Source organism: Phascolarctos cinereus, unplaced genomic scaffold (genome assembly GCF_003287225.1).
Source record: "Phascolarctos cinereus isolate Bilbo 61053 unplaced genomic scaffold, phaCin_HiC Scaffold_5;HRSCAF=322, whole genome shotgun sequence".
NCBI classification, from domain to species: Eukaryota; Metazoa; Chordata; class Mammalia; order Diprotodontia; family Phascolarctidae; genus Phascolarctos; species Phascolarctos cinereus.
In genome coordinates, this window is record NW_027555958.1 from 329,123,721 (window position 1) to 329,230,610 (window position 106,890).

Genomic DNA, 106,890 nt, shown 5'->3' on the forward strand with positions numbered 1-106,890 from the left:
GAGTTGTCATCCCCTTGTTAGGATTCCTCACCCGAGAGGAAGAGACCCAGGATACTGAGAATCGGGGGTCATAATGGAAAATGCTGGCATCGAGTGTGTTTGGGCTACCCAAACAAAGCATACACCCCATTGGGCACTGTCAGAAATGCAAGTCGAATCTAATAAAAAGATATAAATAGATAAATATAAAAGGATAAGACTTGCCATCAGTAGGGCTGCTGGGTTATCTATTTTAGGTGATTTGTAAACGTATGGATTTTGATATTTAGATAGCTGTATCTGAAGAAGCAAAATTAAGGTGGAATTAAGATAAACCGTGATGGAATTAGTTGGGCCAAGTTATTGTTATAGCTAAAAAGTGGCGTGTAGCACATGCATATTGCAGGATATAGGGAAAAAACTTACTAACAAAGAGAGCTATCCAAAGTGGATGGACTGCCTCAGAGAGGTAGTATATTCCCTCTCTCTAAAGGTCATAAGATTATAGATGTAGAGCTAGCAAGGACTTTAGCCATCTAGTCCAGCTCCCTGTCCGTTTTACAAATGAGGAAACTGAAGTCTAGAGTGGTTTAGGGGCAGCTAGATGGCGCAGTGGATAGAGCACCGGCCCTGGAGTCAGGAGGACCCGAATTCAAATGCGGCCTTAGACACATAATACTCGGTAGCTGTGTGACTCTGGGCAAGTCACTTAACCCCAATTGCCTCCCTAAAAAAAAAGAAAAGAAAAAAATAGGGTGGTTTAAATGGCTTGCCGAAAGTTGCAGAGGTAGTAAACCTTGGAAATGGGATTTGAATCCAAGTTTCTTTGACAGAAGAGCCAGTGCTCTTCACTGTACCAAGCTGCTTCCTCTTTAAGCAAAAGCTGAATGCTCTTTGCTGACTTATCCGAGATGCTGCAGAGTGGATTCTTCTTCAGGTACAGAGCTATTCTAAATGCACTCCCCACCCCAGGACCTTCCAACTATAAAATTATGTGAAAAGGAGTGTCCTATTTTTGTCTTTAGCACCAAGTGGGCAATAGGATGCTGATTTTAATCCATGGTACACATTAGCTAGACATAAATATGCCAGGAATGGGAATGGACAGTTCATTAAGCTGATATCAAAATTTATTACTTGATAGAAGTATCCTTTAAGCACATCTTGCTTTTCCCTTTTACCCAATTCTGTGCTTCCTATCATTTGGTCTCCCAGGTGGACTTTTACCCTTTAGAAAATAGTGTACACTGTAAGTTAGTAATAATGGGGGGGGAGGGGTTGGACAGTTTTGTCTCCTTCCTGTTATAAATTAGTAAATTGTATTGATTTATGGGTGTCATGAGTTTGGTTAGAACAAGTTAGTTCCCGGGGCAGCTAGGTGGCGAAGTGGATACAGCACCAGCCCTGAAGTCAGGAGGACCTGAGTTCAAATTTGGCCTCAGACACATAACACTCACTAGCTGTGTGACCCTGGGCAAGTCACTTAACCCCAACTGCCAAAAAAAGAAAAAAAAGAACAAGTTAGTTCCCAGAGCCTGATAAAATTTGGCTTCTAAACCAACAAACGTGAGGACCAGACTCTGGTTTCAAGATACAGACATACTGTGAGACTCAGCCTATGTAACTAGTGTCTCTCTCTGACATCTTAACTCAATCTTAACCGTGTCTTAACTGGGATTCTCTCATAGAGGCTGAGCATACTTTGACAGAAAGGCTGGGGGTATTCTGACAGACTAAATTTCTTGACACCCAAAAAATAGTGCTTCCAGTGACAGTTCCTTAGTTCTACAACTCTGGTATAATGATTGTACTTAAGAATGGCGCTGAGAATATGAAACCTGGTGTCCAGCCTCTCAGCTCTACACGAGACAAAAAATTCTTGATGATTTTGCATCATGTACAAAGAGCCCATTTCCTAACTTTAATTTTCCTTTTGGTCTTGGGCTTTTATCTTTTTTTTTGTAAGTTTGTTGAACCCTGGTGTTTTTGATGTCCCTTTGTCTCTTTTCATCTTATAAAGTAACTGGAACCCTGAAAGAGAAGCCTTAACAAAATTTGGACATGGTGGAAAGGGTATAAATTTGACCCAAAAATACAACCTCCCAATCCCACAAAAATATAAACAGACTTTCAGGGAGGAAAAGGACCTCAGTTTCCACCTAGTTCAACACATACTTGAAAAAGAATTAAATCTGTAACATACTTAGTCATCCAACCAACCTTTGCTTGAAGACCTCTTCCAGTGAAAAAGAATATCTGCACTCTCTCCAGCTTTTTGATGTCCTGTGTTGCCTACATTTCCAGGTGTTATTGGACTAGATAGCACCAGAATCACCTTCTTCTTGGAAGCTTTCTCCACACAGTCTAAGATTACATTAGCTTTCTTGACTACTACACCACTGTAGATACTTGTGGAGCTTGAGATCCACAAAAATGCCCAGATCTTTTTCAGACAAACTACTGTCTAGCACTGCCTCATCCTTTTTGTTCTTTTAAGTTAACTCTTCATGACTTCAGAGGACTTCTATCCCTTGGCAGAAGATGGTGTGCTATAGATGTGGAATGAGGAACATATTAAGACAACCAATGTGATTTGTTTTGCTTGGTTGTATACGTCACAAGACTGAGATCTATTGTGAGAACAGCACCACCTATAAAAGTTTTGAGTTGATTTTTTTTTTAAATTCATACATAAAACTTTACACTTAACCCTATTTGGATGATGTTAGACATTTCATTCAGAAGACCTGGAGACATCTTAAATTTACCATATCTAACACTGAATTCATTATCTTTTCCCCTAAACTCTCCATTCTTCCAAACTTATTTTTGTTGACATAACCACTCTCCCACTGTCTCAAATTTATTCTGGATTTCTCACTTATCCTCTTATCCAACTGGTTGCCAAATCTTGTCGTTTGTACTTTCACAATATCCCTTGCACCTAACCTCATTTTTCCACTCACAAAGCTGCCACCTTGGTTTAGACCTCTCAATTGTACTCTCTGCCTCATGCCCATCTTGCACAAAGCAGCCAAAGTAATTTTCCCTCAGTGCAGATCTGATCTTGTGACTCCCCTACTCAGTCAACACCAGTGGCTTCTGTTGGCCTGAATAAAATGTTTTAGCTTTTAAAGTCTCTTACAAACTGCTCCCAACCTGTCTGCATCTTCAAAGGACATTATTCCATCTTCTGGATTCCCTGTGATTCAATCAAACTGGCCCTTCCCCCCTCCCCTCCTTACTCCATGTCTCCCTCGTGGTGGAATGTGCTTTCTTTAGCTCTGCCAGAGTCCCTCTCTTCCTGTAAGATGTGACTCAAAACACCAAGTCACTGTTAAAAATCTTAAACCACACAAGGTCACATAGAGATGTCTGGGCCACTACATTGCTGATCTTCCAAACTGACATTGGCTAACATTAATAACTACTCTTTGAGATAGGCTGCCACTTAGCTAGCTTAGATCCACCTAATTGTACTGTTGTCTTTCCCAAAATTCACTCCGTAAGAACAGCAGGAAAGAGTTTTTCAAATACTTCACTGCAGTCAAGCCATTATCCACATTTTCCTCATCCACCAGTTTTGTAAGCAGATTGAAAAATAAGATTAAAAATCTGGTATATGATCTTGATGAAGTTATATTAGCTGTGTGTGATCAGTTACCTTTGCTGGAGGTTCACTCACTATCCTTTTAATACATCATAGAACTTTGCTAGGAATTAAAATCAAGCTTATTGGCCTATAACTTAGAGAGTTCTTAGTTTTGCTTTGTGAAAATTAGGCAATTTGCCCTTTTGTAATCCTACCACACTGCCCCTCATTGTCCATGCTCTAAGAATGATCAGTTGATGAGCAATCACCTGAAGTCAACCTGGGCCAGGTGAGTTGAAATAACCAAAGACAGCTAAAATCACAAAAGGTATCTAAGTAATTTGTTACTAGCTCCATATTTATTATATCAGTGCATTAGCCACATTTGTTCCTGTCCTTTCAGATCCGAAGAACATTCTGCTTGGCAGAGAAAATAGAAGAAAGGGGTTTGAAAGCTATGCATTCTATCTTTGATCAAGTTTTCCCAATATAGCCTTAAAAAAACCAACCCAAACCTTTTGTAGTTTTTTAATCTTCCCCCCCTAGCTCAGCCCATTTTGATCTCTAGCACACCTAACATTCTTCTTACAGGAAGCTGCCAAGATCTAGGATACACCTCAAACTATTCCTGGCTTTTCTTTTCCTACCCTTCATTCCTTAGGACTTTTTTTTCCCTTCAGATATTAATACACATGTACAAGCTTCTCAGAGTAAAGTCTTTTTTTTTTAACCACTTCCTTCTAGTGCCATAAGCAAGCCTACCTCTGTCCTATCCCCTAATCTACATATTTAACTATGATTGGGTTACAAAGGTGTGTGGTTCAACCTGGGAAAACAAAAACTCTTGGCTGGGATTCACCTCTGTTCCTGGTCTAGTCTCAGCCTAGTACACAGTAAACTTCTTGGGACCCTTAGGAAAGACAGTATAATTAGACTGCTCCAGAGAAGGGCAGCTAAAATGACTAAGGGACTAGAAAGGCTACTAAATAAGAGCCAACTAAAAACCTTTCTAAACAAAAACTGGATTTAAAAAAAAGGCAGTATCTATAAAATTGACTTGTCTAACCCCCTAAGGTTTGAGGTTAAGTTTAGGAGAAAAAAAATATCCTTCACACAGTAGGTGATAAACATGGCACTGAACACAGTATAGGGTTTTTTTGGTAGCAGAATATTGAAGTTAGAGTCGATTTAACAAGCATTTATTGAATGCCTTTACTATATATGCTCAGTCATTGATAGTTAGAAGGAACTTTGAAGACTAATAAGCAACTCCTCCCCCCCTTTACAGATCAAGAAACTGAGTCCCAGAAATTAAGTGACCTGTCCAAGGTCACAGTGGGAGAGGTAGCATTCAAACCCAGGTCTCATGAGTCTTAACCCCAGTAGTATCTCTAGTGCGCACAAGCAGGCATGCGTGCACACACACGCCCCCCACACCCCAGTACAGATGTACTGCAGGCAAAGTTTTATTAGGGAGGAAAGCTCTATAGAGGCAATAACTAGACAGGTTTGCCACAGCTTTCTGTACAGTGAGCTATATGAGTCTACTCCTAATACAAATCAACTGTCTTGGGGGAAGGGGTTTCGGAACAAAAATGGGCACAGCTGCCTCAAGATTCTTGGTAATGTAGCTAGTACTAGGAAAGCAGACAGGAGATGAGGGAAGGCTTTGGCTTACAAAGCCATTTTCTGCCACTATCACCCTCAGCTACTAACCTTCGAATGATGTGATTTTAAGCCCCTGGTCATCTTCCCTCAAACCTGAGCCAATTTGTCAACATCCTAAGAGGGGTGCTTAGAACTAAAGACAACAATGAAGTTATGTCTTCTCCACCCTACCCCCTAATTTACTGAAGGCAGGGATTTTCATATTTGCCTAATACATAATAGGCACTTAAGTAAATTTAATTAGCAGAAAATGTTTTGTTTTTTAAGCTACCATGTCATGCTGTTTACCTATGGTGAGCTCAGAGGTGCCTAAAAATTCTCATATTTTAGTGAACTATATTTGACTTTAAACCAAGACCAAATTCATCTTAATGTTAGCTGTCTTCATAATACTTAATCCAGGGGGGGCTGATACGAGTGTAGTGCTTACGTTATAAGGTAAGCAAAGGCCCACAATATCAATGGCTCTCAGATCTAGGGCTGGGGAGAAGAAAGGGCAGCTAAGAGAAATGATTTAACATTCAATAATAAATTTGAAATATTAAGCAGAATGATGTTAGTGAAAAATTAGAAACCTCAAAACCTTTTGCTGAAATCTTTAAGAAATAGGCAGATATTTTAGCCTGAACTTGGGGAAGGGGGGGGGAGCATTGCCTCTGAGCAGCTGGTTTCAGAACCAAGCTTTTATAAGGATTTACCCTGCTCTACCCTTAGCCTGTAGGAGCTTATGCCACCCAAGAAATGGGCCACACTCCCAACAGCCTAGCTCAGGATGTTTATTAGACATCAGCCAAGGCACAGGGGACTAGGAAGGGTTGGGGGAGGACGAGCTACCAGCCCTCTCCCAAGTCCCTGCCATGAATCAAGGTTTAGGATGTTGAGGGGATCGAAGTCTCAAAAGTGCCCCAAAACAGGGAGAGAACCCTCTCTCCCCTCCCCAACTCTGTGTATATATTTGCTAGGAATCATACCTGAATGAGAAAAAGGGGGGGGGGTATACAAGAAACAGCACTGTGGAATATTCAAGATAACATTTGGCTTCTCAGATTGGACCAGGAACAGAGGCATCTTATTAATTTAGGAAAGCAGAACTCAAGAGCTCACACCTCTCGTCCTCAGAGGATACAACAGTATATGTACACCTAAGGGAAAGGACACATGGCTGGCAAAGACCAGAAAAGACCCTATTCTCACCAGGATATGCAAAATGTCCCTTCTCCAGTTCCTCTCTGATGAAAGTTTTTGCCCTGAGGGATCAAATACCCAAGGATCAGTGTTCAGAGCCAAGGATTTCCCCTAGCCCCATGCTCAGAGCTGGCACAGCACCCAGACTCAAAAGGGAATAGGGAACAAGGCACATAGACCCTGGGAGTCAGAGGAGGAAGCATCAATGCAGGTACACACTCAATATTATGGTTAGGTAGGGGAAGAGAGGCAAGGAGACATGGTCCATAAAGACCTTAAGTAGGGAGAGAGAGGTACTTTCACTAACAGCAGAAAACTGGGGGTGGGGTAAAAGACTTGATGAGAGCAATTTGAATAATAGGTCCCATTCCCAGAAAGAAACAACAGCCTCAAAGGCTACAGAGGGACCTGTGCTGGTGTGGAGTAGTCTTGGAGTAAGAGCTGGGGAAGGAAGTGGAATGGGGACAGAAGACAAATGGGACAGGCAAGCAATTTCTCCACAGCATCACCACCCCTCCCAGCCCCTTAATGACTCTGCTGACTTCAGGTGTTCACTCATGGCTGGGGATGGGAAAAGGAACGGTGAAGAATTTCACATGATTAGACACTGCTCTCCACTGGCACTTGCAGGGCCCGACAGATTCAAGGTGTCAAGGTCAAAGTTGAAGCCAGGGGGCTAGAAAGAAAAGTTGAGGGAACAAGCTTCAGAAATTTTCCACATTGTAAATCAGGACTCCCCACATTTCATTCCCCAAGGCTAACCTACAACCTTTTGCCATCACTATGATTAACAACTCCCTCATTGTTCTGAGTTCACTGCTTAAGCAGAATTCTGGAAGGTGGGGTTCTAATGGCCACCTAGAAGAGGAAAAAGATACTTACTGTTTCCCCTGCAAGCTCCTTTGGGGGATGGCCCAAATCCTGAAGCTGAAAGATAAGGAACTGGTAAAATAATGTTCAACAAAACATCCCAGTGCCTGGCACTTGGCAGACACTTAATAAGTGGTTATAGAATGAATAAGGGAACTGAGAAAATCCAAATACCTCAGTCCCAAGAGGGGAATCAGAACTGCCACCTATTCATGTCCCTCATCCCTTTCTAAAGTGTCTCACTTTCACCGTTCCTCACTTGTAAACTATCATATTATAGCATGTAGGTGTGGACAAATTGTTACTAGTGGAGAGACAGGCTTTGGTGTCCTTCATTAACACCACCTGGCAATGTCTCTACAGGAATACCTCAGGCACAGGGGAAAGCTGCCCAACCTCTTCTGTCCTTCATGACTGGAGCTCTTAAAAACAAAGGGAATGACAGGAGATGCAAATTGGGTTCTCACCTGCTGCATGAGATCTAGCACCATCTCGAAGCGGGCCTTCTGTGTGGCCTCACTGTCTGCTGCTGTCTCTTTTTCAAACTGTTCACAAATCTTGCCCATTACATTGTGCTGTTCTTGATATTTCTCAAATTGTTCTGGGGGCAGTGCTTCACGGTGGCTCTGCAACCACTCTGGGTACTACAGAAAAGGAAAAGAGGTGGGGAAGTGGCTGGGCAAAGAGTGCAGGAGTTGTGTCAAAAGATGAGGCAGGTGGGCAAGGGACATGGTGTGGAGAGTAACAATGAATCAGATTTCAAATTACCCAGCATTTACTGTTTATACCACTTCTAGGCATCTAACTCTACACTGTGTCATTTCATTTTTTCCCCTAAACATACATCTTAAAGAGATTATAAGCATTTTGTGGTTGGAAATTTTGTTTCTTTTGTATTGATCGACACTTAAAGCAGTGCTTGAGGACACAGACACTTGGACTTAGATGAAAAGAGAACAGGCTGCTTAGAGAATAATCATTCTTGTACCAATCTGGTATCTCCTCCAACCACATGCACCCTTGGCCCAAGAGCTCCTACAGCACTTCTTCTGGGCAGTAGAATATGACAAGGGAGAAAAGTCAGAGGAAGTATGAACACCAGCCACTACCATCTATATTGGGTTTGATCAAGCCACATTAAGTCATGATGCCAAGGAAGCAGAGATGAACCTAGGAAGGGGAAGGGTGGGCATCAGAGGCTCACTAACTTTTTCTGTGATTTCTTTTAGTGATGGATATAGTACATCCTTAGATAACAGGTTCTGCATAATGCTCTGCATAATGGGGAGTATATTGCCTTCTCCTTCCCCTTCTTCCATGCCCAGCCCCTCCATGGCCTTGGTCAGCTCCTCTTCAGACATGCTAGAGTTCTGGAAAGGACAGAAGAAAGGTGAATAGCGATAAATAGCATCATGAGATAACTCCCCAAGGTTTAAAGAGGGAATGTAATTTGCTACTAGTCACACAGTATACATATTTCAGATAAAAACATAGGTGCTTATTTTTCCTTGGAGTAAGAAACTCTAGTGTAACAGGATGCTCTTAGTCTAAGTCTCCAAGAGATGGAGTTCCTTCATAACCTTCCCATATGGCCTCACCTGAAGGTCAGTGGCATTCTTTGCTAGTCCACTGAGTGTTTCCTTCAGGCAGGAAGCAAACTCTTGTTGGGATGTTGTATCACTGCCTGGGAAAATGAAAGGGCAAGAGTCACTGGGGAATATGATCTTTGTGTTTCAAGTCACTGGTGCCATGTAGACACATAGGGGTTTAGAAGACACAAGTGAACTCCCTAGCCCCTTCAACCTTAAGAACACAATCCTGCCGGGGTAAACTGCATGGTTATAAATGTACAAAGGCTAAATCAAACCATCTTCCATAAATAATTGAAGATAATTTTGCTGTTTTTAAATATATGGACTCCCCACACCCTTTTTCCTACTCTTCTTTATCCCTCTTTTCTCTCACTTCACTGAGCAGAAATCTTATTCCCTCCTGCCACAATCTACCTGGGAAGAAAGCACTCTGATACCGCTGGACATTTTGATACAAGTCCCCATTTAAGAAGCTAGATAAGAAGACCACTCTTCGAGGGCTCCCCACTGCTCACCCACTCTCCCTGCTGCCTCGGAGAGTTTCTGGAACTGTTCTACCAGGTGGGGCTCCTCCTCAGCCAGCTCCTTCATAGCCTTCTCAAACTCTGCAGTGGCCTGGCATGCTAGCTCACTGTCAAACAGTTCTTGGAAGAACTCTTGGGAGGCAAAGAGGGCATCCTGTAAATAGACAATAAGTAGGGGACTCAAGTTAGCATTTTCCTAGACTTCTAAACTTCAGAATTGAGAGGCAGCTGAACTCGAGTTCCTCCAGTCACAAGTTCTTAACTTCTCTAGAGGGCAACAGCAAAAAAAAAAAAAAAAGACACTTGGCTACTACACTGGGCTAGTGGTCTCATGTGATTTCTTTTAAAATGTTTTCAGACCTAGGAATTTTCACCTATCCTAGCTTTCTTTCCTTTCCCCTTTCTCCCTCCCCCAATCCATTTCAAAAAGGCTTAAACCTGCAGAGGCAATCCAGAAGTATTAAAGCCAAATGCCAAGTCCCTCCTCTCCTCCCCTTTGGCCCACAGAGACTTAGTCCAACTTTTGCTAAGAGCTAGTCAACCATCCCCACACCCTCCCCTAATGGGTAGGTAGATTTTGTACTTTAGCTGTGTCTGCAGGCGATCTCTTCTGGGAACCTGAAGCATCAGGGGCCGTGGTGATAGGAGGGGATGCTGGGGAGGGTTTGGCTTTATCGAAATCATCAAGCGCACCTTTAGAAACAAGAGATATATATGTATGGAGGATGGAGGAGGGGTTTGAGGGAAGGGTAAAGCTGGAGGAAAAGTCTGCTGGGTAATTCTGCAGGAAGGCACTAGGGCAAAGGTCATTAAGATTACCTACCTGATTTTTCCTTTCTTCCTTAATTCCCTACTCCCTTTTCCCTCTCACAGCCCAGCTAAATAGAAACGAAGGGATCTTTGGAATTCAACACCCAGGGGATAGGAGAGCCTACTTCAAAGCTTAAAAAGGACACAAAGGAAGATCACTAAGGGAGGGGGTGTGGGAGTATGCACTACTCAGAAAGTACCTTTAGCACCTGTGCCCAAGGCTATAGCCAAGCTTTTCTCTAAACCTCACGCAGATAACTCATAGGAACAGTATACTATCATTTTCATCCTAAATTTCTTGAATAAATAACTTTGGCTAAAATGCAGAAACCAAGGGAGAAAGGGAAGGCACCCCACATCTACCCCCCCCACCTCCCAATCTTTATGCAAACCCTGCTCCTTTGGATTGTAGACAGAGGAGCCATTCACCTGTAATTTGCCAAATTAACTTATATCAGATAAATATTTTTCTAATGTCTCTGGGGGGCCCTCATTTTTGCAGTAAATTACGTGCAGTTTCATCAGCTTAGCACCCGTTATCTTTCACTTTGCCTACATCTCCGCGCCCAACAGTCATAGCAGAATTTACTTCTGCCCTAGAATGTCCATTGCACTACTTCATGCTTGCCAAAGGGTGGGAGGGTAAAGCAAGCAGATGGCCCACGACCAACACAGGGCACAGACGGCCTGGCTGAGCGCTTCCCAATGGAGGGAAAAGGGCATGGATTTAGAGAGTCCTTTTGTTCCAGTTCTAGCTTAACTAAAGTTAAGTCACTTGCCTCAGCCTCAGTTTCCTCATCTGTAAACTGAGTTCCGGTTACAGGATCTCTTCAATCTCCTACGGTTTAAAAATCTATGACCCTACCAGCGCTAAAGGCAACCCCTCCCCCAACCATGACGATAAAGGCGGAGGGACGCCAGAACCTGGGTCCCCCGAGGTCTTGGCTTCTCAACTCATTCTGCAAGAGGCCAGCAGAGAGGAGGACGAAAGGGCTGGAAGCCGGCCTGAGGAGTGGAGGAGTGGCTTCACCCGCCGAGAAGCGCAGAGCGCGGGGGAGGGGGGGGGGTGCACACTGTGGCCACGTCCCGGGGCCTCCGGAGGCTGCCGCAGCTGCCCAGCCCACCTGTCCGACCCTGACGAGAAGCTCCGCTTGCCGAAGAACTTCGTCAGCCTCACGCCGGGGGATGGCAGCCCCTTCTCGCGGCAGACCCCTGACCTAAGCGTGCCGGACCCTGAGGAGAAAGACGGCCCCCGCCCAGCGCCAGCATCTGCGCTCTCCGGCGCCCGGGACCCTTTGGCCTCTGGGTGTCCCCAGACTGGCCCTTACTTTCCAAAAGCTCGTCCATCTCCGGGTCCGTGCCCAATGCGCTCTCTCCCTCCGCTGCGGCCATCTTGCTGCCTTCGACTTGCCGTAGAAGGCTGGGCTCTAGTCTTCCTACCACGTGCTCCTCTCTTCCTACCCGCTGTCCTTCGGCCTTGCGCAACCAATGGGAAGAGAGGCACGCCGGGCGCCGCCATTTTTAAAGAGACAGGTGACCTCATTTTCTCTCCTGTTGACATCCCTCCTGCTCCTTCTGCCAAACTGGGCTGTCGGTCCTACCCGCCTCCGCCCTCGTGCATCCCCGGCCGCAAGTCTCCACCTGTTGAACTCCCTTCGAAGCCCAATTCAGGTATTACCCTCCAAGAAGGCTTCCTCAAGCCCCAGGTGAAAATTATCTCTCCTCACATTATAAAACTTTGTGCCTTCCCTCAACACATTACGTTGTCTCGTGTTAGCTATTTTGTACAGGTTTTGTTCCTTCAGGTTTTGCAAACTCTTTGACAGGAACAACTTTTGTATTTTCCACAATGGAAAGAATATTGGACTTGGAATCAAGTAAGACATCTGACGTGTCTGTGTGGCCTGTGTGACTGAATGTCATTTAACCTCATCTATAAAATGTGGTTTCTACTGCTTGCATTACTTACCCTACAGTGTTCAAGGAAAGCAACTTATGATTCTTAAAAGAGTTATAAAAATGTGTAATTTTATCTTTGTACATAGGGTGGCTTTCATTTTTAATAAATGTTTGTTAAATTGAGCCTACGAATTAACCTATAATCCTATAGACAAAAAAAAAACGTGTTTGGGAATCCTATATATTATTTGAAGCCAAATCTTCCTCCTGCCTCTCCTAACTTCCTAATTTATTAAGTACCTTCAAATTTTACACTAGGACCCATCCTCTCATCAGTTGAAATTGATAACAACAGGCTAACCCACTTACCACTCAGTTCCTTAGCACATCAACATATTTTATGTTTGATATATGCTAAATTTGTCAAAAAGCACTTTAAGAAATTGAGCCTATTGGATTCTTCTTTTATATGCATCTCATTCCCCACTCAGGCAATTCAAGCCCTTATCACCTCTTCATCACCCCTCACCTGTACTTAATAGCCTCCCCCTTACCACAATTTAAGCTTCTTGATTGAAGAGACTAGTTGGGTTTGAGTATTTTTGTTTGTTCGTTTGTCTCTGAAGCTCCAACATGCTACCTTGCACACAGTATGTGTTTATTAAATGTTTATTGAATTGAACTGAATTTTTTGACTTGGAGCTGTGATTTCACCTATGTGCTGAACTCTCTTCACTAATTCCTCTGTAACTTAAGAGTTTTAGAGAATTGTTTAGATTGAGAGTTAGGTACCTTACATCCCACACAGTATGTGTCAGACGGAGAATAATTACCCAGATCTTACTTCCAAGGCAAGCCTTCTATCCACTATTAATCAACAGCCAACCATTATTAAGTTCCTACTTTGCTACATGCTAAGGGTGATGAAAACAAAACTGAAATAGAGCCTACACTTAAAGAGTTTATAGCCCGTCTGGGGAAACAGTCATACCTATAAATAAGTACAAAATCTATCTGAAGTGACAGGGGACTGGCCAGTGAGGGTCCACTCACACACAAATGCAGAGATCTGGTGAGCTGGTTTCTGGAAGTTTGTGAAGATCTGGAACAGAGTGAATGCCTAGGTATTCTATGATTATTTCCCATCTATTTACCCCTAGTAAAGAAAACACCTTTCCGTTGACTGCTGAGCTGCTGAATGTACAGGCAAAAGGCACTGAGTGGTCAAATAGCCATCAGTCTTTCCTGGTGATGCTTAAATCATGGACTACTTTGTGAGCCTTTGTTCAGGGTGAGATGTGTTGTTCTTTTTTGTCCTTTATTCTTTAAGAGGAACCATGACATCATGGAGGTGATGCCATGTGATAGCAGTGATCCAAGCAGCATCCTATTGCCTACTGCCTATCTCCATCCCACCACCACCCCCTCCCCCGGCAACACACACACATATCCTGGGTCAACATGTGCTGTGAACATGGTGTATCTGGTCTTTTGCCTCTTTGTTTTTTTTCTTTCCTGCTCTTAGGTGTATGGCTATTGGAAATGGAACAGACTAAGTTGCAACTTTGTAAGATCTCAGATCTTGGAACTAAAGTCCAACCAGAATTTGTCAGCAAGGCTGAACCCTAAAGAACAATCGGCAGGATCAGCAGCTCAATCAATTAATCAATAAGAACCTACTACGTTCTAGGCACTGTGCTGAGGATACAAAAAGAAGCAAAAAAAAAGAATTCCCTGCTCTAAAAGGAGCTTACAGTTTAATGAGGGAAGACAATATGCAAATGAATATATACAAAGCAAACTATACACAGTATAAATAGGAAATTAGAAAGGGGTTGTGAAAGGCTTCCTATAAAAGATGGGATTTTAGTTGGGATTTAAAAGAAGCCAGGGAAGTCAGTAGTCAGAGTTGAGTGTTTTCCAGGCTTGGGAGACAGCCAGAGAAAATGCTTGGAGCTGAGGGATGGAAACAACACAGAAGGCAGTCTTAGTTTCACTGGATTCTGGAGTGAGTAGCTGCCAGGTACTGCTGGAAAGAGAAAGGTGTAAGAGGACTGGAAAGGTAGGATGTGGCTAGGTTTTAAAGGCTTTGAATGCATTTTGTATTTGATCCTGGAGGTGATAAGGAGCTAGTGGAGTTTACAGAGTAGGAAAGAATTTAGGAAGGTTACTTTGGTGGCTAAATGGACAAGGGATTGGAGTAGGGAGAGACCTCCAGCAGAACCACTATTGCAGTAGTTTATTCACTGTGTCACCTGAACTGATACGTAGTGAAGTGATTAGAATCAAGAGAACAGTTTGTACAGTGACAACAATATCATAGAGATAAACAGCTTTGAAAGACTTAGGAATTCTGAACAATGTAACAACTAAACAGTTCTAGAGGACTGATGATGAAACATACTATACAGCTCTTGATAAGAGGTGAAAGTTGCAGAATGGGACAGATATACGTGTATATATGCATATATATAGAGACATATATATTCATACATTTTCCTTTAAGACCTAGCCACTGCTGAAATTTGTTTTACTTGACCACAACAGGGGTTTTGTTAGGGGATAGGGATGGGATGAGAGGAAGACAGGGCAGCTTTTACTGATTGGAAAAAAAAATAAAGTTAAGAAGAGGGTGAAGGTTTAGGAGAAAAAAAGATGAGTTCTTTTGCATGTGTTGAGCTTGAGATACCTTTGGGACATCCAATTTGAGATGTCCCAAAGACAGCTGCTAATACAAGATTATATATAGCCTAGGAGATCTTGAGACTAGGGCTGGATACATAGAACTGGGAATTATCTGCCTGGAGAGGATAATCGAATTCACGAGATCTGATAATATCACCAGTGAGAATAGGTCATGTGAACTAAGTAGATTGAAGAACTTGGAAATTAGGGTAGTTGAGGGCAAACTAGTATGAGTAAGTTCCACAGTATGAGGAGTAGGATGGAGGGGACTGTGAGCCGCCACAGAATTCATTAATGAAGAAAGGAGAATATGGCAGAGCAGTGAATAGAGTACGAGGCCTGAAGTCAGGAAGTCGAGTTCACATTTCACCCCAAACACTTATTAGCTGTATGACCCTGGGCAAGTCAAGTTTGCCTCAATTTCCTCATCTGTAAAATAGGGATTATAATAGCACCTACCTCACAGAGTTGTAAGGATTAAATGAGATAATAATTGTAAAGCTTTTAGCACAGTTCCTGACACATAGTAAGCTTTATATAAATGTTAGCTATTATTGTTATTCATTGATAAAGGCCACTAAAATTTGGATTGTGTGATAAATTTGGATAAAAATTAAGGAAAAGTTGCTGAGTTATAGTGGCAGAGGGGGAGTTTGGAAGTGGCAGTGGCGAGCAAAGAGTATTCTGATCCCCTCCCCCCAAAACTGGTGAGTCAGGGGTATGAGTAAATGAATGTACAACCAGAGCCTCTGAACTAGGGTGATAATGGAGTGGAGAGAAGGGGATGAATTCAAGAGATGTTATGGAAGTAGATGGGACAAGATTTGGTAATTGAGTGGCTGTATGAGGTAAGAGTGAGGAGCTGATGCTGAACTCACTAGTATGAATATTACTACAAGACTGAGAACCTGGGATACTGGAAGAATGCTGATGTCCTCTACAGAAACAGAGAAGTATTGAAGGAGGCTGGTCTGGGGAAAAGCTCAGCCTCAGGTGGGACATGCAGAGTTTGAGATGCCCAATGAACATCCAGTGAGAAACATCTAATGGGCAATTGGTAATGTGAGACTGGAGCTCAGAAGAGAGAATTTGACTGGATAAATAGATTTGAGAGTCATAAAAATGATTCCAAGATGGGGCAGCTAGGTGGCTCAATGGATAGAGCACTGGCCGTGGAGTCAGGAGGACCTGAGTTCAAATCAGGCCTCAGACACTTGACACTTACTAGTTGCGTGACCCTGAGCAAGTCACTTAACCCCAATTGCCTCACCAAAAAGCAAAAAAAAAGATTCCCAGGGATAGAGATAATTGAACCCATGTCAGCTAATCAGGTCACCCAGTGAGAGTCAAGAGAGAAAAGAAAAGGCCACGGTTGAGGAGTGTGATGTGCATGATAATCCAACAAGAGAAATTAAGGAGTGCTCAGATAGGAAGGAGGAGAACTGAGAGAGAAACATCCAGGAGAGAGCGTGCTCAATTGTGTCAAATGCTACAGACAGGTCAAGAAGAATGAGTATTGAATAAAAAGCTTTGGATTTGGCAATCAAGAGATCATTGGGTAACTTTGGAGGAAGCACTTTCAGCTGAATTATGAGATCAGAAGCCAGGATGCAGAGTTTAGAAAAATTTGAGAGGAGGGTGTAAACAGCTTTATCTAGATTCTAGAAGTTGGACTGAGAAAGGGGAGGAGATACAGGACACTATGTTGAGGGAATGGTAGGATTTTATTAATCTTAGGCCAGGCACACATAGAAGAGGAAATAAACAGAATACATTAATCCAGCAAAGCAACAATAGCAGATAGCAAAATTAAGCACCTGATATGGGCCTATTATGTGCCAGGCTCTGTGACAGTACTCACCTTTACAGAATTTACATTGTCATAGGGAGAGTTAAAGACTTGTAGTCAGATTAGTGTAATACAAGGTGGGTGTGATGAGAGCAAAAGAGAGATCTAAAGTGCTCTAGGAAAATTTGAAGAGAGAGAAAATATTTTACTTCAGTGGGAAGCTTCACTGATGTTACACGTGTACAGAACCTTGATGGAAGGGCAAGATTTTTTAAAGATGAAAATGTAGAAGGAATTGTGAAGGCAAATATAGGTATTGGTTGGTCTATGTGAATACACAAAATCATCAAAGCTATAAGAAGGGGAATCCTGTGAATGAAATACAGCTGAAAATTGGACCCCAACTGTGGAAGGCATTAGATACCTGCCTAAGGAGACCATTAATATGATTTGATGGCACTAATATTGGCCAGTGAATCTGATTTATTTTGCTTTCTATTAATTTTATTGTTACAGGCATTATGTACACTGTTCCTTTGGCTCTGCTTTCTTTCTTTTTTTTTCCCCCCAGCCAAAGACAAGGTTTATTAAAGATATGCCATATTAGCCAGACTCTTGAAGAATCTGAGAGTCCTTGAGGTATTGGCTAGATTGGAAGAATCTAAGCACCTTAATGGAGACAAGACGGGCCTTATATACAGAAAGACTGTGGGAGGATCTAGGAGTGGCCAAGTAGTTTGGGGTGACTGGAGAAGGGGTCTAAGTGATGCAGTTTAGGGGTTCAGGGGTCCTGGGACCCCAAAATCACAACACGTGAGGCCTGCTCGAAAGAATTTGACCCAATCCTTCTTTCAGCCAAAGACAAGGTTTATTAAAACGTCTGTCATATTGGGCAGACTATTAAGGAGTCTGAACATTAATAAGCTGTGGCTAGATTATGAGAATCTGAGCAATGGCTAGATTTTAAGAATCTAAGCATCTTAATGGAGACAAGATGGACCTTATATACAGAAAGCCTGTGGGAAGGATCTAGGAGTGGCTAGTAAACTGGGGTGAACAGAACTCTATTCCTGGGTTGACCCTATCCAGACACTCCCATTCTCCCTAAACTCCTCCCGCAGTCACCCAGCTCCTCCTCTGGTCACCCAAAATTACTTGAGTGTATATAAGATCCACCCTAGCCCCCATTAAAGGCTGAGACTTTCTCATGCCTGCTTGTCCCTACGGGCATCACTAATGTTCAGATTCCTTAAGAGTCTGGCCTGTATGATTTATTTCTAATAAACTTTTTCTCTGGCTAAAAGAAGATTTGGGTAGAATTCATTCAGGCAGGGCCTGTATGTCATGATCTCGGGGTCCCAGCATCCCTAAACCTCATCAAGTAACATTCCTTTTCAAAGGAACATAATGGGGAAACTGAGCCAGGAGGATCCCATCTTAGACTGAGGGCTAAAATTGTCCTCTTGATGAGGAAGGGATCTAGACCCCAAAAAGTAAAAACCCTGGACTTTCCCACATGGCCAAATCTCTGGTGCTATAATTCCATCAACTGGCCTTTCACTGTGGCTACACCCAATCTCCCAATTCTGTTACCCTTAACCTAGCCTAGCTCTCCATTGTCTTACCTCGCTATGGCCCCCAGCCACTTCTCACCCTTAATCCTATCTAGGCTCCGTTCTCCCTTGGCCACATGGTCCAGGTCCCTGGAGTTCAATTGCCTCAGAGACTACTTGGCCACTTAGATCCCTTCCATAATCTTTCTGTATATAAGGTCCATCTTGTCTCCATTTAGGTGCTCAGATTCTTATAATATAGCCATGGGCACAGATTCTTAAAATCTAGCCAATAGCTCATAGGTGCTTAGACTCCTTAAGAGTCTGGCCAATATGACAGATGTTCTAATAAAACTTGTCTTTGGCTGAAAGAAGGCTTGGTTCGAATTCTTTCGGACAGGACCCACATGTTGTGATTTTGGGGTTCCAGCACCTCTAGACCTCATCACTCAGCTTTTCCCAATGCTGACTTCCCACCAGTATCACATTCTCTGAGTAGCTTGTGGTATTTCTCTCATATGGTAGATTATTGATTATTGATGGATTGTGATCCATAAGACAACTCAAAATAAAATCCTAGGAGCTTTTACCTCAAACAGCAAGTTTCATTCATCATAGCTTAAAAAAAACTTTTCCAGGATTTACATCTCAAACTTTAAATTTGTCCTGGTGTAAAAAGCCAATCATTACAGACTTCTATACACATGCAAATTCTCAGCAAACCATACATAACCCAAACAAGCTTTTTGGCTAGTTTACACATTATAACAATAACCAACAATAGCCAAATTATTTTACCGGTAACCAAATTATGAAAAGTTGCTTGACATAACTGATTACAAAAAGTTCACCAGTTTGAAACTTGAAACAAACCCATTACCAGTCAGGTGACTTCAGTTTTGTTAAATGCATTTCCAAATTACTTTACACAGAGAATCAACATCTCATCATTAACAGTTAAAACTACAAATTTAAAAGAACATGCTTACCCAAATTTGGAGGCTAGCTTCATTACCTTGAGCAGGATATGCTGAACCTGGGTGATGCTTCCAGGCAAATGTTGCCCTAGGGTCCAAGGCCATTGTTAGGGGGGCCCATGCTGTAGCTACTGCCCCTCCCACCTCCTTCCTTTCCCAGGTGGGGGAGGGTAAAATCTAAGGTGAGGGGTAAAGGGTGGAACTGTCCCCTATGAAAGGGATTAACAGATACCCTCTTGACTTAAGGGACCAGGGTTGTAAGGAGGAGTTTCAGAATTCCTTAATGATCAATCACAAAACCTCCAGAATCTGCCAAGATATTTTTAGCTGTTCTAACTTTTTCCTGTAACCTACATGAAGGAGGATTCAGGGGTGTAGAGGGAAGGGAGTAACTAAGCCTCAGGAAACCAAAAAGCAACTGCAGTTTTTTTCCCAAGAAAATTGACAGAAGTGGGCATACACTTCCAGATGGCGTGTCCATCCTTGTCCTCTATGTTGCCAAAGGTGTACCCAGGTCCATGGCCTCAAACTGACTTAGGGGACTGAGAGTCTGAAAGCATCAGACCAAGTGTGAGACAGCCTCATAACTGTCTGCCCAAAAAGCACCTCCAAGCCTCGGTGCTTGGAGAGCAACCCCAACTGCAGAGTAAAAAAGGGGCCAGGTAGGGGGAGCTTACATACCTTTGAGTCTTGACTGTAGAAGAGCTTAGGGTTAGGCAGTTTCCCCATATGGGCCACCAAAATGATGAGGTTTAGGGGTGCTAGGACCCCAGAATCACAACAAGCGGGTCCTGCCCAAAAGAATTTGACCCAAGCCTTCTTTCAGCCAAAGACAAGGTTTGTTAAAGAGCCGCCATATTAGCCAGACTCTTGAAGCATCTGAGAGTCTGTGAGGTGTTGGTTAGATTCTAAGAATCTGAGCGGTGGCTAAATTGTAAGAATTTGAGCAGTGGCTAGATTATAAGAATCTAAACTTCTGCTTTCTTAATGTAAGTTTTTTGTTTCACTAAATTCTTCATTTTCACAATTTCTTATGGTGTTGTAATATTCTATTACATACACATACCAGCTTTTCCCAACTCTTGGGCACGTATTTTGATTCCAGCCTGTCACAGGTGATGCTTCTATAAACATTTTCTTAATATATAAGCCTTTTCATGTCACTAATACTGTTGAGATATAATACTGGTGGTCAGAGAACTGGCACAGTGCATATATCACTTGGCTTAGAATCAGCAAGACTCATCTTCCTGAGTTCAAATCTGGCCTCAGACACTTAACTAGCTGTGTGGCTCTCACAAGTCATTTAACTTTGCTTGGCTCAGTTTCCTCATCTGTAAAATGATCTGGAGAGGAGGATGGCGAACCACTTCAGTATCTTTTCCAAGAAAACCTCAAATGGAGTCATGAAGAGTCGGACATGACCGAAAAGACAGAACGTCATCCCAGAAGTGGGATCTATGGGCCAAAGGATATGAACAGTTCAATAACTTTTCTTGAATAATTCCTCATATTTTCCAGAATGGTTGATTCTATTTACAATCTTTAGAACAATGAGTTTTTCCATATTTTAGCATATTTGCTAACTTAATAGGTGTGAGGTGATACCTCATGACTATTTTAATTTGCATTTCTCTGATTATTAGAGACTTTTAACATTTTTAGGTGGTCACTGAGAGTTTGTGTTTCTTCTTTTAAAAACTTTTTGGGTATTTGTCCATTAGGAATGGCTCTTAATCTTATATATCTGTGTCAAATTCTCTATAATTTTTGGATGTCAGATTTTTATCAAGAGTTATTTAATGCAAAGATTTTTTCCCCCAGCCAGATTAATTTAAATACCTCTTTGGCCAATCAAACAAGCAGAAGAAAAGAAGAAGAGAATAATTGTAAGGGTTTTTTTTAAAAGTATAGGGAAGAAAAGGTTAATTTGTAGGCAGCTGGGCAAAAGACAGTAGATACATAGGGAGAGAATGAAGATTGGAGGGAAGGGGATAATAGTAGGGGCAATATATTAGATAAGATAGGAGAACATGAAATTAAGAGTGCACATAGAGGGGTTTGCCATGGAAAGAAGGGCCAACTCTTCATATGAAGAATGGGGTGAAGGAGATAGTAGGGGTAGGAATATAGCTAGGTGGCACAGTGGATAGAGTGCTGGGTTTGAAGTCAGGAAGACTGATACTCCTAAATCCAAATCTGGCCTCAGTTACTTAACCTGCTGTGTGACCCTGGGCAAGTCACTTAATCCTGTTTGCCTTCATTTCTTCAACTGCAAAATGAGTTGGAAGAGGAAATGACAAACCATTCCAGTAACTTTGTCAAGAAAATGAGGTCACAGAGTTGGACATGAGTGAACAACAACAAAAATGAGAAGAGGGAGTGATGTAAAATGTAATGGCCCAATTGTTAATTTTTAAAATTTATTTCTCCCATCCCCTCTTTTTATCCCTTCCCTTTTCCAACAAATATAGGAGTAAAGCAAGGATGATCCCTTTCCCCCACCATTATTTGCCATAGTTCTAGAAATCCTTGGGCATAAGCAAATAAACAAATAAATCTGTGACCTCATCTATTTGGATGTTCATTCCAACTATGTAGAATGCAATTCATACATTTCTTCCTAGCCTATGGGACTCCACTCCATGTCCTCCCATAAATTTGCTGTGAGAGGTTCCCACTCAACATTCTGGAAGTCTTTTTACACTTTGTTCTGACATTCTGAGAATTCCAATAGTGTACTCTGGCTGTCCAGCTGTCTTCCATAGCCTTCACCATTACCAATCCATTTTCAATTCCTGTTATTCATTTCCCTGATAACATCTTTTAGTCCTGCTCTTATTCCAAGTTTCTCATTGATTTTATACTGAAAACTATGCACAAACAGTCTAGGCCTTTCCATTATCCCCTGGGTTACAATCATTTTCAGTTCTTCAGATTGATGTATCCCGTATCTCACAACTCTACAGTCACATTGGTAGAATGTTGTGCCCTCCCTCCCAAACTACCTTGTATTTAATGACTTTATATTTATTTGCCTTATTGATATGTTGCATATACTTATATATTTGTTTTCTCCATTAGAATACAAACTTCTTCTGAATAGGGATTGTTTCTCTTCTGGTACTTGCACCCCCAGAACCATGCACAATGCCTGACACGAGATAGACGATAAATACATGTTGATGGGCTGATTGGTATTTAAAAGTTCTGGGCTTTTATTTCTTGGAAGAACTTGGGGTCATTAAAGGAGCTTTACAATTTCCAGCACAATTTCCTCTTCCTCCTGGCCAGCTGTGACCACACCAAGTTGTTGTACATCTGTATTGTCTGTCTGAAAGATACATAATGATGTACAAGTTCTATAGTTGGCAATCTAAAAGGCATATTATATACATTCATCAACCACGTGATCATTCCTTTGTGGATGCCCAAGATGGACTCTTTTCAGTTGTTGCAGATTTTTTTCAGGAGCTTCTGCAGCATTCTCTGACTTGATGCAATTAGTACAATGTCATCTGCAAACAGGACCATCTGGTGAACTTCACTATCCACAAAGAAGCCCTGCTCAACCTGAGTCTCTGCTGGATTCACAGTAGTGTATACCTTGATGAGCATACATCTCTGTTTCATTCCTCACCTGATGTCAGTGTCATTGAATAGGGTTATTTTTGTCATTACAACACTCAAGGAATCTTGAATGATTCCGGTGCAGGATTGGGAAGACACCTTGTTGAAAAGAAAAGGTGACATTTTGCTCAACTTAATCAAATGCTTTTTCATAATCTACAAACATTAAACACAAGAAAATTTTATATTGTCTACATTTTAATCAATTGCAAATAGCAAAGATGTAAGTTAATCATTGAATGTCACATGTAAAAGTATCTGTGCACTACTAATACTCTCAATGAGGACATCTTTAATTCTTGTACGGACAAGTCTCATAAAGATTTTTCTGAGATGGCATATATATATATATATATATATATATATATATACCTTTGCATATGTATAGATGCTGTTAATTTTCTGTCACCTTTTTTCCCAATATTAGTAAGGCAACAAAGGCAGGACTTTACTTAATAAATCCAAGAAAATCAGCAAAGAAACTCTGTGAGAAAATACCTTCAGTAGAATAGCAGAATGCAAAATAAATCCATAAGTATCAACAGCATTTCTATATGGTAATAACATATTTCAGGAAGAAATAATAGAAATATAAGTCTAATTTAAAATATCAATAAAATGCATACAATATCTGGAAGTCAATCTTATAAGGCACGTTCAGTAACAAGAGACATAATTATAAAAGGCTTCTTAATAGCTTACATAATTAGACAGATATTCATTTCCCTTGGTTGGTCCATGCCAGTATAATAAAATTGATACTACCTAAATCAGGAGTTCTTAAACTGGGGAACATCAACTTAAATATTCTTTTCTTTTAAAAAATATTCATTTTAAACTTAAATACAAAAAGAGAAAAAAAAGTACATTTCCATGTTGTTGTTCTCCAAGAGGACCAATGACATCAAGAAGGTGAAACCAGGAGTTGCAAGTGAATTGGATTTAAGTGAGGGAAGGCTGTGCAAAGTCACCAGCCTCACTCTCTCCTCCAGAGCCATCTGGGTCCAGTGGCAAGATATAGATCAGGATGAGTGGAGATGGCTCCAAATGCAGTGGGAGATCTTGGCCTTTTTAAGCTAAAGTCTTTCCCAAGTCTGTTTGTCTGAGGCTATAGCCATTCAGTGATTAAAGCTAGGTAAGAAATGAGGCAGCAGAAGGCCTCTTTTACCTACTTAAAAAAAAAATCAATCTGGGAGGGGAAGACCCTCAGGGTTTCTGTTCAGAACAGAAACTATCGCTATTTGCACTCACTTTGAGCCATCAAAACCCAACCAATGACCAACAGAGGCTTGGGCTGAGTCTTATTATTGGCCAATCAGTGAGAGCCAGACTGATTTGGGTTTAAGGCATACTCAAGTAGGCCTCACTGAAGCCTGGTTTTTCCACAGGTCTATTTCAAGAAATCCACTTTCTTTTGGGCAGAGCCCGCACATATAAGTGCATGTTTCCCCATGTGGACAGGAGGAGGGAGGAAGGAAAGAAGGTAGAAAGGAAGTGGGGGGGGGAGGGAGAGAAGGAAGGAGCAGCATTGCCCAACTGGAACTGACCAGCTACTCACAGATTGTTTTTTGTCCCTTGTTCTCCAAGAAGACCAATGACATCAGGAAACTGATGTCTTGACTTGCAAGTGAATTGGACTTCAGTGAGGCAGGGCTGTGCAAAATCACCAGCCTCTCTTGTATGCAGAAGAATGTAGAGGACTCAATATAAAACCCTGAATTTCCATTTTAGACTGGTTACTTTAAAAAGAAAACAACTATATAATAAATACTACACATTGTTTTCAAAGCTACCCAACTTTTCTGTGCTTCCTTCTGGTTTTTTCTTTAGTTTTCTGCTGTGCACTTTTAATTTCTTTTTCTCCCTTTCTCCCCCCTCCACCTTAGAGAAGGCTACAATTAAACATGGATATATACTGATAATCATTTAAGATCACTTGAACCCCAATAAGAGCCAGAACATGTACTTTGCATGCTCTGGCATAACAGACATGCTTTGCTTTGCTCTCTGAGTGAACCCAAAATACCCCTTCCCAGATGAAGCTGATAAGGAGCATTCTTCTGTTTATGACTGTCCAGGGTAAGACACCTTGAACCGGACACTATCTTAAATAATGGGACTTTTCTTATCTTTGTATTTTATGGACACATGTTATATTGTATCATGTCATGTCATGTCATGTCATGTCATATATCATATTAATGATATAAGAAACACAAACATCCTGGATCTATAATTTCTGTTGACACGTCATGTCATATCATATTAATGATATAAGAAACACAAACATCCTGGATCTATAATTTCTGTTGACACAGGCATTCTGAGTTTAGATTGCTCTAAGTGTAGAAAGGGTCTCCTTCAACTTGCTTATCTCTGAGTTCAGAATTATATTCTGACTCCCGTGCATGCATGTATTTCACTACTTTAAAGGAATAAACTCTCTCTTTTTATATATATATATACACATACACATGTATGTATATATACACATATACATGCATGCAAACATACATGCATACATACATACATACAATATACATATAAATATATATCACCTTGTTTGCCTCCTTTAAGTAGACTTCCAGGTCATAATACATATACACACATATATACATGTATATACGTACATACATATGTGTGTGTAAAACCATACTATACATACTTCTATTTATCAGTTCTTTCTCTGCAGGTAGATAGCATCTTCCTTCCTTCAAGGTTGTTTGTAGTTGATTTGAGTATTTATGATACCCAAGATGAACTAGTCATTCAAAGTTGTTCTTAGGATAATATTTCTGTTACTATATACATTGTTCTCTTGGTACTGCTCATTTCACTTTACATTTTTTCATGCAAGTCTTTCCATATTTTTCTTTTTTCCCATTTAATAGTACTTTATTTTCTCTAATTACATATATAATTTTTAACATTCATTTTTATAAGATTTTGAGTTCCAAATTTTTCTCCCTCCCTCCTTCAGCAATCTAATCTGATATAGGCTATACATGTACAATCATGTTAAACATTTTTCCACTTTAGTCATGTTGTGAAAGAAGAATCAGAATCAAAGGAGAAAACCACAAGAAATAAAAAAAACAACAAAAAAAGTGAAAATACTATGCTTCGATCTGTATTCAGACTCCATAGTTCATTCTCTGGATGTAGATAGCATTTTCCATCATGAATCTTTTGGAATTGTTTTATTGTATTTGCTGAGAAGATCTAAGTCTATCATAGCTGATCATCACACAGTGTTGCTATTACTGTGTACAATGTTCTGGTTCTGCTCACTTCACTCAGCATCAGTTCATGTAAGTCTTTCCAGGTCTTTCAGAAGTCCTGCCCATCATTTCTTATAGAACAATAGTGTTCCATTACATTCATATACCACAACTTGTTCAGCCATTCCCTAACTAATGGGCATCAGCTCAAATTCCAATTCTTTACCACCACAAAAAGGTCCGCTGTAAATATTTTTGTACATATGGGTCTTTTCCCCTTTTCTATGATCTCTTTGGGATACAGATCTAGTAGTGGTGTTGCTGGATTAAAGGGTTGGCAGAGTTTTATAACCCTTTGGACACAGTTCCAAATTGCTTTCCAGAATGGTTGGGAGTCTACCTGCCAAGACAAATCCAGAAACTATATGAACACAGTTACAAAACAGTTTTCACACAAATAAATTCAGATCTAAATAATTGGAAAAATATCAATTACTTATGAGTAGGCTGAGCTAATATAATAAAAATGACAATTCTACCTAAATTAGTTTACTTATTCAGTCAAAAATTATTTTATAGAGCTAGAAAAAAATAACAAAATTCATTTGGAAGGACAAAAGATCAAAGACATTAGGGGAATTAATGAAAAAAAATGCAAAGGAAGGTGGCCTAGCTGTTCCAAATCTAAAACTATTATATAAAGCAGGAATCATTAAAACCACTGGCTAAGAAATAGAGTGGTGGATCAATGGAATAGGTTAGGTACACAAGACACAGTAGTCAATGACTATAATAATCTAGTGTTTGATAAACCCAAAGACTCCAGCTTCTGGGATAAGAACTCAGTATTTGACAAAAAATGCTGGGAAAACTGGAAAATAGTTCAGCAGAAACTAGGCACAGACCAACACTTCATACTGTATACCAAGATAAGATTAAATTGGATACATGATTTAGACATAAAGGGTGATACCATAACCAAAATTAGGAGAGCAAGGAATCATTTACCTGTCAGATTTATGGAGAAGGGAAGAATTTATGACCAAACAAGAGATAGAGAACATTATGAAAGGCAAAATGGATAATTTTGACTACATTAAATTAAAAAGGTTTTGCACAAACAAAACAAATGCAAACAAGATTAGAAGGAAAGTGGAAAACTGGGAAATAATTTTTACAGCCAGTGTTTCTGATAAAGGCCTCATTTCTCAAATATATGGAGAACTGAGTCAAATTTATAAGAATGCAAGTAATTCCCCAATTTGTAAAGAAATGGTCAAAGGATATGAACAGGTAGTTTTCAGATGAAGAAATTAAAGTTTTCTATAGTCATATGAAAAAATGCTCTAAATCACTATTGATTAGAGAAATGCAAATCAAAACAACTCTGAGATATTACCTTATGCCTATCAGATTGGCTAACATAACAGAAAAGGAAAATGATAAATGTTGGAGAAGATGCAGGAAAATTGGAACACATGTATTATTGGTGGAGATGTGAACTTTCCATGTTTTTCTAAAATCAACCAGCTCATCATTTCTTATAGCACAGTAGTATTCCATCATTATCATATACTACAACTTGTTTAGTCACTCCCCAATTGAAGAGCATCTATCATTTTTAGCCACCCTGATACGTGTGACTGCAAGATAATATCTGAAAGTTATTTTAATTTGCATTTTTCTAATCAATAGTGATTTAGGGCATTTTTTCATATAACTATGTAGGGTTTTGATTTCTTCATTGAAAAACTGCTTATTCATATCCTTTGACCATTTATTATTTGGGTAATGACATGTATTCTAGTAAATTTGACAAAATTCTTTATATATTTGAGAAATTAGACCTTTATCTAAGATTGTCTATGAAAATTTTTCCCCTATTTTCTGCATCCCTTCTAATTATGACTATATTAATTTTATCTGTACAAACCCTTTTTTAATGTAACTGAAATTATCCATTTTATACCTCACAATGCTCCATATCTCTTGTTTATTTATAAATTGGTCCCCTATCCATGAATCTAATAGGTAATACATTCCATGTTCTTCTAATTTTCTTATTAAATTTCCCTTTATATTTGGTCATATGTCTATTTTGACCTTATCTTGGTGCCTAGTTTAAGCCCAGTCTCTGCCAGACTGCTTTCCAGCTTTCCCAATAATTTTTACCAAATAATGAATTCTTACCCCAAACTTAAATCTTTACATTTGTCAAACACAAGGTTATTATAATCCTTTATTACTATGTATTGCATGTCTACATTGTTCCACTAATCTACCTTACTATTTCTGTCAGTACCAGATAGTTTTGATATTTATTGCCTTTTAATATAGGTTGAGGTCTGGTACTGCTGAACCTCCTTCCTTTACATTTTTTTTTCATTAGTTTCTTTGAAATTCCTAACCTTTTGTTCTTCCAAATGAATTTTATTATTTTTTTCTAACTCAGTAAAACTTTTTTTTTTAGTAATTTAATTGAGACGGCATTGAGGTTAGTTAAAATTGTCATTTTTATTATATTGGCTTTGCCTACCCATAGACAATTAATATTTCTCCAATTATTTAAATCTGACTTTGGTTGATTGGTTGATTGTCCCTTTGTTCTTGAACAGGACCCAAAAGACATCAATATGCTAAAGTCAAGTTTCAGTGTGTCCAACTGGCTGATCAGACCAATACAAGCTCAGAATGCTCTACCACAGGTCAGGCACAAATAGTCCAATGTGAACACTTGAGATGGATTCTCTAAATTTGCATATCCGGTGTTTCGATTCTGCTTTGCTCGTATAGCATGGCATCTTCTCTGATGTGGGTGTGCCATGCTGAGCAGTCTGGTGCCACTGTTTCCCACGTCACACAGTCAATTCCAAAGTTCTTAAGAGAGACCTTGAGAGTGTCCTTATATTGCTTCTTCTGACCACCATGTGAACACTTGCCCTGTGTAAGTTCTCCATAAAACAACCTTTTTGGCAAGCTTGCATTTTCCATTCAAACAATGTGGCTAGCCCATCAGAGTTGTGCTCTCTGAAGCAGAGTTTGAATGCTTGGCATTAGTTCGAGAAAGGACCTGTGTCTGGTATCTTAACCTGCCAAGTGATCTTCAGAATCTTCCTAAGATAATTCAAATGGAAGTGATTTAGTTTCCTGACATGGCACTGGTATATTGTCCAGGTTTCACAGGCATACAACAATGAGGTCAGCACAATGGCTCTATAGACCTTCAGTCTGGTAGTCAGTGTAATACCTCTTCTTTCCCATACTCTCCTTCAGAGCTTCCCAACCACTGAGCTAGGTCTGGCAATGCATGCGTCGACCTCATTATCAACGTGTATGTCTCTGGAAAGTACACTACCAAGGTAAGTGAACTTATCCACAGCATTCAACATTTCTCCCTTTGCTGTAATCGATGGTTCCACATATGGATGGTGTGGTGGTGGCTGATGGAGCCCCTATGTTTCCTTGGTGTTAATTGGTAGGCCAAAATTAGCACAGGCAGCAGAGAATTGATCCATACTTTGTTGCATCACAATTTCAGAGGCTGCACTGAGTGCACAATCGTCTGCAAACAGAAAATCTTTTACCAACACTCTCTCCACTCTGGTCTTGGCTTGTAGCCTTTTTACAATCAGTGTAGTAGTTGACCTTAATGGCATGTTCATTCTCATTGAAAGCATTTGACAGCCTAGCTGAACACATTATGTTAAAAAGCACAAGAGCAGGAGCAGCTAGGTGGTGCAGTGGGTAGAGCACCAGCCCTGGATTCAGGAAGACCTGAGTTCAAATCTAACCTCAGATACTTATTAGCTGTGTGACCCCGGGCAAGTCATTTAACCCCAATTGCCTCACTGAAAAACAAAAATTAAAAAAAAAGCATGGGAGCAAGCACACAGCCTTGTTTCACTTCATTGGCAACTAAACATGAGAGCATTGTCCATTATCCAGAACCTGGGCAAGCATGCCATCATGGAATTCACATACAATGTTGATGACCTTCTCTGGACAACCAAATTTTGACATAATTTTCCTATAAGCCCTCACGACTGACAGTATCAAAGGCCTTGGTCAGATCTGTAAATATTGTGTATAGACCTCTGTTCTGTTCCTGGCATTTCTCCTGGAGTTGTCTTGCAGCAAACACCATATCGACCATTCCTTGGCCCTTTCTGAAGCCACACTGGCTCTCAGGTAGATGAACATCTTCCAGGTGAAGGATCCAGCAATGATTAAGAGAAAGGACCCCCCCGGCCCCACTGTGATTGTCACAGGACAATCTATTTTCCTTTACCTTTATAGAGATAGACAATGGGATAACCTCCTCTTGCCATATAACCTGGAAAATTTCAGTAAGCTTTTTTATGAGCAGTGGACTCCCTACCTTGTAAATCTCAACTGGAATAGAATCAGCACCAGGTGCTTTGCCACATGAAAGGAGCCGAATGACATTTAAAACTTCTTCAGTTGGAACTTCAGCTAGGGAGGGATTGACTTCAACTTGAGGTAAATGGTCAGTGGCTTCAGCATTAATTGATGATGGTTTGTTGGGAACACTATGGAAGTGTTCAGCCCATCTCTCTAGGATTATATCCTTATCGCTAATCAACGTGGCTCCATCAGCACTGAGTAGTTGAGATGCACCATAGGTCTTTGGCCCATAAATAGCATTCAGGGCATCATAGAAGCATTTTGGCTTGTTACTATCACATAAAACTGAATTTCATCTGTCTACTTACTGAGCCAAGAGTCCTGTATCTCTCTAAGCCTTGCTTGTACTTTACTTCTTTTTTTTTTAGGCAATTGGGGTTAAGTGACTTGCCCAGGGTCACACAGCTAGTAAGTGTCAAGTATTTGTGGATTTGAACTCAGATCCTCCTGACTTCAGGGCTGGTGCTCTATTGTACTTTACTTTTGATGGAATTAAATGCTGCCTTCTTAGAGATGGATGAATTATCCTGCTGGTAAATCCTGTGGAGTTCTCATTTTTCATTTAGCAGCTTCTGAATTTTGCCATCATTTTCATCAAACCAATCTTGGTGTTTGCAACTGTTCTGACCCAGAGGAGCAAATGCAGTGCTATATACCAAATCTCTGAAAGCTGCCCACTCATTTTTTTTTGCTCCACTATTGCCAACTGTGTGTTGGCTCAACTTTCCCACTCAGGGAAGAGCTCTAATCTGTTGACATTAATTCTTCTGGTAGTCATTTTGCCTTGGGGGCGCTGCTTTTGTTGAATGTGAATATTTAACATGGAGAGGATAAGTCTATGATTGGTCTAGCTCTCTGCCCACACATTGCCTTCATCACTCTCACATCCTGTCTCTTCTCCTTAAAATCACATAATCTATTAAATGCCTTTGTTTGCTGTGAGGGTGCATCCACAAAGTTTTATTGCATTTAGGTAAATGAAAGATAGTTCTGATGATGGAAGGTCATGAAATGCACCTTTGTAGTAGTAATAAGTGACCATTGCTGTTGCTGTTTCCAACTCCTCCCTAGAACTCCCTGCCAAGTCTGGTAGTCTGAGCCTACTCTAGCATTAAAATCACGCAGAATTATAAGCTTGTCCTCTTTTGGCACATTGATCATAAGGGCCTCCAGGTCTTCATAAAGTTTTTCTTTGCCCTCATCAGGGCTCGTCATGATGGAAGCATAGGCACTGATGACAGTGGTGTGATATTTTCCCACAAGTGGCAATCACATTGTCAAGAGTCTGTTGTTCACTCCTTTTGGTAGGCATACAAGCTTGTTGACTAAATAAGTTTTTATTGCAAAAACTTCACCAGCTTCACAGCACTTCCCTTCACAGTGGCAACCCCAGAAAAATGTGTATCCAGCTCCAACTTCAGTAAGCTGGTCTTTATTTCCCAGTCTTGTTTCACTCAGGGCTGCTATTTGAATGCAACACCTGCTGAGTTTTCTTGCAACAAGATCTGTTCATCTTTCAAGCCTACTGGATTTTGTGTTGTTTATAAGTGTGCACACATTCCATGTGCAATCATCTTTGCAGACATTTTGTACATTTTTTGTGTTTCAACCACAGAGTGGAATTTCCCACCTGCTGGCTGTGGTAATCAGGCCTGGGTTGGGTAAGCAGACAATTTTTAGGGCACCATTACTAGCCCCTTCCTCACACCAGGAGGTGAGCAGTACAATCTTAAAAAAGCTGCTCAGATACCCAGAGGGCTGCTGAATCCCACTGCTGCTTCCAGTGAGAAAATGACCCTATGGCCTGGGCCACCTGTGTGCAGGATTGTGACTGCAGCTCTCACACCTGCTGCTTTGTTACTTGCTGTCACCACAGGTCTTTCAGATAGGTAAAATGGTAAAATGGTATGGGTGATGTCTTTTGATTCATGTGTAAACTGAATTTAAGAGAGGCAAAGTTGCATGAAGTCTTTGGCCTCACTGTCTCCTCCAGAGTCATCACAGTTCAGTGGCAGGACAGAATCAAGACAACTGGTGATGGCTCAAGATGCAGTGGATAACCTTGGTGTTTTCGATGTCTAACCAAGCTTTAAGTACTCTATAGAAGGCTTCAGGTACCTTCATGGACATTGGAACAAATTGTTCTCATCTGCCTATTCCACCAGGAAGTCTTCACATGCTTAGAGACACCCTCCTAACTCACCAACGGGTTTGAGATCCCTCAGTTACCCTCAATCTGGTTTAACCTATCTTCTGAAACAGTTGACTGGGGTGTGGCCACTGCAGGTACTACAGCTTCTTTGAGCCACAGGTGAGAATTAGGTGGAACAGGTGGACACCAAAGGTGGAGAGCAGTCCTGAAAAGGGGTCAGCAGCCATCACACCAGATGACTTTATTTATATAAAGAATGTTTTGTAATTACATTCATGTAGTTTCAGAATGCTGATGATTTATGTGAATTTATTTTATATCCTACTACTTTGCTAAAATTATCATTTCAACTGGCAGAGCCAAGATGGTGGAGTAAAAGCAATGACTTGCTTAAGCTCTCCCCCAAACCCCTCCAAATACCTGTAAAAAATGGCTCTATACAAATTCTGGAGCAGCAGAACCCACAAAAAGACAGAGTGAAACAAATTTCCAGCCCAAGACAACCTGGATGGTTGATGGGAAAAGTCATGTTGTGAATGAAAAATCAGAACAAAAGGGAAAAACCAAGAGAACTGTATTTCCCTCTCTCCTATTCCACCCCCCATTTATTCTATTCTCTCTCCTTTCACCCTGTCCCTCTTCAAGTGTTCTGCATCTTTCTGACTACCCCCTCCCCCAATTTGCCCTCCCTTCTATCGCCTCCCCCCCATTTATTCCCTTCCCCTCCTGCTTCCCTGTAGGGTAAGATAGATTTCTATACCCAATTGAATCTGTATGTTATTTCCTGTTTGAGCCAATTCTAATGAGGATAAGGTTCACTCACTCCTTACCTCCCCCCTCTTCTCCTCCACTGTAAAAGCTTTTTCTTGCCTCCTTTATGTGAGATAATTTACCCCATTCTACCTCTCCCTTTTTCTTTCTCCCAATACATTCTTCTCTCAACTCTTAATTTTATTTTATTTTTTTAGATAACATTCCTTCATGTGCCCTCTATCTATATATACTCCTTCTAACTAACCTAATACTCTGGTCTTTTCATCTAGAATGCCTGAAAGTCTATTTTATTGAATATCCATTTTTTCCCCTGAAGGATTATACTCAGTTTTGTTGGGTAGGTGATTCTAGGTTTTAATCCTACCTCTTTTAACCTCTGGAATATCATATTCCAAGCCCTCTGATCCCTTAATGTAGAAGCTACTAACTCTTGTGTTATCCTGATTGTGGCTCCACCATACTTGAATTGTTTCTTTCTGGCTGCTTGCAATATTTTCTCCTTGACCTGGGACTCTGGAATTTGGCTATGATATTCCTGGCAGTTTTCTTTTTGGGATCTCTTTTGACAGGTGATTAGTGGATTCTTTCAATTTCTATTTTACCATCTGATTCTAGAATCTCAGGGTAGTTTTCCTTGATAATTTCTTGAAAGATGACGTCTAGGCTCTTTTTTTTTTTTAATCATAGCTTTCAGGTAGTCCAACAATTTTTTTTTTTTGGTTAGGCAATGGGGTTAAGTGATCTGCCCAGGATCATACAGCCAGTAAGTGTTATGTGTCTGAGGCCAGATTTGAACTCAGGTCCTCCTGATTCCAGGACCAGTGCTCTATCCATGCACCACCTAGCTGCCCCCCAATAATTTTAAAATCATCTCTCCTGGATCTATTTTCCTGGTGAGTTGTTTTTCCAGTGAGATATTTCACACTGTCTTCTATTTTTTCATTCTTTTGGTTTTATTTTATAATTTATTGATTTTTCATAAAGTCATTAGCTTCCATTTGCTCCATTCTAATTTTTAAGGAATTATTTTCTTCAGTGAGCTTTTGGACCCCCTTTTCCATTTGGCCCATTCTGCTTTTTTAAGGCATTCTTTTTCCTCATTGGCTTTTTGGACCTCTTTTACCATTTGGGTTAGTCTATTTTTTTAACGTGTTATTTTCTTCACTATTTTTTTTGTCTCCTTTACCAAGCTGTTGACTTGTTTTCATGATTTTCTCCCATTGCTTTCATTTCTCTTCCCAGTTTTCCCTCTACCTCTCTTAATTGCTTTTCAAAATCCTTTCTGATCTCTTCCATGGCCTGAGACCAATTCATATTTTTCTTGGAGGCTTTGGATGCAGGAGCTTTGATTGTTATTTTCTTCTGTGTGTTTTGATTTTTCTTGTCATTGTAATAACTTTCTCTAGTCAGAGTTTTTTTCCATCGTCTATGTATTTTCCTAGCTTATGACTTGACTTAACTCTTTGTTAAAGCATGGTTCTGCTGCCAGAGAGGAAGGCACACCATCCCAAGCTTCAGGGGTTTTGTGCAGCTGTTTTCAGAGATACTCGTAGGGACCTCTAAGTTCTCAGTCCTTCCAAGGTGGCGTGATCTAAGGAGAGGTGTTTACTCCTCTCCTGGCCTGTGCTCTGGTCTGTGAGTCGCCGTAACCACTCTTTTCTGTCCTGGAACTGTGAGCAGAGTGCCCCCTCCATTGCTGCCACAAGCTCTGCTGTGCTAGTGTTCCTTCTTGCCCTGGGACTGCCATCTGGACTGTGACCTGGATCAGAGTATGGGCAAGGCGACAAAATCCTGCCCCTGTGCTATCAATAAGACCCCTGTAATCTCCTTCAGACCAGTTGTTTGACTCCCTTACCGTCTGTGGGCTGAAAGCTCCAGAAGCAGCTGCTACCACTGCCAATTCAGTCACTCCGAAGGCCTGCTCCTGGTTTGCCGGTGCCAGGGCTGGGCCGGAGGGGCCTGTACTGGACTGCATTCCACTCTCATCCAGGTGCACCCGACCTTTCCTGCTGACTTTTTTTCTTTTTTTTTTGGCTAGGCAATGGGGTTAAGTGACTTGCCCAAGGTCACACAGCTATTGTTAAGTGTCTGAGGCCAGATTTGAACTAGATCCTCCTGAATCCAGGGTTGATGCTTTATCTACTGTACCACCTAGCTGCCCCTTAGAGTAATTTTTAATAGATATTTTGAAGGGGTTTGGGGGAGAGCTCAGGCAAGTTTCTGCCTTTACTTGGCCATTTTGGCTCCACCAACCCCTTTTATCTTTTAATTAAATCCATTTTAGCTTTAATTTTGTCTGAGATCATGATTGCTATTCCTGCTTTTTTTTTTACATCAGTTGAAGCATAATAAATTCTACTCCAGCTCTTTAACTGTGTGTTATCTCTCATTTCTAATTATTGATATACAAGATTCAGGAGAAACATAAGGTAAATTTTAAACACCAATTATAAGAGATTCAGTAAGGTCCAACTGTTGGCTTATATATGAAAATATTATCAGTACTCTTAACACTGTGTAATCTGAAATTATGACAGTGTTAAGAGTACTGACAATATTTTTATATATCAGTAAACAGTTTGACCTGAATCTTGTATGTCAATAATTAGAAATGAGAGGGGCAGCTAGGTGGCACAGTGGATACAGCACCAGCTCTGAAGTTAGGAGGACCTAAGTTCAAATCCAGCCTCAGACACATAATACTCACTAGCTGTGTGACCCTGGGCAAGTCACTTAACCCCATTGCCTAGTGAAAAAAAACCCAAAAAACATATTGTTGGATTCTAATTAATAATCCATTCTGCTAGACATTTCTATTTTTTGGATAAATTCTATTCACATTCAAAGTTATAATTACTAGTTGTGTATTTCCCTGTATCTTATTTTTCCTCACTATTTATCCTTTTACCTCTCCTCATTTGTCTATTTACTTCTATCCACTACCTTACCCTCCTATTCCTTAATCTACTCATTCCCTAAGAGTCCCTCCCTTATCCTCTCCCCACTTTCCTAATTTTTAATCTACTTACCCTTCTAAGAGTTCTTCACTTATCTTATCCCCTCACTCTTTTCTTTATAAATTTAGAAGACTTTTATACCCTTCTAGATGTATGTTTTCTCTTTAACCCAGTTCAAATGAAAGTAAGGTTCTAGCACTACCAGCCCTCTATCCCCACTTGCTTCTGTATCATTTCTTCCTTTCACACTGCATTTGTGTAATTGCTCCTTTTTGCCTCTCCCTACCCAGTTCTTTTTTTTAGAATCAGGCCATCATACTCAGCTCAGTCTAAGCCTTTCTTTCAGATTACCCAGGATATTATGACAGTGTTAAGAGTACTGATAATATTTTTATATATAAGTAAACAGTTTGACCTTACTGAATCTCTTATAATTGGTGTTTAAAATTTACCTTATGTTTCTCCTGAATCTTGTATGTCAAATTTTCCACTAAGTTCTGGTCTTTTTGTCTCATTTACTTGAAAGTCTTTCAGTTTACTGGATGTCTTTTTTTTTTTTAAGTTCAGGATTATACTCAACTTTGCTGGTTAAGTTATTTTTGGTTGCAACACCAGTTTTTTTTTCTTTTTGAAATACTATGTTCTAAGACCTGTTGTCTTTTCATGTGGAATTGCTAGGTGTTGTATGATCCCGATTGCAGCTCTGGTATTTAAACTGTTTTTTTTTTCCTTGCTGCTTGTAATATTTTCTCCTTAACCTGGAAGCTTTGAAACTTGGCTATGATACTCCTCTAAGTTTTCTTTCTGGGATCTCTTTCAGATGGTGGATTAGTGGATTTTTTCTATTTTTACCTTACCCTCTCATTCTAAAACTTCAGGGCAATTTTTTGTAATAATTTCTTGTAATATTATAGCAGGACTTTTTTTGGTCCTTTCAGGTAGTCCAACAATTCTTATGTTGTCTTATATCTGTTCTCCAGATCAGTTGTTTTTCTAAGATGTTTCACCTTCACTTCTATTTTTTGATCGTTATTATTTATTGTTTTGTTATTTCTTGGTGTCTTATAATGTCATTAGTTTCTCCTTGACCAATTCTAGTTTTCAAGGGGTTAGTTTCCTCCTTAAGTTTTTGAATCTCTTTCTCCAATTGGATGACTTTCTTTTCATAATTTTCTCAGATTGTGACTTTTTTTTCCCTGATTTTTCTTCAATCTCTCTTACTTGATTTTTGAAGTCCCTTTGAAGTTCTTCCAAGAACTCTTTTTGGGCTTGTAACCATTTGATGTTTCTCTTTGAGTTAGGAGTGGCTTTTTTTAAACTTCACTATCTTCCTCTGAATATGAACCCAGATTTTCTCTATCCCCATGGTAGCTGTCTATGGTTGGGTTCTTTCTCCTTTGCTTACTCATTTTAACTTAATTTTATTTTTAGTAGCTTATTATTGTAATTGGCTCTAGTCCAGGGATATGAGGAATGGTGCCTTCTTACTGTTATATTCTGAGCTCTGTTGGGAGCCCAAACTCAAGTATTCCTCTCCAACCCAAGCCATTGCTAGGCTTCCCCTTCCCTGTCACTCCCATGCAGTCTGAAAAATTCTCTAGCTCCCTGTGGTCCCTCCCTCAGGTGGCTGCAAACTTCAGCTCTCTCTTCTGCCCTGGAGCCAAAACCAAGGACTTGTAAGTGCCCACAGCCTGCAGGGTCACCACCCCTCTGCTACTCACAGCAATCCCAGAAACCAGTTTGGTCAACACAGCTGGGCCTGGGACAAGAATGGGTCCTTCAATCCTCTTTACTCAGCAGTCTGACCCCATCACTGTCCTGGTGAAAGTTTCTGAGGCCAAGGCTTTCTCCAGAACCAGCTACCCCCAGCATTGTTGTTTGTTCATTCAAGTGAGTCTACCTGGAGGTAGAGTCTGCCTGGAATTGTTTGCACTTCACTTGGGCAGAACCTCTGCCTCTGGAAGGGTAGAACCTCCAACCCTGGAAATAGGGTCTTTCTGAGGTCCACTCCAGCTGTTTTAGGACAACTGCTTTATCCTGACTTTTTGGAGGGCCTGGAATTTTCTGACCTACTCTACCATGTTCCTCAACATTCTGAGAAGGGGTCCATAAGCTTCTCTAGATGACCAAAAGGATCCATGACACACAAAAATAAAAGAACTTTTAATTTAAAGATTTAGTCCCACAGCAATCACCAAAGGGATACTTTATAGCGCTAGACTAGATAGCAAAATTCATTTGGAAAAACAAAATGTTCAGAATCTCTAAATAATGACAAAAGGTAGGAATTTAGGGAGAAAAGTACTTTGATATCTCAAATTATATACTACAAAACAATAATTATCATAACTTTTGTCCTGGTTAAAAAATGGAAATGTAGATCATTGGACCTGATTAGATAAAGAAGAATTGGAAACGAATTCAAACAAGCCAGTATTCAATACACCTTAGAACATAATTTACTTAGGAAATTATTACCTTTATTTGGTAAGAACTGCTAGGAAAACTGAAAAGCAATTTGGCAAAAATTAGGCTAGACAAGGGGTTCTTAACCTGAGGAAAGTGAATTTGGTTAAGTAATTTGATAATTACATTTCAATACATTTGGTTTCCTTTGCAATCCTACATTTTTTGTTTTACTTTTGCTAGGCAGTGGGGTTAAGTGACTTGCCCAGAGTCACACAGCTAGTAAGTATCAAGTGTCTGAGGCCAGATCTGAACTCAAGTCTTTCTGATTCCAGGGCCGGTGCTCTATCCACTGTGCCACCTAGCTGCCCCCAAAGTCATCATCTTTTTTTTTTTTTCAGTGAGGCAATTGGGGTTAAGTGATTTGCCCAGGGTCACACAGCTAGTAAGTGTCAAGTGTCTGAGGTCATATTTGAACTCAGGTCCTTCTGACTCCCAAGGCTAGTGCTCTATCCACTGTGCCACCTAGCTGCCCCCCTACATTTTTAAAAAATGAATTTAAAAACATTATTCTGAGGAGTCAATAGGCTTCACTAGACTGTTAAATGATGGCTGCAGGACATAAAAAAGGTTTAAGAACCTTAGACCAATATGGATGCAAAACCTATGAAAGGTCACACACACCATAAGAAAAGTTAGAAGAGAACCAAATCAATTACTTTTCACAGTAATGGCTAGAGGGTGAGTTCTTAACTAAATAAGAGACAGAGACAACAAAAAAGAAAATAGATGATCATGATTACATTAAACCAAAGTTTTTGTAGGTGCAAAATCAATGTAACTAAGATAAAGAAGGGAAGCTGTTGACTGTGAAACAGTATGGTATAATGGATAACGTGCTGGACTTGAAATCAAGAAAATGTAGGAAACAAAGCAGACACTTATCAATTGTGGAATGGCTAAAAACATTTTGGAACATGAATGGAATAGAATATTACTGAGCTGTTAAGGAACAATAAATAAGAATGATTTCAAAAAGCATGGGACAACTTATGTGGGACTCATTTGATATGTTGGTTAGTTTTACTTAACTGTTTTTTCTCCTTATTTATTCTCCCTATTTATAAGAGGCACAGCTCACTGGATATGGTCAGTTGAAGCTGCTTCAGGCGCAACTTTCTAAGACCACAAGTTGAAAAGAAATACTAATAAGCACTGAGAGAGAATTTCCTTACTGGGAGTTGTCTATAACAACAAAATCACAGGTCTAATCCCTAACCCTATTGCTCCCTCAGCATTACATGCAGTGCCCTTAACACAGTAGGGATGAACAAATATATGCTGAATGAATCCTTAACTTAATGGGACACGGAGTGAGAATTAAGGAACATAAGAATGGATTGAGAGAAACGTAATAAATCAAGCTACTCAATTAGTAAATCCAATTTATTAAATGTCAGAAACAAAACTCATGAACAGGAGCAGTGATAAAGGATAAATCAATATGAAAGTGTTTCTATTTTAGGAATCAGCTAGATCTCTTTCAGAACTGAACTCTGTCTACCGGGCAAAAAGAGGCCGCATGGTCCAAGTAAATCCAGTCAGTCCTATGTGGTGTTTGAGGGCCAAGCGAGGCTGAGAGGACTGACAGCACATTCTAGAATATTTTTCTTGTGGGGGAACAGGGAAGAGAGGATTAGCGGGATAAAGCTGTTGGGTGAATAGTTGGTTCTTTGCTCCATGGAATCTTCATTCTCTTCCTGACAGATCTTAGCTAAGGAGGGAGTGAGCAGGCTTTTACTTGGATAGACCAATTATGGCCCAAATTACAGTAACCATGGATTGCAAAAGAATAGGTATTAAGCCATAAACATCTCAACTGGCTACAGCAGGGGAGGAAAAAAAAACCAGGGAATGGGGGTAAGAAACTTAGGGTGGGGAAAATCAGAAATGAGGATACAAGCCAGATGATAACATGGAGGATTTTCTCTGGGAAGAACCACCAGTAGCAAAATGGTTCTATACCTAATCCATACCCCAGCACAGAGCCTCAGCGGAACTGCAGAGGACTGATTCTTAGACCAATCACATCTTTGCCAATTTCTGTCACCTATGGAAGAGAACAAAAGAAAAAAAAAGTGAGCCAGAGAGAAGTTGGAGCATCTAAGGATGAGAGTGCTTCAAGAGGATATTTATGTGGGGCTGAGAGGCCCAAGGACATATCTGCTCCATTCTACTCAGTAAGGGTGATGAACTCAGAACTTTTTTATTCATTGACATGGAGCAGTAAAGAAGGTGTATAAAAGAGAAATCTCTGTCCTTGAAGAGTCCCCTTGGACAGTACTTACTGTGGTGACACGGCAGATCTGGCCCTGAAACTCAGGACAGTAGCAAGCCCCACTGAGGGGACATTTCTCCACTGGCTTGCCACGGTAAATAGGTCGGTAGGATGCAGCACAGATGTCAAAAGGGTTGTGCATGTCATAATTGAGCTGGTAGGCATCTGTGGGGTTCTTCTCGCAGGCTGACAGGATCTTTCGAGTCTAAGGGGATATTAGAGAGAGGGAGGGTGATGGTTCACAGAAGATCTTTCCAGCACCCCCTAGCATGTTTTAGCAATTTTTTGCCCCCTTGTTGCAGTTGCTGTGAATAAAGCTCCCACCATTTAAGGCTTCCTTTTATAAATGGCCCAGAATTGTGACCAGTGTGGCAGACACTGAGAAGTTAGGTCACCTTCCCAGGGTCACACAGTCAGTGTGCATCAGAGGAGAGACCTGAACCCAGGTCATTCTGACTCTGAGGCTGGGTCTCTATGCACCATGTGATGCTGCCACTCTAAAGAATACACACACACACGCACACACACAGAGACATATATTCCCAAGTTATTCATTATTCAAGGGACACTGTTCCACGGATGAGGGGGAATACCCATTCTTCTGTTTTGTGTCTCACCCAAAAATTAGTACTTTTGATCCATAGTCCTTCACAAGTTTGGCATATTTCATCTCAGCCACAGAAAGCCACGACACTTCCAACTGATGGGAACATTGCTATTTTGGATGAGGGATAGAACACATATGTGTGCATGTACACACATATATATGGCTGTGGTATTTTCTCCTTCTTAATTTAGGAAGAATGGTTGTGAAATTCTGGAGATAAACAACTGAACTTCTCATTTCTGGGGGTACATAATCACCCTTCCTGTTGGCCCCATGTCCAGTTCTTTAACATCTATCTCTTTCCCACAACAGCTGGATTGAGTAAACTTACTCCTTCCTCAATCTCTAGAGGTAAAGAAGTACCCAGGGAAGACCCACCTGCCTCCATGGTACCTGTTGTGGGGGACAGAGATCCTAGAGTTTCTCCTTCTGAATATACTTGACTAACCCTGATTTCCCCCATAATTGCCTAAGAAAGTGCCGGCTACCTGCTGGGACACTTCAGGCTTGGGCCCCAGTTCTAATAGGCGCCGTGCAAAGGTAGCAGCAGTCTTGAAGTTCTTGAGTTTAAAGAAGAGATTAAGAGCCGTTCGAAGCACCAGGATCATATGCACAGGCTGCAGATTGGAGTGGGTGAAGTAAGCTGCCATCTGGTAGGGAGAAAAGAGAACACAATTAATGCTCAAGTTCTGGGGGCTTGACTGGCTATGTATTAGGCTGGTGCTGTAAAAATTAGTAGCTTAGTGTGAGACTGAGTCCATCAATAGAAGCAGGACTAAATAGAAAGTACTCTAGAAAGAGAGCTTGTGACTCGATTACAAAGCAGAAGGGCTTCCAGCTCCATGGTATGGGGGACTGGTAGCAATGGGAGACAATATTTAAAACAAAGACTGTGATATTCTTTTCTCTGCCTTAAGCTTAGACCAAACTGTCCCAGCTCAGCCAACCTCATTTCCTATTGACCCTGAATTAAAGACCATGTGAAGATGGAGCCCCATTTTCAAGCTATGGTGAGAGTAGATCACATAAAGATCCCAGGACTGGGGAAAGGGCCTACAGTTCTCACCTCACAGATGCGCTTCTGCTGTTCTAGGCTCTCCTTGGGCAACTTCTTCCTCTCAATCTCCATTGACAAACCCACAATGTACTCACGGCAGATGGCAATGAGCTGCTGGGCCTGAGAAAAGGGGCCAAAAATGGCAAAGTCAGGCCCAGCAGAGAAGGTGATGACGAGGGCCAAGAGATCACACAACTTCTTACCTCAGCAATTTCTTGCTTACTGTCCACTACAAGAAGTGGCACGCTAAGCAGGATAGAACGAAATTTCTCCACTGCCTCCTCAAACTTGCCCGCTGTAGTGAGCTGATAGCACAGCTGCAGTCGCTGGATCAGGTCATTAAGCTTCAGCCCCACAGCTGGCACACCATTCTTCAGCCCTGCATCTTTCCTGGAAAGATGAAGGTGAGGAAAGAAAGGAGATAGTAGGGGCTAGTTAAAGATCAACATCCACCTTGTAGGTAGCCTGGCAGCTGGGAAGAACAGTGTCAAGGAGAGTGAACATTCTAAATACCAGCCTTTTGCTCTCAAACACACTTGATGCAAGGACAAACCTGGCTTTGTCACTGGCCAACTTGTGGGCCTTGAAGCGGAAATCCTGTTATTTTAAACACTTACTCTACTGTTTTAGGAAGCAAGGAGAGAGTAGGCCCTTACCAATTGCGATTTGGGTAACCATACATGGTGGGTAGGCAGGGCAGAGCCTGGTATGTGGTCCTGCCTCGGGCATACGTCTGGAGAAATAACTGCTTATAGGGGCCAAACTGGGTTACTCCAACCTGGTCGTGAAGGAGCTGTAGGAAGAAGATAAAACATGTGAAAACCCTGTAAACTGGGCTGCTTCTACACAGAATTTACAGCATACAAATTGTCCTTGAAAGGGTACTTATTCCACTGATATGGACCTTGGAGGCAGCAAAAGGGTAGGAAGAAGGAAGGGGAACTAAGAGGAACTACTAACCAGTGGGTCAGCTGGAGAGATAATGGGAAGCAGAGGGAAGGGACTGGGATGGCCAGACAGAGGCATATGTACTTATGGGAAGAGAAAGCATCTTTTACAGGATTCAGATGGATGCCATGAGCTCCTTAGGGGATCCTGGATGAGATAAGCTGGAGGCTGCACCGAGAGGACTTACCCGCATGGCTGTCTCAAAGGAGCCTGCCAGGATGTGGTCAACTGGCAGCTGGGAATTATTGCACCAGATCTGATGGGGGAAACGAAATGTCTTAGCAACTAGATGGCACGGTGGGTAGAGTGCTGGACTTACAAGTCAGTAAGATCTGAATTCAAATCCTGCCACAGACACTGATGGTATAACCCTGAGCAAGTCATAACCTCTTTGTACTTTAGTTTCTTCATCTATAAAATGAGAGTGCTGGACTCAAAAGTTTCTAAGGTCCCTTAGAGCTCTAAATACAGATTCTATGATCCTATGAAGGTGAAAAACATACTTTTTTCTCCCATCTCCCATCTCTTCAAGTTTTACCAGACTTGTTTGTCACCAACTACACATTAGCTAGGTCAGGAAGAAGGCAGCACCCTAAGGATAAAATCAGAATTACAGATGTATAGAGATGGAAGGGACTTAAGTGACGTCTAATTTAATCCATACTTGGAAAAGAATACCCTTTACATTCCTCTACAAGTGGTTATCCAATCTTTATTTGAAAATCTCCAGTGAAGGGGCACCTACACTACTATCTAACAAAGCCTCTTTCATTTTTTTGATAATCCTGTAAAAATGTTTCATTACTATAAGCCTCAATTTCCTTCTTTGCAATTTCTTTTTTTAGATATAAATTTATTTATTTTCAGTTTTCAATATTCACTTCCACAAGATTTTGAGCTCCAAATTTTCATCCCATATCACCCCTCCCCCACCCCAAGATGGCATGCATTCTGAACATCCCCTCCCCCAGTTCGTCCTCTCCTCCATCTCTTCCCGATTCTTCTATCCCCCTCCCCCCCATTTTCCCATAGGCAGGACAGACCTCTGTACCCCATTTCCTGTATTTCCCATTTCCCAATAGCATCTGAAAACATTTTTTAAACATATGTTTTTAAAACTTTAGGTTTCAAATCCTCTCCCTCCCCCCCTCCCCACCCACCCACCTCCCCCCACCGAAAAGGCAAGCAACCCAATACACGTTACACGTGTGCAGTCATGCAAAACACCTCCACAGTAGACATGTTGTGAAAAACCAACTCTATTTCCCTTAATTCTACCTTCTTTGCAATTTCGATGCATTGTTCCTAATTCTGCTTTGTGAAGCCAAGTGGAAAAGGTCCAATTCCTCCTCCAAATGACAAAGCCCCAATTTGAATAATATTATTACCCCCCCCCAGAGCGTCTCTCCTCCAGACTAAACATCTCCAGGTTCCTTCAACTGATTTTCATGTGTTATTGCTTTCAAGGACCTTCAACTTTTTGACCTCTTATGGACACTATCCAGTTTTTCAATATCCATTTTAAAATGTAATGCCCATATAAAACTGCATATCCTTTGATCCAGCAATACCACCTCTAGGTCTGTATCCTAAAGAGATCATACAAATGGGAAAAAGACTCACATGTACAAAAATATTTATAGCAGCTCTTTTTGTGGTGGCAAAGAATTAGAAATTGAAGAAATGCCCATCAACTAGGGAATGGCTGAACAAGTTGTGCTGTATGAATGTAATGGAATACTACTGTGCTATAAGAAATGATGAGTAGGTGGATTTCAGAAAGACCTGGTAAAGCTTACATGAACTGATGCTGAGTGAAGTAAGCAGAATCAGGAGAACATCATACACAGTAACAGCAACACTGTGCAATGACCAACTGTGAGACATTTAGCTCTTCTCAGCAATACAATGATCCAAGACAATTCCAAAAGACTTGTGATGGAAAATGCTAACACATCCAGAAAAAGAACTATGGAGTCTGAACGCAGACTGAAGCATACTATTTTCACTTTTTTTTGTTTTTTCTTTCTCATGGTTTCACCTTTTGTTCTGATTCTTCTTTCACAACATGACTAATATGGAAATATTTAACATGATTGTACATGTATAACCTATATCCGATTGTTTGCTGTCTTGGGAGGGGGGAGAGAGAGAGAAAAATCTGGAATTCAAAATCTTATAAAGATGAATGCTGAAAACTATATTTATATGTAATTAAGAAAAAATACTATTAAATTTAAAAAATTGAAAAAAAAAGAAAAAAAGAAATCTTAGGGGAAAAAAAATGTGACACCTAAAACTAAAGACAATATTCTAATTGTGGCTTAATGAGGGACGAGTACAACTTGATTATCAACCACCTTATTCCTGGCTACTGTGTTTCACTGCAACCTAAGAATGTATTAGCGCTCCTGATAGACATATCCCACTGCTAACTCTTGTTAAGCCTCCGGTCCACTAAAACTCCTAAATCTTTCTTGAACCAACTACCTACTATCTTCTGAAAAGGATTTTTTGAAACTAAGTGTTAACCCTCTGAAATTTGGTTTAATTAGATCTAACCCAGTGTCCTACCTTGTTAAGATCTTTTAGAATTCCGTCATATTAACTAGCATGTTCCCTTCATCCAAATCAGTGGTAAAATATTAAATGCAATGAAAAAAGTATAGCACCCTGAGAATGTCCACAACAGAATTTGAGTCCAGCCATTCAACTACTTCCAAAGCCACTTAATTTTACTACTGCTTAAGCCACATTTCTCTAAGTATTTCACAAGAACAGCAAGGATTATTTTATCAAACATTTTTGCTAAGTTCTAGGTAATTTGTTGCTACAGTAACAACTGGCCAGTTTAGTAACTTTTTAAAGAAAGGAAATAAACTTACTCTGGTATGACACATTTCTGGTTAAGTTACATTGGTTTTTTGCAACCACTCTTCCTTTTGTAAACATTTGTTAACTATCCTCCTATCTTAGAGTAAAAGTGAAGCATTATTTTCTTTTTTGAAAACTGGTACATTCTCCTATTCCTATCCTTACAGCACCTCTCCAGTTGACACCCTTTCAAACAGCACTGACAATGACTCACCAATCACATCTGCCAGTTCTCTGAGGTCCTGAGGGTATAGTTTATCTGGGCTGGGTGACTTGAACCCACCAAAAATAGCTAGGTATTCTATTACTGTCTCCTTTTTTATCTTGGGTATTAACACCCTATTAGCTATATAATCAATTCAACTCTACAATTTTTTTACTGAATAAATTTTTATTAAGTGCCTATTATGTGCCAGGCATTATGAAGGCTACATCTCCCTATAGCAACTAGGTGATGCATTAAGTACAGCACTGGGCCCAGAGTCAGAAAGAACTGAGTTCAAATCTTAAGCAAGTCTCTTAACTTCTGTATCCATTTCTTTTTTTTCTTTTGGATAGACAATGGGGTTAAGTGACTTGCCCAGGGTCACACAGCTAGTGTTATGTGTCTGAGGCTGGATTTGAACTCAGGTCCTCCTGAATCCAAGGCCAGTGCTCTATCCACTGTGCCACCTAGCTGCCCCTGTATTCACCATTTCTTCAATTGTAAAATGGGGACAATAATAGCACCTCCCTTTTAGCACAGTGCCTGGCACATGCCAGGTGCTTAATAAATGTTTGTTCCCGTCTACTTACCTGAGTAGGACTCGTTCCCTTGGTGGGGGGCACAAAGAATCCATCTTCAGTGCCTCCAGCTGCCCCAGGGGAAACATCCTGGAGAGGAAGAGAAATTCACTCTCTTGGCTTCCTTACCCTTTTGCTCTGAGGAATTCAAAGCATAGAAACTATTGCCTCAAGCCTCCACACCCAGTAAAATGAATAATAGATTTGTCTATATTCACAGAACCAGGAGAATCACAGGAAAAAAAAATCATATAGCATTTTCTTAATGTGGGTCCTTTCCCATACCACCTTTTCCTTCCAAAGGAAAAGAAGCAGCAGACTGAATAGAAGTTATCAAGGGAGATAGAAAGCCTAGATCTCCATCCTTTGGGAGACTCAGTCTTATGTCACAACCCCTACTGAGCAATGCACAAAAACAGGAAAGGAACTCTCCATACTAGCTCAGGTGGAAGTTCCAGGTCTTCTTCTACGTCCCAGCCACCTCCTTCTTCCTGCCCTTTAGCAAGAGCTTCATCGCCAAAACCCTCTGCAGCTTCCACGAAGCCATCTGTAAGGAAAATCCAAATTTTTGTCGGCTTTGGATAGATGCATGGCCACAGTCTCAGTGAAGCTGAACTCTACAGGCCTAGTTGGCCCCCATTAATTTGGAAACCTTCAGATTGCCCCTGTAGGTTTCCATCCAATGGCCCACTCAAATCTCTGAATCCATTTCACTGGCTTTTCCTCGTGCAAATCTCTCACCTTCATCCAGCTGCAGCTCTGCATCCTCTCCCCAGCCTTCAGTGCCAACAGTGTCAATGTCAATGTCAGCAGCCAGTGCACCTCCTTTCCCTGTAAGGATGGGGAAGAAAGAGGTCACAGAGCTGAGGCAACCAAAAGATCTTGACCCCCCAACAGATGTTTCTTAATCCTGTTTATTCTTTTTCATCCAAGGCCTAACTTAAACAGATGGGGTTAGCAACTCTTTAGAAGGGACACACAGGGTTCTTTTTCTCTTTTGGTATTTGGGGAGGAAAGAGATAATATGTTAACTCTTGAAAGTTGGGAACTATTACTGTGCTGAATATTGCAATAAGGGCCAACTTTCATAATAAATAAGGACTGGAGCTTCGAAAGAACTGACCTATAAGCTCCTGAAAATTGGCCTTTGTGCCAGATAAACTCTAGGATGATAACCCCTTTCTTATAGTCTCATTTCTCTCTAAAATCTGGCCTAAATCTGTCTTACTACAATTCAGATTCATTAGAGAACTTAGCTACTCTTCACAAACATATCTTTATTCATTTTTCCTTGCAAGTAATTCAATCTTAATTTTCCCCTCTACACCTGTTTGAAAGATCCATAAGACAGAGTATGACGCAGATGAAGCTGCATTTTAAGGCAGTGTCATGGTACAGGCAGCTTCACATTTCCAGAGGCTTGTGTCCCATAAGGGACACCCAGAAAAAAAGGCAGATGGAGCCAAAGTAAAGCATAGATTGCTGACAATATCCACTGAGTTATACCAATTAATCAATCAGTAAACATTTATTAAGCACCTATGTACCAGTCACTTCAATAAACAAAAAGTGGTACTAGATAGTTGACAGCTAGTGGATGTGGTGTATACTTACCCTTGCTGGCAATAGAACCCTCAAAGAAGCCTTTGGAAACAGTTAGCAGGGGCCAGTTGGTGTCCAATGGCATGATGGGTGCAGGTGGCTGAAGCAGCCTGGCATTAGGGTCAATGTCTGGAATCTGAAGGGTGATCAAGAATAGCAACAAGGTTATAAAAAACAAAGGGAAAATGGCTGGGGTCCACTCTGGTCATTGATGTCAACCTTCAAAATTTTATACACCAAAGTCCCTTCTAGGAGCTCAGACTTTTCCCCTGATCCAGATCAAAAGAGCCTAATCTGGGACTTACTGTCTCCTTCTCTGGGTCAAATGTCTCCTTGAGGCTCTCTGCTTCCTCATCCAGACCATGAGTGGCAGCTGTAAGGTAGGCCAGGGATTCTGTGGAGGAAACGGACCTCAATTCTAGACATCTACTTTCTCTATCCCTTAACCTGGACATTAATGTTCTATCTGGTGAGAATCTTTTCTTTTTCTGGTTTCTTGAGAAGTGAGAGCTCCTTTTGGAGCAATGAAAAGGTGTGTAGGTTTTGAGGGGAAAAGCAGAATCATTACCTTCTCTACCAGTTGATTCCTAAATTGCCATTTTAAGCTGTGGCTGTTCTAGTACACCAACCTCATCCCTTTCCTCTGACTTGCCAGGACACCACAATCCAACAGACCTACAAACATGAATGGCATCCTCCTTGGGATGTCAGGTGGTCAGATTATTATGGTATGCATAAAGTATAGATCATTCTTGACCTGGGAGATCTGCAGGAAGGTGGTTCTAGAACTGAGCCAGTCTGTGTTTTAAGAGAAGGATTTTACCCATCTAGTTTTTGGGAATTCTGATTCTAAGCCTCTCAAACTCCTGTATTACACTAACACCCATACTTTTGCTCTTCCTGTAGAAGCATTCCTGGTCTTAAAGTCATGGGCAGCACCTTCTTTTTTGTGTGAATATGTGTCGTTCCCCTCTCCCCTCCCCACCCCATGACGGCAGGCTTCCTGGGAAATACAAAAGGAAGCATACAAACCCAGATCCCTGACCCTAACAGGTATGTATTATGGAATGGAAAGCAGTGGCTATTTAAGAGTTAAAGGACCTGATATGTATTTTAAACTCACTCTGCCCACAATTCTTCAGGATGCGCACACGTTCTGAAACATCACCCAGGTACAGGGCATTTTGATAATGGCCACTCATGTCTTTTCGGATCTCAGCTGCACAAGATAAGAAGAAACATCAGGTCATGTCCTCTTCTCTTTTTCTTCCCTCCTCCACAGACCCTCTTTTTCTAACCCTGGTTTTAGGGACCTCACCGATCTTCATCATCTTGCGAAGTTTCTCAAGGTTGCCAGTGATGAGGTATAGGAAGGAAAGTTTATCAAAATTCTTGGTACGTTGGTAGCACATCTCCACAATCTGATGGTTTCCCTGGAGTAGGGCCACTTCTCCTAGCTTTTCCCAGCAATTCTTGTCATCTAGAGCCTTGGCTGCTTCTAGGGCAATCTGAGGATATCCCAAGAGATACAACTGAGAGGTTAAGAGTGGCTGTTGCTGACCTAGGAACTCTGAAGGTTTAGACTTCAAGTTAAGTTACTGGGGCACCGGCTGTACTTTCAATTCTATTAGACCTTATTCTTATTCTATCTGATTGAAATCACCCTGTCATATGTATATTCCTCAGGGATTTGGATCCACGTCAGGGAACCACACCAGCTTTGCCACTGTCTAGCCTTACAACTTGGAGTGGGTTAGGGAAAGTGGAAGGGGCTAACTCTAGAGGTGGTAGGTTATTCCTTAGTGGTTATTTAACCAGAGGCTAGATGACCACTTAGCTATTATAGTGGGAATTCCTTCTGGGTATGGTTTGGATTTGATAGTTTCTAAGGTCCCTTTCAACGCTCAAATCAAGTAATTCTATGATTAATTTGCACAGTTTTTCAACAAATTATTCACTGAAATGATATCAGAGAAGCTGTGGAACTCCATGGAATCAGGTCCAACTTAGCTACCCTGTTTCCTGCATGTTGTATTGTTAGGTTCTTAAAGGTGAGTCAGCTGGGGTCTCTGTTGTTGTTTTAGTCATTTTTCAGTTGTATCTCACCTGTGACCCCATTTGGGGTTTTCTTGGAAAAGATACTGAAACAGTTTGCCATTTCCTTCTCTAGCCCATTTTACAGATGAGGAACTAAGGCAAACAGAGTTAAGTGACTTGCCCAGGGTCACACAGCTAGTTAAGCGTCTGAGGTCAAATCTGAATTCGGCCCAGTGCTCTATTCACTGTGCTACCTTGCTGCCCTGACATCTCGTAAAGTAAGACTAAAAAGGCAGATATTCAGAGTTGAACGGATGTGATAAACATCTCACATCATTATGTCATTTTAATAGACTCCTTTCAAAGAGGAATTTAATAAACTCCTCTCTCTACCTGAGGAAGCAGAACAACGAATGCTGTGATTTGTTCTCCATTTTGACTATCCCGTTCTTGTCTTGGGAGTAATAAAAGAAAGTGAAAACAGAAATACCACAGGTTATGAGATACTCACAGAGACAAAGATAAAGACAGGTAGGAGACAAAGAGAACACAAACATAACGGTGATACAGCTTACCATCTAAAAAATCCTGAACTGCATTTGAGGTTCTTCTCTTACAAACCCAATTATCCAATTCTTCAACTACCAACCCATGCCCTGATATTCCAAGAGACTGGTGGCTTTACCTCAATGTTGCCACATTCCAGGGCCAAACTAAATCGAGTCTTCTCATCCTTAACAAAGTGCAGTGCCACTTCTGGATAGCCCTTCTTCTGGAGATAGGCAATGATGGACTGGCCCACCAACTTGGCATTCCTCACCATGTGCAGTACCTAGAAGTATGTTTGTGGGAGCAGGGATGGTGATAAAGACTGCTCAGAAGAGAAGTAGCAATTCTTGCATTTGATTTTACTTAAAGATGTCCCCTCTTCCCTGGGGCTGTTTTTTCACCATACCTCATCATATTTCCTGTTGATTAAGGCTAGCTTGAATTTGAACTCGGTGGGATCAATGGTAAGCACTCGTGGACGACACTCTCGGTCTAGGCAGTACACATTATTGCCCTTCACCCGTGTGACATAGATTGGCAAGTCAAGGGTACGGATGATCCCATGGTCCCTAAACATGAGAAGAGAGGGAGAAGAAAACACAGCTATGAGCACGGTGGAGAAACAGTTTCAGGTCTAAGGTAGGCCCTACCATACAGAGAAAACAGGGAGCTCTGCCTCTTTCTCCTTACTATGCTGCTAAATCCTATCCAGCCTCACTGATCCATCTATCCTTGATCTGCCAAATGCTACCTGAGTTATTGAGGAAAGAATTTATGACAGGAGGATGATACTACATGCTGACATTATTAATTTACTTTCTCATGTAGACTGAAGGTAGGATAAGGAACTCTGCGTTTTCCTTTAGAAAAAATTATTTTTAGAGGTGGGAGATGATGGGTAGGGGAAATTCTATGTACTGTCAGACTTGATATTTGGGTTGGTTTTGCTGAACTGCTTTCTTTTCTATTTTTTGTCATAACAGAAGTTTCTTTGGAGAGGAAAGGAGAGAAGGACATATTTGAAAATGAAGGTGACATAAAAAAAGACATTGACAGGAAGTGTAGAGGAATGTTATGTAATGATGAGTGAAGGAAGTCAGTGGTGAGCAAAATGACCACTTACCTTCAGAGTACAAATCTGGTCACTGGATTTGATAACAAGACTTCCAAGTCTCTTGGAGAATGAGATGATGATCTCAAATATATCTCTCTAAGATAGGTCAGTTGTTTCAGAAAAATACATCTTCTTATGTAGAGAACTTACCCAGTAGTGACAGCATATTTGATGTGGTTGCTGGTGGTATAGATAAACACACCACTCTCGTCCCAGGCACCACTCTTGACACGAATATTCTCATGGATGTTACAAAGTGACTCCAGTTTACGATTGCAGATCATGATGGCTATAAGAATCAGGGAGCAAGGGACATAAGTATCCTGTTGGGACACACAGGGTGGTATAGGTAGATGAGGGAGCCTGCTCTGGGTTAGTTCTTACCATGCTTGGCCAGCAGGGCTACATGGGACATATCTGCTGACCAAATGACATACTTCACTTTGGAAATCTTTACGGATGCCAGAGTCCTAGGAAGAAAAGGAGACACAGAATAAGGGGGACATCATCCCTTTATCCCAGGTCACAATCTAGATTCTGATGGTCTCTAAGGGACCAAAGCAGTTGGGCTAATTACCGCTTCTGCTGTACATCAAAAAGTGTGATGGAATCAGCGTCTCGGAGCAGCAGGTTCCCTGTGCCTGCATAAAAGATCTCATCACAGTTAGGGACCTGCACTTTTTTGGTGATTTCATTCTTCAAGTTCTTGATGAGAAGCTGAATTGAAAATGAAAGGATAAGGCATTTAGTGTACAGGAAAAAATGTGTAAGGTTCCTTTCTGAGTAGCTACTTCCTCAGCTTCAATTAGTTATATGCTCTCTTTTCATTATTCCATAAATCTTATGCTGATCAAGAGCTTAAGATGTGTTATTAGGTAAGGGTTTTTTCCTTTTCATAGCACCCTCTTCTTAGCCCTTTCCTCAGTGGAGACATTCAGAGAAGCTTGGCAATGACTGTATTCATCAAAGAAACCTAAAAGAAAGTCTGCAGAGCTAGTCACATAAATATATGACTGATCTCAATCTAAGGGCAGAAAGACGACACTGCTTACTGTTTGCTTCATAGCTTCCTGACAGAGCATGGTGGTAACAGAGACAGTATTTTATGCAGTAAGGTAGGCCAACAGTCTATTACAAGCCCCACGGTAAGACATTCTTCATACCCAACAACAGGGGAGAGGAATATTTTATTACAGGTTCCATTTTTCAAACCTTGTGGCTTCGGCTATTGTAAAGAGCACCTTATTTTAGAACTTAAGCCCTGAGGTGATCTGCCTGTGATCTCAATTGTCAATCTCAACAAGAAAGGTTGAAAATCAATTCTGTTTACTAAACACCACTTAAAAAATGGCAACCAAACCCTGCAAAAACATCTTGGTTATAACTCACCGAATGCATACGATCCAGGACAGCAAAACGATTTCGGGCAACCCACACGGCTGTCAGGCCAGAAGAACGTTTCCCTTCAGGGGCTAGGGAGAACAAGATGGGGCGGGGGTCAGTAAGGAGGGACATGTGGTAAGCCACTGGCAGGTGACAGAGTCAGGTGCTATGGAACTGCCAGTCCTGCTGGCTGCCATCTTGGCTATGCCAGCTCAGCTGCTTCCTAACTAATTCAGTCATAACCCGAGGCTATTGATGAGTGACTTTTCCCCACCATTCTTCTCCAAATGCCAGTACCAATCCCCCAATCCTCTTTCCCTAGGCCAAGTGGCTGCCTGTCAGCCAATGCCATGTGCTGGCAAAGGGGCCTCCTATCCTAGGAGACAGAACACTCTGTCAAGCTAACGAGCAGGGCCTTCCCGGCCAAGCTGTGGCACAGTGAGGCGCCTGTCGGTGGCCCAGGACCCCCCACTGATAGGCGGCTAAACAAGCTGGAGGAGAGGCAGAGCCCCCCTCTCTAGCTTGCAGCTGTTCTGCTGCTTTTAACATGTAAATGCAGGCCTCCTCAAGGAGCCCTGTGGGACTGGGTGCAGAATTCAGAAAGCACTCTGACTGAGGGGAGCCCTTAAGGAAGGAGGACTCTGTGATGAGCAGCATCTAGTACATAGTTGGTGCACAACAAAGTTCAACCGTTGCCATCAGCCCTTAGAAGACTTACAAAAATCTCACGTCACTTGAAGCTGATTATGAAGTTGAGGCAGATCTTCTTAATGCCTAGCCCCTACTGTCTGGGCACTCAGTATGAGGACGAACAGAAGGATGCACTGTAACGCTCCTTTATCTATCAGTAACAGGAGATAATGTGGCAGAACGTACTGACCGACATACTGAGTGGCCTGGCCTAAATTTCTCAGACACCTGGGGTGTCTGGCTATTTACAGGGCTAATTATTATTGTAGCCAACACTCCATTACCAGGAGCTTGTGATCCAATGTGTGGATTATCCAAGTCTTTTGCTTCTCCTCCTCTTTCCTTCTGCTACCCATCTTTGGGTTGTTTCTTTGCTAATTAGTAATCCCATCTTCCCCCTCCAGGACAGGCAAGGAAAAGGAAAAGAGATAAGAGAAAGCTAAAACTCCTCAAATTTTCATAAGCAGTTGAGCAGTTCTGAGGGAGAAAAAGTTAGGTTGGTGAGGAGGCTAAACTGCTCAATGGAAGTTCTAGAAGGATTCCTAAATATCCATCACCAAGATATCCAGAGTTCTTACTCATTTTTGTGTCATGAACCACTTGGTGGTCTGGTGAAACCTATGGACCCCTTCTCAGAATAGTTTTTTTTTTAAACTTCCTAATGGAAGGAAATGATAAATTTCAGGTAGAGGTTGGTGAGAATAGAGATGTAATTTTTTTTTCCCATCTGAGTTCTCATTCTGTCAAGATCTAGGTCCTTACAGTTTCTGTGACCATTCATAGCAGCAGCAGCAATGCCATAGAAGAGAGTGGTTGTCCCAACGAAGGGGACATGCCCCACCAATCTAAACTATCAATGGGCCACAAAAAAGGCTCCCCTGCAGGGGTCAAGGTGTTTATAAAGAAATGAAGATCTGAGGCCTGAACTGCTGTCCTGCTGGCTTCTGCAGGATGAACAGGAGGGACCACAGGAAGAAGAACATGAGCAGGAGGCAGAGCCACTCCAATAATCAGCAACGTCAGCAAGTTCTTACAGAGAGACAGTTCACAGTGGGGTAGGAGTGATGGAGGAGGCAGCAGGGTCTCAGCTGGATCCTGAGATCCCAGGTGGGGATTGGGGCTGTTAACAGCCACATCTTTCTGACATGTGAGGGGAGGCAAATTGGAGCTGGAAGTGGATGGGAGAGCATAAATCCCCAGCCCCAGGGTGACACATTCCCAGATTGGAACCACATTTTTAAATAAATGAAACTACCAGGGTGAAAGTCATCTCAGCTGACAATAAACCAGGAGAGCATGCTGTGCTGAAAGGGAAAATGGAGAGTTTCTAATAACCAAATTATAAAATATATATATCTAGCTGGGGTAATAAAATGTGGGAGGAACATGAATTTTTCACAGTGTAGTCGCCTATGATGCAGTTGTCAACGGCACCTGCCAACAGACATGAGCAATGTGGATATGGTCTGGGAAGGGAAGGTGGAGGACTTGAAGAGAGATGATGATGTGAGTGAGGGGTGGCGCTGGAATGAGTGGAGCAGCTGAAAGCTTACCATCAGGATTCTGAGAGTCAGCATCCTTGGGAATAGTATATAGGTCATAGGTGCTGTTTTCTAGGTTGCTGGCTCTCTGTAAAAGAGAGTAGTGAGATTATCAATGTAAAAGAACATAGCAAAGCTCTTCAAACTATCACAAAGAAAATATTTCTTTTCTAAACATATAATACTCTGAATATCTGATTTTAACATAGCCTATTCCTCCCCTCCCTGAGATGTGTGAAGAATGTACAAATAGGCAGGGTTTGTAGGGATCTTTTCCAAAAATTTTCCCACATATAAAATGCCATTCATCTTCCTCAAACCCTGAAAATTTAGGATAACCATAGGCATTACTCTTTTTTCAATTTTACGGATGATCAAACTGAAGGACAGAAAGGGGAAAAGAATCTTTTCGTGTCTCAGAGCAAATTGGCTGAATGCAGGTAATCTGTTCTGCTCCCTTAGAGTGCCATTACTCTCTACTTCCAGCATTCTTCAGTAAACTAAAAAAAACAAAAGATGCTTATTTAAAAGAGAAGCTGCCATTGAAGAGTTAGTCTTTAAAAAATAGGCGTTGGAGCAAGAAAAATTAGCAATAGAGCCCATAAATCAAAAGTGGAATAGGAACATTGGTCTTATTTTCTTGACTTGGCATTAGGGGAACTAACACTGGGGATATTTTTTAAACTTCACTACAATTTGGGTTGCAAGAAGTAGAGAAGGTAACGTGGAGACCCTGTATCTTTTTCTAAAAGGCCTATTAATTATCTGACCCAAACAATGAGATCAAGTTAACTGCTTCCTAGGCTAAGAGGAAATATACTGTTAAACACTAAAAATTCAAAACAAAATTGTCCTTTTGAAGATTTAGGACATTCTGTATTTCACAGGACAATAAGAAGGAATTCACCATTCCTAGGGTATATACTATTCAACAATCCTTCACTCATGATAATGGGACTATCCCTGGTTTGGGCCTATGGATGTTCACTCTGCTAATCCTCTAAACATCTAAGTAGGCTACTGTGTTGCCATGGGAAAGAGAAGGTATTTAAACCTTACATACTTTGAGGTTTAAGAGCCCACCTCAATGGTGACTACTCACTGTGCACAGTAGGACTGCATTCTCTGCTGGGTTATATGACATGTTGAACACTGGGAACTTGGAACCACTAGGGAGATGCAAAGAAGAGGAAATTGCGAAGCATCAGAATAGAACTGAGAAAATCCAGCTTTTGGATTTTTAAATTTCTCTCAAGGTTGCATTCATTTTCTTTCCATCTAACATTCTAATTTGAGTCCTTTCTTCTAAGTAAAAAGCTTTTAAAAAACAAACCCAGTACACCCTGAATCAGCGAACAGAAGGTGGTGGCAACAACTGAGAAAGGACAGGCTGCAGGGAAGTGGGTTCAGCCTAGTTGAAATCCAAATTCCTACACACAATTACAATTGACACCACAGAGCAACATGACTTGATTTGTCTCTGGCAGTTTTCTCTAGTTCCTTGGAACGTTTATATTAACCCAACTTTTATTGCAGCAATATTGGCAAAGGACAGCAAACCCCCCATGCCAAGGTTTGTCACCATTAATGTTTCAGCATGCTGGTGCAGCTGGCTTTCTGAGAGGACAGTGCTTTTTACTAGGAGTCCCAGGGGTTATCACATCATCTGTGCACTCTGGTTTAGGGTTGTACATATATATTGCTGATGGATGGTGGAAGAATGAGGGAGAGGGCTGTGTATCAAACTAATCCAAAATGACCTTCCCCTCAGAAGACGTGCAACTCTATCTCCCAGTCTGATCTGGGCTGGTCCACTCTAAGGTGAATGTGGTGTCACCAAGTTGGGGTACTCTATTAAAAGATAATTTCCCTTGCTGTGCATAAGAACAGATAGATGAGTTAAGACCACAGCAGCAGAGTTCTCTGTCCCAGGAGTCACTAGCTGAAATTGATGGTTCTAGACCTGAGGGTCTGAACATACCCACTCCCAAGGCTACCTATAACCACCTTCCTTGTCCACTATACTGAGGTATAAATTGGGCAGCACCAAGAAGATCCAAAATGTGATGTGGATGAAAAAAATCCCAAATGCTATTTAAAGAAACACCAGATGAAAGCCCATGGGAGAGATGTTCTGTTATGGACTGGTGTTAGGAAGGTAGGAGAATTAACTGGCCAATTTTAAGCCAGCCTTACCTCCTCAACTGCATGACAGCAACATCTTTAGAGCTGTTAAAATCTAGCTGGCGCAAGAATCGATCCTTGACATAGTGTAGCATGTTGCCATGAACAGCATAAGCGGGTCGCTCTCGTTCCAGTTTAAAGACAATCATGCCACCATCATGACCTGGATGGAAGGTGAAGGAATGGTTGACTTTGGTAAGAGATGGAAGCTAAGGAATAGACAAGGCTGGGGAAAGGGTTGAGACTTCGTAGGGTTCAGGGTTGCCTCTTTGCAATTTCCAGTCATACCTCTACTCCTGGAGGCTAGGTAGAACAAGTTTAATTTCTCTTCCAAATGACAGTCCTTCAAATACTTGAAAATTATCATGTCTTCTTCACCTCCCCTCTCCTCCTAGCAAGAGTTCTATTCTCCAGATTAAAAAGCTCTAAGTTCAGGGGCAGCTAGGTGGCAGAGTGGATACAGCTCTGGCCTTGGAGTCAGGAGGACCTTACTAGCTGTGTGACCCTGGGCAAGTCACTTAACCCCGACTGCCTCACTATAAGGCAAAAAAAAAAAAAATCTAAGTTCTTTCAACTGATATTGACATGACATGATCTCTAAGCCCCAGGAGATTAAGAAAAAGATTTAAAAACTTGATCATTTTCTACTAGCTTCTTCCACTATCATAAGGAGACCTAACCTCCTACTGCTTTTCCTTTTTGGTCTGAAAGGAGAACTACATGTATGTGGTTTAAGATTCTTGATGCCGGGGCAGGTAGGTGGCACAGTGGAGAGAGTACTGGCCCTGAAGTCAGGAGGAACCGAGTTCAAATCTGGCCTGAGACCAAATACTTGACATTTACTAGCTGTGTGACCCTGGGCAAGTCACTTAACCCCAACTGCCCAAAAGAAAACAAAACAAGAAGATTCTTAATGCCAGTCATTTATGAAATATATAGAGAACAGAGTCAAATTCATAAGAATACAAGTATTCCCCAAAGGATGTGAACAGGCAGTTTCCAGAAGAAATCAAAGTTATCTATAATCTTAGCGGGGAAAAAAAATGCTCTAAATCACTACTGATTAGAGAAATGCAAATTAAAACAACTCTGAGGCACCACCTCACACCTATTAGATATGATAGAAAATGAAAATGACAAATGTTGGAGGAGATGTGGAAAAATTGGGATACTAATGCATTGCTGATAGAGTTGTGAACCGATTCAACCATTCTGGAAAGCAATATGGAACTATGCCCAAAGGGTTAGAAAACCATGCATACCCTTCAATCCAGCAATACTACTACTAGGTCTGTATCCCAAAGAGATTAAAAAAAAAGAGAGGACCTATAAGTACAAAAATATTTATAGCAGTTATTTTTGTGGTGGCAAAAAACTGGAAACTGAGGATCATCAATTGGGGAATGGCTGAACAAGTCATGGTCTATGACTGTGATGGAATACTACTGTACTATAAGAAATGATTAGCAAGATGCTTTCAGAAAAACCTGTTCAGACTTACATGAAATGATGAAAAGTGAAGCAAGCAGAACCAGGAAAACAGTATACATATTAATAGCAATATTGTATGATGAACAACTGTGAATGATTTAGTTCTTCTCAGCAATACAATGACCCAAGACAATTCTAAAGGACTTATGCTGAAAAATGCTATCTCCCTCCAGAGAAAAAACTGGTGGAGTGTGAATGCATATTGAATCTTATTTTTTTAAACTTTGCTTTTCTTGTATTTTGGATTTTTTTTTTAGTCTGGGTTTTCTTTCACAACATGAGTAATACAGAAATATGTTTTGCATGATGTACGTGTATAACCCCTGACCTAAATCAAATGGCTTGCCTTCTCAGTGAGGGAGGAAGGGGAAAAATGGAGAGAGAGAATTTGGAACTAAAAATTTTAAAAATGTTAAAAAAGGGGAAAAAAAAGATTCTAAAGGCAAGGGATCAGTACCAAACAGGATCCAGACAAAGAAAGCATGTGATTTGCCAGTGGAATTCAAAATAAGTAGGTTTCTGAGAAAAGAGGACATCTTTTCTCCAAGAAGACTGGAGAAAAAAAGAAACAAAATCCAACCAGTTGGCTCTGATAATCTTGATTTCTCCCATGTTAACCTACTGTGTATCTACTTAAAAAGTGATGGAGAATAACTCTGCGGCACAATGAGGGAGAAAAAAGGGCTCTTACCTGCAGCAAAGAGGTTGAGGTTGGGATGGGCAGCTAGAACCCAGAAACGGTCATGGTCTCTACGGAAGGTCTGAACTCCAGTCCTATTATGGATTGGAGAAAAGAAGAAATAGAAAAATAATCATCAGTTTCCCAGGAATCTTCAATCTGAAAGGTAGCAAGCTAACAAACTAATTGAGGAAATCAAACCAGGACTAACATATTGAACATGCCAAAGTAAAGATGACTAAGGTTATTGAGGCAGCATGGTATAGCGGACAGAGTGCTAGACTTGGAATCAGGACAACCAGGACAATCAGGGTTCAAATTCTGCCTTGAACACTTACTAGCTGTGTGACCCTGTGCAAGTAACTTAACCTCCATGAGTTCTAAAGCTATGATCCTATGATGATTGATCAATACTGAACTGATCAAGAGACCATAATGTTCTTCAGTTTTCTCATCTCAAGTATGTTTTCATTTTTGGATTTCCTCATTTCTTGAACTTACCATAGAATGGAAGGGAAAAAAAATCTGTTTGAATTTAGAGGAATAAAGATCAGACCTGGGAGATCCCCAGTGACAGGTAGAGAGGAACGAATGACTTATCAATCTTCCTTTAAACTGTACAGTCTTTGGTTTGATTTTTCTAAATGCTAAAGAAAATGCACGGACAAATAAAAATCTCTTAGTATAGTTAAAAGGAAAAGAAAGGACCTTACTCCCTTCTTCTACCTCCCTAGGGCTTCTACCTATCCCCATTCCTAGCATTAAATTCCCCATGAACTACCTTACCGCTTCGACATATCCCACACACGAATACTTTTATCCTCAGAATTGCTGAGGATGAGTTCCTGGCGAGGGTGGAAGACGGCACAGGAGACATTGTTGTAGTGACCTCGGCAGGTATCTACCTCCCAAGCCTTAGATTCTGGTAGGAAGAAAGGAAGAATTAGGTCACCAGAAGTACCCTCTCCCTGATCTTCTGCTCTCACTGAAACTGGTTATGTGATAGTGAACTGCTCTCAACCAAATGTTTAGCACCACCACAAAGAACTGTACTAGTAGCTGTAACTGATCAGTGTATTTCCTCCTTCTTTGGTCCTCTCTATAGTTTCAAATTTCTCTCTACTTCCTTTTAAAAATTCTCTTCTTATTCAAACTCCACAATGTCAAACTGCTATTCTAAAAAGAAAGAGGACAGCTTCTATATTTTAGGATTAACATGAAGAACAGAATCACACAATAAGTGTGTATCTTCTTACCTACTGATGGTAGAAGAGCATGTCACAAAGTCTAAGGTCCCTAGTTCCCAGGAGTGGAGTGGCCTACTCACCATTCATACGCCAAATCTTCACTTGACGGTCATCAGCCCCAGACACAATAAGAGGCATAGTGGGGTGGAAGGCGGCCCAGTTAACTCCACGATCGTGACCCTGTGTAGAAGTCATGCAGGAGTAAATCTTTTAACATAGCTTTGCAAATGACAGCTTACCAACAGTAAATCAATGATTCACGCTAGATGATAGAAAAGGATGCTAGTGTCATTGATTTTACTCCTGTGGATAAAATCCTGGAATCATGATTCTCTAAAATTCTGAAATGAAATGAAGATCACCGTTTCAGGTTGCTCAATATTACCAACTGCATACTAAGGTTCACATACCCTCTCTTCTACTCTTTTTGTCTTCACTATATATTACTTTTTCCCCTTTATATACTCTACATTTCAGTCAAACTGGACTACTGGCTATTTCCTGAACTTTGCATGCCATCTCCTCTCCCACGTCTGGAATGTGTTCCTTCCTTATCTTTACTTCCCAAGGTCCTCATCTCCTCTTCAAGGCTCAACTCATGTGACACCTGCTCTGTGAAGCTTTGCTTGACACAATCTTACTTCTCAGTTATCTCCTACCTCTCAGTGTTCATACTGTATACCCCAGTAAAATATAAGCTCCTTAAGGGTAGAGGTCATTGTTTTTATCTATCTCCATATAATTTACTGAATTATCCAGTTTTTAATTTTTACACGTAAAATGTTTTGTTTCCATAACTAAGGACAGGGACCATGTCTATTCCTTCTTTGTAACCCCCCAATTCAACTATGAATTGTACCCATTCATAGTCCCAAGGCGACACTCAATAAATATTTATTGAAAGAATGACTGGATTTCTTACAAAAGGCTTGGAAAAAGGTTCAGTTCTGTGATGGCAGGTGGAGACTATGATCCAGTCTCTCCCTTCTCCTTAGATTTACATAGCAAAGTAACTATCCTTGAGACCAATATGGTCACTTAATCCCTTTCTGGGGAATCTATACCTAATCATTGGCTCCAGAAACAGTACCTCCAAAACGTGTTTTACAACTGCATCCGTTGTCCCAAAGAGATCAACCCCTGTTATTCCCCTCACATCTGACTCCACAGCTCCAGGGGAAAGGTTCTTCTTTCTCAGACCTTTGAGGCATGATACGTAGGCATGGGGGAAGCAAACATAATGTTACCAAAACAGTAAAGCATCAGAGGTGAGGAGGGCACAGTGACAGACAAACATTTAAGAAAAGGAGGGAAAAAATTAGAGACAGGGGAAAAGGAGAAACTGCAAGAATACTGATCCAATTCTTTCCTTAAAATGTTCAATACAGGCAAGAGTACATAACAAACAGTAACATGTCAAAACTTTGCTTGACACTTTGGCTGTATCATACTTTATAAAAGGACAATCAGAGCTTGAAATGAACCTTAGAAATCATCTAGCCCAACACTATCACTCTACAGATGAAGAAGCTGAGGATCATTTTGGTGAAGTGACTTACTCACGGTTATAAAACTAAGTAGCAGAATCAGAACTTAAATCCAAGTCTTCTTACTCCAAATAAAGTGTTCTCTTCACCTGTGATAATATCATGTTGCCTTTCCTTAAAAGGTTTTTGTTAAGTCCAAAATCATAAAAAAAATTTTAAACTTCAAAAATACAGTTTCTAAAAGAGGTTCTTTTTTTCTGTACTACGCTGAGCAGCACTTTTAAATGATCCATTCCCTCCTATAAACCTACATTTAATCTTCTTTTCCCACACAATGGCCTCTGCTCCCAATGATTGAACAATGCGAAAAAATGATCCCAAACAGTGAGTCAATTTCACATTAGCTATTGAATTTTTTTCTGTGTTGTCTCAAAAAAGAAGAAAGGCCATTGCTTGGAACTTTTTTTTTTCTTCATTTGTTTTTTGGAGGCAGTTGGGATTAAGTGACTTGCCCAGGATCATATAGCTAGTAAACGTCTCAGTCCACATTTGAACTCAGGTCCTTCTGATTTTAGGGCTCTATCCATTGTGCCTGGAACTTCTTAAAGCAGGGACTTTCCAGGGAACTCAAAGAACTTTTAAAAGGGACTCAGAGACTATTGCTATGAAGTTTGAAATAACTATTTGTGGGTTGGATAAACAAGTTAAAAGCAGGCTTCCTGCTAAGGCCTAAAAGGCTTACAGCACTGACCAAATTTATTAAGTAGAATATTCAGACTTTTAAAAGGCAGCCTGTCTAGAGGGGGTTATCATGACAATTTACTTAAAAGAAAACTATTCCAAACCAAAAGCCATATTTGTATAAGGCCCATATATATAGCTTACAGGCTGTGAGATTCCTATCATTAAAAACCATTCACAGATCATGTGATTCCTTGTAATCAGAGACAAGACCAAGATGATTATTATTTAGATAGTGCTTTATGATTTTCAAAGAGCCTTCATATTTATTATTACATTTGAGCTTCATGAGAACACTGAATTAGGAAGAGCAGATGTTGTCATTGCCACTTTACAAGAGCAAACAGGATCATTAAGGTTAAATAACTTAGCCAAGGACATATTTCTTAAAATTCAAAGAGGTGGTGGGAACACAACTTTGCTCTTCTAGTTTAATGCTTTTTCTTTTGGAATAATGGCTTTGCAAAACACTCAGCATTCACAAAAACAAAGTATCTTTGAAATCCTTGATATGTAGCACTTTCTAAGGTAAAACAGCTAAATTGCTAGAAGTTCAAAATTTAGTAGAAAAACTCAAGTCACTTGAATGGTCATGCTTCTATACATTTTCAAAGAAGTATTAATACTTCCTGCCATATAGAAAACCAGATGGGAGCAGCAGACAGTCAGGAGGTGAAAAAAATGACACACATTTACCTTGTCCTCTGTACCTAGCTGAGCAGTGTGAAAAAACTCAAGAGCCAACAGGTTGAGGGAAACAAAGCTAATGCTTTCAAAAATTCTTTCAAGGCTTAATAAACAGATTATCACAGGGAACCTTCCTTTTGTTTATTCATCCTGTCCCTTTAAAAGGATCTGTCAGCTTTCTTTAATGATCCTGATGCATGAAACAGAATCAAAGGAAAGCACAAAGACAGACAGCTGGGAGGAACTTCACCTCCAATAAGCATCAACAAATACATTAAAAGGGAAAGCTCTATGACAGAGTGGAAGCCTTTGTTGCACTTGCGTGTAATGACCCAGGAAAGGAGGAGGGGAAAAATGGACAGATGAATAGTGACAGGCAGTGAAAAGAAACTCGGAAAAGAAATACTTGAGCCTTTGACAAGCCACTCACTAAGACTGAACGACAGATGGAAAATTTCTGCAGCAGCTACACAAATCCAGAGGGAGGAGTAGACACACTCAGAACGGACCAGTTTGGTGTACTCTCCAAATGGGGGGTGAGGGTGGAGGAAGGGATAAGGATAAATTCTGGCATCTGATTAAGAGACATTTAGTACAGAGGCATTCCAAAGACTGAGATTACTTACATGAGCTTGGCATGCAAAGGGTTAATTAAGCACGTAAAAATTGAAAATATTAGCTCACTCAAAGCGCAAGCTGCAAGAAATAGCCATTTTTCCCTGATAACGTACTGAAAAGGTTTATTTGTATTAACCAGAAGCTTTTGCTAAGCTGAGGCCTTGAAAGATTCAAATTCTTAGAAAAGATGTTACACTGCATTTAAACAAAGTAAATAAAATCTTGCTGTCAAAGCCATCCCATGTTTTCACTCAAGGGGCTGTCTCCTTTTTTCAAGACTCAGAAAAATCAGTGTGGGAATTCATACTATATTTCAGTTGCTATGCCATTTTATTTTCAACCAAGTAATTGTTCCCAGAATCAGAAGCCACAAATTGTCTCCTAAATATTAACAGCATTGGCTTTAGAAAAGTCCCAGCTCCTAGAAATATGAAGCTAACTTGTTCACCTATGTTTGGTGCTCCCTTGAATAAAAATAAGTAGTACTAAAGAAAGTCTAGAAGGCTCTGGAAAAGGGGAGGAACTTGGGCAAGAGTCCAACCATAAAGCTCACTATTCCTCTTGGGTTAAGAGATTATCGGGAATGAAGGGAGAACAGAAGCTAGTTTGCAAACTTTAGGCACAAACTGGAGGATGGTAAAGGGGAATATTAACATTAGTACCAAAGCTAGCAAGAAATTTCTCACTGCCACAGATATCCATTAGGTTATGACCCAGTTGTCCATGCACTGTGTGTTGCTAGGAGCCAATACACTCCACCACCAGTTAAGCCACCTCTTCCTCTCTCTCTCTCTTTTTTTAGATTCAGGGCCCTTAACTTTGGTGGAGAAATGGTCTCTCCCCACTAAAGTTAAAGAAAAAATGAGTACCAATAATCTGGGCTTCCATACCCAAAAGCCAAGTGGCTATTTTGCATTCTAACTGCCCCAACTTGATTTAGCTTGGCCCCAGAGAACAGACTACGCTGGCACCAGGCAGTATGTGCAGTGCCCTTATGGGGTGAGCAGAGCTGAGCTCTAAATGACCATCCCAGAAACCACTAAAACAGGGTGGGCTAGATTCCAATCCTATTTGGCTCCTGCATCCTCAGAGAGAAAGAGACAGGCGGGGGCAGGGAGTGTGTGTGGTGGAAAGCTGCAGCTAGGTTACTGGGAGAATGGATATTAAATTCCCCCATGTTGGCAGTGAGGAGAGGACATAGGCTTTGACAGCCTCATAGTGCCTATGCCTAGCTCCTCCTGTTGGCATGGCTGGTCTTGCGTCTGGGTAATGTACTTCAAATGGCACAATCAGTCTGGTGGAAAACTGCAATGGCAAATGTTGCTCCAAACTCACCCCACCTCCACCTAGTATCACTCTTTTGCAGGAGACTTTCTACCAGTCCTGACCCAAATTCTTGTAGAAACTTCAACAGAACCTGTAGAATCTGCAGGTGGTGCTCTTAAAACCCTGCTTCTCTGGCTTGTGTTACACGTTACGTCTAGTCTTTAAGAACTGAGATGGGCAAAAATCCAAATTATGCATTGGGGGTGCCAGCTTCTCAACTTGCTCTGGTTGTTGCTATTTACTAACAGCTGGAGTAGCAGTAAGTACTCCCTTGCCTCAGCACACCCTGCTGCCAGTCTGCAGAGCAGCTGGGAGAGGGTGAGCTAGTCCTCATGTCTATAGAATACCGAGGCTGCTTACTTAGCCTGAAGGACTTGGGCAAGGAGCCTTAGGAAGCCTTTCCCTTTAATTGCAGGACAGGGAACACTGTTCTATAGACCCTGGCTGACTCTTTCTACCGCTGCCCCTTTACAGCATGGAATCTCCAAGGATCTTCAGAAGCCCTAGAGCTCCGGAGACAAAGTAATACAAAGAGATATCCCAGCAAGGTGACAGAAGTAATTAGGCAGATAGCCTTGGCATCTGGATCTGTAGCTCTGATTCTAGCCACTAAAACAAAGCTCTTTTCATACATCCAACACTTCATTTCTCTTCTAGGTGGTACCCTTTTCCCATATGTATTTTCTGTCTAATTTGGAAAGCAAATTCTATGGGAAGAGGTCATATTCAAATTGAAACGCCATCTAAATTAAATTAGTACCTCAAAGCAAAGATGTATATGTTATGAAATGGAATAATGACTAACACAACTACCCAAAATATTTGAACCGTAAAATTCCTCATTCTGGAGGACCTTCCTCTGCCTGTGAATGGCTTGACAAAAAGGTATTCAGATCAAAATTCATCTCTATAATGTTAGAAAAACATTCTCACATTAAGGGCTTTCCCTTCTTGGAACAAGAGTACAAGATCTAGGAGTCTTGCTTCCCTGTATTGACCGAAACACTAAATTATTTTCTCAACTGATATGAATTTTGCTGTTGTTTCCCGAGTGAGTCATGATAACTGGTCAGCTATTCCTAATGGAATTCAAGTTTTTTTTGAAAGTGATTTATCTGAAACTGAAATTTCCTTCAGAATCAGGACTATGAGTATTTCCAAATAACTGCTTCTCTCAGAGATTATTATCCACTGACATTTAACACCATCAAAGCTGATTCTGGGTAATGAGGCCCCTACAAAGGTACTGACATCTCTCAAATCAGTCCCTGTAAAGTAAATCACTCTCACTGCTTTGGGCAATTGCAGTTTTCCATCAAATTTGATCATACTGTCCCCTGAACTTGGGTAGCTCACCAGAAATATCCCAAACACGAACAGTCTGGTCCAGGCTAGCTGATACCACCAGGTCTTCTGAAGGGTGGAATTGGGCACACATTACATAGTGGTTGTGTCCTGTTAGCACACTGTAAAAAGATGAGAAAACAAATCAAAAAGACATTCAGACACACTCAAATTGAACACCATTCCCAAGATAAGCATATGTTTTGGGCCTTCACTGAGCAGTCTTACTACTCTTTACTGTCTAAATATTGCTGATTCCAGAGAATTGTAACCTTCCAATTAAATATATCTTTTTCAAGCACCAGTGCAAATTTAAAGATACTTGAAAATACAGCAATAATCTAGGTATATAGTGCACGCACCGCAAACACAATCGCAGTACTTTGCATTGGGAAATAATTGATAAGATTTTTGTGGGATATCTCTCTCAAAGGCAATCACTTCAAACTGGTCAAGTGTAACCCTCTCAGCATCTCATGGAAAATTCCACATAGGGTTCTAGCCAAAGATATAGGTAGATCATAATATGCCTAGACCCTAGCATAAGGACTTGACAGTTAAAAAATGGAAGAACAGCTCAAATTCCCTGCTCTAAAAACTTCACATGATGCTCCAACTATCTCTAAAGATTATAACTAAATCTTCATGAAGTCTTGGGCTTTAATCTTCCTAATTTGGCCCACTGTTTTAATTTCACTTTAGAATACATTTTCTTAGCTGTTGTGCTAACCCTATCACCTATCTGAAAAAAAAAAAGATGTCAAACATTCACTACTGAGTTTCCCTATATAGCTAAAATTGTGCATTCTATATATTCTAAAATTCTATAAACATCCTGAAAATGCAATCAGTAATTAACTAATATTACATAATCCCCTTGGGAAGAGGGTCAGAATGATATTAATGTACTCTATAATGTAGCAGATTAAAGTACTGAGGAGTCTGAAGGCTCCAATGAATCCTCTGCCTTCTATATTACCAGACACAGGTCCTGGACTGCCAGTTCCACACACGGATGGTCTGATCATCTGAGGCACTCAGAATCCAAGGATATTCCTGAAAGATATTCCAGAAACAGAGATTTATCACGCAACCCCTATTATTTTTCTTATTATTATTCTGGGTTCACTCCAATGACTAAGGTTTTAGCTATACTTAATAGGAGTATTGAGGCTTTCGGCAAAAATGCTAGTACTCCAAGGGACTGAACACAGTATGGAGACTCCTCTCCTATGTACTTATAGTTTGTATTAGATTTAGCACTTTCAGAGTATAAGACAATGGAATACAGACATAAAAGGGAGTTAGGACTGGTTTAGGATGAATTCCCACAGACAGAGATTAGCACTATTAATAAGAATGCAATTTTAGGAATTATTAATAAAAACTGGCCAGCCCATAAAACATTTCCAGTGTCTGCTTTCCCACCAGAAGATACAAATGTTGGGGCAGCGAGGTGGCGTAGTGGATAGAGTACTGGCCCTGGAGTCAGGAGGACCTGAGTTCAAATCTGGTCTCAGACACTTGATACTTACTAGCTGTGTGACTCTGGGCAAGTCACTTAACCCCATTGCCTAGCCAAAACAAAACACCAAAACAGAAGATACAAATGTTGTCATTCCTTGCCTGATATTTATAATTCAGTTACATAGTAGGCACTTAATAAATAGCACTTTAAGATCTGCAGAGAACTTTATAGACATTATCTTACTGGAGCCTCACAACAAATTTATGAGGTAGATACTACAAATATTATCATCCCTTCTTCACAAATCAGAACACTGAGGGTCAAAGGGTCTATAACAGACAGTAAATGCCAGAGGTGGGATTCAAACTCAGGTCTTTCTAACTCTAAGTCTAGAGCTCTATCCATTATATAATGTAATATATAAGGTAATCTAAAGAGTGAAAATACACTAACATTTGCCTTGAAGGAAGTTACAGATTCTAAGAGGTGGTGGTAAGGAGGTTTCAGACATAGGGAAAGGCACTGAGATAGAAAACAGAATGATGAGTTAGGGGAGCAGCTAGTAGATTAGCTTGGCTGGAACATAGCATGCATGAAGTAGAATAATATAAAATAATTCGAGAAAGGCAGGTGGGAGTCAAACACAATAACTTGCTCTAAACAAAGGATTACGTAATTTTTTAAAATTAAAGTGTGAAAATGCCAAATTAGTATTTTTGCATAGCTGCCTAGATTATTTTAATGAGCATTATTATTAGTCTTGAATATTTCAGTTGCCTTTTACCTTAACCTACTCACTTTATCAAAATGTTTTTCAATGAAATCATAAGACCTATCTCATACATAGGACTTCAGTTACCAATACTGAAATTATTTAGTCAGAGCTATGTCCCTCTTTCTCAGTCTGCTTTTGTCTCAGCAAGCAGCAGCAAAAACTATTAAGATCCATAATTTTTATTTATTTATTTTTTGTTTTGGTTTGGTTTTTTAGGCAACTGGGGTTAAGTGACTTGCCCAGGGCCACACAGCTAGTTAAGTGTCAAGTGTTTGGTCTGAGGCCGGATTTGAACTCAGGTCCTCCTGACTTCAGGGCTGGTGCTCTATCCACTGTGCCACCTAGCTGCCCTGCAAGATCCATAATTTTTAACTGATTGCCATAAACAAACATGTATTTGAAAAGTCACATTGCAATAAAACTTTCTGACATAAGATTAACATACAGATTCCTTTTTTTGGCTTTCAAAGTTGGCGATCCAAATCAAATTCCCATTGCTTCCTTAAATGAAAACTGTTTCAGTAAGAATAGTTGGAAATAAACACAGCCCTGGATTCTTCTTTCCACAGAAGAAAATGGCGTAGCAAGAGAATCAACTACATTACAATGACTCAAGCAAAGCTGAAGAGTAAGATATGCTCAGACACTGCTTATTTTGTTGACAACTCATGATCTCTTAAAGGTGTTTAGGTGGGAGACTCCTGTATGGGAAACAACAGACAAATGTTCCAAAAACAAGGGTACTGTAGATAACTCACATGATGAAAAAATGTGGTACGGATATAATCCAGGTGTCCAAGCAACGTGAACAGACAGCGCCGAAGTTTGTAATTCCAGACCTAGATGAAAGAGAAAAGTCAACAAAGAATGTCTGTGGAATATGTGGACACTAAGACACTCCTAGATATTTACTACTGGAGTTCCAAGTTTCTCAACATACTTATTTGACCTTATCTTCTTATATTTTTGAGTCAATCTAGGAACTATTTCCTCTATCTGGATAACTAATCCCTTTAATAATGTAGAAAGAAAATATTTACTAAAGTACTTTTTGTAGTAGCAAAGAACTAGAAAAGTAGGTATCCACTGACTGGAGAAGTGACTGAACAAATTATGTTTTATGCATGAATTGTTCTTTTTCTTTAAAAAATGTTTTTATTTTTACATTTTATATATTTTTTTAATAGTAACTATATTATTCCCTCTTCCCTACTCAAAAGCCATTCCTTTTAACAGGGAATAAAAGAGGAAAAAAAAAGTTTAACAAAACTAACACATCAATTAAATCTGACAGGAGATGCAATGTTCCAGCTCACAATTACTCATGCCTATATGAAGAGATGTTCATATTCTCATCTTTTCTTTGAGGCCAAGATTATTCATTACAATCATTCAGCATTCCGTGTCTTTTTGTGTGTGTGTGTTCTCTCCATTTACACTGTTTTTATTGCTTTCCTGATATTGCATAGTATTTCACAGCCTATCAGTTCATTTAAAGATTATGCCATGAACAATGGCAAATATGAAGAATTTCAAATAGTCTGGGAAGACTTGTTTGAAGTGATACAAAATCTCCAGAACCTAGAAGATAATTTACACAACAATAAAAAGAAAATATCACTGAAAGACTAGAATTCTGATCAATGTAGTGACCAATCAAGATTTCAGAGAATTGAATGGTGTAGCACAGGACATGTAATTTCAGACATTTCAAACAACAGGTTGACTAGTTTTGCCTGACAATGCTTATTTAAGACTGGGGTTGGGGGCGGGGGTGTGGAGGGAGTGGGGAGAGATGGAGGAGTCATTGGAAAGTAAAAGAGATATAAAAAAGACTACTGAAAAATGTAAAACTAAAACTAAAACTTTACAATGAAGTATTGACCCAAACCTCAACATGACACTCTTCATCAGCAGGACATAGGGCCCTTTTAACCCAATCCATCAGAGCTCTCAAGACTCAACCCATTTGGGGCAATAATGTAATTTACAAGTATAATTCATCAATAAATATGGCATATAGCAGATAACTCAAAAGAAAACCAGAGTGCCTCATACTGATACCATTTTTAAAACCTTTAATTTGATGAAAGGTGGTGCAGACATCCATACTTTGACTCTCACTTTATAAAATGAAATAGTACCTACCTACGAGGAGCTCAGATTCTAGTGGGTATAATATGTATACCGATAATAATAAAAGCTTCTATTTAAAAAGCATTTTAAGATTTTCAAAGCACTTCATAGACATTATCTTACTAGAGCCTCACAACATATTTATGAGGTAGACACTATAAATGTTATCATCCCAGCTTCACAGATGAGGAAACTGAAGGTCAAAAGGGCTGACTTGTCCATAGTCATACAGCTAGTAAATGCCAGAAGTGGGATTCAAACACAGGTCTTCCTGACTCTAAGTCTAGTGTTTTATTCACTATGTCATGTAAATATGAGGCAATCTGAAGACTGAACATGCACTAACAATTGCCTTCAAGAAAGTTATGGATTCTAAGAATACTTGTGCTTATAAGCTTCAGTATTTCCTGACTGAAATGTTCCTTCAGACTATCAAATCCCATAGGTCCCCTGGATTTGTGGTGATTTAACCATCTGCTTATTTTCTTCTTTGTCTCACCTCTTTGTAAAAAGGAGTAACAGGGAGTGAAGAATTCCAAATAGGTGATTGTATCCTAAATAACTGAAGCTTACTTTCAAAAATCCTCACCTCTGTTACATTTTTTTTCTTGTTGATGAAACCTTTTCCAAAATGTCAAACCCTTCCCTTTTTTCTAAACTGCATATACTAAATATAATTAATTTTGTCTTGAAATGCCAAAATAATTATTATGAACATAAATTATTGCAATGTGACCTACTGAAATGCATAGGGCTATTGATCCTACATGAAATGGACCAGGTCTGTAGTGCTGGGGAAAAAAAAAAGAAAAAGCAGAAAACAAGTCTGCTTTCTAATTAATCAATAAGCATTTCTTAAGCACTTAATATTTACCAGGCACTGCACTAAGTTCTATAGTTCTTCTGCCTCATGCTGTCATATCTATCATTGGCATAAAGTTTTTTCTCTTTGGTGTTTGAGCAGTACTTTGTTTGCACCTCCTTTATGAATTTACCATGTTCTTTTCTGTTATTATTAATGTGTATTTGCTGTATCCCTCTTTTAGATTCTAACCTTCATGGGGAGAGGGATCATATTTTATTCATATTTATATCATACTATATTTCTCAGGTTTAAAATAGCCCTCAGCACAGTATATACACAACAGATGTTTGCTGAATTTAACTGTTGTTGCTGTGTCTTGTTGCTATAATTTGGGGACTGAGGGTGGCCCTGTTTACCCTACAGAATAAAGCACTTAATTGTGTGAATAACTTCAGGTCAATTATTTATGGTTCACATCTTTTCCACTTATTTGAAGGTTTACAGCTGCCTCCCTGCTAGTTCAGGATGCCAGAAATAAGATGTTCAGTTAAGTGAGGTATCCCTGTGCCTCCCACTATTCCCGACCTTCCCACATTGTTGATTTTTCCCAGACCATATTCTCTCTACCTTGATCTTATAATCATCTCCTCCAGAGACAAACAGTGGCTGCTGTTTGTGGAAGTCAATGCCTCGTACAGGACCTAGAAAAGTGATGTGGTAGCGGAGCATGAAGAAACCAGAGAAAATATGTTACAGGAGTTATAAATGTCTACCCTCCAGGGAAATTCCTATTCAGTAGTATACAGCCTTTACCATTTTCAATCCTATTTAATTCCAAAAAATTTAAGTTCAAGTGAGTTTCTGATTATGAGTAAATGACAACAGATGGACAGTTAACAAGTACTACATTGGAAATCTACAAGATACAAAATGAATCAAAGGAAGGTCTCCAGTGCATTGTAAAGATTCTCTATAGACTTTACATGAAAACATAGTCAATAATTGCAAAAGTTATGAGGGTTAAGATGGGCTCAGATCTATGCTAGTAGGAGTAATAATAATAATGAGAGCTGACATTTAAATACTACTTTAAGATTTTAAAGCACTTTACCTACCTTATCTCATGATCCATAACAACTCTACAAACTAGATTATGTAGGTATATTATTCCCATTTTTTTTTGGGGGGGGGTTAGGCAATGGTGTTAAGTGACTTGCCCAGGGTCACACAGTTAGTGTTATGTGTCTGAGGCTGGATTTGAACTCAGGTCCTCCTGAAACCAGGGCTGGTGCTCTATCCACTGCGCCACCTAGCTGCCCCAATTATTCCCATTTTTAGATGGAAAAATTAAGGTTCAGAGAGGTTAAATGACTTGCCTATCATCACACAGATAAATAGTGTCATAGGCAGTATCTGAAGACAGTTCTTACCTAACTTCAAGTCCAGCTCTCTTTCCATTATACCATAGTGCCTCTCAAATTACCCACAGTAAACAAGTCATAGACCCACTGAAATTTTGAAGGTGGATGCCATAACCATCCATCATCTTTTTGGTGTCCTATATTCCTTTTGCAGTCTGGTGAAGCCTATCAACCCCCTCTCAGAGTGTCTTTTTTTTTTTTTGGTGAGGCAATCTGGGTTAAGTGACTTGCCCACGGTCACACAGCTAGTAAATGTCAAGTGTCTGAGGTCAAATTTGAACTCAGGACCTCCTGACTCCAAGGCTGGAGCTCTATCTACTGCGCCACCTAGCTGCCCCTCAAAGTGTCATTTTTAAAGGAATGAAATAAAATGCACCAGATTACAAAGGAAACCAATTATGTTAAAATATACATATTGAAATATTTTCTTTAAAAGGTACATGGACCCCAGGTTAAAACCCCCCCCTCTGGAACTCATTCTCTTACCATCATGCTCATCAAATTTGTCAATAAGGGTACACATTCGGTAATCCCACAGCTGGATGACTCCATTGTGAAGACTAGTTAAGATCCAGGGTCGTTTGGGGTGAAAGCTGAGTCCTGGGAAGAATGACATAGTGAACGACAATTAAGAGAGGCTCAATGCCTCAAGCCCCTAACAATTCAGACAGGAAAGAAGTCATTTGATCCTCAAATTTCATGTCAACTTACTCTTGCCAATCAGATGAAGAGTATTTCTTCTCACTCCCAGAAAATGAAACCTCTAAATTCCTTATGGAATTTGGAGCTAACCCAGTAGAAATTAATGCATCTCAGAATCCTAGAATTTCAAATTTGGAAGGTGCCTCAGAGGTCACCCAATCTAACACATACTTCACCTAGAATTACTTTTACAATAGCCCCAAGTGATCATTCAGCTTTGAAGACCTCTAGAGAGGGGGAATCCAATTCTAAGGCAACTCATTTCACTTTTTGTCAGCTCTAATTGTTTTGAAATGTTTCCTTATGTCAAGTCAATTTGCCTCTCTGAAACATCCCCCTGTTGATCCTAGTTTTGCCCGGTGAGGTCAAAGACAGCCATTCAAATACTTGGAGTCGTTATTACACCCTCCCTAAATCTCTTTCTCCAGACTAAATATCCTTAGTTCCTTCAACTGGTCACCACATAGTCCTTCGCCTGTGGATGCTCTACAGCTTATAAATGTCCTTCTTAAAATGTGATGTCTAAAAAGGAACACAATACTCTAGATGTGATCTGAACATGTCATAGAACAGCAGAATTATCACCTTCATTCTGTACATTATACCTCTCAGTGCTGCCTCAAATACCAATAGTTTTTAAGCCCCAATATCATACCATTAACTCATACTGAGTTTGCAATTCATTAAACACCCAAGATCTTAATTTGGAGAACTATCAACTGTCTATCTCTTTTTTCCATCTTCAACTTGTGAGGGTGATTTTTTTAACTTTAAGTAACGGACTTTATATTTTTCTTATAAAAATCTGTTATATTAGATTCAGCCCAACATTCCAGACTGTTAATATCTTTTTGGATCCTGATGTCAATTTGAAATCATTTGACATACTCATGATGAATTTATAAGGAAATGTGGGTTACATTTTTTATAATGTAGCTGCATTATGAATAGGTTTGAAAGTTACAGACAGACCAACGTTTCTTGTGTGATATATCCTGTAATCAATGCACCAATAAGCATTTATCAAGTGCTTGCACTATGCTAAATACTGGGGATATAAATATAAAAGATAATCCTTATCTTTAAGAAACTTTAATTTTAATAGGGGAAGCAATAGATTGACAGAGAAGTAACTACAGCATATATACAAAATAAATACAAAGTGATAAAGAGGAGGGAAAAGATACTTGGAACATGGGAATCAGGAAAGATCTATTGAAAGAAGTGCTAGCTGAGGTGAGCTGAGCCTTAAAGGAGCCAGAGGTTCCATTAACGGAAGAGAGGACAGTAAACATTCTAGTTAAAAGGAGAGCCAATCATAAAGGCACAGAGATGAGAGATACAGCACTACGTACCAAGAACAGCAAGTCTAGAGCCCAGAATGTGTTGTAATAGGTGGGAGAGAGAGGATAAGCTACTAGCAATCATTATCTCTCTTTATTCCCACCTTTTTCAGAGAAGTCAAAAGATAGCTATATTGTAACTCTCATTTATTCAGAAATGAAGGCCTTTGGGGAACAGATGGTTTACTTATGGTCATATATAAGAGTTGAACGCTTGGGCCATGGGATTTCTACCTACAATTCCTTCTCTACAAGTCATGACTGTACACCAAATGTTTGTATACTTGGTAATGCCACAAAAGTTCTTGTTGCAGTTATTTGTTCAGAATACCTTCTATTCTCCTACCACTAACTCCTTGCCACTCAAGGTCACTGAAAAACCTTAAATGTACTTTATGATAATCAAGTTCTTCATAAGAACCTGAGAAATTAGGAACGACCCTCAATAATTCCAGTTCTTACTAAACCTAAAAGATGAGATTTGATTTTCAACGTCCTTGCAGAGTTTACTCCTCTACCTTTTCCTTCTTCTTTAGATTTTATTGAGGAATCCCTGACAGAGTCCTAGGAAACATACCTTCGCTTCCCATCTTCACACCCAGTCAATCTTTACAAAAAAATCTTCAGGTTTCAACCATGTGCCAGGCACTGTGCTAAGTGCTTTCTATAAATATTATCTCATTTGATCCTTACAACAACCCTTTGAGGTGTTATTGTTATCCCCATTATGCAGATGAGAAAACTGAGGCAATCAGTGGTTGAATGACTTGCCCAGAGTAACACAGCTAGTAATGTCCGAGGCCACATTTGAACTCAGGTCTTTCCTGATTTCAGTCCCAGCGTTCTATCCATTGCACCATCAGCTGCCTCTACAAGGTAGAGACACAAGATGGTCTAGGGACAGCAGAGACTGATGAAGGCAAGGGGATGGAAATAGTGCAGCCTCTAAAAGCAGAAGTAATTAGTCTTTGTCCCCCAAAAGATACCCGAGAGGAGTAGGTAGGTGGGAACAGGATCAGAATTCAGAACCCAAGAACTAAACCCACAACACTCAGTTTAGCTACACTAAAAAGAGGCTTAAAAGAGAGAGACCAATATCTTTGCAAGACACCGAGGGATGGGTAGGATCTGCTAAGCTCTTAGCAATACTACCCTGTCCATCACTTCACCTTTTCAGAGAAATCAAAAGGAAAAAAGAATGACAACCTTCATTCATAGCCCAAGGACTAGGGAGGAGAAGGACGTGTGTGTGTGTGTACCAAAGGGGATTGGGGATGGTGGGGAGTGAGGGGTCCGGGGAAGGCAGTAAGGTCTGTCAATTAATCAACCTACTTAGGTTGCACTAAGGGCCTACTATGTGATTGTGCTGGGCGCTAGGATATAGAAGGAAACAAATTATAAGGCAGTCTGTGCCCTCAAGGAGCTTACGTCCTAATAGAATTGGACGTGATCACAGAGAAGTAAATAAGGAATATGAATCCCCCCCACCCCACAATACATCTGTGTCGGAAGAGAAGGCGTTCGGGATCGCCAAGGTACCCGGGAATGGGGGAGGGGAGAGAGAAGGGGGAACGTAATAAAAGGGGTCAAATCTGAAAGGAGGGGTGGGGGAAAACCCAGGGATCACAAAGCTCCCTCTCCTTACAGGCTGACCCCGACCCGTTCCCCTCAGGCCTCAGATCTTTGATCGTTCTTCCTCCCCTTCCCCCCACCCCTCCTAGGGCGAAGGCGCCCCCTCAGCCGCCACACCCCTACCCAGTGCCCGGGACCCTTGTCTTCCTCCCCACCTTTGACTCGCGCACTCTTGGTCTCGAACTTGGTCAGCATCTTTGTCCGCCCTAGCCCAGGCTCCGGCGGCGGCCCAAATTGCAGCCTGTCTTGCCCCGGTCTCCTCCACGTCAGCACCGCCCCACAGCCGCAGCCGGAAGCGCGCTACGCCTAACGCACTTCCGCCTGCAGGCCACAGAGACTGCAGTGGAGCGGCCTAGAGAGGCCTCTGTCAGGCTGGAGGGGGCAGGAGGGGGCAGGAGGCGGAAGCTGCCCGGAGAGGCAAGATGGCCACTGCTGGGGGTGGCGGAGGAGCCGCCTCCGGGGGCCGGCGAACCTGCCTCCTCCTGTGCTTCGTTTCTCTGCTGGCAGGTGAGCCCTCCCCACCCCCCAGAGCCTCGAGGTCCTCTTTGCGAGAACTTCCTTTACTCTGAAACCGCCCAGGCGCCCTTGTCTGCTCTTGGGTCCTCTGTCCCGCCGACTCCTAGATCCCCCTACTCAGCTTTCCTGCGACTCAAGTTCCGCGCTTCTCGTGGATTTAAAGCCCCCACCTCTCCCTGAGGAGGCCCTCCCAGTGTGCCCGGAGGGGCTGCTGTCCGAGGCCACCCTTTCAGCCTGGGCTTGTTAGAGGCTCCTGGGGTCTCGCCTCCTGTTGATTCTGCGATAAGGCTCGTTCCCATCCCCGTACCTCAGTTTCTCCTCTCTGCCAAGTAGATCGAGACAGACTCCTGCATTCCTTGGCTCTTCAGAACTACGAGGCAATGTTTCCAGGAGCCTTAAGATTTGGGGTGGGGGTGGGGTGGGGCTGCAGCAGGTGTTTGCTTTCAAAGATTTCTTTTCGTGTGCACCTTGTGGGGTCGCAGAAGGTTGCCCTCCTCTCCTCCGTGTCTCGAGCTACCACTGTTCCTTCACCAGTGCAATGTTGGTAGCTCTTGTCCTTCAAGATCTCCAGAGAAAGAGAAACCGCACACTCCCTCACATGACTGACTAGTGTATTGGGTGTAGTTGTAAGAGTTGAGTCTTGACAGTCGTGTGTGTAGACCATTTCCACCTCCTCTCTTGAGATTACAGAGAAAGATTTTGAATCCAGGGACTGCTCTGGAATTCATGCTCTTTTTTAAAATTAATCAGTAATCCACATATAGGGCTTCCTTTGACCACATTTTCTCTTATCTGGAAACCAGTATGACTGCCCTGTAGTGGTTTATAATAATCCTTTTTTAAATTTCTGTAATGGTTTTTGGGGAGGAGTATGCACCTTCCTGTGTCCTAATGGAAATATTAAGTGAATATAATATGCATTATGTTCATTTTATGGAGGATAAAACTCAGCCCAGAGAGGCTGAGTGATTTGCTTAAAGTAAGGAGGTAGATAAAGACACTGCTAAAACTAGAACTTAAATTTCCCAGTCCAGGATTTTTCCCACTGACATATGCTGGCCTCTTGCCACCTCCTTGCTGAGAAGATGAGTGATGGAACTGTGCTCGTTTTTTAAAGCTTCTTTCTTACACCTGTTGCTTTCTCTTCAGGTTTGTGCCAAGCAAATTCAGTGGAGAGGAAGATCTACATCCCCTTGAACAGAACAGCTCCCTGTGTCCGCCTGCTCAATGCCACTCACCAGATTGGCTGCCAGTGTAAGTTGGAAATTCATGCTTTAGTATTCCCAATATTCCAGAGCCTGTATTAGGTACACTGCATGTTAATTGGTGGTAGCAGGAAAAACTAGTAAGAACAGGGGAGAAGGGAAATCAGTGATCACATCTGACTGTTAGATTGGTCTTTTTAAAAAATAAATTCACTGATACATTTTTTGTTTTTTCTCCAAATTCTTCACATTTTCCACTCTTTAAGGCTCAGGAACATTAAATTCACATATAATTTATTCACTTATTCTGTGGTCATTGGGCACATATTTTGTTTTTAACCCTCTGTTATTACAAATAATCTTCTTGTAAGTTTTAAAAAAATATATAGGTCTTTTCTTGCTGTCAGTAAGTGCCTTAGGATATAGGCCCAACTAAATCTCTGGGTCAAAGGGAATAAACAGTTTCGTAACTTCTTATGTAATTCCAAACTTTTCTAGAATGGTTGAACCAATCCATAACTCCACTATCAGTCAATTATCATGTCTATCTTCCTATAACCCTTCCAAGAATAGGTTTTCTCCTCTTTTAACATCTTTGCCACTTAGTGGTTGTGAGGTAGTACTTAAGGGTTATTTTAATTTCCCTTTTTTCTGATTATTAATAATCTTGTATGTTTCTAAGTGGTGATAAGTAGCTTGTATTTCTTCTTTTGAAAAAAGTTCATGTCTGCTGTGTACAAGTATGGTACAGTAGAAAGAGCCCTGGCTCAGGAATAAAAGACCTGGGTTCAAATCCCACCTCATCACAGATGTGGAAAATGAATTTGGACAAAAATGGAAGCTTCTTCATGACAGTAATGGTTTTGCATGCTTGTATTTATATTTCAGGTGCTTACAAAGTATCTGGCACACGGTTAGCACTTAATAAACACTCTCTCTAGATGTTCTCTGAATATCCTTTCAGGTCTAGATCTGTTTGATTGCTTGTCTGTTGTACAGTGATATTCTTAGAGTCTGAGGTGGACTTCTGCGAAGCAGTGAGTTGTTTGATAAAGAAGAAATTCTGAGAATGCTGATTAGTTGTCATTCATGGGAATGACATTCAGTGAAATCATGGAACCCTTGTTATCGGAAGGAGGGATGAATTGTGAAGCCGTGCTAAGAAGCCCTGCTTGAAAACATTACAGAGGAGAGGATGGGGTGATTGACTCCCCATAGCTGGTGGTCCCATGATTTGATTTTCATTCCATCAGTAGTACCTGTTTCTGTACATCACATTTCCTCTTGAAATAGGAAGTTAGACTTTTAATGATGGGTTCTGGCACAGAGAGTCTGGTAAGAAACTCTTTCTGACATACTGTGTGATCTTGAACAGATTATTTCACTTCTCTGAGACTTGGGTTCTATTCTTTCCATGAAAAATGATGAAAATGGTCCCTCTCTTTCTTTCAATGGAGGATTTGAGATTCAGTGAGAGTACCACTTTAAACTCATAAAGATAAGCTTAGTGTTTGTAGATTATATTGAATAGGTATTTTGGTTTCAGCAGCTTTTTGCTATAGGTTAAAGCACCTGGGACGTTTAGGATACCATGTCACTGGTTGATGAAGGGAACCATTCAAATGGGCAGAATTGTTCTGAGAGCTCTGAATTACCAGCATGTTGTCTCCCCATTATCATCCTGTCCTGTCTTTAGTCAACTAGTTGATTGTAACAGCTAGTCCCTGGGCAAGTTGGCTAGTCCCAGATAGCCCCTTAAGTTATAGGATCATTGCTGGAAATAATCTTTAAGCTATATCCAACATGCAGTAATGGGTGGTGGATCTGTTATAGTCTCTAATCACAGTTTTACTTCCAACCCTAAGTATAGGGGCTTGAACCCCATTTCCCTGGAGCCAGGTCTAGTCTAGGTCTCACTAGTCTGTTAAACCCATTTTGACAGTGACTCATCCATCATGCTGCCTATGCTTACCACAGCCCTAAGCAAAGCTAAACATTGGCAGGGGGAGGAGCAAGATTCAGGCTATTTCCTCATTAGAAACCTGTTTCCTTTTCAATCTGGCTAGGTCTAAGTCTCCCCCTTCAAGTTCATCTACCTCTGAACCAGGCTCTACCCTCTTTAATTGGGGTTGCTAACATGAGAATCCTCTGGGGAAATAGTGAGACGCAGTATTGGTTTACTGATAACAATATCTTGTGTTTATTGGACTCCTTTCCGCAGGGCGCTCAAAGGCTGGTTGTACAGGCTTCTTTTCCATACGGTCTGTCTCTGCATGGGGAGATAGTTAGGGAGCAGTGGAGCTGATTGCCATTTTTGCCCAGAGAGGTTAAGCAACTTATTTAAGGTCATACAGTGAACCAGGGATGCTCCCTAGACTAGAATCTAGGTTTCCCACCATTTTTCTTTTCCCCAGGCCTTCTTAAAGCAGGAGTTACTAATCTTTCATAGCCAATATCCCTTTCTCTCGCCCCAGTTTACATATAATACAAGTAGAGTGATCTACAGGTCAAACTCAACTAGAAATGGACCATAGTGTACATATTGACTTAGAAAACCACATTATCAACACATAAAACCACATAACCACACTTAGAAAACCAAATTAAATTAACATTATCTATGTTGTATTGTCTTTTTATTTATTTGTTAAACATGTCCCGATTGCATTTACACCTGTTCTGCAGCACTCCCTGGTTTTGCAGGCCAAATGGGGCCCGAGTTTGACTTCTCTTGTCTACAATGTTCTTCAAATCTTTGTAAAAGTTGTTTCAGATTCAGAGCTTTTTCCTAGTGTTTGTCACCTGTGATCATTATTTACCAAGCAATACCTTTCCTCCATGTCAAACTTGTTCTTCTTTCAGGGTCCCCAACCTAGATTCCAGGAGAGTGAAGCTAGCTATGTGTGAAGCTGCATGAGAACTTGTGGTTTTGTCCTGTGTGGCTCTGTTTCCTTATAAATGTGGGAGTTTCACTGCATGCTGGCCCAGTGAAATAGGGTCAATAGAATAAATTCCAGGGTCTTTACTTTGTTCCATCTTGTCACTGTAGCTTCCATTAGTGGGGACACAGGAGTGATCCATGTAGTGGAAGAGGAGGAAGATCTGCAGTGGGTCCTAACCGATGGCCCTAACCCACCCTACATGGTACTGCTGGAAGGCAAACTTTTTAACAGGTGAGATCTGGGTGTGTATGCCTGGAAAAGGTGAGCAAGCAGAGGAAAATAGGAGCCTTCTCCCAACTTCAAAAGATGGGCACTACCCTTGACTTTCCTGGTATTGGCTCCTTTTGGAAAATTATATTGATTTAAAGAGAATGTTTTCAGTGATCCTGAAACTAGATCTGTCATCTGGCTGGGTACTGTTTGGGTAGAGGGACAGCAACCAGCATTATCCAGAGTCTGGAGAAGCTGGGATTAGGGTTAGAGTCAGGAATCCCACAATAGGGCTCAATGAGGAAAGAAATGGCTTAACTCTGCAGTCAGATATTTTTCCCTTCCTATGGGGAGAGAAGCAAGGGTGTTGGATTGCCTGACACTTTCTTCTTTCCTCTTCCCTTATTCCATTATTTCTTCTTATTCTAGGAAGCTGATGGATAAGCTGAAGGGGACCCAGCGAATCTCTGGTCTTGCTGTGGCTGTTGCCAAGCCCAGTCCTGTAGATGGTTTCTCTCCCAGTGTTGAATGCCCTAACGATGGGTTTGGTAAGATCCCCAAAGAGCCAGGAACCATTACCTATGGCTTATTGTTTGAATGCCATTAACTAGGTCATTTGTTGCCCCCAAGAGCATCATTAATGTGAATGCATATAAATGTCTGTGTGTTGTATATGATTGTGGCCTGTTGTGAGAAATGTGGTGTGTTAGATTTATGTGTGTGTGTTCACTTAAATGACCAACCAACTCCTCTGTGGAAGCCAGTGTTGCTTCATCCTTCCCAAGACACTCAGATTTCAAGCTGGATAGCTTGGGTCCTCCTGGTACCCTGGTTCCTCTCTGGGAACCATGCCTATTTCTATGAACACTAGGCTTTCAAGATCCATTCATGTTGTATCACATGTCACACACTCCCAGTAATGGGTTCCTCTTCCCTCCAGGTATCTACTCTGACTCCTATGGGTCAGAATATGCCCACTGCAAAAAACTGAGATGGAACCCAGAAGGCAACGGGTTAGCCTATGAGGATTTTGACTTCCCCATCTTTCTGCTAGAAGATGAGAATGAAACACAGATCATCAAGCAGGTAACAATGTGTCCTGTCTCTTTTCCTTTCTCTTCCCCCTTCCCCTCTTGCATTTTGGGTTGGCCTAAGAAGGGAATGTATGGAGAACATAAATGTTCTTGCATTTATGGGGGACGGCATCTTATATAAACTTTGTATTTCTCTTAGTGTCTAGCACTGTGGATGCTTAGTAAATGTGTGTTGAGTTTGTGAATCATCTGTGCTATTGAATGCCCCAAGAAAGACCCTGAAAGTGTGTGCTTATTCTTTCTGACCTGTTCCACTCTAGATGGTCCCTGCTGTCTTATTTCTTAATGTTGAATAGGAGTTGGGGACAGATTCCTAGATATAAAAAGCTCAGTGGGAGTTAGTAAAGTAGAGGTCTCTGAGCTAAAGTAGGAAAACTGAAGTGAAAGGATTTGTCATGTGAGTCCAGTCAGATTGAACCAATAATCTCTGACACCTGGCAGCAATAATGACAAGGCTTCCTGACCCAGGCTAGCATCTTAGAGTGTGCCCCCTGTGCATGCTACAGCTTGTGTGAACCTATCTCCTTTGGTCATTAACTCTTCTATCCATAGATCTAAGAGGTAATTTCTTGCTGAGATGTTTGACTTTAGCAAACACTGGGATACCATTCTTTGTTTTTGTGTATTGTTGTTCCAAAAACAGACCCCAAAATCTAGTCTGCTCCATTGACCAGCTTATTTTCTCACCAGTACCAAATCATGTTAATGATGACTACTTTGTTGTATGTAATGTGAGATCAAACCAAGGGGTGGTCAGGGGGATAGAAGGCCCAGGGTCATGAAGACCCTTAGGACCTGGGTGACCCTGGACAGATGATATTCCTGTGACAGACGGCTAAACCAGGTTGAGAGTAACCAATAGGTCTCAAACTCAACAGCTTATCAGTGAGGTAGGGGGATGTCCACCCCAACCATGGGAAAACTTTCTCTGGTGGAATGGGCAGATGAGAACAATTTGTTTTGGTGGCTATGAAGGTTGTTGAAGCAGGTGCTGTGGAGCAGTTAGAGCTTGGTGAGGCATTGGAGACCCCGAGGTCATCCACTGCATCCTGGGCCATCACCAGCTGTGTCGACTTTTGTCTTAGCACTGGACTTTGATGATTCTGGAAGAGAGAGTGAGGCTGATGACTTTCTGCAAGTCTGCCCTATTTAAATCCAATCCATGTACAAGTCAGAATGCTGCCCTGTGAGTCATTGGTCCTCTTTGAAAATGAAGGACAAACAACAAACAGCATCTTGGAGACCTTTTTCTAAACAGTGCAGGAAACAGTACTTTTCAAGTGAGACAGAGGAGGAGGTCTTTGTAACAGCTAACTAGCTCTGACCCTTTATTTCAATGGTACTCTTTCTTCCAGTGCTATTGGGACCACAACCGGGGGGTGAATGGATCTGCCCCAGCCTACCCACTGTGTGCAATGCAGCTTTTCTCACACATGCATGCCGTCACCAGCACAGTCACCTGCATGCGACGTAGTGCTATCCAGAGCACTTTCAGTATCAACCCAGGTGGGTCTGGGGCCCAGGGGGAGGGCTGTGGGTACTCAGAGCAGATGGCACTGGGCAATAAGGAGTGGCTGAAGAGATAATAACCCTAGCTGGTAAAGATATTACTGGAAGACTTCACTCAGATAGCAGAGTGGTACAGAGCCTAGAAACTCTAACCAATATCAGTATCAGTATCAGATATAATCAACATCAGTAATTCCAAAACTATTTTGCATGTTTTATAGTTTTCTTAAGATGGTGGTGAGAAAGTAGGGGGTGGAGTATGGCAGAGAAAAAGACCTGGAAGAGATGGAGGATTTTGTCAAAGGAGCCTTCCCTGTTTCCTTTGTGCCCCACCTTCCCATCCCAGATAATCTCTGTCCCCTCCAGAAGTTGTCTGTGACCCCCTGGCTGACTTCAACGTGTGGAACACACTGAATCCTTTGAATGCATCAGGGAAACTAGAGCCTGGGGACAAAGTGATCATCGCTGCCACCAGGGTAGGTACTGGTTTAGAAGCCACTGAGTGTGGGGAGGGGACTTTATATCCGTTAGAGTATAAGATGGAGTTAGTTGTCATGGTACAGACTTCCCTCAAGAATGTCAGGTCTTACTACCACAGGTGGATTACACTAGGGACCTAGGTGAGGTAGGGTATTCAAGGGAGGCAATATGCTGTGTAGAGGATGGAACTGTTCAGTTTTATTCTTAGCACAAAGGATGTGTGTCCTCTTGAGTAGAGGACAAGGCTCATGGGCCCTAAATGGGGAAGTTTTCAGAGTTTGGGGAAAGTATTCTGTTGACAGCTTCTCTTCTCTCTCTCTCTCTCTCTCTCTCTCTCTCTCTCTCTCTCTCTCTCTCTCTCTCTCTCTCTCTCTCTTCTTTTTGCTGTATCTAGTTGGACAGCCGCTCATTTTTCTGGAATGTGGCTCCTGGGGCTGAGAGTGCTGTTGGTTCCTTCATCACCCAGCTGGCTGTGGCTGAAGCTCTGCAGAAGGCACCAGATGTGGCAGCTCTGCCCCGGAATGTTATGTTTGTCTTCTTCCAAGGGGTGAGGGCCCTGACTAGTAGAATAGTTTGTGTTCTGAGGCACTTGGGTTTTAGACTGGGATGGGGATGAGAGCCCAGCGCCTGTGTTCAGATGTCAGTCACCAAGCAGTTGCTGAGGCCTCAAGCAATTCGTGACTACCTATGTCAGTCCCTCCTAGAGTTGGTGTGTGCCCACCCAAAGGTCAGATCAGCTTGGGAGCCCCTTGGGAACTTGATGCATTCTTCTTATATTTGATTGGCTTCATCTCTTCTTTCTCTTACCTCTGCCTTTCTTCCCTGACCCTCTCCCCCAGCCTTCAAGCCCTACTGTTAGGTGGTTTTGGTCCTTCGTTGGGAGTTCCTGCTGAATTTGGCAAGCTTGAGGTTAGGGTATTTCTCCCAGCCTCTCTGGACTCAGTTTCTTTGCTGGCTCCTCCTCCTTAGCGGCCCTGAGGTTGTTCTCACTGCTGGTGCTTTACCCTGGCTGTGTAGTGTGGTGGCAGCCTAATCTGGGCCAGAGGCAGTGAGGAGGACGGGGCAGAAAAAGCAGGCACTTCACAGCTGATGTTCTCCTGAGGGCTCTTCTGTGTCTGCCTTATGGCCTCTTCTCCTTCACCAGGCTTCCTCTGGCTCTAAGTCTCGTCCTGGGCCCCATCCGAGTGAGGGCTGCGCTTCCCCTGACAAAGCTGATGTGAGAGCAGCTGACCTTGGGTTGGGCTGGTGCAAGTCCCATTGCTCGAGGAACAATCTGGGGCTGTGTCCATTTGTACTCCCTGTGGCCCTCCTAGTTCAGAGACGCTGTTCTCATCCCCTCCCACCTCTGTTCCACAGGAGACTTTTGATTACATTGGTAGCTCACGGATGGTGTATGATATGGAAAAGGGCAAGTTTCCTGTCCAGCTGGAGAACATACACTCATTTGTGGAACTTGGACAGGTGTGTTGCTTTTCTCACTCCCATTCTTCTCTTCACTTGATATGCTCTCCCATGCCTGCCTCCCATCTCCTATCTCCCTCAAGCATTGTCTTTTCCCTGTGATCCTTTGTCTCTTGAATTCTTCTTCAGGTCTCCTAACCTGGCACCCATCTCTTCTCCCCTGGGCAGGGGTCCTGAACTAGGAGGATCCAGTTGGGCTGCTGACTCCTATTCTTTGCCCATAGGTAGCCTTGAAGAATTCTTCGGATTTGTGGATGCATACAGACCCCATGTCTCAGAGAGATGAATCCATCTATACTGAGGTAACCTCATCTTCCATTCTGTGCTAACACAGCTTAAGATACAACAGCCACCTGCCCTAGAGCCATAGGTTGAGAAGATAAAGACTAAATACCATCTTCTGCATGAAGCCTTTCCCGATCTCCCCCGATTGCTGGTACCCTCCCTCCCAAACTGCCTTGTCTTTATTTTGCATATATTTGTACTTTTTAACTTAACATTTATGCTATATGTATTTGTGCATGTGTTCTTGTCTCCTTTCCTTACTATTGTAAGCTCCTTGTGATTGGAATTTGTTTCATTTGTTGTATTTCTATCCTAGCACAATGCCTGACACACAGTAGGGGCATACTAAATACTTCTTGATCGATTACCTGCTAATGTCAACCTTTGGGGAGACTAGTTAATGTGTTTATATAGTATGGGGCTACCTGGGAGAGGAGGATGGACCTACCTGACTCACTTTCTGATGAGCTGTTCATTTCATTCTCTTATTGTCCCAAGTGTCCAACCCTGAAAACTCCCTTTTCTCAGACTTGGAGCAAGGCTAGGTATAGGCTATTTATTTTATTTATTTATTTAGGCATTTGGGGTTAAATGACTTGCCCAGGGTCACACAGCTAGTAAGTGTCAAGTGTTAGGTCTGAGGTCACAGCTGAACTCAGGGTTTCAGGGCCGGTGCTCTATTCACCGCGCCACCTAGCTGCCCCTTTTATTTTTTATTTATTTACTTTTTTTTGTTTTTTGTTTTTTTTATGAGGCAATTGGGGTTAAGTGACTTGCCCAGAGTCACACAGCTAGTGAGTGTTATGTGTCTGAGGCCAGATTTGAACTCAGGTCCTCCTGAATCCAGGGCCAATGCTCTATCTACTGCACCACCTAGCTGCCCCTATTTTTTTATTTTATTTTATTTTTTAGGCAGTTGGGAGGACTATCTTGCTTGGAACTGCCTCCCATTCCTCTCAGTTTATGTTAGTCTTAGCTTTCTTTCAAATCCCATGCATTGGAACTTTTCATGACTGGCCCAGTTGTTGGTCAGACTTTCCTTTGTATTCCTACTTATTGTCTTTGCCTCTCACTTGGCATTTAGCATATGCTTCCTCGCATTTATATCTTTATGTTGGTATCCTGTTTTCCAGACTAATAATTAACCCTTCAAGGTGAGAACTGAATCTTTGGGTCCCCGTGAATTAGTGTGGTACTTATCACATAGCAAGTGCTCATTAAATGTTTGATGATGATAATGATGATGATTATGATAGGAAACCCTGGACGAAAAGCAAATATGCTTGGGTTTCATTCTTGGCTCTCTTCCTCTGGCTCAGAAACAGTTCTGTTCTTCTTTCTGCATCTCAGTTTCTTTCCCTGTAAAATGGAAAGAAACTTAGAGTGCCTCGGCCCCAGGAGGCTGGAGGAGTTCAGCCCTAGAATGTCCCTGACTGAACCTACCAGATTGAATATGTCAGCAAGGTTAGGGCTGTCCAAGCCTATGCCGTCTGGATAGTGAAAGAAAACTTTCAGGAGGTCCTGCTTTGCCTTTCTCTCTCTTCCTGCTCAGTATGGGTTAGACTAGAGGGCTTCAGAGATCTTTTCCGTTGCTCAGATTCCATGTTTCCTACCAACCTGTATCTCTCTCTTCTTCTTTCTTAACCTCTCACTTCCCGCTCTCCAGGTCCAGAATCTCCTGGCCATACTGAAGAATAGCAGCAATGGTGTCCCTAACGTGACAATGAAGGAGGCGAACTCACAAAATTCTCTTCCGCCATCCTCCTTTCAGAGGTTTCTCCGTAGCCAAAATATCTCTGGTGTTGTGCTTACTGACCACCCTCTTGCCTTTTATAACAGGTAACCAGTACCCCTTGCCCTATTCTCCTCTTACCTCAGAGAAGTGACTCTGAACTCAAGGGCCCAAGAAAGGGGGAAGAGAATTTGGCCCTCTTTGTGCTTGAGAGAGATCACATGCTGTTCTTCCATGTGGCCCTCTACACCCTATGTTTAATTAGGTTGACTCAAGATCCCCAGCTTATGATCTCCAGTAGATGAGTTGCAAAGTTCTCCTTTCGAACACTTTCCTCTGGTAATCGTGCTAACCCTCGTCATCTTTAGCTGCATGTTCCTGCTCTTTAAGGCAGTATTTCAATCAGGCACGCTGAAGATCTGTATTCCCTAGGCCCACCGGTAGAGGGCAGCAGCTCAAGCAGGAGCACAGTGGAGTGATTTGGGGGAGAGGGACAGTAATTGGGGGTTGAGTAGTGCTGTGGTTGGGAAAGAGTCCCTCACAACTGGATGGGAAATAGACCATGACCAGGGAACTTTATTTGGCTTTCCTCATTCTACTCCCTTGCCCCCCATTAATAATAATAATGATAACCTGCTATCCACTGCAACACCTGGATACAAATGGGGCTGTTACTTGCTAGGCAGAAAGCCAATGGAGATTGGCTTTTTCTCTAAATTTTGAATCTCTCTCCAGACTCCCTTCTTACAACAGGTCAAATTGAGTCTCGAGGCAAAGGAAAGTAAGTTGGGCCCAGAGCCCTCTAAGATGGAGAGCCCAACCTAGCCAGGAGTCCTTTGTCCACTTATTCAGGGTCAGGGTTGGTAAAGAGTGAATTTTCCTTCATCACTTCCATGACCCCTGTTCATTCTGTGGATTGGGAGCTTAATCTATGGATTGGCACATATTTTGAGTGTGTTTTTCAAGCAAATTTAGTTCTGTGGGTAGAATTGGGCTTTTACTAATGGCGAGGGCTAGAGGCCCCTCGCAGACTAGAAGTTCATATGATTTTAACTACATGTTTCTGTAGTACTGTAATAATTCTAGATGCCTCAGGTTGATAGGGGTCTTGTCTGGCTTCCAAACCTGCCTTTGTTTTCCCGTTCCCAAATCTTCCTGCTGTCACTGTCAGGAAATCCTATCTGTTTCTCTAAAACTCCTTTTGCTATGCTCTTAGCCTATTCTCTCTTCTCCCTGGCTTCATGAGACTGTCCTTGTTTGTCAATGTATCTCCCCCCCAGGGGAATGAAAAGTGAAATATTGAGCCATTGAGTCAAGGGAGAGTTGAGGGACAAGGGCTTGGCTTTGTTCAAAGGCCACCTGAACTCAGACTGCCCTCTCCTGACAGGTATTACCAGAGCATCTATGATACTGCAGAAAACATTGGTCTGAAGTATCCTCCAACCCTGACTCCTGATCAAGCCATGGACTTTGTGACTGACATAGCCAAGGTAACTCAGCTCCAGGAGGGGTATGGAAGGCAAATAAAGATGTCAGATGACATTTTGGTGAGCATTTAGAACCTAGTATGTCTGTAGATAAAGGGAGGAAGAGTAGCACTGCCGGAATAAAGCTATTGGTCATAGTGGGGAGAGAATACAGAGATTTGGGTTGAAGGTGGGTTAAGATGTCAATGCTTGGGGTATGGGTAGGGAAGGGAGGAGAGAAAAGGTAAGTTTTGCCCAAGATAGGTCACTCTGTTTCTCCTCTCAACCTCCGTCAGTCCTTGGCATCTGTAGCCACAGTGCTAGGACGTGCTCTATACCAGCTAGCCGGGGGAACCAACCACACCGCTGTTGAGGCTGATCCAGTAACGGTAAGAGCAGATGGGGCTCTAGGCCTGGCAAGGTCCCAGGGCTCTCCCACCCCTCCCTTCTGTCTCTGTGTGTTTACACAGCAGGCTACCCCCTGTCCCTCACCACCCCCTGCATGTTCCCCCAGAGTCTCAGGATTCAGATGGTCTGGCTTCTGCCAGTGAGGACTCATGACACATTTCCTTAGGGAGCATCCATAAAGACCTCACTCCCATTTCTTATGTGCCAGCCATAGATAGCCTTCTTAGTTCTAGAATCCACATGACCAGGCTTCTCCCTGTCCTCATTTCTGTGGATTCAATGATAGATTTTCTGATTTCCCCCTCCTTTGCCCCCACTCATCTCTGGAATTTAGCTGACAGGACCCCCTCTCTTCCTTAATCCCAGGTCTCTCGCTTGCTCTATGGGTTCCTGGTTAAAGCCAACAACTCATGGTTCCAGTCAGTTATCAGGCAGGACCTGAAGGTCTTCCTGGGTAAGCAGTGGAGGCAAAGATGGAATTTTTGAGCAAAGATATCAGAGATAGGGAGGTGGGGTTATTTTGATTGCTTTAGTCATGACTCCGTTTTTTCTCCCTTTCTACTATTGTTGTTTTCTTTCTTTGCTCTTCTCCTCTTCCCCAACCCTTTCTTTCTTCTGTCCATCTAAATTTTTTCTGGCCTGTCTTCCTTCTTATCTCTTCCTTCTATCCCACCCATACGTTCTCCTCCCTGGTTTTTGCCCTCCAATCAGGAGATGGGCCCCTCCAGCATTACATTGCCGTCTCCAGCCCCATCAACACCACCTATGTGGTGCAGTATGTGCTGGCAAACTTGACTGGCACTGTGGTCAATCTTACCCGGGAGCAGTGCCAAGACCCAAAGAAGGCTCAAGATGCAAACAAGGATGTGAGTGGAAATGGGGATAGAGGGATGCTCTGAAGGCCTTTCTCTTGTCAGAGATGGACCTCTACTTCCAGTATAGGACTGATGGGGTTGAATTGGGTTGTCAGAGGGAATGGTATAGACATTGAACAACTCCCAAATTGGATTGGAGTGGTGGTTGGTGGGGGGAAGGGCAGCATGGGGCTGTCGAGGGTATTGGCCTTTCAGAGGGTAAAGTTTGTTGCAAGAGTCAAATGGCAGGGTGGATTCATGTGTGGAATCTTGTTCTGTGTGTAGCTGTATGAGTATGCATGGGTACAAGGCCCAGAGGACCCCAGTGGGACAGGTCGGCTCCCCCAGTGTGTGCGTTCCACAGCACGACTGGCCAAGGCTGTGTCTCCTGCCTTTGAGCTGCAGCAGTGGGGATCCTCTGAATATTCCACCTGGACAGAAAGCCGCTGGAAAGACATCCGTGCCCGCATTTTTCTTGTAGCTAGCAAGGAACTTGAGGTGAGAATCTGAGGACTTGGGCTGGGGATGCAGGATTACAAGAGGGTTGGGGCAGGCAAGAGGAGAGAGATGAATCCTCAGTTTCCTTTTGGGAGGCAGAGTGCCAGTGTGGAGGAGAATGTATCATCTCCTCCCTTAGCAGTAGTTAGGGTCACTGTTTCTTCTTCCTAACAGCTCCCCTTGTATCTCTATCCATGGCCACCTTATCCAGTTGGGAAAGAATTTTCATTGCTAGGCCTAGGTGAAATTTCATTCTCATACATACACCAGTTTGCCTCCATAGTGAAACTCTCTAGAGATAATGCTGGTGAACCTTAGAGTCTGAGACAAAGATTGACAAAGTGAATTGTAATGTGGAAAGAGCACTGAGCCTGAAGCCAGAGGACTTGGTCTTAAGTTGTACCACTTATTAGTGTGACCTTGGACAGATCATTGTATGTCTCTGGGCCTCAGTTCTCTCCTCCCTAAGGAAGCATTCTTCAGAGAATTGGATTAGGATGTCTCTAAGCCAGGAGTTCATAACATTTTTTGTGTTGTGGTCCCCTTTGACAGTCTGGTGAAGCCTATAGATCTTTCCTCGGAATGTTTTTAAGTGTGTAAAATACATAGGATTAAAAAGGAAACCGATTATATTGAAGTACAGTTATTAAAATATTTTTAAAAAGCAAATTCACAGACCCTAGATTAAGAACCTTTGTCTAAACTAAACTTCCTTCTAGCTCTAAGTCTGTAATCCTATGGTGTCTCATCTCTGGTCCTTGAGATCTATCAGTTAATTATTTAATATTTGCAAAGTGGTATAAACCATGTCCCTGCTTCAGTAGTTGATAATGTAGTTGAGTTTAGAGTGAAATGCAAGAGTGAATCCATCCCACTTTATAAGACTGAGAAGGTCACAGTTTGTTAGTCACAGAATGCTTTGAGATTTTGCTTGAAGACCAAGCCTTCAGTGTCCTAGCTCCCAACCCAGAGCATACTTCCTTGTGCTGCACTTAATTCTGATTGTCTCTTATGTCTCCTTGACCTCCCCCCATATAGTTTGTCACCCTGATTGTGGGTCTCAGCATCCTCTTTGTCTCTCTCATCGTAACCTACTTCATCAATGCCAAAGCTGATATCCTGTTCACCACCCCTCGAGAGCCGGGAGCTGTGTCTTACTAAGGCTTCGAGACAAGTCCCTCCCTGCCAATTCCCCAAATCCTTTCCTGGATGGCCAGTCTCCTTCCAGGGCACAAACCACTAGGTCGACACTGGAAACTACCCTGGCCCAGGTCAGACTGAGACTGATGGGCAGGAGCGGAACTGTCCTACACAAGAGACAGACAAGCAGACAAATATTACCTCCCTTTTCTTCCTTCTCCTTTCTTCCTTTCCCCCTTCCCCATTCTGGAATTACAAAAGGAGGTTACCATCTCCTGCAACTTTCCTTTTTTGCTCCCTGCCTTTCCTTCCTTTCCTGTCCTCACCCTTCTCCCTTACCCACCCCTCCCCTACCAGGAATAAAAGGAGGGGTAGAGTGAAGGGAGGGAATTCTTGCATTGAATTATGTGGTTCTCCTCAGCTAGGATGGAAAGAAACCTTTGTGGGCTGAGCTTGATGCCTCTTTCCTGGTGTACTTCTTCCCAGCCCCTAGATGGCAAATCTGGGGTTGGAGTGCCACAGGGTGGGGGTTCCCTCTTTGACCAGTGGTGGTCAATTGTATTTTTTTCTTAAATTGTAATCTTTTGTTGTTGGTTTTGTACATATATAAATAGTCAATTTCATTAAAACAGATTATCCCATGTAGCCTGTACTTTATTCTTTCAGGCCCCCTTCTTCAGTGAGGTTGAGGAAATGATTTAAGAAACCTGAGACTTTCCTGTTGGTGACCCCGCTGTTTCCTGTTCTCTGGGTCTCTGAAGAGTCCCTAGGAATAGGCTTTTGAGCAAAGAACAGGTGGAAAGGATGGAAGTTTGGGAAGAGGGAGGAAACTATGACCTCTTGCCTTGGATGCTCATGAAACCTCTTTCTTCTTGGTTGCCCCACCTCATTTCCAGTCATTCAGTCGTTTGGACTGATGGAAAGGCAAGATTCTAGAAGAGTGCAGAGCTGGCTCTGGCATTGCACCGAGGTTGGCTCAGGGAGGAAGCTAGGTGGCGCCATTGTGCACTGGGGATAAGACTCAGCTTGAGTCTGGCCTCAGATACTTAGTAGCTGGGTGACCCAGGGCATATCACTTAATCCTGTTTACCTTAATCCAGTGGAGAAGGAAATGGCGAGCTACTACAATGTCTTTGCCAAAAAAACCCCCACGGACAGCATTGGTGTGCTGTGGTCCACAGGGTCACGAAGAGTCAGGCATGACTAATCAACAACAAGAAGGAGGGAGGGAAGGAGAGATGAGGAAGCTTGTCTTTATCCATTCCCACATCACTGGTCGAGTGGGCATTGCTGATATGAAGCTAAAGCTGATAGAGTAAGAGAGGGATAGTATATCCTCACCACAAACCTAAGAACTACTCATTAGCTGTGCCCAAGGCTATTTGTTCTCTCTGGTGAGAAAACTCATCACCACCACCTCATGTCCCTTGGGTAGGGGAGCATATTTGGGGGCTGGGAAATATTGGGTATCCTGCTGCTTCTCCCCACCCCCTTCCCAGCTTTGTACTGAGAAAGCTGCGTGCTGGCGGGAGATGCACACAGCTGCCTCCATCATCTGGGCCAGTTCTGCGCCTCCCTTGGCCAACAGGTCTCCCAGTGGATGGAGCAATAAGCTCCCTCATCCTGCTGGCAGCCTCAGGGAGCAGGGGAGCAGTTGGGTGCCAGCAAAGGGTGTTGGGCCCTCAATGGAGAGGACAAGTTTCATTCACACCTTGGTGGGAGGGGGCATGGACACTCAAATGATCCACTAAAACCTCACCAGCACTTTCAACCTTCCCAGATCTTTTTCCCAGTCCTGCCTCAGATCTAAAGAGAAAAGTGAATCTTTTTCATCTTGGTCTTAGTCCTCATACCATCCCCTTCCCCTCCAAAAAAAAAGCCCTGGCTTGTAGGAACCAAAGCTGTCATCTTGTCCAGCTCCTTGGATGGACAAAATGTGGACAGATTAGGAAAGAGGTGGGCAGATACTTCCCAGGAAGGGAGATCACTCAACCTCTTTTGATCCTCTATTCCAGAGCTTGCTAATCAGTGTCTTCTAAGGTCTAATCTCCCTCCCTCCAGTTGCCATTTGCTTTCTGGGCTTTACCTCTCCCGACCTGCTGAGGGCAGCTCCTTTCTCCACCAAAGAAATGGGATGGGTAATTCCATTACCAACCTGACAAATTTCAGCCCATCCACTCCTCAGTCCTCCTTTCTCTCCAGTTTACCCATCTAGCTCCTAACTTTTCACATCTCTCCCACTTCTGGGTAATCTGAATTTTTGAGCCTAAAAAAGAAGTCCAGCGACCCTGTCCCCAGACTCCAAGGGGAGGTATTTTTAGTTGGAGAAGCATTATTTCGGTAGCTCCCCAAACTGTCTCTATCCTACTCCATGGCTCCATTGATCTGGTGTTTTTGATTAATTGGAACTGGAAGAAATCTCAGGGATAATTTAATCCAGCCGTGTTATTTTACAGATGAGGGAACTGATGCCTAGAGAGTGAAGTGATTTGTAAAAGTCATAGCATTAAAACCCATGACTTTGAGGAATACAGATTCCCAATGCTCTTTCCATGGGGTCAGAGCTGCACCTCATATTTAGCATGTGCTAAGTGTCAGATGAGTCACTTTGTTCTGTCAGGGAAGGCTTCCCAATCACAACTCACATTTCTGTAGCACTTTAAGCTTTACAAAGCTCTTTCCTTACAACAGCCCAGTGAGATGGGTAATTGTCAGCATTCCTGTTTCCATTTTACACATAAGGAAACTAAGGCCCCGAAAAGTTGTGAATTCATCGTTGTTGCACAGCTGGTCAAGAGTCCACTGTGGGATTGGAACCCGGATCTAACTCCAGTTCCAGCACTTTTTGGCTGCTTCAGAGGAAGCAACAGGAAAAATTCACTGAACTAGGTTCAGTAAACATACCTCTTCTGTGTGTATAGCTCACACCCTTGATTCCTGTACCTCAAACTTTTCTGGACAGGGAGGAAGGTGTCTCATGTGGCAAAGCTGAGCTGGGGCTTAGATTTCTGCTAGGGCTACCATTGTTCTCTGACCCAGCATCAAACAGTGGGAAAGGGAGAGGAGGAAAGCAGAATAGATAGAAGAAACTCAGGTAAGGAATTTTGTTGTGATTGGTCATGGGAGGTGGGATCTGAGAGTTGGGGCAATCTTGAGAAGCCACCCATTGCTCCTGCTTTCCAGCCAAGGTTAGAAGTGGGACCAACCATGGCAGCACCAATTATACATCTTGTGCTTGGGTCCCACATCCCTGCCCAATCCTGGCCCTAAATGAAGCCCTGCTTAGCTACAAGATCAGAAATTGATTACTGAACTCCCAAGCTCAGTAGTGTCAGAACTCCCATACCCATCCTGTGAACTCTAACCCAGTGAGAACCAGGAGCTAGAGGACAGTGATTTGAGGAAGACCCCCAAGAGGTTCCCAGAGAAGCAGTTTCATTGAGATGATGCAACTGTAAGTGAGTGTTACCTAACCCCTGGCTCAGGTAAACAGGAGCTCAGGGACTGAGAGCTGTGGACTCAAGGGTCCTTCAGTCTGCCCCCTAACCTCACCCTGTCCTGTTCTTGTTCACTCACTTGACCAGCTCTGCCAACCTATGCCCCCCTGCTTACTTTGTTCTGCTTTCTCCTGTGAAGCCCACTGTCCCCAGAATATATCTTGGGTTCAGGATGCAGCAAGTGGTTGTAATTATAAGGCTTGTTGGCAAGAGGAAACTGTTAGGAGCAACTGAGGAAGAGAGAGGAGAAATAGATGAGGGAAACTGAGGGAGGAACTGAGAGGAGAAATAGATGAGGGAAACTGAGGGAGAAACTGAGAGGGGTCAAATTGAAGGAGAAAGGAGAAAATGAAAGTGAGAAACTGAAGAAGAGCAGGGTAGAGACAGGAGAAGAGAGTCCATAAGTGCTAGGAGAGAAGGGCCTGGAGGGGAGAGGGCCAGGCGTGGCCATGAGGAGAGCAGGCACAGAGCTGCTGGTGACAGATGGATGGACACAAAGACGGGGACTGTGGGGAAGACAGATGGATGGGGGAGGGAAGAAGATGGGGGTGGGGTAGGAGTTGGGGGGGGAGGTTGGAGTCCATAATGAGATTGGAGCTGGGCTCTGAGTTAGGGGGAGGGAGGTGAGTGGGTAGGGTTGCCTGGAGAGACAAAGGCAGCAAGGTGGTGGTGGTGGTGGGGAGGCAGGGCCATGGGTTAGGGAGGGCTTGGGGGCTGAGCAATGAAAAGGGCTGGGGTGGGGTGGGGGGATCTAGGCCCGGCTGGCGGCAGAGGGAGTGACAGATTGTGTGGTTAGTGTGAGTGGAGACCCGCTGTCACCTCTCAGAGACACGGAGATAGAGAGACATGCAGAAAGAGAGAGTGAGAGAGAAGGGTGAAGAGAAACAGGGAGAGAGAAAGACAGGAAGACGAGCCAGAACAGAGAAACAGAGATGAATAGAGACAGAGACAGAGACGGAACGAGAGCCCAGAACTGCTGTCACCTTCCAGAGACACAACTGCCCTTGGGTCCTCTTGCCTTCTATCCCAATGCCCAGGCCCCTTCGCCTCCTTCCTTCCCTGTCTTGTAAAATAACAGTCTAACCAGCCAGCTCCTGGGCAGGGTCAGGCAGTGCGGAATATGGAGGGTTAACTCCGTCTGCTGTCCCTGCCAGCCGCAGGCCCGGCTGGGTCCCCAGGGCTCCCCACATATGTCACACCCTCTCCTGCCAAACCCAATGCTTCCCAGCTCCTTCAGGCCACCCCCTCCCCCACCCAGCCCAGAGGCCTGGGCTCCTGCTCCACCCTACCCTCCCTGCCCTGCCCCCCCCAACCTCTGCACCCAATAACTTCTCTCCCTCATTATCCCTCCTTTTAGGGTTGTTGTGAGGTTAAAATGAAGTAATGAGTGTGAAAGTGCATTGGAAAGTGAAAGATCTATATACAAATACAAAAGAGAAATAACAATGATAATAATCTATAATATCAATAATAATTTTCCCACCTGGATCCCAGCCCCTGCTCCTACAGCTCACACCTCTATGCTCACCCTGTAGCTCCTGGAACTGTCCTAACAACTAGCTGAGAATTCTCTCCTGTAAGGAATGGAGGTGGAGGGTGGCAGAGATTGGATGTTGACCTCAGATTTAGCCAGGGCCCTGAACTGTCTCTCCCTCCCTCCCCTCCCCCTCCCCAAGCCTGCCAGATAGGGTTAGGAACCCAGAATTCTGACTCAGCTCCAGAGTCTGAGCTGTCCAGGGTGATTGTGATTCCTGCCTGGTGTCCCTGAGATGTTAGTGGGTGGGGAGGGGGTGTGTATGAGGCAATAGCAGTGTATTACAAAAGAGAGTGATGGGAATTCAATCACCCAGTGTTAGGGTGGGGCCTCAGAGTCCTTGTCCAGAGTCAAGGAAACAGCTGAAAGGCAAAAGAGACACCAGGTCTCACATATATGCCCTCAGCTGCCTTCTTCCTTCAGGCCTGTTTAGGCACAATTTGATCTGGATTCATAGAATGATAGAGTTGAAAGGAGCTTTGGAGGTCATTTAATCTAGGTCCTTCATTTTAAAGGTGAATAAACTAAGGCCCAGAGAAGAGGCTTAAGCGTTCAAGGGTCAGTCCATAAGATAGAGTAGTAGAGCTAATATTTAAACCCAGGCCTTCTAACTCTACCCAATGCTCCTTCCACCATACTCCATTCCCTTCATAAGATCATTAGACTTTACTAATGGAGAAACTGAGGTCCAGAGAAGTAATATTCCCAAGGTCACAAAGAGACTGGGGTTTAGTCCTCCCTGACCTTCTAAAGAACACTAGACATGGAATCAGAGGGTCTGGGTTTGAATTCTAGCTCTGATACTAATTACCTGTGTGGTGTCGGGCAGGTCACCTGGCCTCTCTAAACCAGGGTTTCTCCATTAAAAAAAAAAAAGAGGGAGTTGGAGTTAATGACCTCTAAGGTCCTTTTCCAGCACTTCTATTGAACTTCTAATGAACTCTTTCTTTCTGTTTCTTATGGTATAAAATCTCCTCTGTGTCTCTATTTCCCTTGGTGTCTCACCCTCTTATAGCTCTTCATTTCTCCATTTTGTTGATAGTCATTATGACTTTCCTTAGATGTTTTTGTGATTCTATCTCCCCAATATGTCTCCTCTCCCCCAGAACCATGTCTAGTCATAACTCTTAATCATCTCCCCATCTCTGTGAGTCTCAGTGCCTCAATACCCTTTCTGTGCCTTGCTCAGATGCATGTCTCCCTTATACTCTTTGTCCCATTTCTTGGTGATTCCTCCAAGTCACTGTCTCCCCATTTCCCTTGTTTCTCCTGCATCTGTCTCCCCATCTTTCCACTTGTCTGTATCTCCCTCCAGGCCTCTGTCTCCCTGAGACTTTCTCTGTATGTCTCTCAAGTCTCTGTGTCTCCTTGTATCTTGGGAGCGCATTGGGGTGAGGGGGAGTGCTGTTATTGCTGGGGGCTCATTAGGTGGAGATTGGTTTTTAATCAGCGCCATGGCAATGATGATGCAAGAACTGAGCTGCCACCTGATCCCCTGCCCCCCTCCTTCTTCTCCCCCCTCTCTGAGCCTCTTCTCCCCTCCAGCTCAGCCCATCTGCTGGGGCCTGGGCACCTGTCTGGGCCTGCCCAGGTGGGAGCTGGCACTGCCCAGCTGGGGGGTGGAGAGGGAGGAAGTCTGTGGAAGAAAGACCAGGGAACACCTCCAGTAAACTGAACTCATATATAGTCTACCTCTATCCTCAACCTGGAGAGAATCCAGGAAGGCTGATTAGGGAGTGGGAAGCCAGCCCTTGAGTGTAGTTTAGGAAGAAGGGCATCAAAGGCTGGATGTGGTCCCCTTCATTGTGTCCTTTTACACCTTCCCCAAGTAATCCAGTGGGGAAATCGAGGCCCAGTTTTTTCAGAGCCTGTCTCCCTCTCCCATCCAGATACCACCCAACTTCCCATCCTAACACACTAGGCTTCCTAAGAACTTTTGCTCCTAGACTGGTCTGGGCTGTACTGCCCTACATACATCCCTGCCTGCTCCCCAATCCCCTGTCTCCCCATCCTCCAGCAACCTGCTGAATGTTATTCATTCGACCAAGGATGCATGTATGCATGTGCATGTAATTATGGTTGGTTAATGGGTAAGGAGTGAGAAAGAAGTAAGGAGGGCAGGGTTAACATCTTCAATGTTGTCCAGACCCTTGGTTTGCTATGAATGTTCAGGAAATGTTTGTTGAGAAAGACATTTGAAAGCTGAGCTGGTGAGGAAAAACCAGACCCCCAGCTCCAATCCTGGAGTTCCCTCTATCCTAAGCTCTGCTGGAATACCCCATGACCATCTATCCGAGGACTAAGCATGGGACTGAAGCTTCTCACTCAATTGGACATAATGGATATGTATTTGCTTGTAATTTTGCATCTTGTTTTCATATTACTCGAATGTACCCAAAACATTAGCCACTCCCCCCTGCCCCAACTCTGCCCCTTTTCCCCAGTGTTACCCCCGTCCCTCTAGCTCAGAATCCCCCAGAATCTGCCTCTTTTCCAAAGTGTGTCCCCCAGCCTTCGTGCCTCCAATCCTCATGCCTTTCTTTTAGAGTGGCCCCCTACCCACAATGGGATAGGTTGGATTTCCCAGCTTAGATAAAGTGACTAGGCTCTGGGTTGGGTGAATGGCCTTTTGCTCCTGCCCTTTCCTTGCTGGAGGAGGTAAGGAGTCGTGAGATGGACTTGCTATGTACTGGAAGCAATAACCACTAACAGACAGAGGGAGAAGAGTGGGCTAAATGCTGGTCAAGGATTGGCAAGGAGTCAAGGTTTTGGGGAAGGAAAGAGAAAAGAATAGAGAATCAGAATTACTGGGTCCCCTTCCAGGGTTTATTATGGTTCAAGTCCACCATGCTCACTCAAGGATCTGTTCTCCCAACTGTACCATTGGGGCACCTCCGTCATTCAGAGGAAGAGAGTGGGAGCAATGCCCAAAAAATAGCCAAAGTCAGAAGAATGTCCATAGACAATGTTGCCAAGTCAATATCCTGAACTCAGAGTGGGATGCTGATTGAGTCCCCACCTGCCATAGTTCCTGGGGTGTCTCTGTCCTCTCTCACCTCTGGTATAGGAAACTGTGAGGGTTCATCTGCAATCCTGCCCCTGGCTCTTCCCTTAGCCCTCACTGCCTCCCCCGCCGTCCCCCCGTCTCACCCTTTTCCTATCTCTCCATTTCTTCCTTATGAAATATGCATGGAGAACAGATGTCCCCCGCTCCCCATTCCCGCCCCACCCCCTCAGGGCCAGCCCCCTCCTTCAGTTCCCGGGGGGCTCAGTGGACTCTCCACCAATGACAGCTTAGTCTAGCTAGTTAATATTGATAATCTGGGTCCTGGGCTGGCCAATGGGAGGCTAGGGGTGTTCTGTGCATCACCATATATATACATAGGGCGGGCAGCCCAGGTGTGTATGTATGCCTGTGTGTATGAGTGCGTGTGTGTGTGTGTGTGTGTGTGTGTGTGTGTGTACGGGAGTGGGTGTGTGAGCTGGTGTGTGGTTCCTAGATTGGGCTGAGCTCCTGTGCTTTCCCCTTACTTTTGTCCGCCTCCCCTTTCCCACGATATGTGTGCCACTCTTGCCTGCCTTGGTCCCCACAGGGCACTCCCCCACCATCCCCAAGCTCCCTAGGAGCTGGATTCAAACTTTACTGGGCACAGACGGATGAGCACGGTTCTGCCAGAGGAGCCAGGGGCCAGGTCAGCGCTGCCCCTCAGGGGGCCCCTGCCTGGCTGGCCAGCACTACCCCTTCCGGCGGGTCCTGTGTAGGTAAAGGGGTGTGTTGGGGGTGGAGGGACTATTACTCCCACTCTGTCACAGTTCTCTTGGTGTCTCTCTGTAGCTCTTCTTTAAGAAGACTCAACTCTTGTTTTTCATCTTTATGTGTTTCTCCATCTCTCCGTCTTTGTCCTTGTTCCCTGGGTAGCTTGGGAGTTGAGATCAATGGAGTAGTGCAGCCCTCCCATTCACCATTGCTCTTCCTTGATGCTCAGAGCTTGGAGCTAAAAAAGCAGGAGCTGAGTTAGGGGTGAGCACTTGCTTGGGAACTGCTGCTTTCAGGACCCAAGCTAGAGCTAAGTCTAGGGGCTGGCTCTGGAGAAGGACTACTTGAATGGAACAGGAATAAGATTAGGACAGGCATGGAACACATAAAGGAAATGGAATTACAGAAGGAGAAGGAAGCATTTGGGAATGGCTTGGGTGTGGATGGGGGTGCAGGGCAAGATGGGGACATGATGGAGGGTTGGGATGGAGTGGGTTGGAGAAGATAGCTGTGTTAACAGGTCAGTCTCATACTCAGAGATTGCCGCCTGTGATTCCTTCTGCCCAGAGACAGCACACCCACACCTCCTCGTCCCCTCAGTCAGAGAAAAGCAGGTGAAGGACGATTAGCAGGACATTTTCATCGGGTCTGGGAGGGAGTAGAAAAGATGGGGTAACCCTAGGTGCTCTTGCTCCATCCTGTCCTGGCTTCAGGCAGAGGTCTGACAGAGGTGAAGCTGGACTGGGAGACCCTGATCCCTGTGAGGTCGTTCATCAACTCATGGGTGTCAGAGATAGGAGTGGATGGTGGGTATCTGGTGAGGGGTGGTGCTGATTATAGGGAAGTCTGTATGTGTATTTTCCCCTTGGCTCTGTTCCTTTTCTGGCTACTGTAAAGTGTATTGGTTTTGAGTTTGAATTCCCTCCTACTCTACACATCCAAATTGCATTGGGTTTCTAGCCTCTTACCCTCAGGGGTAAGTAGAAGTGTTTTTCTGGGAAGGGGCTGGGTGCAGAGAGGGAAGACAGGGAGAGAACTCTGGCTTTTGGTGGGGGGCCTTTAACAATTTGGAGTAATAGGGAAGGCTCTAAGTTTATGTATCAAGTCTCTCCCCTCCCTCTTTCCCTAGCCCAAGTCTGAAGTCACCTAGGGCTAAATATGGAGCTTTCCATCAGCCTCTAGGCCATTTGACCTTGGGGAGTCACCCTCAGTGCCAGGTAAATTGGAAAAACTGGAGGGGGAATAGTATGGGGAAAGGTTGGCTCTGAGAAAGGTGTGGGTGACTTTCCTGAGACAAGTAGGGACTTCTGGAGAAGTGGAGCTGTGCAGCATTGAGATTGGATGGGAGAGAGAGAGAGAGAGAGAGAGAGAGAGAGAGAGAGAGAGAGAGAGAGAGAGAGTGTGTGTGTGTGTGTGTGTGTCTGTCTGTCTGTCTCAGGGTGGGGGTGGGGTCCCAGTGGTCTTGGAGGGGCTTGTTGTAGGGGTGCTCAGCCTCAATAAATTTGCAGTCTCTCAATAGGTCTACTTAATTCATTCCACAATAATATATACATATATATACGTATATATATATATATATGCATATATATATATGCTCATTCACCTTTATATATATATATATATATTATATATATATATATATATTATTTATATATATATATATATATATATATCATATATATATATATATATATGTGCTCACTCACCTTTCCTCAACCTCACCTGCCCTCACCTTTAAAAGCCACAAAAATAACATATGGGGTCTGGGGAAGTGGCACCACTGTAGTAAATTTTTTCCCCAACCCCCATATTACTTTGAGAGGGGGGCACAAAATCATATGTATTCCTTCCCCAACCCCTACAATCCTTTTCCTTCTTTCAGTGCCCATCTTTTTCCACCTTGTTCTCACCTCTTCTCTGCTTTCTCTTCTCAGTCTCTGTCATTTACTTCCTTAGTTTTTTACTCCTTGATAATAGATCAATTTCTTTTTCAATTTCTGATTTCTGTTCCCTAGGTCTTTCTGTTGTTCTCTCTCTTTCTGTCTTTCTCTCTGTCTGTCTCTCTCTCTGTTTCTCTGTCTCTCTGTCTCTCTCTCATACACACACACACACACACACACACACACACATACACACACACACACATACACACACACCATCACACTTTCATACATGCACTACTTCCCTCTTCTCCATCCCACTGAAGCAGCTATGCAGGGTAGGCTGGACTGAGGATTAGAAAAAATTGAGTTCAGATTCTGCCTCAGACACTAATTGTGTGACCCTGGGAAAATTACTAAACCCCTCAGCCTCAGTTTCTTCATCTATAAAATGGTGGTGTTAATTTTGTAAAATAATAATAAAATTGTAAAGCATAACACAGTGCCTGGTACATAGTAAGTGCTATATAAATGCTAGTTTTTATTCATCATCATCATCATCATCTACCTCACAGGGTTGTTGTACGCATCAAATGAGATAGTATGAGATGACACTTTGCAAACCTAAAAGCACTATATAAATATTCATTATTATTTATTATCCAAACCCTTTCAGGACCAATTTTCTCTCTTTCTACTTGCACTGTTCAGTACTTTTTCCTTTTTTTTCTTCCAGGATCTTGGCTGTGCTGGGCCATGGAACTCTGAGGTGCCTGTGCTCAATAGAACTTCTAGAACCTAACATTCCAGGTCCCTCCTTGAGCTCCTCCCCCTCCAACCACCATCCAGCTGGAAAGCTCCTCCGGGGTGGGGGCCCCCTGCATCATGATGCTTAACTCAGACCCCATGGAGCTAGACCTGCCTCCCACCCATTCAGAGACAGAATCAGGTTTCAGTGACTGTGGGGGAGGTGTGGGTTCGGACAGGACAGGACCTGGAGGTCCTGGGGGAGGTCAGGCCAGGGGTCCTGAGATGGGGGAGTCTGGTCGGAAGGACCTGCAGCATCTGAGCCGTGAGGAACGGAGGCGGAGGCGGCGGGCCACAGCCAAGTATCGCACTGCCCATGCCACTAGGGAACGGATCCGAGTGGAGGCCTTCAACTTAGCTTTTGCTGAGCTTCGAAAGCTGCTGCCCACCTTACCCCCTGACAAGAAGCTCTCCAAGATTGAAATCTTACGCCTGGCCATCTGCTATATTTCCTACCTGAACCATGTCCTGGATGTCTGAACTTTTTGGTCCCTTGTCTGGGGGAATCCTACCCTTGGGGTCTCTTTCTGTCCCAGCTGAGAATACCTTGCTGCCCAGCTCACTTTCTCTCTCTTGTTACATCCTATGGTCTGGACTGCTAAGTCCCTGCACCACCCCATCATAGCTCCCTTCCTCCCCTGGCCACCCCAGACTCATAAATGTCCGTTTGGCCAAGGAAAACAACAGCTTAGCTCAGACCAGGGGTAGAGAGGCTATTTTTACAAGTTAGCTGTGGTGGCAGTTGTGTATGTATATATGTATGTATGTATGTATATATGTATTTGTGTGTGTGTGTGTGTGTGTGTGTGAGAGAGAGAGAGAGAGAGAGAGAGAGAGAGAGAGAGAGAGAGAGAGAAGAGAGAGGGAGAGAGGGTTGATCTGGTCAGAAATGTTTTTGGGGTCAGCCAGTGTGTGGCCTTTACCCTATTTTTCAAGTCTGTTCTTTGTTTCTACCTAGCTTTTGGTCGAGCTGCCGTAGTTCCTACCCACATCTGGATTGTTAGAGATCTTTGACTCTCACCTACATAACCACCACTTCACATTCACCATCCCTTTTCGGGAAATCCTGCCTAGAGCTGGAGGGAATAAGTTGGACCAGGAAAGTAAAAGTTGGCTGGAGTCAGGGTAAATGGGGTACATGCCCTGGAGATCCCCTCAGATAAGAAACTGTATCATTTTTGTTATCTAGCTGATTCTTGATGCTTATCTCTTCCTAGTTGTATGCTTTGCTTGTCTGGGTTATTTGGCTATTTCTACCCTTCTGCCTGCTTCCTCTCCATTTTTTTTTTTGTGGCCCAGGGAAAGTATTATCTGATCA

General features: G+C 42.3%; 4 protein-coding genes across 5 annotated transcripts; 2 read left to right on the plus strand and 2 right to left on the minus strand.

Annotated features, from left to right (window-relative positions):
• Positions 1-4,754: 4,754 nt before the first annotated feature.
• Positions 4,755-11,658, minus strand: PEX19 (peroxisomal biogenesis factor 19). Its single transcript, XM_020979577.2, has 8 exons — positions 11,549-11,658; positions 9,994-10,103; positions 9,402-9,564; positions 8,893-8,978; positions 8,503-8,664; positions 7,762-7,938; positions 7,307-7,351; positions 4,755-7,100 (listed from the first exon to the last, which is right to left on the minus strand). The coding sequence occupies exons 1-8, from the start codon at positions 11,610-11,612 to the stop codon at positions 7,017-7,019; spliced, it is 891 nt and encodes a 296-aa protein (XP_020835236.1). The 5' UTR covers positions 11,613-11,658; the 3' UTR covers positions 4,755-7,016.
• Positions 11,659-40,116: 28,458 nt separating this feature from the next.
• On the minus strand, positions 40,117-78,595 carry COPA (coat protein complex I subunit alpha). Its single transcript, XM_020979554.2, has 33 exons — positions 78,453-78,595; positions 75,107-75,220; positions 73,827-73,900; positions 71,017-71,097; positions 68,995-69,071; positions 68,028-68,137; positions 62,903-63,012; positions 61,893-61,992; positions 61,352-61,487; positions 60,578-60,660; positions 58,408-58,558; positions 57,314-57,380; positions 56,224-56,299; positions 53,987-54,069; positions 53,175-53,314; positions 52,982-53,067; positions 52,748-52,886; positions 51,890-52,052; positions 51,620-51,766; positions 50,216-50,405; positions 50,021-50,116; positions 49,203-49,291; positions 48,910-49,033; positions 48,037-48,126; positions 47,733-47,842; positions 47,308-47,385; positions 43,826-43,894; positions 43,347-43,483; positions 42,894-43,080; positions 42,700-42,810; positions 42,122-42,283; positions 41,037-41,231; positions 40,117-40,798 (listed from the first exon to the last, which is right to left on the minus strand). The coding sequence occupies exons 1-33, from the start codon at positions 78,490-78,492 to the stop codon at positions 40,739-40,741; spliced, it is 3,675 nt and encodes a 1,224-aa protein (XP_020835213.1). The 5' UTR covers positions 78,493-78,595; the 3' UTR covers positions 40,117-40,738.
• An 81-nt stretch (positions 78,596-78,676) lies between these two features.
• On the plus strand, positions 78,677-94,742 carry NCSTN (nicastrin). 2 transcript variants are annotated; one of them, XM_020979556.2, is made up of 17 exons: positions 78,677-78,804; positions 79,963-80,067; positions 83,068-83,191; positions 83,600-83,718; positions 84,111-84,256; positions 85,620-85,770; positions 86,143-86,249; positions 86,648-86,800; positions 87,610-87,714; positions 87,939-88,016; positions 89,666-89,838; positions 91,119-91,221; positions 91,494-91,586; positions 91,972-92,059; positions 92,317-92,471; positions 92,745-92,957; positions 93,996-94,742. In XM_020979556.2, the coding sequence occupies exons 1-17, from the start codon at positions 78,720-78,722 to the stop codon at positions 94,116-94,118; spliced, it is 2,121 nt and encodes a 706-aa protein (XP_020835215.1). In that variant the 5' UTR covers positions 78,677-78,719; the 3' UTR covers positions 94,119-94,742. The 2 variants fall into 2 exon arrangements, with proteins under 2 accessions (XP_020835215.1, XP_020835214.1); XM_020979555.2 differs by having other exon boundaries at positions 78,683-78,804; positions 86,140-86,249.
• Positions 94,743-98,368: 3,626 nt separating this feature from the next.
• On the plus strand, positions 98,369-106,372 carry NHLH1 (nescient helix-loop-helix 1). Its single transcript, XM_020979596.2, has 2 exons — positions 98,369-104,102; positions 105,502-106,372. The coding sequence occupies exon 2, from the start codon at positions 105,651-105,653 to the stop codon at positions 106,050-106,052; it is 402 nt and encodes a 133-aa protein (XP_020835255.1). The 5' UTR covers positions 98,369-104,102; positions 105,502-105,650; the 3' UTR covers positions 106,053-106,372.
• The last annotated feature ends 518 nt before the right edge of the window (positions 106,373-106,890 follow it).

Excerpts from the sequence above, each read along its gene's own strand:
- NCSTN (XM_020979555.2), top strand. The coding sequence starts at position 78,720 with ATGGCCACTGCTGGGGGTGGCGGAGGAGCCGCCTCCGGGGGCCGGCGA. Across the intron at positions 84,257-85,619 it reads AAACACAGATCATCAAGCAG|TGCTATTGGGACCACAACCG; the intron begins GTAACAATGTGT and ends TCTTTCTTCCAG. Across the intron at positions 92,958-93,995 it reads TAGCTAGCAAGGAACTTGAG|TTTGTCACCCTGATTGTGGG; the intron begins GTGAGAATCTGA and ends CCCCCCATATAG.
- NHLH1 (XM_020979596.2), top strand. The coding sequence starts at position 105,651 with ATGATGCTTAACTCAGACCCCATGGAGCTAGACCTGCCTCCCACCCAT.
- COPA (XM_020979554.2), bottom strand. The coding sequence starts at position 78,492 with ATGCTGACCAAGTTCGAGACCAAGAGTGCGCGAGTCAAAG. Across the intron at positions 43,081-43,346 it reads GGTTACCCAAATCGCAATTG|GAAAGATGCAGGGCTGAAGA; the intron begins GTAAGGGCCTAC and ends TCATCTTTCCAG. Across the intron at positions 41,232-42,121 it reads AGCCTGAAGTGTCCCAGCAG|ACTCGAAAGATCCTGTCAGC; the intron begins GTAGCCGGCACT and ends ATATCCCCTTAG.
- PEX19 (XM_020979577.2), bottom strand. The coding sequence starts at position 11,612 with ATGGCCGCAGCGGAGGGAGAGAGCGCATTGGGCACGGACCCGGAGATG. Across the intron at positions 8,979-9,401 it reads CGAGGCAGCAGGGAGAGTGG|GCAGTGATACAACATCCCAA; the intron begins GTGAGCAGTGGG and ends TCATTTTCCCAG. Across the intron at positions 7,101-7,306 it reads AGGAGCTTGCAGGGGAAACA|CCCCCTGGCTTCAACTTTGA; the intron begins GTAAGTATCTTT and ends TTTTCTTTCTAG.